This window comes from Tursiops truncatus, chromosome 9, assembly GCF_011762595.2.
Source record: "Tursiops truncatus isolate mTurTru1 chromosome 9, mTurTru1.mat.Y, whole genome shotgun sequence".
Lineage (NCBI taxonomy): Eukaryota > Metazoa > Chordata > Mammalia > Artiodactyla > Delphinidae > Tursiops > Tursiops truncatus.
Genome location: NC_047042.1, coordinates 17358978 through 17463450, shown reverse-complemented (window position 1 = coordinate 17463450; position 104473 = coordinate 17358978). Strand labels below are relative to the sequence as shown.

At 45.6% G+C, this 104473-nt stretch overlaps 1 protein-coding gene across 1 annotated transcript; it reads left to right on the top strand.

The window, feature by feature from the left end:
* Nucleotides 1-35025: 35025 nt before the first annotated feature.
* On the top strand, nt 35026-95128 carry CDHR3 (cadherin related family member 3). The gene is made up of 18 exons (XM_073810156.1): nt 35026-35092; nt 37884-38083; nt 44195-44360; nt 47783-47880; nt 57342-57436; nt 58213-58317; nt 63010-63158; nt 65094-65283; nt 74819-74990; nt 76243-76345; nt 77566-77664; nt 79119-79345; nt 81658-81829; nt 83377-83627; nt 85347-85528; nt 87584-87593; nt 90544-90592; nt 92111-95128. Exons 1-18 carry the CDS (start codon nt 35026-35028, stop codon nt 92413-92415), a joined length of 2640 nt encoding a protein of 879 aa, XP_073666257.1. The 3' UTR covers nt 92416-95128.
* Nucleotides 95129-104473: the final 9345 nt, after the last annotated feature.

Genomic DNA, 104473 nt, shown 5'->3' with positions numbered 1-104473 from the left:
GCTATTTACGATAGCCAGGACACGGAAGCAACCTAAATGCCCACCGACAGATGAATGGATAAAGAAGATGTGGTACATATATACAATGGACTATTACTCAGGCATAAAAAGGAATGAAATTGGGTCATTTGTAGAGACATGGATGGATCTAGAGACTGTCATACAGAGTGAAGTAAGTCAGAAAGAGAAAAACAAATATCGTATACTAACGCATGGATGTGGAACCTAGAAAAATGGTACAGATGAACCGGTCTGCAGGGCAGAAATTGAGACAAAGATGCAGAGAACAAACATATGGACACCAAGGGGGGAAAGTGGCGAGGGTGGTGGTAGTGGTGGTGTGATGAATTGGGAGATTGGGATTGACATATATACACTAATATGTATAAAATCAATTACTAATAAGAACCTGCTGCATAAAAAATAAATAAAATAAAATTCAAAAAAAAAAAAAAAAGACAGTATGATACTGGCATAAAAACAGAACTATAGATCCAGGAAACAGGATAGAAAGCCCAGAGATAAGCCCACGCACATATGGTCACTTTATCTTTCATAAAGGAGGCAAGAATATACAATGGAGAAAAGACAGCCTCTTCAATAAGTGGTGCTGGGAAAACTGGACAGCTACATGTAAAAGAATGAAATTAGAACACTCCCTAACACTATACAGAAAAGTAAACTCAAAATGGATTAAAGACCTAAATGTAAGAACAGACACTATAAAACTCTTAGAGGAAAACATAGGAAGAACACTCTATGACATAAATCACAGCAAGATCCTTTTTGACCCACCTCCTAGAGAAATGGAAATAAAAACAAAAAACAAATGGGACCTAATGAAAATTAAAAGCTTTTACACAGCAAAGGAAAACATAAACAAGATGAAAAGACAACCCTCAGTGGACTTTTCTGATGGTGCAGTGGTTAAGAATCCGCCTGCCAGTGCAGAGGACACGGGTTCAAGCCCTGATCTGGAAAAACCCCACATGCCGCGGAGCAACTAAGCCCCTGCACCACAACTACTGAGCCTGGACTCTAGAGCCCACGAGCCACAACTACTCAGCCTGCGTGCCACAACTACTGAAGTCCGTGTGCCTAAAGCCCATGCTCTGCAACAAAGAGAAGCCACTTCAATGAGAAGCCCACGCACCACAACCAAGAGTAGCGCTCTCTCGCCGCAACTAGAGAAAGCCCACGCACAGCAACGAAGACCCAATGCAGCCAAAAATAAATAAATAAAATAAATAAATTTATTAAAAAAAAAGACAACCCTCAGAATGGGAGAAAATATTTGCAAATGAAGCAGCTGACAAAGGATTAATCTCCAAACTTTACAAGCAGCTCATGCAAGGTCAATATGAAAAAAACAAACAACCCAATCCAAAAATGGGCAGAAGACCTAAATAGACATTTCTCCAAAGAAGGTATACAGATTGCCAACAAACACATGAAAGGATGCTCAACATCACTAATCATTAGAGAAATGCAAAGCAAAACTATAGTAAGGTATCACCTCACACCAGTCAGAATGGCCATCATCAAAAAATCTACAAACAATAAATGCTGGAGAGGGTGTGGTGAAAAGGGAGCCCTCTTGTCCTGTTGGTGGGAATGTAAATTGATACAGCCACTATGGAGAACAGTATGGAGGTTCCTTGAAAAACTAAAAATAGAACTACCATACGACCCAGCAATCCCACTACTGGGCATATACTCTGAGAAAACCATAATTCAAAAAGAGTAAAGTACCACAATGTTCATTGCAGCTCTATTTACAATAGCCAGGACATGGAAGCAACCTAAGTGTCCATTCACAGATGAATGGATAAAGAAGATGTGGCACATATATACAATGGAATATTACTCAGCCATAAAAAGAAATGAAATTGAGTTATTTGTAGTGAGGTGGATGGACCTAGACTCTGTCATACAGAGTGAAGTAAGTCAGAAAGAGAAAACAAATACCATATGCTAACACATATATATGGAATCTAAAAAAAAAAAAAACGGTTCTGAAGAACCTAGGGCAAGACAGGAATAAAGACGCAGATGTAGAGAATGGACTTGAGGACATGGGGAGGAGGAAGGGTAAGCTGGGACAAAGTGAGAGAGTAACACTGACATATACACAGTACCAAATGTAAAATAGATAGCTAGTGTGAAGCAGCCGCATAGCACAGGGAGATCAGCTCGGTGCTTTGTGACCACCTAGAGGGGTGGGATAGGGAGGGTGGGAGGGAGGGAGACGCAAGAGGGAGGAGATAAGGGGATATATGTATATGTATAGCTGATTCACTTTGTTATAGAGCAGAAACTAACACACCATTGTAAAGTAATTATACTCCAATAAAGATGTTAAATGTATATATACCTCTTCTACCTGACAGGGGAAGGTCAAGAAACAAGAGCAGAAGTAGATTATGGATTTAGCAACTGTTACTGCAGAAAGAAAGAGGACATCCTTGAGAAAACAGACTAGTGGCTTTATGTGGGTGAGGGTGGGAAGGTTTATAGCTTGGTGCACCTGGAAGGGTCTGAGAGATTCAGAAGGGAGGGGACTCAAAGTGCAAGGGAAGGCCAGACCAATGACTCTCTTCACGTATTTCACTGTTCTATCTTGAACTCTCCTAATTTCTCTGCCCCATTCCTCACTGAGTTTAATATGCTATACATGGTAAATATTAACTCAATATTAATTTTAATTCTGTTGCTGTTCCTTTGCCTTTGCCTAGCTCTTACTCTGTACATTTTGTAAAGGGAAAAGGGATTTTTTAAAATTCTGGAGACATTTCCATGGTTCCTACTGTAGGTAAGAGAGCGATGCTCACCAATACTAGGTTGTGGTCTACCTGACATTTTATCTGGGAGGGTGGGTGGAACTAGGCAGAGGGAGACTGGTTTATCGGCTTAAAGAGTTAAGACTCCCATGGGGCACTAGATGGCAACATTTCTCCAAATCTAAACTCAGCAAAGATGAGGACCTGAAGGTCAACCCTCACAGCTGCCAGTCCCAACACACTCTGTGAAACCTGAACTTGTGGAAGAGAAGACTAAAGCCATATGCAGTGGGAGTTCATGTCTTAGGGCCTGTGGTCCACAGGACCACAGGTGGTGTTAGCTATTACTGGTACTACCATGACCACCACCATCACCACGATCACCACCACCACCACCACCATCACCTCCATCACTGCCATCACCACCACGACCACCACCACCACCACCATCACCACCATGACCACCACCATGACCACCACCACCTCCATCACCACCACCTCCACCACCATCACTGCCACCACCACCACCACCACGACTATCACGACCACCACCACCATCACCGCCATCACCACCACCACCACCACCTCCATCACCGCCAACACCACCACGACCACCACCACCACCACCTCCATCACCGCCATCACCACAACCAGCACCTCCATCACCACCACCTCCACCACCAATACCACCACCACCACCACGACTATCACGACCACCACCACCATCACTGCCATCACCACCACCACCACCACCACCTCCATCACCGCCATCACCACCACCCCCACCCCCACCACCACCTCCATCACCGCCATCACCACCACCCCCACCCCCACCCCCACCTCCATCACCGCCATCACCACCACCCCCACCCCCACCCCCACCTCCATCACCGCCATCACCACTACCACCACCATCACCACCACCACTATCACCACCACCTCCACCACCATCACCACCACCACTATCACCACCACCTCCATCACCACCACCAGCACCTCCATCACCTCCACCACCACCACCTCCACCACCATCACCGCCATCACCACCACCATCACCACTATCATGACCACCACCACCATCACTACCATCACTACCACCACTACTAATTGAGTCACACATGTTATTTTTGTTGGTGCTGGAGATTAAAACTTTATTCAGACCAATTCTGGGAGGAGTGATCTAGTTAGAGATACCTATCTTTCCTTCTTCTTCTACTTTTTTTTTTTTTTTTTTTTTTTTTTTTTTGCAAATATATGCTATAACCTGATTAGCAAACTGCTGCCTGCTGCCTGCTGCCTGGTAAAGAAACTTAGGAGAATTGCTTTAATGAAGAATGATTTGTATTTGGCATATCAATTTTTGGCTAGACAAATAGTTGCTTCTTATCTACTTAAGCAATATTTGAAAACAGAGTGTCCTTCCATGTGGACTGAAAGTGTCCTCCCAAGTTTTGTTTGCATTATCAATTTATTTAGCACATTCTTTCTGCCTAGCAACCACCTCCACCCCCAGGCCCTGTCCTTTTAATTAGCAACCGGTCACTGTATTTCAGTATTTCTGTTGAGGCATACGAGCTGACCCATGAAGAGTCAAAACATATCACCTGGCAAAGAAACTTCATTTGCTGAGCTTCTTATACAGTTGGACTGGTCTTAGGAACCAGAAGTTGAACCTAGGTGAGCTTATGTAAAAGACTGGGAATCCAGGTGTTCAAGAGGATGAGAATGGCAAGGGGAGTGGGTGGCAAGGCAGAGTTACATGACCAAAAGTTGACAGCCAGTCACTTGTTTTAAACTATCCCTTTTGTGCCTTAAAGCCCCAGTGCCCCATAGCTGCCACCTGACAACTGTAGATTTTTTTGCAAAGGTCCATTAATGTGTTTAATCAACACTTAATGATTAACTTCTAACATATGCCCATGTGGTTCCAAGCTCCAGGGTTTCAGCAGTGAGCAAGTTATGGTGCTTACATGCTGGAGGAGGAGAAAAACAAAAACAAATAAACACGTTGCTAAATATATTATAATTCAGGTTTGATAAGTGCCAATGAGAAGAATGAGACAGGATTTGTAGTGACAGATAGCATGTGGGAGAGAGTGTGTGTGTTTCCACTGGCTGATTGGGTTAGATTCATCAAGGAAGGCTGCTGGAAAGGGCTGACATTTAAACAGACAGACTTGAATGAAACAAGGGGTGAATCATGTGAGAGGCCCTGAGCTAAAAGGAAATCACATGTCTCCATTATTATCAACCGGCCTGGGTCAATTGGGTCAGGATGCACAGCTCTTAGGCCTTACTAGTTGATAATAGCTGTTAAAAGAAGACTGAGGTATATAAGGGTAAACTATTTACCCTACAACTTAGCTCCCAGTTTGGAATGGAAGCAAATCTTCTACCAAATTTGGTCATACATACAGAAATTTATTAAGCATTTTTAAAAATCTTTATTGGAGTATAACTGCTTTACAATGTTGTGTTAGTTTCTGCTTTATAACAAAGTGAATCAGCTACACACATACATATATCCCCCTATCTCCTCCCTCTTGTGTCTCCCTCCCACCCTCCCTATCCCACCCCTCTAGGTGGTCACAAAGCACCAAGCTGATCTCCCTGTGCTATGCAGCTGCTTCCCACTAGCTATCTATTTTACGTTTGGTAGTGTATATATGTCAATACTACTACTATTAACAGGTTCAAGTAGTTTATACAAACCATTTTGTAAGCTCGGGGGAGACCCAGCACTCTGTCCTTCTAGGATCTCTTACTGTGGCCTTGTGTGAGAGGGTCACTTGAGGCAAAGGCAAAAACTCACCAGAGGCAGGATTCTATTACACTGAGACTCAGCAGCAGGCGACCAGAGCTCCTCCTCACCAAGGCTCAGAAGCTGGACCGCCCGGGATCAAGCCTCAGGGGCTGTCCCTAAGGGTACACATTTGTAGTGGTTAATTTTATTTGTCATCTTGGCTGGGCTACGGTGCTCAGCTGCTTGGTCAAACACCAATATGGATGTCCCTGTGAAGGTTTTTTCTTTCTTTTTTTTTTTTTTTTTTTGCAGTACACAGGCCTCTCACTGTTGTGGCCTCTCCCGTTGCGGAGCACAGGCTCTGGATGTGCAGGCTCAGCGGCCATGGCTCACGGGCCCAGCCGCTCTGCGACATGTGGGATCCTCCCGGACTGGGGCACGAACCTGTGTCCCCTGCATCGGCAGGCGAACTCTCAACCACTGCACCACCAGGGAAGCCCTGAAGGTAATTTTTTGACGTGATTAACACTTAAATTAGTAAACTTTGAGTAAAGCAGATTACCCTCTCTGGTGGGGGTGGGCCTCATCCAATCAGTTGAAGGCTGTAAGAGCAAAGACTGAGATCTGCATTGAGGGAGGAATTCTGACTCCAGACAACAACACAGATTCTGCCTCAGTTTCCAGCCCTTGGACTCATCAGTTAAGAGTTGCAACAATAACTCTTACCTGAATTACCAGTCTGCTGGCATGTCCTCTGGACTTTGGACTTGCTACCCACAGAATTATGAGTCAACTCCTTATAATAAATCTCAATCTCTTTCTTTCTCTGTCTATATGATCTATCTATCTAGATAGATAGATTAGATAGACAGATAGATAGATAGATAGATCTCCTATTAATTCTGTTTCTCTGGAGAGCCCTGACTAATACGGATTTTGGTATTGGGAAGTGGGGTAACAAAGACCTAAAAATGTGGAAGCGACTTTGGAATTGGGTAAAGGTGGAGGCTGGACAAATTTGAAGTGCATGATACAAAAAGCCGAGACTGCCTTGAAGAGCTTGTTGGTAGAAATAAGGACGTTAAAGGAGATTCTGGTGAGAGCTCAGAAAGGAAAGAGAAGAGCTGTAGAGAAAGTTTCTATTGTCTTAGAAAATACATATGTTATCATGAATAGAATATTGCTAGAAATACGAATGCTAATGATGTTTCTGGTAAGGTCTTAGAATTTTGGACATGGACACAGATAAGCATTGAGGGAAGACAGTGTGAAGAGACACAGGGAGAAGACAGCCTTCTAGAAGCCAAGGAGAGGTCTGGAACAGATCCTTCCTCACAGTCCTCAGAAGGAACCAACCCTGCCAACTTCTTGATTTTGGACTCCTAGCTTCCAGAACTGTGTGACAGTAAATATCTATCGTTGAAGCTGCCCAGACTGTGGTGCTTTGTTCTGGCAGCCGCTGCACGCTAATGCAGTGCTATCAGCCTCAGTGGTTTCCTCTTCCCTATTTGTCACCAGTCAGCTTCTCTGGAGCAGGTGCTGAGACAGAGTATAGGGTGCAAAATATTTATTAGGCATCAAACCCTATAAAAGGAAGGGGAAGAATCCATCATCAAAAATGAATGCAGGGACTTCCCTGGTGGTCCAGTGGTTAGGACTCTGCAGTTCCACTGCAGGGGCCGTGGGTTTGATCCTTGGTCAGGGAACTAAGATCTTACATGCTGCGTGGCACGGCCAAAAAAAGAAATGAATGCAAATGACATGAAACCAGTTAACATATATGGCCAGCTAGTTCTAGTTCTGCTTTAAAAAAAAGTTCAAAATAATTGAATATCACAGTATAGATGACCTTTAAGCTTCACTGATACTTGTTACACTTGTTTTCTCTTACTAGTTTATCAAAAGCATGATGTAATTAGGTGTTTATTTCCAAACTGATGGAGCTTTATAAGCTATAAATCAAAAGGAATTATTAATGCTAATAACTTAATATACTATGGATCTAATAAAATAATAATTATTATTATTTATTAATAATAACTGCTCTATTTGAATCTGCTTCAGTTAGAAGAATTTAAGCTGAGTAAAACTTAAGATAAAATTTTTAAGAAGGTGGGGAAGGAATCGAGATTGGGCAGAGTGAAAAGTTGAACAATAATGCACATCCCAGGAGGCCTCAACCAACCCAATGTTGAGCTCTGGACTGAATATTGCCCATCAGGGCCATCTTGCACTGGGTTAAAACAACTGGGGCTTTATCCCCACCTGGCACAGTCGCTGGATCAGGGCTGCCCCAGGAAGGGTGGCCTTAGGGGAGGAGGCTCTCTACAAGTGAAGGTGTGGGTCTGCTGACCACATCGTTTGCAACACGGCACCAAGCCCTCCCTGGGCCGCACATCTCTGTAGCTATGAGCCACACTGCTCAGGGAACAGGGAAGAATGGCACGTGGCTAAGTATTTTAGTCAATCCACACATCTGGAATACCTTTAATTTCACCAACGGGAGTCCATTTCTAATGTTCATCTTACTTATTAACAACAAACTAATTTCAGCAATAAAAATCCATTTCTGACATTCACTATGCTAATGAACAAAGCCTGTGGTATTCAGTGAGATATGGATCATGGAAGCACTCGAGGTGGTGGCTTCTGGAATGTAGCTTTTCTGATAAATTCCTAGATGACTATCCTGGAGTGGGATTTTCCATTAGAGCAACTGATGGTCCTTGGAGTAAAAGCTTAAACAAACCAGCACACACATAACATGAGCAACCCTACCTTGCTGAAGTATTTCAAAGTAAATCACAGATATCCCGACAACTCTCTTTTCAATACGCTTGTCTTTGGGGTCTTAGACATCTACTCCCTCTTCTTGTCCAATCACACTGTCTTAGGGACTATTTAGTTGCAAGGAACAGAAACTATTCAAACTAGTTGAATTTAACGAGGGTTACTGTCAGGACACAAGGATTCGACACACAACCTCCAGACACTGAGGCTGGCAATGAGGACTCTCTGGGTCCCTCGGAGTGGAGCTGGGTGCTGGGATCTCAAACTCTTCCTGCCTCTCTCCTGGGGCCTCAGGCTCTCCTCTGCTTTTCTCTGTGTGTCAGCTCCTATCTCCAGCTTCTCTCTGCCTTTCCACTTACTCACTGGCACACTTCCTCTGTCTTGATTCGACATAACCACCATTGTTGGACCATCTCCATGTCTCTTAGGTCAATGTCTTGAGAGAGAAAAAAAGAAAGAGAAAATATGACAGGCACAGCCCTGCCGATAGCCTAGCGTCCCTTGAGTTGGTTGAACACCGTGGTCCAGTCCCCTGTGGCCAGGAGTGAGGTATGAGCAAGACCCAAGGCCAACGGGTTCCTCCTTCTAGGGGCCGTGGGAGGACAGATTCCCCAAGAAGAGGATGGAGATGAGGGGGCTCTGACCAGCATCTCTGGCATGTCCACCTCAGTCCTACTTACACCTCTGTGTGTGTGTGTGTACATGCACAAACACACACAGGTACACACAGGCACACCACATGTAATTGATTAAGCTAATCCAAGAGTTACTGCCAAAGGCCATGTGTTCAAATTACAATATTCAACTACACACATATATGTGTCTTCCTCGATCTGGTTCATAAAGGAATGTCTTCTGATTATCTTTCTCTGAAACCTCCTCTGCTACAAATGCCACCTTCCCGGCTGTAACCCAAGGAAGTCTGAATTGACTTTTCCTCAGTGACAGCCACTTCCACCTACTCTGGGTGATGCCATGGCTAGAATGGTGTAGCGTGTCCCTCACAGACACACGTCGTCAAAGGCTGTGAGTCCAGTAGCTCATGACCAACCCTATTCTATAGTAGACTCTCCAAGGAAACTGTGGCTTTGGCCCCAGCTCTCACTGGACCTCAGGACAAGCTACCAACCCTGGGAACTGATTCATGAAAGCAGAGCTCTCCTCTAGTCTGGGTACATAGAAGCCTCAACTTGTTCTCTGTTTCCTTTCATGCTTGTTTGCATCATTCGGAATTTCCCAGGGACATCAGTGTGTCATCTAATCATATCAACCAGGCATCCTTAAGCAGGCAAAGCAATGATGCAAAGAGAGCCCTGGGTCCAGCTTGGTGGAACCACTCACTTCTGCCAAAGGCAGAGACAGGGCAGACATCTCAGGCAGAAAGGACCCTGCCAAAGTGAAGACCTCAGAAACACTTAAAGAGGAAAGGCTGCTGTTCCTTTCCAGACCCCCTTGCTAGGGAATGAATAGGGAAGACCTGAGTAAAAACCTATATTTGCCTGGTCCCCCTTCCCTCTCCCCTCTCAAGTTCATATGGCTGGAGAACTCACTGGCTTCCAGGAATAATTAGGTAAGTGTTTGCTGGAATATTCTCTCCTGGAAGCCTGTTGGAGAAACTTCCAAAACTGAGGGCAACTGAATGAAAGCTTTCTTCTTTTCAGTTTTACCTGAGTCTAGCTGCCCTGGCAAGTGCCAAGGGGTCCAGACCTGTGTGATGGGGCCCCTTGCCATGAAGCCCAGGAGGGGGCAGGGCCTCTGGGCCCTCAGGCAGCTGCCCCAGGTGTCTGTCTAGGTTTGTGGGTGGTTCCACGTGCCAGCTTTGCCATAGAGCCTCTCACTGGGAAAGGGGCCCTACTGGTCTTTGATCAGCCATTGCCTTTTGGGGGCCTCTCGCTGCAGAGACACTAGTCCTGGCTGACTCAGTCATCTGCCTTCACAACCCCCCTTCCCAGGCCTTTGCCGAGGGATCCACGAGGGGTTAGGGCTCTTCTGCTCTCCCCAGACAAAGCCCCCAAGTGTTCATTCATCCTGTCCTTTTTTCCCACGGGCAAGCTGGCTGGTTCACTGGCAGGTGCTGATGCCCATTAGGGAGATCCCTGAGCTGAAAACACTGAAGAGCCTGTCCCCACCGAGAGCCAGCACCCAGATCCCAGAAACACTTTCCTTCCTGACAACAAAGCCTGCCCGCCCCGGTTCAGTTACTGACAGTGGGACTTCTTGCTACAGTAGCAAGAGCAAACAGCAAACAAACAAAAGAAAGAACCAAACCAAACCAGATTTGTAGGTTCTTCCTGTATATCCCTTCCACACAGTTCCTTTTCTTTCCCATGACTACAGGGGTAGGAATAAGACAGATGAGGTGATGGAGGTGGGGCACCATTCTATTTGAGGACACGTGCGCTGTTTGTGTATGTGGGTGTTCTATATAGTCCAATAATAGGGGACAAACAGGCTACCAGGGCCGTGATCTGGAACCCAGACTCTGAGCCCAGTTGCCTGGGTTTGAATCCTGGCTCCATCACTTCCTGGATTTGTAACATTGGGTTAGTTACTGAACTTCTCTGTGCCTTGGTTTCCCCGTGGAGTAAAACGGGGGATAATATTGGTACAGCTGTCCCACAGTGGTGTTGTGGGTACTAAACAAGTTAATACATAGTAAGCATGTCCAGCAGTGTCTGGCAAAGAACACACTACATGAATGCTCGCTCTTGTCATAGAGATAGCTATGACATGAGATTTGTCTTTCCATCACTATAAACTTGGTTATCACAGCTTATACCATAATTGGGGAGCAAGTCTCATTTATAATTTATTTATAATGAATACCTGGCTACTTCCAGAAAAGAGTTAAAGCGGCTGAACAATGACAGTAACTGGAAAATCTGTCAGTGAAGGTCTTGTTTGTAGTAACTTTGTAAAGGATAGGAATTTTTAACCTGAAGGAAAAACTTCTTCCTTCCTTCCTTCCTTCCTTCCTTCCTTCCTTCCTTCCTTCCTTCCTTTCCTTCATTTATGATAGCGTTGTAGCGGAAAGCATCCTAACCTGTAAATGGGGAGACCTTTGTAAAAATCATGGGAATGATGTAGTACTCAGTGACTCTCTGTGGGATGCAATAATACCATGTCTGAGCAGCTGCAATGTGCCAGGACTGGATACTTCACAGATGCTCCCTTTGATTCTCATAATCAGCTCTGTGATGGAGAAGATACTATTATTTCTACCTTGCAGATGAGGAAGCAGAGTCAGGGGGTTTAAGTGACCTGCCCAGTCACAAAGCAGGTAAGTGGAGAAGCAGTGTTCCACCCCCGCTTCCAATCCTCACATACATCATTCACTTGTATCCTGAATAGTTTCTGTTATGGGTTGAGTTGTGTTCCTCCAAAAGATGTGCTGAAGTTCTAATCCCCAGTACCTCAGAAAGTGACTGTATTAATAATATTAGTCAAGGTTCCTTAGAGAAAGAAGACTATCTATCTATCTATCTAGAGATTTATTGTAAGGAATTGGCTCATGTGATTGTGGAAGCTTGGCAATTCCAAAATCTGCAAAATACGCTGGTAAGATGGGTACCCAGAGAGAAGTTTCAGTCTGAGTCCAAAGGCAGTCTGTCTGCTACCAGAATCCCTTCTTGTTAGGAGGAGGTCAGCCTTTGTTCTATGTAGGCCTTCAACTGACTGGATGAGGCCCTCATGTTATGAAGGGTAATGTGCTTTACTAGAAGCTTATGGATTTAAATATTAATCTCATTTAAAAAATACCTTCACAGAAACATCTGACTAATGTTTAACCAAATATCTGAGTGCCATAGCCTAGTCAAACTGACACATAAATTAACTATCACAGTGACCTTATTTGCAGATGTAATTAGTTAAAATGCAGTCCTAGGATAGACTTCAATCCAGTATGACTGGTGTTCTTATAAAAAGGAAAACTTGGACACAGAGACAGACAGGCACACAGAGAAAATGCCACGGGAAGATGAAAGCAGAGATTAGGGTGCCAACAAACCACCAGGAGCTAGGAAGAGGCATGGAACAGATTCTTCTTCAGAGCCTTCAAAAGGAACCAATTTGCTGACATCTTGATCTCAGACTTCTAGCCTCCAGGACTGGGAGACAAATTTCTGTTGTTTAAGCCACCCATCTTGTGATACTTCTTCATGGCAGCCCTAGCTTCCCATAATCCAAACAGTGCAGAAATAGAGAACAAAGATACCAACTCCTCAGCTTCAGAATCCATTATCCAACTATGGACAGAAGAAAAATCTGAAATAAGATATAAGCAGGCAGCACCCATTTCTCCCTGCTTTCTCTCCATCCACATCCTCCCCCACTTCCAAGCCAACAGATAAAGCCCTCAACCCGAACAGACAGAGGACAGTTGAAGAGGAAATAAGAGAGTTAGACGCAGTGTGGAAGTTGTGCATCCTTTCAGTCCTCCCTACACGAGCCAGCTCACAGATGTGAGTGTGTCTGTTGAAGATACACAAGGGATTCCTTCTAAGTTTGGAGATCTGAGAATGGAAAGGACCTGTGCTCTGTATGATGGATGACGTGCAGGGCAACTGTAAGCTTGCTCCATTGTTGTGTATCAACCATGGGGTAGAAATGGCAGCATGTCATACAGGGCCAGAGGCTATCCTGAGTTCCCTGTATTCCTAAAGGGGTGTGGGTGGCCATCAGAAAATACCCAAGACTCCTGAGTGAGACACAAGAGAGAGCAGGCCCATGGGGCCTTGAGACCAGAACGAGGGGACACTACATCAGAAGGGTGCAGCCCATGGTCAGGACTGCGGGAGATCCGGGAGGAATGTTTAGGCAGGATGGGGTGCATCTGAAGCAGCAGGCCATCAGAGCACCAAAAAGTAGGTGTCTAGCCACCACCCCCTTCCCAAGCCCTCAACACCATGTTGGCAAATGTGAAAGCAGCCAGACATTAGTGTCAGCTTCAGGGATAAGGAGAAAGAGGGAGAAGAAAATCTTGATTGTGAATCGGCTATAAAACCAGACTGGGGGCTTCCCTGGTGGTTAAGAATCCGCCTGCCGATGCAGGGGGCACGGGTTTGAGCCCTGGTCCGGGAAGATCCCACATGCCTCAGAGCAACTAAACCCGTGCTCCACAACTACTGAGCCTGTGCTCTAGAGCCCATGAGCCACAACTACTGAAGTCCACCCACCTAGAGCCCGTGCTCCGCAACAAGAGAAGCCACCGCAATGAGAAGCCCGCGCACCGCAACCAAGAGTAGCCCCCACTCACCGCAACTAGATAAAGCCGCGTGCAGCAACAAAGACCCAATGCAGCCAAAAAATAAATAATAAATAAATTTATATATATATATATATATAAAACAGACTGGCTAGGAAGGCACTGAATTTGACTGTATCTGAAAATAGCTAGATTAAATTTTCTGTATCAGTTTAAATGAGAATCAGACGGAAAATCTCCTTTCCTGGTCATACCTTCATACACGTGCAGATTTGTGCATACACATACACATTTGGCATCTGTCGGCAGAATCTGCTGTTTCTCCCTGACCACCATCTTCTGAATCAGAGCTCCCCAAGGCTGGGGACCTTAGGTAAGTCACCCCTTATGTTGTGCCCTGGGGAGGTCTATGACGGCAGTGATGGTCATGTCCAGATGACTACTGACCATCCATTCCCATGCCTCAGGCCCTTCCTCAGGACTGTTTATCCACGAATTTTTTTTTGTTTGTATCTATTAAGCAGCCACTTTGCCTATGAGTCCTCCACAGCCAGATGTCTGTGACATGATATCTATATTCCCACATTATCTGTTGAGAGACAAAGGCAGCAGCTTGAAAGGCTTGACTGGTAAGTTCTAAGTGGTGGTCCATAAAGTCATCAGAACAGAAGGCGTTATCTGCATGTGAACGTGCTTTCCAAGAAGTAACACACACATATTAGTAACATTCACATATTTCCTGCTGCTGCTGTGCTCCTCCTACTATTATTATCACATTTGTAGAGTAGGAGAAAGATAGCAGGGCTGAGAATCCAGAGGCCTGGCATCCATTCCTGGACCTCTACTAACTGGCTTTGGGAACCAGGGCAAGTCATCTAAAGTTTTTTCTTATCTAGGAAATGCAAAGCTTGTATAACTCACACAGGACTCAACTAGAAGATCCTTATGGCCCTCTCAAGCTCTAAAATTCTATAGTTTTACACAGTTCTTACATTTTCTAATTGTTTGAGGGAACCTCATGAATATAATCAAATGGATGTCCAGAAAACTTAATGATCTCTTAGGAGGTCAGAGGAGAAAGAGTTTTCTTGTTTTTAATACAGTAGAATCTTGAAATGCAGGTTAGAGAGGGCCCACAAAAGTAGAGAGGGTTGTTTAAAGCCCAAATGCTTGAATTGGAATTTATTTTTAATGTGAGTTTACCCACCACAGAAACGCATGCACACACACACACACAAAAGAATCTCATATTAAGAGGTAATATGTTTCTGAAAATATGCATATCAAGTTAAATATTTGTTAATTGAAATATTTTGATTACACAGAGAGTATACTAAATTTTTTTTTCAAAAAGAAAGAAAACCCTAGTAAGTCCTCAAAGCTAAGCAAAACCAAACCAAACCACACCAAACCAACACAATTCTCACTTTTTGTCTTACAAGGATTCATACTATCATTTATTTGCTTACAATTAAGAGTTTTTTCCCTTGGAGGTCAGTTTTTAAATGAGGCATACCTGTAAATGATTATGATGCAATAATAACAATGATTTTCATATGCTATTTGTGAATTTTGTTCACCATTCTGAAGTTTTATTTCACATACAGTAAGTCTGGTTATCTGACGCGCCTCAGTAGGAGTCATGGTTTATGGGCACTTCTTTCAAATCTATTTATGCCTCTGGTTTTGAAAATGTAACACAACAAAAATTAATAATAATATCATCATCTACTCAGTGAATATGTGTCTCACCTGGCAATAGACCATTTGAGCTTTAGAAACAGGTATCAACTTGTACGTTTTCAAAACGAGGAAGTTACAACAGACCTTGAAGAACAGCTCATTTTGTAGTCTCACAGCAAAAGTCGAATGTTGGAATCGTAGGACATGAAGGATAAAATGAAAACCTTAAAAGGCACCGGAAAGAAAGACATATTTCTCAAAACAAAAACGAAAAACCACATCAGACTGACAACAAACTGCTCGCGAGTAGGAACAGATGGCAAGAATACAGGGAGAAAATATCTTCAAGGAGTGGACAGAAAGGAGCTGTCAACGTAGACTTATATACTCAGCTAAGCTATTAATTACAAGTGCAGGTAAAGTAAAAGGTATTATTACAAAGTACTTATTGCCCACTGACTGTAACTGAAAGAACTACTAAAGGATATAAATAAGAAGGAAAATGCATCTAGAAAAAAAGGACTGAGATGCCAGAAGCAAAGATAGGCAAAGCAATCTGCAAAACATCTTGGTAAATATAAATATTGACGATGTTTATGGTTAAAAATCCAACCCTTTTTGATGTTTCAAACAAGAAGGACCTTAATTGTAAATAATGTGGAAAACACAGAAAATGGGAGGAGGAGTTTCAGATGGAAGTTAAAAACTAACCAAGGTCTCTGTTTTGGGAGGAGGAAAATAAAAATAATAATGATCTTAACATCTTTCTGAAAAATATAAAGTTATGTTTTATGTTAAAAAATGTATATTACAAAAACAGTAGAAATGGAATGTGTATCTTCCAAGCTGATAGAGAGAAGATAAAGGAAAATAAAGAGAAGAGTGTTAGAAAAAGAGAAAGAAGTACAGGTTTGGTTAATAGTAAAAAAAGAAATAAGAGTAGAAATGAGACTAAATATCTCGTCAACCAAAATAAATGTAACTGTAATTATTTGTTAAAAAGAAAGGGACTTTTAGGTTGAATTTTAAAAATCAAGGTATAACCTATCAATCAAGAATCATACCTAAAAATTTACATAGAAAGTTTGAAATAGATAAAGACACACGAGGATAATACTTATCAAAGCATATTTTGTTTTCCTCCTCCATAGCAGGACAGATTTGCATTGGGAGCTTATATCAGAGACTCTAAGCTAGTTTGTTAGCATCTCGAGAGCTTTTTCATTCAAGCACCTCCACGACCAGCACAGTGCCTTACACATAGTAGGTATCCAATAAATGCTCACAGAAAGGGCAGATAGGAAATTTTGGAAAAGCATTTGAAATGATCTATCCCACCACTTAATTTTACATGTATTACGGGACATGTGTTAGTTTACATGTATTAGTTGACTTTCCCAAAGGTACACAGGTATTCCTACTACCTCTAGTAAATAAACATCCTATGCCCTACAGTTTACAATGAGCTTTTAACATTTTTTATTTAGGTATATTCATGTAAAAATGGACTGTGTACAACTTGACGAATTTTGACAACTGTATATGCCCCTGAAACCACCACAATCAGGATGCAGAACATTTCTATTACCCCAGGCCCTCTGAAGTTTACCCCTCCCTCCACCCCCATCCCTAGGTAACCACGGATCTGCCTTTTGACATTATAGATTGGCTTGCATCTTCTAGAATTTTATGTAAATGGAGTCAAACAATACGTGCTCTTTTGTGTCTGGCTTCTTTTGCTGAGCGTGATTTTGAGATTCATCCATGTTGTTGAATGTATCCGTAGTTCTTTTCTCCTTCTTCCTTCTTCTCCTCCTCCTTTTTTTTTGGCTGAGCAGTATTCCATTTTATGGAGGCACCACAATGTCTTTATCCATTTGCCAATCTGGGTGGTTTCTAGCTTGGGGTTGCTGTGAATTAAGCTCTAGGAACATTTATGTGGACAAGTCTTTATGTGGACATGGGTTCTCATTTCTTTTGGGTAAATACTTAGAAGTAGAATGGCTTTATAGTAGGTTTACTTTTTTTTTTTTACCATTTTTATGGAGATATAATTCACATACCACACAACTCACCCATTTAAAGTGTACAATTCAATGGTTTTTAGTACATTTAGAGAGCTGTGCAGCCATCATCACACTGGATTCTAGAACATTTTCATCACCTGAAAAAAAGCCCTCTTAGCTATTATCCTTCCACCACGTCATTTCCCACACCCCCAACCACTAGTCTACTTTCCGTCACTAAAGATTCCCCTGTTTTGGACTTTCATATGAACGGAATTGTATGACTTGTGGGTTTTGTGTGATGGCTTATTTCACTTACCATAATGTTTTCGTTGGTTCATATATCCTGTAGCAGATATCTTAATTCTTTTCTTTTTGACATTTTTTTTTAGAGCAGTTTTAGGTTCAGAGCAAAATTGAGAGGAAGCTATAGAGATCTCCCATATACCACCCCGACACACACCACACATGCATAGCCTCTCCCATTACTGACATCCCCCACCCGATGGTACATTCGTTATAGCTGATGAACCTACATTGATACATCATTATCACCAAAGTCCACAGTTTACCTTAGGGTTCACACTTGGTGTTTTCATGTCTGCATAGTATTTCATCATACGTGTACATCACATTTATTGATCAGTTCATCAGTTGAACATTTGGGTAGTAGGTTTATTTTTAAGAAACTGCTGAACTGTTCCCCGAAGTGGTCGTACCATGTTATATTCCCACCAGCAGTATATGAGCGCTCCGGTTGCTCCATATCCATGTCAACACTTGTTATTTTCAGCCATTCCTGCTGTTGAGAAGCAGTTCATAGCCAGAATCGCTAACTAGAGGGCTGTGGGTATAAATTAGGTCATCGGGCTCTCTGGTCTCTGGGCAGGTAAGGGTAATAAGGACATAGCTTCATGCTTAGGCAAAGGCAGGGACAGTAGAACTGTGTACTTGAGCCTGAAGAATGAGACTCACTTTTGGTGCCCACAGGGAGTTAGTGACACTGACGACATAGTCTCCAACTATTCAGCCCAGTGCTTTGTGTGGGACGGGATTACTATATACACAGCTGACAGGCACGGGACATTCAGTCGCCTGCCTCCATGCAAATGTGGGGAACGAGGCCAGGAAAAGCAAGTCATGGCCTGATTCTTTCATGCAGGGGGAAGTCCCAGTTCTTTCTTGAATGGCCTATTCTGGGCTGGGGGAAAATCCCTCCCTCTTTTCTACCAGGTACAGTGGGGAACAGGCTAGAGGCACATTTTCTTGGCTTAATTATTCTATCCTAAGCTTAACCACCCATTTGGAGATGAAGAAAAAACATTATTCCACTGTCCCCAATCTTGGAGCTGATCAGGAGGGTTCTGGCTAAGCTGGTTAAAGAGAACTCTGAGACAGCTGCTGGAAAGCGGAGTTCCCACTGGATCCTACCTCATACCTGAAGGAATGTCTCCAAAGAAATCAGAGGCCCCCATTGGAAATAAAATCATAAAAGTATGTTTTAGTCTAATCAGGCTGCTATAACAAAATGCCACAAACTGGGTGCCTTATAAAAAACAGAAATTTATTTCTCACAGTTCTGAAGGCTGGAAGTCTGAGATCAGGATGTCAGCAATGGTCAGGTGAGAACCCTTTTCCCATTGCATCTTCACACGGTGGACGGGGAGCTAGCTCTCTGGGGCCTCTGTGGTGTCTCATTTATAAGGGCACTAAGGGCTTTCCATGGGAGCTCCATCTTCATGACCTAATCAACTCCCAAAGGTGCCATCTCCTAATACCATAACATTGGGATGTCAACATATGAATTCTAGGGAGGTACAAACATCCAGACCATAGCAAAGTACTAGAAGAAAATATGAAATTTTAAAAATTATCTCAGAGAGAAGGTTTTGTGTGCTACTTAGCCATGGAATACAAGATGATAAATTTGACTATATAAGAATTAAAAATTTTTTACATGGCCAAAATTCCTATAAACAAAGTCAAAAATAAAATGATAAGCTGGGAAAATATTTGCAATGCCTATTACAGACAAAGTGTTAATTTCCTTAACATATCAAGACTTCCCACAAGCCAGCAAGAAATGTACCAAAAATCCAGTAGAAAAATGGTTGAAATGAACAGAAAAGCCACAGAAAAGGAAACAGTATTGATTCCTTAATATTGGGGAAAGATGCTCAACTCTACTCATGAGAAGGGAAATGCAAATAGAAAAGAGATACTGTTTTTTGCCTGGAGGTGGACACCACATCCAGACAAACTCTGTCACGAACAATCACACCTCCTCTCTATTCTTCTAAGGGCCCTTTCATCTTTCCTAAAAATCACTTTCTCTCCCCTAAGATCATGTACATCCCCCTTCCCCTTCCCCTATTAAGATGGTGTTTAAACCTGAATTCTAAGCCACCGTGGGATTCACTCACTTTCCCCTGGCTATCTCCCCTGTATCCATGAAGTATACATGTTAAAACTTCTCTTGTTAATCTGTCTTTTATTACAGGGGTCTCAGCTAAGGACTTAGAAGGACAGAGGGAAATTATTTTTCCTCTCCTACAGGGCCTTGGCTTCAGAGGACCCCATCCGGGGATGTTCAGGACCAGTCAGGGAGTGAGTGTTCCTGAGGTTCCGGAAGGGAGGAAGGCTGTGGAACTTTATTTCCTTCTCTGAAAGAGCAGAGGGTCTCTCACTGGTTGGGTGTTCTGGGTGGGGGAGAGAGTGGCACAGGGCAAGGGAGTGGAAAGTAAATTTAGTAAGTTTGCAATATTTTGCTCAGTGTTACACGTGAAGCAACCAGGATGCAATGAATATGAGCTTCTCTGGCCTGGAAAGGCTTGCCAAGACTGGCTGGAGACAAATACGTGGGAGAACCATGGGAGTGGGGTGCTAAAGCCATGTGCGTGCTGGTCCAGTGGCCCACAGGGGAGCCACTGTAGAGAGCTGCAAGAAGCTTCATGCCATCAGCATGGCCGCTGCCGCTGGGAGCGTGAGCCGGGCCCTGAGTGCTTTCTGCCCAAGGCGGGCCTGCAATGTACAGGTGCTTGAGTGGTGCGACCTGGGTGTCCCATCCTAGGGTTTGGATCCTAGAAGCCCATGGTTCCAGTACTGGATGAACAGGGACCATGGACAGAGCTTCCCCACAGATATAAAGATGGCTGGGTTTGTTGGCTCTCCCCTCACTGCCCGCGGACCTGCTGAAGGAGCTGGACTCTGGAACATTCACAGCAATGCTTCTTCTTCTCATCTTAAGTCTGTCGTGTTTCAAGTACATTATCGATAACGTAAGCGTTTGTAGGCTGCAAGCAGTCCATCCGTAGCTAAGCGTGTTCCAAGGTCCAACTTAACACAGCTTCAGAACATGATTCCTTTGCTAGCAAATTAGACACTTGCAGTAGCTGGATGCCAGGAAAGTCCCTTTAAATACTTTAAGGGCCTGAACCATTGCTGATGTGGGAGAAGACTCCCCGGGTCTTTCATGTGAAGCTGGAGGGGTGCCTGCCGCAAAGATTCTGGCCCTGCCCTCCAGCTACCTGATCCATCTCACCTGGCTGAGACCTAGGTGGAACCAGGATTCAGCATCTCAGAGGTCAGGAACAAGACAGCAAGGGGCATCCTGGTCCCTTTCAGGCTCTGTGTGATTCTGGCCCAGTTGGGTCCTTGGTGCCAGGACCACAGGCTTTCAGAAGGAGATCTGAGCTGACAAACGGACAACAGAACATCATAATGGCAGAAACAACCTCAGGGCTGGAAACAGACACTGTAATCACAGGAGAAAAAACCCACAACAAATTCCAAAATCTAACCCTTAAGATCCCTGGATCAGGGAGGGGAAGGACGGGGAGATTCCCCTTATGGTAGAAACAGGGCAACATGAAGAACGTTGTGCAGTCAAGCTGAAAATTAAACAGACGTGAGTTTCTTTAATTCAAAGCCTTAATTATTCTGACGTCTTCCATAACTTAATCTAAGCCATCACTTCAGCTTTAATTATGCATAATGAAATGGATTACTTACAGTAACTAATATGATAGGAAAAACTGAGAGGTGAGAATTGGTAACTTAGCAACTGTTTATTCATCTTTTTCTTCAGTCCATGTTTATTGACTACCTACTATGTTGCAGCCTTTACTACAGTCCTATTAGGAAAAATATAGCATATACTATGGGCCAGTTTCTTTTCCTTCATTAGCTCATGGACTGCTTGCAATAATACTGCATCACAGGTATTATTCTCCCTGATTTATAGAAGTGGAACTGAGATTCTGAAAGGGTAAATAATTTGCCTAAGGTCACACAGAAAAAACTTTTTTTTTTTTTTGCCATTTACCTATTTTAGAGAGAAACATACAGACTGACATTTTGAATCTTAACTCCTGTTTTTGTTTTTGTTTTGGTCGTACCGCACAGCTTGTGGGATCTCAGTTCCCCAACCCAGGATTGAACCTGGGCTGTGGCGATGAAAGCCTGGAATCCTAACCACTAGGCCACCAGGGAACTCCCTTAACTCCTGTTTTACACAGGAAAAGTCAACTTTTCCTAAGGGAAAAATGAGTGACCAAAATTGTCCTTTTGGGAAATTAACCTGACAGTTGCCTGTAGGATGCATCGGATGCTACAGAGACAGTCCAGGTCAGAGGCCAGGACCTAAGTCAGAGAGGTGGCAGCCAAACTGGAAAAAGAAGCTACATGGGGCACTGTGGAGGCTAGAAGGGGCTTGATGAGGATTTGGACATGATGGGCAAGTTACCCATCCTCTCCGAGCCTTAATTTCCTTGTGCCCAGAAGGGGCTGTAACCGGTTTATTTAGCAGTTTCAATCCAGGGGCATATAAACAGAAATCGTTTTATTTTTCCTCCAGTCATCCTTTTTAATCTGCCTCATCGTTTTACATCTCCCTTTCTTGTTTCTTAATAGCTTGCTTCCTGGTCACTTGCAGTTAGTCATCGTCCTTGATAGTCACAGCTTCCATCTCAAACTCAGTTCTCATTTCCAGCCTCTCCCCTGCTGCACCCTTGGCGCCTGGGTGTGGGGTGTGGTCCGGCTCCCTTGCCCTGGGGGGGAAGGTGGGAAGGAGGGAGAGGAAAGGGGATGAGCGTGGCTCCCTAGCTGGCCCTCCTTGCTGTCTCCCTCCATTGATTGTGGTAGCTCTCTGGGTTCATACAGACTAACTAGCCAGGAGTGACCTCTGTGTATCCAAATGCTGGTTCACTAGTGGGGCACACGTGCTCTTCAGAGCATCTGGGGGTCTCCCCACGGCTCATGTCCCTGGTGGGGAGGAACAATGCCCCCATCCATCCCCTGCCACCAGCCTTGGGCTGCTGGGCACCCCTCTCCCAGCAGGCAGTTCTCGAGTGAAAGGAGCAGGAGAGAGGGTCCAAGTCCTGCTTCCTTCCACTCTGTCCACTGTCTTCCTCCTGCACCATGTTGAGGGCAGGGGCTGCTCCACCACCACCTTCCCTCTGCACGGCCACCGCTCCTTGTCTGGGTGGAGGCTGGACTCGAGCTGTGGTTCACTCACCGGGTCTTGTAGCCTGGCACAGGGCTGCATGAGGCATGAAAGCACTGCACAGGGCAACACCTGGCCCCAAGGGAATAGGCCACATCACCCTGCAGTGGGCAGAAGCTTCCTCCAAAATCTTCCTCCACTGACATCTTTGAGGGCTGGAGGGGCGGTGGATGGAGTCAAAGGGCAGTGTCTACAGTTGCAGATCTGCCTTGAGGAGGGGTCTGGTCCTTGGTTCCTCTCTTTATTTTATTTTTATTTATTTTTATTTTTTGGCTCCTCTCTTTGGAATGAGTGCTTTAGTCTCCAACTCTGAGTCTGACTCATCAATTCAGGAGAGCAGAAAAATTCCTACTCGCCTACCCCTGTTTCCGAGAATGACAACGTGCCTGGTAACAGGGAGCCCATCATGGATGACTCTGTTTATGTCCAGCTTTTACCATCCACTCTTTCTTTGCTCTTTTGACTTTTATTCTGGGGCTCTCTGTACAGATGCATGGTGGGTGTGGACTTTTTTTTTTTTTTTTTTTTTGCGGTACGCGGGCCTCTCACTGTTGTGGCCTCTCCCGTTGCGGAGCACAGGCTCCGGACGCGCAGGCTCAGCGGCCATGGCTCACGGGCCCAGCCGCTCCGCGGCACGTGGGATCTTCCCGGACCGGGGCACGAACCCGTGTCCCCTGCATCGGCAGGCGGACTCTCAACCACTGCGCCACCAGGGAAGCCCGGGTGTGGACTTTTAAGATGGACTCCTAGCTGACCAGGGCTGGTTGGCTGGCCTCTTGGTACCATGCGGTCACAGAAGGGGGGAATCAAAGAACAAACAGTCCTGTGGTGTTTGGAGTCTCCCTTAGTGACACTAAAGCCTCTGTTTGATTTCTCGCATGGTAACAAAACCAGGAGGGGAAGGTGAGTGGCACCTGGAATAGACTCTGGGTGTAAGGCGGGTTTCAGGTCCTGGATAACACGCTGGAAGGGTGCACAGAAGTGAACTAAAGATGCAGGAGGCCATCCTCTTCCTGCTTCTCCTGGGCGCCCTGTCAGGTAGGAACTCTGTTTTGCCACCTGTCTTGGCCCATTCAGTTTGCTTGATATCATTGTGTAATAAAGTCCCCAAAGAGGAAATTGCCTCTGGGAGGCTTTGTTCAAGTGTGGGCTTCTCAGCATCAGGGAGCCCTGAGAGGCTGGGATGGTGTATCTGGAGAAGAGGGTACCCAAAAAGCCACCATCTAATCAATGTTCATACAGACTTCACTTCCCCTCTTGTGCTAACTGGCCTGTGTGGTCCTTTCAACACCTAAAATTGGGAAAAGAATTTTCCTAGTAGGGCTTTTTATGCATGTCAGCCAGTCTTTGTGGAGATTCTGGCCTTACTCTGGAGCCTTCTGGGGGCAAACTGAGGTTGCAAATCACCCTATGGGAAAACCGAGGTACTGAGGGGCTAGTGTCTCAAGTCTTGAGCAAAGAAAATTTCTGATAGAAGCCAAAGATTCACCTCGTGCTTCTGGCACTCCCTCTTCCTAACTCAAGAGCTTCAAGAATCTTGGATGATTTTGCAGTGTTGTCAGCTTGGATTACTTAAATTGAGCCTTTTAAATTAAATCTTATTTTTGAATAGGTAGTATATGCATTATGTATGGAATTCAATCATGTTAAATTTGCAGATTAATTTAGGGATAATTTACATCTTTGATGAGTTATATAGTAAAAAATGCTTAGAGGAGTGTCTGGTACCTAGTAAATGCTTAGTAAATGTTAGTGATTATTATGTACGACATTGAGTCTTCCTATCCAAGAACAGGGCTCTAGAAACTTGTTCAAGTCTTCATTTGTTTTCTCAGGAGTATTTTGAGATTTTTTCTTTCATATAGATCTTGCACATTCTGATTGTTTATTTCTAGTTCCTTTTCTTTTTAGCAGTTGTAAATGGAATTTTCTCTTCCCTCTTATCTTTCAGTTGATTGTTATATAATGTATGGAAGTTTTTTGATGAATTATCTTATTATTTGTAATGATGTTTCAGTTGATTCTCATGCATTTTCCAGGTTTGAAGATGATAAATATTTGTTCTTTTCCTTGTTTGTTTTTTTTTTTTTAATCTCTTATTTCTTTCTCTTATCCAACTACTGGGCCTGTATCTTCAGATTGCTGTTCAATAATGATGAGTGTATACTCTTGTCTTGTTCTCCATGAAGCATGATGTTAGCTTTTGGTATGAAATAGCTTTGGGTATGTTTTATATGTTAAGGAGATAGCTTTTATTCTTATTTAGGCTATTTGCTTGTAAGTCAAAATGGATTTTTAAATCAGATGTTTTTTCAAGATCTATAGAAAGGACCACTTGATTTTCCTCTTTGATCTGTTGATAACATAAATAAATCACGGTTTCCTAATAATATTGAAATGTCTTTAACCTTGGGCTTTTAGAGGGCAGGAGGAACTGTGAGTGTGAAGCTGGGCCTTGAGCTTCTCAGACTCTCACTTGAAGTAAACATTGGAGATTTTCCCAGAAATATAGGCTTTTAGGGTCATAATCATTTGAGTTAAGAGGTGACATTTATTGTCATTGGGGGAAGAGTGAGGTTAGGAAGAATCCAGCATCTTATACTGAAACATTATCATTTGGAACCTTCTCATCAGATGTGTGAAAGGAACAGATCACAAAAGTTTGCAAGAAATACTTGAGATTCTTTATAAAAACCACACTCCAATCCCTCCCTCTCCAAAAGACCATGCACTGTACTGCACTTTTGCTTCCATAGGTCAAATCCTACTTTTTGGAAGGTCTACTGTGATGCAGACTGTTTCTCTCTCACCTTCTTAGGTGAGTCTGAGAACCTGATCCTTACCCTTGATCTCAGAAACATCAGGGTCACAGAGGATTGGGGGAGGGGAACAGCCACACCAGTCCCTGCCTTTGGGGAACTGGAAACACGCATCACCAAAATAATCTCAAACAAAGTAACATTCTCCAGTATCCTTTTTCCTCTCATTTGGTCTAACTCCTATGCATCCTCCAAGGCCCAATCAGGCCCAAGCTCCTCCATGGAGCCTTCCCAGATTGCCCTACCTCTTGGTGCACACTCTCCCTGCTGCACCCTGGAGCTCCTTTCGTCTGCACATGGAATGCATTTTAAGGGTTTAGTACAGAGCCTAACACAGAGTAAGTGCTCAGTGAAAGGCAGCAGGAGTTATACTATAATTCATCCGTTATGTGTCTGCCCTGTCTCCTCAAGTGGAACGTCAGCCCTACAATAAGAGGTTTCGCGTTTCTTCTTGCTCTGTGGTCCCTGAGTGCCAACACATATAGCGTAGCTAATAAATGTTGTTTTTGTTGATCATTATCCCTTTGAGGACCTGTTTTTTTCCCCCACATTTACTGATATCCCCTAAATGCAGAAATTTAGATCATCTGCCTACTTAATATTGGAATTGAGATTGGCTTCTGTCTTTTTCACCTCCTATTAAGATGAGGGAAAGAAAACATTTTCTCTTTGGGATGCTAAAGTGTCCCATTCCAGTGACAACTTAGAAAGGAAGGCCCTAAAAGAACATAAACTACACAAGACTCCCAACTGTAGCAGGGGAAAGAGTTGAGATGAAACAATCTCTGGCTCCATCCGTACCAAAGGACCATGTGTCATTCGTGGGAGATAGAGGACTTAGCAAAGGCCCCTTGGTGTATTTAAATCCACTGCACACTGAAGTTGTCTCCACTTTGAGAAAGTCTCCAGGGAACTAGCTTTTGTCTGAGTCTCAGGGAAATGAAAAGTACCAGTGTGTTTAATGGAAGAAGGGCTCCTTGGTAGCTGGAAGACCCGCAGGAACATGAAAAAGTTACCAGGCCCACTGACCTGAGTTTTGTCCACGGAGCACCAGGTGTGAGGCCATCTTGGTCTCTCTAGGACAATCCCCAAGTCTGCCATCTGGACCTAGACCCCTGCTAGGTGGTGTCAGGAGTCAAAAGAGGCCCCAGGCTCAGTGTATTTTGCTGCTGAGGAAGCAGGTGCAACCCCTCCTGAATGCTCTTATTAATTTGAAAAGGCAGGAAGGTATAGTCCATTTCCAGAAAGTCTTTCTGTGGGTGATTAATCCTTTGTATGGGATCCAAAGAACATTATAAAAAGTTTCTACTTTTTCTCTCATGTCACTTTCCTATTCAGACAACCTCAGAGAAGCAAAAGGCCATCCCTCCTCTCAGTCCTCCCTCCCTCTTCCTTTTCCATGGCAACCCAGTTGTCTCCCCCTCACCTCCAGCTGAAACACTCACTTCCTGGAGTCTGCCTGCTTTTCCACCTCCAAGGAGCTGCAGGAGGTTTGCGAGAAGCCAGCCCCCCTCAGGCCAGCACCAGAGTGACGTGGCAAGACAAACAACCCCCTCTCTCGCTAATGATGACCTAGTGCCATTTACACTGTAGGTGTAAGTGCAGATTTCACAGAATCATTACACGACTCACCATCCTTTCTTCTGTGTCCTACTAAGGGCTCTCTTCTATTAGCCTTTGCGGGGTAAAGAATCAGCCCCCCAAAGTGGGTGGGTGAGCATCCCATCCAGGAAGGCATACACTGTGGAAATGAAAGACATAGGATAGGAAGACATTGCATATAGTGAAACAACACTGTATAATGTTTTCTAGTATGTTGAGTGTATGCATTTTCTTATACAGTACCTGTGACAGTGAATTCCAGTAGGGCTGCAGTTAGTCTGAGTGGCTTTGGTAAAGTTCCTGCACAGAGCTGACTCCCGTTCGAGGCAGGAAGTCTGCTGATTAATAGCACTGCTTTGTAACCACGGCTTCCGGGAGTTTGGGGACAGTTTGCAGCGGCCTGGAAGCATTGTTATTGATGACGGTGAGACTGATGATTGGTACCTGGCCTCGGTGAGCTCCTCAGAGGGCTCTGCTCTTGGCGCTGGTTATGTAACAGGATGGTACCTACATAAGCATCAAAATAGAAACAGTTCCAGCAGAGACTCTAACTTGGGCTCACTGTTTCCAGGGTATCAGTGACTATGTTGGTGGTTCCTGATCTGAGCAAGTGCACTTTGCTCTGGCTCTTAGGGACAAGAGGACAGCAGGAGCTGGCACCGGGCCTCTCCCGTCCTCTTGCTACGAGGCAGTGTTCGGCTGGGATGCACATCCTTACTTTAATGTTGTTGCTATACTGTATCCTTTTTCTGTAATCAACTATAGATGTGGAAGCATTCTCATTTGGGTCCTGTGTGTCTTCTTGAACAATTGAACAATTAGAAGTGTTTAATGGCTACTGTCAGTGTAGCAACACAGCCCTGAGAGATAGAGTTGACAGAGGGCCCAACAGAAGTTAAGGGATCAGCCTAAGGTCACATAGTCAAGTAGCAGCAAGGCACAAAGCAGCTCTGATTCCAAATCCCTTTCTCTTTTCACAACACTCCTCTGACTTCTTTCACTACCATTTGGATTGGTTAATAGAGAGAATGAAGAGGTATTTATCACCTCAGGTGAGACCTGCCCTGTGTACCAAAAGCAGAGCTGTAAGTAAGAGCTGCTGCATCCCCGGAGGGAGAAGATGGCATTGCCCCACACTTCCTGGACCACGTCATCAACTTTGGTGTCCGAGATCCACATGGTCAGCTTCCTCCCCTGGAACTGAGGCTGCGGAGGCCTTCATTATCCCCACACGTGCTCCAGGGAGGGGGCCTCCTTGGTTCCTTTCTGGCAAGGCAGTGGTTTTGCTCATTTGGAAACAAGCGAGCCCATCATCCAGCCAGCTCTCAACCACAAGCTAGATGTTTCAGGGGGCTCAGTGACTGATAATAAACCTTTTTTTGTGCTTTTTCTTTTTCAAAGTGTACCCGTCAAGCAAGTATAATTTGCTTCTTAATTAAGATGCATGTGTAAGTCAAATTCCATTAAAGCCTCTTTCTTGCTCTCAAGCACTCAGACCACCAGAGAAAATTTGGAACACCAGTCTCAAAAGGAAAGTGCATGATGTCTTAGGGAGAGTGGGCCCCTGGCTCCCAACCTTCCCGCTGCCACCGATTAGGTGGGTGCCTTTGGACACATAACTTAAAAAAAAAAAAAAAAAGAAAAGAAAAAAAAGTTTAAAGTCTTTACTGGAGTATAACTGCTTTACAATGGTGTTAGTTTCTGCTGTATAACAAAGTGAATCAGCTATACGTACACATATATCCCCCTCTTGCATCTCCCTCTAACCCTCCCTATCCCACCCCTCTAGGTGGTCACAAAGCACCAAGATGATCTCCCTGTGCTATGCGGCTGCTTCCCACTAGCTATCTATTTTACATTTGGTAGTGTATATATGTCCATGCCACTCTCTCACTTCGTCCCAGCTTACACTTCCCCCTCCCCATGTCAAGTCCATTCTCTACATCTGCATCTTTATTCCTGTCTTGCCCCTAGGTTCTTCAGAACCTTTTTTTTTCTTTTAGATTCCATATATATGTGTTAGCATACAGTATTTGTTTTTCTCTTTCTGACTTCCTTCACGCTGTATGACAGAATCTAGGTCCATCCATCTCACTACAAATAACTCAATTTTGTTTCTTTTTATGGCTGAGTAATAGTCCATTATATATATGTGCCACATCTTCTTTATCCATTCATCTGTGAATGGACACTTAGGCTGCTTCTATGTCCTGGCTATTGTAAATAGAGCTGCAATGAACATCGTGGTACATGACTCTTCTTGAATTACGGTTTTCTCAGGGTATATGCCCAGTAGTGGGAATGCTGGGTCACATGGTAGTTCTATTTTTAGTTTTCTAAGGAACCTCCATACTGTTCTCTATAGTGGCTGTATCAATTTACATTCCCACCAACAGGACAAGAGGGCTCCCTTTTCACCACACCCTCTCCAGCATTTATTGTTTGTAGATTTTTTGATGATGGCCATTCTGACAGGTGTGAGGTGATACCTCACTGTAGTTTTGATTTGCATTTCTCTAATGATTAGTGATGTTGAGCATTCTTTCATGTGTTTGTTGGCAATCTGTATATCTTCTTTGGAGAAATATCTATTTAGGTCTTCTGCCCATTTCTGGATTGGGTTGTTTGTTTTTTTGATATTGAGCTGCCTGAGCTGCTTGTGTATTTTGGAGATTAATCCTTTGTCAGTTGCTTCGTTTACAAATATTTCATCCCATTCTGAGGGTTGTCTTTTCATCTTGTTTATGATTTCCTTTGCTGTGCAAAAGATTTTATGCTTCATTAGGTCCCATTTGTTTATTTCTGATTTTATTTCCATTACTCTAGGAGATGGGTCGAAAAGGATCTTGCTGTGATTTATGTCATAGAGTGTTCTGCCTATGTTTTCCTCTAAGAGTTTGATAGTGTCTGGCCTTACATTTAGGTTTTTAATCCATTTTGAGTTTATTTTTGTGTATGGTGTTACGGAGTGTTCTAATTTCATTCTTTTACATGTAGCTGTCCAGTTTTCCCAGCACCACTTATTGCAGAGGCTGTCTTTTCTCCAGTGTATATTCTTGCCTCCTTTAGCAAAGATAAGGTGACCATATGTGCATGGGCTTATCTCTGGGCTTTCTAATCTGTTCCATGGATCTGTATTTCTGTTTCTGTGCCAGTATCATACTGTCTTTATTACTGTAGCTTTGTAGTATAGTCTGAAGTCCAGGAGCCTGATTCTTACAGCTCCATTTTTCGATCTCAAGATTGCTTTGGCTATTCGGGGTCTTTTGTGTTTCCATACAAATTGTGAAATTTTTTGCTCTAGCTCTGTGAAAAATACCATTGGTAGTTTGACAGGGATTGTATTGAATCTGTAGATTGCTTTGGGTAGTATAGTCATTTTCACAATGTTGATTCTTCCCATCCAAGAACATGGTATATCTCTCCATCTGTTTGTATCATCTTTAATTTCTTTCATCAGTGTCTTACAGTTTTCTGCATACAGGTCTTTTGTCTCCTTAGGTAGGTTTAACCCTAGGTATTTTATTCTTTTTGTTGCAGTGGTAAATGGGAGTGTTTCCTTAATTTCTCTTTCAGATTTTTTCATCATTAGTGTGCAGGAATGCAAGAGATTTCTGTGCATTAATTTTGTATCCTGCAACTTTACCAAATTCATTGATCAGCTCTAGTAGTTTCCTGGTAGCATCTTTAGGATTCTCTATGTATAGTATCATGTCATCTGCAAACAGTGACACTTTCATTTCTTCTTTCCAATTTGGATTCCTTTTAGTTCTTTTTCTTCTCTGATTGCTGTGGCTAAAACTTCCAAAACTATGTTGAATAATAGTGATGAGAGTGGGCAACCTTGTCTTGTTCCTGATTTTAGTGGAAATGGTTTCATATTTTCACGATTGAGAATGATGTTGGCTGTGGGTTTGTCATATATGGCCTCTATTATGTTGAGGTAGGTTCCCTCTATGCCCACTTTCTGGAGAGTTTTTATCATAAATGGGTGTTGAATTTGGTCAGAAGCTTTTTCTGCATTTATTGAGACAATCATATGGTTTTTCTCCTTCAATTTGTTAATATGGTGTATCGCATTGATTGATTTGCAGATATTGAAAAACCCTTGCATTCCTGGGATAAACCCCACTTGATCATAGTGTATGATCCTTTTAATGTGTTGTTGGATTCTGTTTGCTAGTATTTTGTTGAGGATGTTTGCATCTATGTTTATCAGTGATATTGGCCTGTAGTTTTCTTTTTTTGTGACATCTTTGTCTGGTTTTGGTATCAGGGTGATGGTGGCCTCGTAGAATAAGCTTGGGAGTGTTCCTCCCTCTGCTATAATTTGTAAGAGTTTGAGAAGGATAGGTGTTAGCTCTTCTCTAAATGTTTTATAGATTTCGTCTGTGAAGCCATCTGGTCGTGGGCTTTTGTTTGTTGGAAGATTTTTAATCACAGTTTCAATTTCAGTGCTTGTGATTGGTCTGTTTACATTTTCTGTTTCTTCCTGTTTCAGTCTTGGAAGGTTGTACCTTTCTAAGAATTTGTCCATTTCTTCCAGGTTGTCCATTTTATTGGCATAGAGTTGCTTGTAGTAATCTCTCATGACCCTTTGTATTTCTGCAGTGTCAGTTGTTACCTCTCCTTTTTCATTTCTAATTCTATTGATTTGAGTCTTCTCCCTCTTTTTCTTGATGAGTCTGGCTAATGGTTTATCATTTTGCTTATCTTCTGAAAGAACCAGCTTTGAGTTTTATTGATCTTTGTTATTGTTTCCTTCATTTCTTTTTCATTTATATCTGATCTGATCTTTATGACGTCTTTCCTTCTGCTAACTTTGGGGTTTTTATTGTTCTTCTTTCGCTAATTGCTTTAGGTGTAAGGTTAGGTTGTTTATTTGAGATGTCTCTTTTTTCTTGAGGTATGATTGCATTGCTATAAACTTTCCTCTTAGAACTGCTTTTGCTGCATCCCATAGGTTTTGGGTTGCCGTGTTTTCATTGTCATTTGTTTCTAGGTATATTTTGATTTCCTCTCTGATTTCTTCAGTGATCTCTTGGTTATTTAGTAGTGTATTATTTAGCCTCCATGTGTTTGTATTTTTTACAGATTTTTTCCTGTAACTGATATCTAGTCTCATAGCATTGTGGTTGGAAAAGATACTTGATATGATTTCAATTTTCTTAAATTTACCAAGGCTTGATTTGTGACCTAAGATATGATCTATCCTGGAGAATGTTCCATGAACACTGGAGAAGAAAGTGTATTCTGTTGTTTGTGGATGGAATGTCCTATAAATGTCAATTAAGTCCATCCTGTTTAATGTATCATTTAAAGCTTGTGTTTCCTTATTTATTTTCATTTTGGATGATCTGTCCATTGGTGAAAGTGGGGTGTTAAAGTCCCCTACTATGATTGTGTTACTGTCGACTTCCCCTTTTATGGTTGTTAGCATTTGCCTTATGTATTGAGGTGCTCCTATGTTGGGTGCATGAATACTTACAATTGTTATATCTTCTTCTTGGATTGATCCCTTGATCATTATGTAATGTCTTTCTTTGTCTCTTGTAATTGTCTTTATTTTAAAGTCTATTTTGTCTGATATGAGAATTGCTACTCCAGCTTTCTTTTGATTTCCATTTGCATGGAATATCTTATTCCATCCCCTCACTTTCAGTCTGTAGGTGTCCCTAGGTCTGCAGTGGGTCTCTTGTAGACAGCATATATACGGGTCTTGTTTTTGTAACCATTCAGCCCGTCTATGTCTTTTGGTTGGAGCATTTAATCCATTTACATTTAAGGTAGTTATCGATATGTATGTTCCTATTCCCATTTTCTTAATTGTTTTGGGTTTGTTATTTTAGGTCTTTTCCTTCTCTTGTGTTTCTTGCCTAGAGAAGTTCCTTTAGCACTTGTTGTAAAGCTGGTTTGGTGGTGCTGAATTCTCTTAGCTTTTGTTTGTCTGTGAAGGTTTTATTTCTCCATCAAATCTGCATGAGATCCTTGCTGGGTAGAGTAATCTTGGTTGTAGTTTTTTGTACCCTTTTTTTTTTTTTTTTTTGGTGGTACGCTGGCCTCTCACTGTTGTGGCCTCTCCCATTGTGGAGCACAGGCTCCGGATGCACAGGCTCAGCAGCCATGGTTCACGGGCCCAGCCGCTCCGTGGCATGTGGGATCTTCCTGGACCAGGGCAAGAACTCATGTCCCCTGCATCGGCAGGCAGACTCTCAACCACTGTGCCACCAGGGAAGCCCCTTGGTTGTTGTTTTTTCCCTTTCATCACTTTAAATATGTCCTGCCACTACCTTCTGGTTTGCAGAGTTTCTGCTGAAAGATCAGCTGTTATCTTTATGGGGATTGCCTTGTATGTTATTTGTTTCTTTTCCTTTGCTGCTTTTAATATTTTTTCTTTGTATTTAATTTTTGATAGTTTAATTAATATGTGTCTTGGCACGTTTCTCCTTGGATTTATTGTGTATGACAGTCCCTCCACTTCCTGGACTTGGGTGGCTACTTCCTTTCCCAAATTAGGGAAATTTTCAAATATAATCTCTTCAAATATTTTCTCAGTCCCTTTTTTTTTTCTCTTCTTTCTTCTGGGACCCCTATAATTCAAATGTTGGTGTGTTTAATGTTGTCCCAGAAGTCTCTGAGACTGTCCTCAATTCTTTTCCTTCTTTTTACTTTATTCTGCTCTGCGGTAGTTATTGTCACTATTTTATCTTCCAGGTCACTTATCCGTTTTTCTGCCTCAGTTATTCTGCTATTGATTCCTTCTAGAGAATTTTTAATTTCATTTATTGTGTTGTTCATCTTTGTTTGTTTGCTCTTTAGTTCTTCTAGGTCCTTGTTAAACGTTTCTTGTATTTTCTCCACTCTATTTCCAAGATTTGGGATCATCTTTACTATCATTATTCTGAATTCTTTTTCAGGTAGACTGCCTATTTCCTCTTCATTTGTTTGGTCTGGTGGGTTTTTACCTTGCTCCTTCATCTGCTGTGTATTTCTCTGTCTTCTCATTTTAGTTAACTTACTGTGTTTGGGGTCTCCTTTTCGCAGGCTGTAAGTTCATAGTTCCCATTGTTTTTGGTGAATGCCCCCAGTGGGTAAGGTTGGTTCAGTGGGTTGTGTAGGCTTCCTGGTGGAGGGGACTGGTGCCTGTGTTCTGGTGGATGGGGCTGGATCTTGTCTTTCTGGTGACATACCTTATACTTATCTGTAGAATGAATGAACTGAATATTTGGTGAATTTTATATCTTATTAATTGCTCTATTTTTAGGGTGTGGACCCTAGCCACTAATTATTATTATTACTATTGCTTTAATACTGCTACTACTGCTTTTAACAGCAAGGAAGCTGGAGAAAGTGGGTGTTGGACTAAGAGTTGGGAGATCCAAGCTTGGCCACCTTTCTTATCAGTGTCCCTGGAGTGTCTGCCTCAAAGTTTTTAGGGTTCAGTTACATGACCCTGGCATACATAACTTTTTCCTGGGAAGAGAGGCCTCCAGATGAAGAGCAGAACAGCTCTGGCAAGAATGTCAGCAGAAAGGGCATATTCAAAGACACAGCCTGGTTTTATCCATACATGGAATAGGTAGTTCTCAACACAAAGTGCTTAAGGGCCACTGGATAGATCACTTTTCCCTCTGAAATATTTCCCTCACTGCTATGTGAAATAGGACCACTCAGGGAAGAGCACAACAAGCTCTATAAGTGTAAGGAGGCAGCATGGAGCCATGCAAAGGAGTCCTGTCCTTGGAGTCAAGACTTGGATTGGAAGGTTGGTTCTTCCATAGAATTAGCCTCTCAAGCCTAGGGCTTAACCAAGTTATAATTAACGCAACAAGATCAATGGATACACTCCCCATGAAGCAAACTAGGAGCTTCGGCTGGACATATTTGGGGAGCATGGCCTCTCCAGTTTGCCACAGGACCCGCAGCAAGGTTGGTGGCTGTGGTAATCTATCTGTTCAAGGTGAGGCTGTGGGGAGCCCTGAGTAGGGCTTAGCAAGCCTCTCATAGCCGAGCCCATATGAAGCTAATACCCAGCACCATGCCTTATGCTGTTCCCCCAAATGGCCTCTTACAGATCACATCACTCAAATCTAACATCTTGGTCATGTGTCCAATCTCTTACCAGCTCCCAGCACCATCTTGTTAAGCTGCTACCAGGTCATAGAATAACCACAATGCATCCCACATGCAGGGTCACCTGATGAGCATGGAGCAACAGACTGTCTGTAGTGGGGGACATGCAGTCTGTTATATACATACCCAGATGCATAAGCCAGAGCCCCCCATGGCCACTTACCGGGTGTGTAGTCTCAGGTGTGTGAAATCGTGGCAGCAATACCTACATCCAGGGACCACGGTTAGAATGGATGAAATCAGGCACACCTAGCATGATGCCCAGTGAGTAGGTGCCCAGTGAAGGTGAGTGGTTACTAGTTTCAGTCTGTTCCTTTGGGCCGGGCACTACCTTACCCCAGGCTATTCTTGAGAAAAATGTAGTGAGTTACATCTTTGTTTAAACATGCTCAGAGGCCTCCTTCCTCATTGGCTAGAGGGACACGAATCACTGGAGTGAGTGGGAGGGGGCAAGATCAGGTCGGGGGTGGGGCCCTTGGAGACAAATTGCCAACCTTTCATTTTGCTCATGACCATCTTGCCCTGCTGAGCTGGGAGGGAACACACTTGTGAACAGCTTGGGGGAGTGGGGTGGAGATTCCAGTGGTGGGAAAAGAGGGCTTGAGGGAATTATACCCACAAAACCCAACCCACCACAGCAGTTGATTATTTTTCTCATTTTGAAAAACTATTTTGGGGAACTTTTTGCCTCTAAATACTCCAGGCATACTATTTTGCTGCTGGTTTTTTAATCACAAGGATGCTCTAATATTAAAGTCAATTTTAATAGATTAAAAAAATCCATTTGTATTCACATCACCCTAAACCTCAGCTGTTTTGACATTTCTGAGTCCTTGCACAGTCCTTGCCCATAAAATCGGGTAATGCCGCCAGCAAAAAATAACTTATGCATAATGCATTTTAGTCTCTAAACGAAATCAGATGATTTTAGATTTAGGAAAGCTTGTATCGGTGAATGTGTTTATATTTCACTTTCTCCTGCATTTCTACCTACCTCTCTGCATCCCCTCCCCCAAATTTGAAATAAAAACATTCTCTTATACAAGCCAACATTTTCCCATGGCTTGTTTGCTTCTAGAAATTTTGCACCTTTCAGATCTTTCTACTGTTCCGCCCACCTCCTCCCATTCCAGGAATTTTTGTCCCCAGTGGCTAACGGTGGCCAAGGTTGGAAGCTGGCTGAGAAGCAAGACCTCAGTGTAAATTTTGGCTTCATTACTTATTATTCACCATGTGTCCTTCAGCTTGGTTTCCTCATCTGTAAAATGATGACACTAATATTTATCTGAGAGGATTATTCTGAGGAGTAAATGAGAGAAAGTATTTTACATGATGCATTTATTTGGACCATTGGTTAAGTGGTAATTGTATTAATTTCCTAGGGATGCCGTAACAAATTACCATAAACTGAACAGCTTAAAGCAGCAGAAATTTATTCTCTCACAGTTAAGGAGCCCAGAAGTCTGAAATCAAGGTGTCAACAGGATTGGTTCCTTCCAGAGACTCTGAGGGAGAAGCTGCTCCAGGCCTACCTCCTGGTTTCTGGGGGTTGCTTGCCATGCCTTGGCTTGTAGCTACATCACTTCAGTTTGTTCCTCTTTCCTAACATGGGCTTCTTCCTTGTGTGTGTGTGTCTGTGTCCTATCCTGTTCTCATAAGGACACCACTCACTACATTTGGGGCCCACTCTAATCCAGCACGACCCCCTCTTAACTAATTACATTTACAAAGACTCTATTTGCAGATAAGCTACATTCTGAGGTTCTGGGTGGCCATGAATTGGGGGGGGGCACTATTCAACCCCTACAGGAACCATCATTATGGAAGCATAAAGAATATGACCCACTGCTCTCCTCTGTGCTGGCAAAATCCTGCAGAGTGTCAAGGAGACCTTAGAGTGTCCTAAGGCTTTCCTGGAAGAAACACATTTTCTCTGACATCATAACATTCCCTGTTTGTAATGCAGCCCAAGGTAATTCACGGGCCTGCCCTGAGTCTCTCACTACCTTCTCTGTGAAATGGGAGTCACTCTATCGAGCATGATGTACTGATTGACCCTCTCCATGATGCCCACAGCATCCAGTAATAATAAATCATTGTCCGTGAGATTCCTTAGGGATGTGGGGAGAGCTGGCATGATTTTGGAGTTCTCATGCACACTCCATTCTCAATGGCCTCTGAATCAAACACTGACACGGAGAAGGAAAATAAATTCTTAGAGACTCCCTGGCCCTTGTAAGACAGAGGATGCCATGGCCAGACTGGGTCCTCCAAGGGGTGTCTGCCTTCTAAGGCATCACATTTCCCTCTCCCTGGCTCTTCACAAAGGCTGGGAGAAACCAGAAAGGAAGCAGAGAGACAAAAGAAAGACAGCAGCGTTATTTCCAGAATGACAGAAGCAGATTTCATGGTTGTTTGCTGGTGGTTGTTTTCTTGGCTTTGAGATGATCTCGCATTCCTGTTTCCAGCTCTTGGCAAGAGTCTTCATTCTTGGGGAGTGACTGGGTTCCAGTGTTGCCCTGAGCTACGAGTTGAAGCCACAGACCAAGCTGCTAAGTCCTTGTTTCCAGCACAAGGCTTTGTGCTCATGTCATTTTGCATCCTTTTTAAATCCGCAGTGGGACATGCACTACACCTAATCCACTTACCTGCTACAAGCAACGTGGCAGAGAATTCTCCACCTGAGACTTCAGTGCACAAGTTTTCTGTGACATTATCAGCATCATTGTCACCTGTGATCCCAGGGTTTCCCCTAATCAACTCAAGTCCCCTCACTGAGGCCTTCAGGGTGAACTGGCTGTCAGACACTGACTTTGAGGTAAGCACCACCTTACTCCCAATAGGAGCTGCTCACAAAGAGGGGTCCTGAAGATGGGGTGGATGGGATTCTCGATCAGTGATCATTTCCTCCTCTTTCCCTGGTTTAATCTCCCCTCTTGTAAGATCCGGGCATTCTGTTTGGGGCATTCTACAGCCCTCTGTGCTAGATGCCCCTATAGCTTTGGACTTTTTCTCCATTTAATTCAGTCCAAATGAACAATGTGTTCAATTTGCTACAAATAAAAGGTTTGTTTCTTATTGCCAACCACCCTCACACGATAACAGGTGTTAGAGGTGCTGACAGTAACTGAATTCTTTGGGTGGCACGGTTTGTGTGATGATCTCCTTAAAAACGAGGCCCTGATGAATTTGTACCTGGTGATTCTTCTTTTCTATGATTCTGTAATTTTTCAGAAGGAAATTTATGAGGAGACATTTCATATGGAAGAATGCACCCTTAACAAAAATATAAGTCTGGATGTCCAGCCATACTATGTGAATGTTTCCTCTTGGGCAATTCAGACCCCAATCATTCACATTCAAGAGCCACGCCACTGCTGCTGTTTTCTCGTTTGTCATTTGGGTCTTTTCCAAAGTTTTCACTTCTCCTTAGGCAGGACAAACCTGCTGATTGCATGTCTACTGGTAACCTCAAAGGCCTTCTAAGGATGTCTTTAGGGTCTAGGTGTCTGGACCCGCTTGTACTGCATTATCCCTCAGGCCTACCTCATTCCTCAATGGGCGTAGGGACCTCCCACAGTCATCATCAGCTTTGCCCCTGCTCCCACCTGCCATTGCTCTGGGTTTCTGGTGGGACCCAGTGGGCCTGCTTGGTCTAGGCTCGGTTGCCTCTCTGAGATACATAAGGTGTTCTTAAACCCAGCTGATGATTAGAGCCACTAGGGGAGCTTTCAGAAAGTGTGCATATCTGGGCCCCAGAGCAGACCTGTGGAGCCCAGGACTTGAAGGCAAGAACCCAGCATCTGGTATTCTCTGCACCCCAGGGGTGGGCCCTCTGGTATGCAAGGAGCACACATTCAGGAAGACTTCAACTCACCATCCAGGGTACATTCCCAGGGCCCACATACTGTTTCTGTGACTTCCCTGCCTATCTACCTGCTCCCTTGACTTCCGGTTCCTCTTTAACAGCTGTTGCTTATCTGTGCCTCTAAGCCTTGCCAGTTGCTTACACTTACAGAGCACGTAGTATACACCGGACACTGCGGAAAGTGCTTGACATGTGTTTACTCTTGTAATATTCACAACAAGCCAATGATGTTATTTGTATGATTATCTCCTTTGTACAGGTGGGGGAAATGATGCAAAATTTAACAGAGAGGTGAGACAACGTGCCCTGGGTTGTACAGCTACTGCTGTGCTGAAACTGGAAGGCAGGTAGTCTGGTTTTAGAGCTCTCATTATTTTTTTAAACAGCTCTATTGAGACATAATACACATAGCATATAATTCACCCGTCTAAAGTACACAAGTCAGTGGTTTTTACTCTATTCACATACCATCACCACGATCTAATTGTAGAATGTTTTCATCACCCCAAAACAAAACCCCAAGTCCATTAGCAGTCGCTCCCCTGTCTCCTATCCTCCCAGGCCCTGGGAACCACTGAACTACTTTCTGTCTTAATGGATTTACCTATTCTGAACCCCTTCATATGAATGGAATCATATTGTATTTGGTTTTTAATGACCGGCTTCTTTTCACTTAAGCATAAAATTTCAAAGGTCACACATGTTGTAGCACGGATCAGTACTTCAGTCCTTTTAATGGCTGAATAATATTCCACTGAATGGATATACTACATTTTGTCTATTTGTTCATCAGTTGACAGATATTTGGGTTATTTCCACTTGAGAGCCCTCATTCTCAGCCTCTCATAGTCTATAGCCTTTAATGATGAGGATGACCAAGCTATTTCAGATTTTCAGATGTTCTAAAGCACGTTCAGTGGCTTCCCTTGTGGTCCAGTGGTTAAGAAGCCACCTTCCAATGCAGGGGACTTGGGTTTGATCCCTGGTCGGGGAACTAATATCCCACATGTCACAGGGCAACTAAGCCCACACGTCACAACTACTGAGCCTGTGCGCTCTAGAGCCTGTGCCACAACTAGAGAGCCCACGTGCTGCAGCTACTGAGCCTGCATGCTCTGGAGCCCACACACCACAACTAGAGAGAAGACCATGCGCTGCAATGAAGAGCCCGTGTGCTACAGTGAAAGATCTCGCATGCCACAACTAAAACCTGACACAGCCAAATACATACATACATACATACATACATAAACATTAATTTAAAAAATGAGGGCTGTTTAAAAAAAAAAAAGCACGTCCACATCCTGGTCTCTTAATTGTTACTACTAAAACTGATATTATCACTATTAAAATTGCAAATCCCTATTCTAGAAATAACATCACAAAGAGACAGCAAGGTTAACTGCTGATTTGTCTGAGATCACAGAGCCAGAAAGGATGAAATAAGAACTTGACTCAGGTCTTCCCATTCCCAGTGTCAGGCTCTGTCCCCTACACTGCCCTGCACATCTACTCCTGCTTGCATGAGCCCCCAAATCCTCCGCTATCATACCTGCCCTTCCCACATTCCATGTGTGATTCAAGCAGGGCTGTCAGTCAAGGAGGAGTTCCATCCTGTTCCTGACCTCTAGAAATGGAGGATTTCTGAGCCTCTCCACTGATCTAGGTCACGTGTTCAGTGTACAGTCCCAGTCCTGGTGCCCTCCTGGCACCACAGCCAACAGCTGCCCAGGACCCCATGTCGGTACTAGGATGGGCCACAGGTTCACACATCCTGAAGCTGTTCTCAAGAATTTGTTGCTGCTCTCCAGAAACTACCCAGTATTATCAACCATCCCCTGCAAGAAGTCGCTATTCTCCAACCCAAACTGCTCACAAGGGCTGTTCCCACAGAACACAGCAATGCCATTTCTGTGGCAGAACCTGGCTCCTCCTTGACGCTCTCTGCAGGGTGACCTAGCCATAAGGTTCTGGGGTCTCTGGCCCAGAGGTCTGGTCACTGTTGGCCTTGGGACTCAGTCATGCAGGGCTTTCTGAGGGTGACGTCCAATCATGCCAGAGGCAGGCTGCCCTACTTTTAGACAGAGCTGCTGAGACTTCAGGGGTGGGGGGTTAGGTGGATTAATAACGCTGATGGTGATGATGATGACAAGTCACATCTATGGCGCATTTACCATATGCCAGGAATTCCCCTAAACATTTTGTGAACGCGTTCATTTAATCCTCATAACAATGCTATGAAGTGGTATGCTATTATTACTTACATGTTAAAGGTGGGGAAACTGAGGCATAGAGAGGTTGAGCAACTCGCCCAAGTTCACACAGCTAACTGGTGGCAGACTTGAGATTTGAGGTCAGGCAGGCTGGCCCCAAGAACACTTGCTCATCGCCCCCAAGCCGCGCTGCCTCACTGTTGCCTCCCAAGAGGGATATCCAAGCCTCATCCAGCAGCGCATGTGGCTCACCTCTGGAGCAGCACCAAGAAGGAGAGCTCCGAGGAGTCAGGGAGGCGGGACTAACGGACATCCACGAGAGCTGTAAGGGCAGGCGCTCTCTGAGGCTGCGTGGCGGCCGCGCTTGCCCCCCTGCCATTGGCCCATCTCTGAGCTTAACACCGCTCTGTCCTCATCTGCTGTCGTGAGCTCTGTGGACCTTGTAAATTTGGTCAGCCTTGTCCAGAACAACCTCAAACTTAACACACCTAAAACTAAACTTATCGTCTTTTAGCAAAATTCTGCAGCCAGATTGCCCACCATCAGAGAGACTCCACCACTCCCAGCTGTGATCTTCGGAGTTCCTTCTCCTCCCTGCTCTGGCCTCCTGATGTGTGAAAGGGGGAAGTTTTTCCAACCTATGGTTATTGCGATGATTAAATAAAATACTCCACAAAATGTCTTGGCCAGAGCCTTGCACATGAACGTTTAATTAATGCTGGTAAAGACAACAGCAAAAGCAACTTTTCCATGTGTTGGCAGCAACCTAATTCCTTTGGTTCCAAGATATAACATTTTAGACCTTTTTTTTTTTGATGGTACGCAGGCCTCTCACTGTTGTGGCTTCTCCCCTTGCGGAGCACAGGCTCCGGACGCGCAGGCTCAGCGGCCATGGCTCACGGGCCCAGCCGCTCTGTGGCATGTGGGATCTTCCTGGACCGGGGCACTAATCCATATCCCCTGCACCGGCAGGCGGCCTCTCAACCACTGTGCCACCAGGGAAGCCCTAGACCTTTTTTTGACTGTTCTATTTTCTTCCTCTAGGGTGTTAGAGCCAGGCCCCAAGGAGAAAGGCTGTCAATAGGTAACATTGGGGTGAAGGATCTGCAAGCATGGAGTTCAGGAGAGGACTCCAGGCTTAGGTAGCTGGAAGCTAGGGTGTAAATCAGGAAGCACAGAGGACCGTTGTGACGGGGGCAGCTCTGGTGGATACACATTCACTGAACAGTTTTTGACATCTAATGATAATAAAACTCAGCATTTGCTGGGTGCTCGCTCAGCACCAGACAGGGATCAAAGTATTCCATGGATTAGCTCATGGAGTCCTCCCAGCAACTGCAGAAAGCAGATGCCATTAGTATCCCCACTTTACAGATGGTAAAATTGAGGCACGGAAAGGTTAAGTAATGGGAAGGCTGAGCTTTGAAGCCAGTCAGTCTGGCTCCAGAGTCTACACTCTTGACTCCTATGTTATGCTGCCTCTCACCTCCCATGTGCCAAGCAGAGAGACAGGTCATCTCCACTTGTGTGGAGCCCAGGCTGACCCTGTTCATTGGTGGTGACAAGATTACTGTGTTTTCCCCTCTCAACCCTCCTCCATACGTGCCCCCTCCACTGCATGTGCTCATTCACATCTGTGGCCATCCTCTCCTCTCATAATCAATCCAGATCGTACAAAGTCAAACACAATGCCCACCACCTCCTCCATGAAGTCCTCCTTGACTAAACACATCTCACAACGAACTTTTTTCCCCATGATTTTCCATAGTACCGTGGTCTAGCTCTTTGTTATAATACCTTGTATTATACTTCAGTTGTTTAACTAGGGCGAGAATTATTTACCTAATGATAGTCGTGTGGAAACAAAATCAGGGAAAGGTCAGGTAACTTTCCCAAGGTCACAAAGAAGTCCAGTGGTGGAAACTGGATAGGAGCTAAGTGCTTTTCTCAGTAGAGGATACTTAATGCCTCCCTGCCTGGCCCCAGTTGTATTAATAACCAAAAGGTTCTTCTATGAGCATAAATTAAGATATTTATGAAATTTAGTCCTTGATATCTCAAAGGGCTCTGGGCCTTCTGGGAGCTCCACAGGCTAAGCTGGTGGCAGGGATGTGCATATAGATGTGCGAGGTCACAGACTGGCCTCCAGTTAACCTCAGCAGGGCCCTTCTACCATGGACCACAGGGGTTCCTGCTGGCAACAGTCTAGATTCTGGTGATATGTCTCTGGCCCTGGTGCTTGGTGCCCCTTCCACATCTCCACTCCAAAACACTTGTCTTGCACAGGACACATTTCTGACAGTGGAAGAATGTGTGGAAATGTACCAAAAACCCAAAGAGCCTGTTGGTGTAAGTAAATATCATTTCTTATTTCTGCAGATGTATCCTTCTCTTGTTTATTCTTAGATGTGGCCTTGGGAAACTTAGAGGGGAATGATGAGTCAAGACGTAACTTAACAGCAATCCCAGGGAAGTGCAGCATCTTAAAGACAAGAAAATCAAACTGTATTCAGGGTAGCTAAGGGACTTGCCTAGGAGCCTACCCCAAGTAGTGACAGGTTTTAAATTTTTCAGGCTTTCCATCTCCAGTAGATGGAACTAGGATGTCTCCTGAATATTTGTCTTTCCTAGGAAGAGCAGTAGCCCACAGAGGAGTCCATTTAGTGAAGTGTCACGGGGTTTATGTCGGAAAGACACAGGCAAAACAACCAGTTCCCCTGACAGTGAGTGAAAGATGGTTTCCAGGGTGCTGGTTGCCTCCTTCCTAGTAATATCCCTTTGCAAAATGTGTGCATACAAAACAGATCTTCTTTCACATGGTTACTAAGAATTGTGCATTTGCTTTTAGGTTGTCACCACCGGGAAGGAACAACTAGATTTTGAAACAGGACCACACATATTTGATTTGCAGATTTGTGTGAAGGATGACATGGGTGTCACTGACCTGCAGGTCCTGACGGTCCAGGTAACAGATGTGAATGAGCCGCCTGAGTTTCAAGGCAACTTGGCAACAGGTAAGACACACCGGGGTGTGCGATGCAGCCCAGACGGTGGCATCAGGCAGGACGCTGGGTGACAGAGTGAAATAGAAAAATAAATAAACAAGCAGCTGTTTCCCTGGAAAAGGCAACTGCTTAATGAGTGGGGAATAAGTGAAACGTCCGCCAGCCCAGGACTCCCAATAGTAACACCCAATAATTTACAAAGCTCTTTCCATCCATGGCTTCTCTTGGGCCTCTCCTGGGGAGGAACCTGGGGCTCAAGGACCTTAAGTGGATCATGCTGGAGGAAACTGGGCTGAGCCCGTTTACAGGCTTAGCACTGGATACCGGCCATTGACTGACTGGTTCATTCTCCGCATGGATGCTGACCCCTCGAGGGGACTGTGTATTTGGGGTCTGCTACAGGGTAGGGACAATACAGGGGACCGGAGCATAGGGTAACATCCTGCGTGATCTCTCCCTGGCTCATGGCTTTGAAGGCCATCCATACACTGACAACTCCCAAGTCCACTGTTATTTTTGTTTGTTTCCTATTTTTTGGACTCAATCATCTTTATTAACCTATCAATGTCACATTTTATATCAGTACATACTACCTTGTTATTTTTTCAAAGAAATCTACTTTAGTACATCATATTAATAGTAAAAAGTCAAATAAGATGGCTAAACATCAACCTAGCGTATTAATGTCCTCTGGACAAGGCAAGCTAGAAACGCATTCACTTTACACACATGTAAGGGTAGTGTTCCAAATTAACTAAGAAGCTGCTACACCAGCTTCACCCTTGAACTCCTGACTCAGATAAAAACTGTCCTACCCAACATCTCCATTTGGATGTCTAATGGACATCCATGATATTGTGATTTATAATAAGAAACATATCTTTTGTCTTTGTCCCCTCCTGGCACAGATCCTAAAATCGTTGGAATGTCCTAAGTGATGAGTGATAAAGGTGTTTTTTCTTACATTAATGAGGTGACTTTTGGACCCCACCTAAGGATGGGTGTTGCCCACTAGAGAAACCAACCATACGATTAGAAGGTTGGACAGTGGAGAGGGGGGAGGGGCTGGAGAGTGAGTTAAATTGGGTTCAGTCACTAATGTCCAATGATTTAATCAGTCGTGCCTACGCAATGAAGCTTCCATAAAAGCCCAAAAGAACAGGGCTCAGAGAGCTTCCGGGTTAGTGAACACGTGGAACCTGGGGAGAGTGGGTGCCTGGGGAGGGCATGGGAACTCTCTACCCCTTTCCCATACTGTGCCCTACGCATCTCTTCCATCTGGCTGATCCTGACTTATACCCTTTTATAATAACCGAATAATCTAGTAAGTAAAATGTTTCCCTGTGTTCACTAGACAGCAAACCCCTCTAGCAAATTATTGGAACCCGAGGAGGGGGTTGTGGGAACCTCCCATCTAGAGTCGGTTGGTCAGAAGCACAGGTGACCACCTGGACGTGTGATTGGCATCTGAAGGGGCAGGGGCTGTCTTGTATGATGGAGCCCTGCAGCTGTGGAATCTGACGCTATCTCTGGGTAGACAGTGTCAGAATTGAGTTGAGTTGTGGGACACGCAGCTGGTGTTGGAGAATTGCTTGGTCGTGTGGGAACCCCCCTAGACACACACTGGAACTGGTATTAGAATCTGACATCTCAGACTTAATGTGCCCCCAAACCACTCTTGACTCCCGTCTCCCTCCCCACCATCCCAGCCCAAATCTGCCTCTCTCATCTTTCCCATTTTAGTTACTGGCAACTCCATCTTTCCAGTTTCATGGGCCAAAACCTCGCAGTTACCCTTGATTCCCCTCTGTCTTTCACACCCAACATCAAACCCATTAGGAAATCCTGCCAGCTTCTAAGTTTATGCAGAATCCAACCTCTGCCCAGCAACCCCAGCATGGCTCGCCGGGATCACGGCAGTGGCCACCTAATCGGTCTCCTGCTCTGCCCTTGCCCCCTCTAGTTGACTCTTCTTACGACAGCCAGAGGGATATTCTTAAACATCGGTTAAATCAAGGCACTCCTCTGCTTAAAACCCTGCAAGAACTTCCCATCTCCCTCACAAGGAGAACCAGAGTCTCCCTAAGGTCCTATCAGATCCGATGAGCCCCTTCCAAACCCCATCTCCTCTCCAACACATCTCCCCTTCACTCCTCTGCTGCCGCAGTCCCGGCCTTCTCACCCGTCTGTGAATATCCCAGGCACGCCCTACCCCGGTATCTTTGCATCCACCGTTTCCTCTGCCCCTTCCCCTGCATCTCTGTCTCCTCCTTTAAGAATCTTGACTCCAATGTCAGTGAACCTTCCAGAAGCACTCTATTTAACATGGTAACCCAACTCACCACATGCCTTATCCCTGATTCGTCTCCGTAACATTGCTCAGTAACATTCATGTATTTCATTCATTTATTTTATTTTCTATATCTCCCCACTAAAATGCAGGCTTCATGACAGCAGGGTTTTGTGTTTTGTGAATGGCTGTACTCCCAACATGTAGATCCGCATTTGGTACATAGTGAGAACTCAGTCAATATTTTTTTGAATGAAAGCCTGAGCAGTGATCAAAGCAAATGTACGCTGGAGCTTGGATGTAAGATGGCCTGGGTTTGAATTGTGATTCTATTACTTAGAAGCTGAGACAACCTCACAAATTCTCTGAGCCTGTGTCCTTGTTTGTAAAGTGGAGATAACTACAATACCTACTTTACAGGGCTGTTGTGAAGACGAAAGGAGGAAACATAAGTCCTCAGCATAGTGTCTCCAAAAGAGTGAGTTAATGTTAACGTTCTCAGTCATCTCTCAGAAAGCTTCTCAGAAAGAGATGCCAGGACAGAGCATGGCGGTCCCTCGGGCAAGGCTGGTGGTGCTAGTGACCCTGTCTGCTCCCTCTTCACCCTGCCGGCTGAGAACTCTGAAGTAGACGGAATCTATGTGTGGTCCCTTTCCTGAACCTTGGTAGCCCTCCCTCTCCTTTTTTCCAAATATTCTCTCTGTTCCACTATAAGGTCTCTCATTTCAGGGACTCATTTCTGCTGAGATGCTAAGTGCACTTGAGGGGTGACCTAGGCTCGGTTTAGGAGGAATTTGCACGTGAAAGTGGATCTGGAACTCACACTGGAGGTTCCCACTGGGTTACTTTCCACCTCTCTGTCCTTATCACTCCCCTCCCCCGCAAACAATAGTACCCTAGTTACCTCTCAACCCGGGAGATACATAAAGACTTGACACCAGCTTGGTCAATCCTAGCTCTTTCTTAATTCCCATAAATGGATCCACCCATGCAAGCTGGTCAGTGGTCTTACTCATGGCCTTAATCACTGCTTTCTTCTTTCCCCCAGTGCTTGGCTCGATATGGCTGTCCTGGTTTGGGAATTCCTCGTTTGTTTTATTTAATAAAATGTTTCTTTTTTCCCCTTTGCATGCCGGTATAGGTCTAGACCTCTACATAGTGGAAGGAGCAAAGCCTGGATTCATTTACCAGGTGGAGGCCTTCGATCCAGAAGACACAAGGCAAAACACACCCCTCGGTGTAAGTCTCCTTGCTAAACTGCAGAGGGGCTTTTCTGTGTGGTCTTTGACACAGGAGCCTGGAGTCTCAGCGGGGTGGGCTGGGTGGGGGCAGTGGGAGGAATCTGCTGTCCACTGCCAGGCACAGAGCCCCGGGGAGGCTGGAATGGGTGAGGGGCTTCTGGGGACAGACACCCCACATTAGATCCATGGCTCTGTGTGATCCTGGGCAAGTTCTTAATCTCTCTGAGCTTCAATTTCTCCATCTATAAAATGGAAGAATAATAGTATAGCACCTACCATAGTAGGGGGATGGTTAGTATTAGATAACACACATAAAGCCACTTAGTCCAGTGCTGGTGTATCAAAATTGTTCAATATTTTTTAAATTCTAAGGTGATAAAAAACCAGCTATATTATTCTAAAAATAAGCATAAAATGTATACCTCAAAGGCAGGCATTAACACTTCCTTTTCAAGAGATGAAGACAAGCTGCTTGGAACCTAGTTTTAAAAGAAAATTAGAAGACAGTCCCAGGAGTTCCGAAGAAAAGGAGGATTTCCACAGAGAAAAGCAGGAGACTGAGTCCTGCAGCATTGCCTCGTGGTTCAGTCTGAGACTGCTGATCCCCACCTTTTTAATCAGTTTCCTTAAGGGGGCTGCCAGTGGAGCTCTTGTAACCACTAACACTCAGGCCAAGAAGCCTCTTAGCTTATCTCTGGGCAAGGATGCCTCAGCTCCCAGCTCTGCCCACCGATGGGTGGGTGCACAGCTCCCAGCTTGTGTACCCAACGCAGCGGGGCAGCCCAGGCTGGAGAGGAAAAAACCAAAGCTAATGCCACCTGTCTAATCTTGGAGCAGACAAAACTCCAGCAAACCCACCGTACAGAGAAGAGAATTCTTGAACTATGACACCTGGGGAATCGGCAACGCCAGGAGGCTGTCTCTGCCTTTGCTGCATGATTTGCAGCTTCAACTGGACTACTTTCTCTAACAGGAGGGAGCTTTGGGAATGAACTCCAGAACCAATAGAATATGGTTCTACAGGGTTCGCAACAAAGCTGTTTTAAGATTATTGAACATATCTTAAGTTAGGGAATAATTTGTTATCATTGGAAGGCAATCCTTCTGTCAAAAAAACAACCAATCAACCCATTCGTTCATCCAAGATTCTATCTGCATGAATAAGTGATTAACATGCAAACACTTAGTGGGTCCCTACTACCTGCTAAGAGCAATACTAGGTGCTTTAAATGCGTACTTATTAATAACACACTTGTTCTATAACTTACAAATGTGTTTGTCTGAAAGTAACAGAAAACTTAACCACAGTGGTGGATATGAGATTTGTTTTCCTTCCATAACAAGAAGACCAGAGGCAGGCACGCAAGCAGTCCAGGGCTGGCACAGCTGCTACTCTCAGCAACCTTGGCTCTTCCTATCTTTCTGCTATTTCATCCAGTGTATGTTGGCTTTGTTCTCTCTTTGTTAACCTCATGATTACAAGATGGCTGCTGTACCTCCAGGCTTTACCTCTAAGTTCCAGGCAGGAAGAAGAAGAGAAAAAGAAAGCAGGATGGGGTACAGGACAAAGGAGGCAGGCCAACCCAGTTTGTCCCCCCCCCCCCAGTTTGGTGGGGAAACCAAGACCCTCCTGGAAACCCTACCCAGGGGTCTTCTGCTTACTTCTCAATGGCCAGAACTGTGTCTTATGGCCACTGTTGCTTGGTGGTGACCAGGGGAAAAGGGATTCTGGATGGACATTAAGTCAGCAACCCAAAGCACAGTACCACACTTATACATTTAATTCATTTCAACATTTGCCAAGAATCCACTATGTGCCAGGCTTTCTATTAGATGCTTTGGATACAAAGACGAATAAGACACATCTTTGTACCTCAAGAAGTTTACAGTCTGGATGGGAGACATTCATGCATACACCAAATAATGATAATTCAATAAGATCATTACTATAAAGTTTGTACAAGATGCAGTGGGGGCAGAGTGGAAGGAATCGCGGCTGTGAAGAAAAATATTTATTTTTAAATCTCCATTTCAATATATATTTCGAAAATTAGGCAGAAGGAACAAGGTCATGGCCCTTTCAAAAATACCTCCTAAGTCAGGTTGTTACCCTTTCAGATGAAGGGAAGCAGCCCAGGTGGGGAGCAAATACAGTAGGTGTTGCTCCCTTAAAAGAAAATGTAATGCCATCCAAAGATATCGGAGAGCAGCTGCAGGCCCTTGGAACCTGGAGCCGGGTGGCTGCAACTGTGGCTTCTGCAGTGAGTTTAGGATTGTTTGGGGAGGGGGCACTGCAGCAGAAATCGTTAATGAAGTATTTAACACCTGTGCTGGAACTGACAGCTGCACAGAAAGTCAACAGCCAGTCCTCAGGAGCAGTGAACATAACCTAGAAGGAACTTTTCTCAGACTAGCAAAAGGTAATAACAGTTCAGGAAGTAACATGCCACGGCCTTTGTACATAGACATTTTATTCTGCCCGCTTGGTGGTACTAAATGATATATTTTGCTCCCTACAAGGAGAAAGGAGATGGGTTAATTTGCTATTGACCAAACCTGTGCTTCTCAACCTTAGCTGTAAATTGAAACCACCAGAGGAACTTGCAAAAGCACAGAGATCTGGGTCCCACACCCTAAGAGTCTGATGTGATTGACCTGGGGTGTGGCCCAGACATCAGGTTTTTAAAGCACCCCACCCAGTGATCTCTTGTGCTGCCAGGGCTGAGAACCGCTGCTTTTTTTTTTTTTAATCGAAGTATAGTTGATGTACAATATTATAGGTTACAGGTGTCCAATATAGTGAATCACCATTTTTAAAGGTTATACTCTATTTAGAGTTATTATAAAATATCAGCTACATTCCCCGTGTTGTACAATATCTCCTTGTAGCTTATTTAATACCTAATAGTTTGTCCCTCTTAACTCCCTCCCCCTAAATCGCCCCCTCTTCCCTCTGCCCACTGGTAACCACTAGTTTCTTCTCAATATCTGTGAGTCTGCTTCTTTTTTGTTATATTCACTAGTTTGTTGTATTTTTTAGATTCCACACTAAGTGATGTCATCCATTACGTGTCTTTCTCTGACTTATTTTACGGCTTTAAGACACTGTTTCCCACACTCCCCAGGTCTCTCCCTTGGAGTTTTGGATTCTGTGGGTCTGAGATGGGGCCAGGAATCTACAGATTTGCCAGATACCTTGGGTGACTGTTCTGGTCAGAAAGGCTGGGAACACTGGTTTATGAGCGCTTCTCACTGGGTGTTCAAGCCCCTGCATGAGAACATACCTAGGATGCTTCAAAAACGCAGATTCCTAGACTCTGCATCGGAATGCTGAATTGGACCACAAACTTCCCAGGTGATTCTGACGCATTCTGCCATTGGAGAACCACTGACCTGAGTAAACAAGCACAGACTTTAATAAAATACCAAAGCATGTGCAGGAACCCACCTGGGCTTGGTTTGTGCCTGTCATCTTACCTGGTGGGTTCCAGGAGTCACCTTGCTCATGGCAGCGACTAGAGGAGGAAGGATAAATTAAATATTAGCTCTAGGACACCTCCGGAACCTGCAACTCTTTTACAACAAATCCTCCACCCTCATCCAGCTTAATAAAGTGAAACTGTGTCTGTCACAGATGGTGCAAAATTGGGGCTAATACAGAAACCACTGGTATTTGCTCCCTCCCTTTTAAAGAAAGTTCTAAAGCATGTGGTTGTACATTGTTTGGACCCGCACTGACCAACAGAGCTAGACTGTGAGCCAGAAATTAGTGCTGTGCCTTTAAATGTTCTAGTAGCCCCATCAAGAAGGTAAAACGAAACAGGTGAAATTCATTTTAATACAGTTGAACTCCATATATCCAAACTATTATCATTTCAACATATAATCAACATAAAAATGACTCGTGAGATACTGTACATCCTTTTTTTCATAGTATCTCTTCGGACTCGTGTATTTTACACTTAAAGCTCATCTCCTTTTGGACCAGCCACAGTGCAGATGCTCTGCGGTCACAGGTGCCCGTCGCTGGTGGCCTCTGTGCTGGACGGTGTGGCTGGGGCCCAGCATTCGCTCCCCTGCCGGTGCACCTTCTGTGCTGTGATGGGTGCAGATGGAGGAGGCTCAGAGGCAAAGCATCAGGACACAGAGACGCGCAGGACGGTCCCTGTGTGAATAATTAGATTTACTGGCATTTCTGCCTGCCCTTTCTCCACCTCCTGAAGGAGGCTCTCTGCGGCCCACTCCCTCCCACCCAACTCCCACACTCCCCGCCCCTCATGCTTGGAAATGGCCACCGTGACTGCAGCAGAGCTTCCTTGGAGACTCGAAGGACGTTAATCAGTTTCGCAGCTGGAGGCAAAGTGATCTAGTGCAGCAATTCTTCCATTAAGGGGCTTTCTCTTGGCCTTTCCATTAGGGAAGGACTTTTGCATAAAGTGAAATGTGCTTTGTCTCCACCAGGGCAGACAAAGGATGAAATTAAAAGAGCAATAACCTTGCTACCAGCTGGGCTACCAGGAGGGCAGCAGGGGAAGCAATTCTCTCTCCACCTCCATCTTGCTCATGGCTCTGAGAAGTGGCATCACCTTGCAGTCTTCCTGAGAGTAGAGTGATCAGCAGATGACTGTCAGTCCCACTGGATGGAAGTTTTCAGGTCCCCTGAGCAGCCCCCTATTTCCTGGCGAGGGAAGGATCTGAGGCCCTCGCCTGGGCCAGGTAATGCCAGTGAAAATCAAGGGATTCTGCTCATCGCCTTCCACCCACCCACCCACACCCCTACTATTCACTGCCCCCCAGGCATCTGCCTAACTCAGGAGTCTCCGCTGGAAGTCTTTACAAAACGCTTTATACTCCAGGTCCTCGTGAGAATGCTTGAGAAGGGAACAAGCAGTGCTATTTGAAAATTCCCACTCCAAATACACCACCACTGATGATGGTTCATACGTCGGGAGAGATACTTCCTCAAATAGAAGGGCATCATTGTTCTTAAGATTAGTGACGCCTGAATCAAAGAACAGGACCCAGGCTGATCACGGAAGAAGACTGACAGAATACAGGAAGATCTGCAGCTTCCTCAGTAAAGGATTGCATCCTTTACATATCTATAGCATGTTGCATTTATACATGTGGCTCTTCTTAAAAACAAATATTTGTCTATAACCCACCTAGCTCACCCTCATGATAATAACACACACAAGCAGAGCACAGTTGAGTTAAGGGCTTGCAGTAGGTTTTTTTATGGTAGCTGTTTTTTTCCTCCTAGGCGCCCTTCCCTCCCACTCCCGTCCCCCACCTCCCACCTCTGAGCTGCTTTGGGGTGGAATAGGGGGAAAAGAGAGGAATTGAGGCTTTTATAAAACATTCAGCTTACACTGAAAAATAATAGGACCGTGGCGTCATCTTTATAACTTGCCCTGGCCCAGTAGAGAGATGCTGCCTGTCTGGGCCCTCTGGGTGGGCTTGGGGGCATGTTCTCAGTGGCTGGTAGGGTCATTGGCACTCCCCGGACTTGGGAGGAATAAAGGTCCTGCTTCCCCCTGGAAACTTGGCCCCTGGAAATTGACTGCTCTCTTCCTACGAGCTGGGAGGCTGAATTCTTGTCGCTTGATTCCACTGCAGGCCCGAAAGCAACCGAGGGCTGCAAATCAGCACAGGTTGGATCATTATTCGCCCGTGACTCCAGCTGTAGCGGCGGGGGCGGGGGCGGGGGCGGGGGGGGGGTGCCGGCCCGGAGGTGGCGTGCCCTCCCCAGGGAGCCTGACATTTCAGGAAACTGGGCCAGCTCCCTCGCAGCCTTTTTTCTCTCCGCACCGGTGGCACAATAAAGGATGAATGGGGCAGGAAGCCTGCTCATCGTTCTCCACCCCGAAGCTCTGTGTCCGTGAGCAAAACATTGCCGCCAAGGGGCTGCAAAGAGAGAAACCTGGGGTGACGGTAAAGGAATATTCCCTGCGGGGACGCTCGAGAGCTTGTCTGACAAGCATTTGTTCACAGAATTGATCTGATTACTCAGGACTTTTCTTAGCCAGTATTGGAGCAGAGAGGGGCTGCCGTTGCTTTTCATCCTATTTAATTTCTGTTTTCCAAGAACGAATATCAAGGGAGCAGCTTTGATTAAACAAGCCTTTAAAAAGGGAAGAGAATGCCAGGTTTTACAGAAAGCTTTGCTGAGTCGCTGGCAAATGGCCACATGACATAATATTTTTAGTCTATGGATATTATCTCCTTTCTAAGTACCAAACTGCTATTCCCATTAACAGAAGCTCGTAGGTTCAGGGATAAAGGAAATTAGCCTGGCTCTAAAAGAAAAAAAAATCGGGATTCCAGGAAATCAGCCTCTTAATAAAAATTTAAAAGAAATTCCCCGTGTTCTAATCCTACAGCTCTCTCCCCTTTCTGTCTGCTGCTGTTGCTTTTTTCTTGCTTGCTGAGCCTGGAGGACGATTTCATACCCAAGTCCAGCATTACCAAATTGAAACAGACTTTTTATAAAGGTTGGCAACGTTTTTGTTGTTGTTGCCTTTTTAAGATCCTTTAAGGTGGGAATGGGGGTCTCAGATGGGAAACACGCGAGAAGAAAGCCCCAATATTGAACATTTAACAAATATTTATTGAGCACCTAGTATGTGTTAGGCATAGGGATAGAGCAGTGAATAAAATGAAGCCCCTTCCCTCATGGATCTCACATTCTAACTGGACAGTAGTAGTTAACATACATGGACAGCTTCCCTCTGCTAGGCACTGTTCTAGAACTTTACGTGATCTCCCCATGGGGCATGCCTTATTATTATTCCTCTTTGTTGCACAAGCTCTCATAAAAGGGTAGAACCAGGATTCAGATTCAGCAGTCTGGCTCCAGCCTGGATCCAGAGCCACTTCACGACTCAACTGCCCCAATGTGTGACTCATGTTCCGGATGGGTCTAAGAGGCTGCCTTCTCTGTTGCCCTAATATCCTATATTTATCCCTTGTGGAGCACCTGTCCCACATCTTCTCTGTATCTTCCTTTGATTGACCATCATCTTTGGCAGAGCAGGGCTGTCTGTCATCTCCATATCCCAAGACCTTGCACTGTTTGGGAAACAACCAGCTCCTATCTCCTATCTCCTAGAGCATTTTAAAACACATGTGGAAAGGCATCCCGATTCAGGTGCATATAGTAAATGCCTTGCCGGGGTCTCTGAACTCTGCCATTCCAGCACATCCAGCTTGAGCCTCTGACATGTGGATATGTGAGGATTCTCTGCAGGAAAGGCTCTGCTCACAGAGCCAGGACAGCTCCACGCGCTGCCAGCTGCAGGCCCGGGCAGTGAGCTGGAGAGTTGGTGGGGGGCTTGGGATTTAAACATCACACCTCTGAGTGCTGTCAAGGTGCTTATACAATTTGGAGGGCGGGGTAGCTGGGAGAAGGGCACTTCTTGGCATTGGCCAAATATTTCCTCTTAAAAATGGGTTGGAAGCACCTAAGTAACCAGCAAGAAAGACTTAGTAAAATAAGCCCTTACAGTAGAAGGCCATATCATCATTAACCAACCAGTCTATAAAATGAGACAAGAATATGGGCCAATGCTCAAGCTATAAATAAAAAGAACAAAATATTATAATTGTGGTTAGAACATCATCTCAATTTTTTGGAGGGCGTATGTTTGTATAGAAAAGAACAGAAGACTTCATGAAAACGATGAGATTTTACAGGTGATTAATATTTTCTTTTTTAGACTTTTTGGTCCCAGTTTTTTGGTTAAAAATATGTTCATTACAATTAGAAAAATGTTATTAAATAATAAACGGACAGTAAACACTTTAAAAAATCGTTTAAAAATCTTTCATTGGCCCCAAAGGAGAGCTTTCATCTATTTTCTGTGCATTCTCTCTCCTCTACGGGGAGCTCAGCTGCGATCACAACACAGCAAATCACTGGGTTGGAAAGCTCGGCTGACGTTTCCTTTGATTCTAGACTTCAGGGGCTGTGGCTCTGGTTGCATAACCTCCACTTATGATCTGATCCAGAGATCATCCCTCACCCTAGTGGGAAATAATGAAACCTTCTGCCCTTAAAGCCCTTTGGAACAGATGGCTATAAATACGTAAGCCTCACGTGTTGCCGCGCAGCCCTTCACGTTTTCCAGTGTGCCTTCCGATTTAATCCTTACCATAATGCGGACGAGCTGTTGGTGGACTCAGCCCTAAGTTACAGGCAAGGAAGGGACTTGTCCCAGGTCCTGAGGTGAGAACCAGAGCTTGGACTCAGCTCTTCTGATCCAGGGTCTTCCCCTGCTTCTTGACTCCACGATGGGAGCAAGGAAGCTATTCTGACAAGCGCCCGTGGACGGACAGGGGTGGGCCTCCTATGGGCTGGCCCTCAGTGGGATGTGCAAAGAAGCCTGTGTCCTTATCAGAGCAACTGGTGCTGGGCAAGGGGTCCTCAAGACAGCTGGGCTGAGCACTGGGAACCAAGGAGGACAGACCCTCAACTCCCCAGGATGTGCAAAGGCTTGACCAGAGGCCATAGCCCTGAGATGGGATGTTAAAAAACGCGTCTACATCCCAAACCAGCTTCCAACTTGGACTCTAGTACCTGCTAAGGTTCATTCTCTCTAACGCTTGTCTCTTTCCTTTTCCCTGCCATCATTGTAATGAATGATGCTTTGTGAACATTTTCACACCGCACCGTATCCTGAGTTCTTTTAAGGAAAGAGACCAGATCGTATTTGCTTTAGTACTGTCCTATTTCCTAATGCATGGGAGCTGTGTTGAAAGAGTGTTGGTTAAAGCCAAGACACCAAATCAAAGCCAGAAGTTGTCCTGGGAAGCAGAAGTGAGAATACAGTGATGGGGATAAGTATGCTGGACTCAGAAGCAGGGAGCTGTTTATGTGTATTTTCTGTAATTGAAGCAGGATCCAGTGACCAGCTTCTCAGGGTGTAGCCGATCAGGGTCAGAGGCTCAGACCAACTGATCCAGAGCCTTCTTGAATCAAGAACCATTAAGCCTGAGAACTGCCCATTTGGGCCTCATCCTGATACATCAAAAATGTTGCGCGAGGGTTTCCCTGGTAGCGCAGTGGTTGAGAATCTGCCTGCCAATGCAGGGGACACGGGTTCGAGCCCTGGTCTGGGAAGATCCCACATGCCGCGGAGCAACTAGGCCCGTGAGCCACAACTACTGAGCCTGTGTGTCTGGAGCTTGTGCTCCACAACAAGAGAGGCTGCGACAGTGAGAGGCCCGCGCACCGCGATGAAGAGTGGCCCCCGCTCGCCGCAACTAGAGAAAGCCCACACACAGAAACGAAGACCCAACACAGCCATAAATAAATAAATAAATAAATAGCGTGCCCTTTAAAAAAAAAAAAAGAAAAAGTTGCACGGGCCAAGAATATAAAATGGGAAGTGAACAAACTCATCTCTTGGGGAAAGCTACGTAGGTGTGCTCAGTAATATTTTTTTCCTTGTTTTTTAGTATTTCCTGATTTCCCCTTCAAAGAGTTTCAGAATGTCTGCTAATGGGACCCTCTTCTCCACAACAGAATTTGACTTTGAAGCAGGACACAGCAGGTAGCCTTTGCCAATGACTTTGCTTGAAGTACCTTTTATCTGAGTGTCTAAGGAACAGGCCTAGTGCAGACTGAGGGCAGCTGCGGAGGCCCTGAGTGGTCTGTTGCCTTGCTGCTAGGTTCAGAGGGTAGTGAGCTCCAAAGAGGGATCAGGAGTAAGGCCATTATCTGAAGGCCTCCTTCCCACCCAAAATCTACATCTCTGGATCACAAGATCGAAGGTGTGGGAGGGGGCCCCTGAAGCATCCGGAGGACTGCCTCAGATGCCCTTCTGGCTCTGGAGAGGCAGCTGTCAGAGCTGTTCGCTGACATCAGAGCAGAATGGTGGAGGTGAGCAGGCCTCTGGGGAAAGAGATGAGGAGTAGCCAGGGCTTGAGGGTGAAATCACACAGGCCTTGGGGTCCACACAGGTTTGGCTCTGGGATCTGCAGCAGGTGTGAGAAGCAGGGCTAGTTATCTAATCCATGGCAGCCTCAGTTTCCTTACGTGGGTGGATGAGGCACTTTGCCAAGATAACGGGAGCGAGGATGGAGAAAGGGTGTGCAACGTGGCGGGCGGGAGAAGGCAGCCGTCAGTAATAACTATAGGATGAGAAATGGAGGGGTGGGGTTTTAGAGATGAGGAAAGAAGGGTAGACCTAGCAGATCTGACTCTGCAGGGGGATATGGAGGGGGGTGGCCAGAAAGGGGACGGACACTTTCCTCCCTCCCTCCCCCTACCCCATTTGCAGTCATGTCAGCAAAGCTTGACTCCCTGACTTGGGCTGTTTCCTGACAGGTACCATCTCATCGTGGAAGTGAGAGATAGCCAAGGGCTCAGAGCCTCCATGGAGCTACAGGTGAACATTGTGAATATCAATGATGAGCTCCCTCGCTTTACCAGGTAGGCCTGAGGGCTTGGGAGGGGGTCTCCGTGGGCCGGGGGGTACCATGTCTCTTAAGTGGCTGAGCTACCTCAGACACACTTCATGCAAGGCAGAGGGCTGCCCTTTGTTCTGGCCTGGAGGAGAGGTAAGAGGCTCATTTACCTGGACCTCCAGACTTAACATCTTCCACCTCTGTTCCCCCCGTCTCCACACCCCACAGACGTGTGCACCATGGGATTCTGGGTATGGTGGGGAAGGGGTGGAGGCCAGACACCACGCCCCTGGTGCAAGGCTTGCCACTGGGCACATGCAGAAGGCAGAAGGCGGGTACTCGTAGGATAGGAGGCTCACCACTAATAACGGCAGAATCCTAGAGCACGTCATCAGTCCAGGCTCCATAAAGCCCACTGTCAGGAGGTCATCCTCTCCGACTGAGGAAAGGGCTGTCTCGATGGTGCCTAAGGGGCCTGCCCACTGCTGGGTGCTCTAAGTTTCCTCCTGTTGTGGTGGATTCAGAAAGGAGATCTGCCTTGTCTGGCAGCTCCTCCATCCAACAGATGTGAGGAAGGTAAGTGAATCTGGTAGAGGCAGCCTGTGGGAATGTGCCCGGCACCAGCCCAAGCACAAAGGCGAGACCAGAGCCTGTCACAGACAAGGATTTAGGAGGGGGAGATGGGATTCTGAGCTGGCATGTGACCCTGCAAACAGCCTGGTTACTGGTTACAAGACTCCACCCCCCACCGTACCCCACAGTTGCTGAGCCAGGCTCAGGAACCAGCCACAAGAAAACTGGCAAACTCCCCTGCCTGGGTTCACTGTATTCATGGAATACATTCAGCTCGGGAGACTCCACCAACGAAAAGCCACTGGGCCCCAGACCTATGTAGAATGCTTGCAAAAGTATTCCGAGATTGAGGTATTAAAGCAACTCCACTCACAGGCTAACCAAGTGCCTTTTGGCAAAACACACCACAATTGTGAAACTTCTGGACGTTATCACAGTCTACAGCCCAGTTGCTGAGTGTCAACATGGAGGGAGCAGCAGCAGAGGCACTCCCACAAAATGCTTGTTGTCAGGTTAAGCTCAGCAGGACGGTGCAGTGCATTTCTGCTGACGGGCTCTTCCAGGAACACAGTACAGGCAGTTTATAAATAATTGTGACATCCCAGCCTGGATTCGGACTCAAGTATTGGCCAACACAGCAATGCGGATTCATCAGTGATCCCCCAGAGGAAGGCGATGGTGGTGGGGCTAGAGCTGACACGTTCTGCGATGCCCTCTCCACACCCCCAGTCTGTGAGGTGGGAAAGCAGACTAATGGGTCTGCAAAGGGGAAAATAATCAGTTCGCCCAAGGGGCAGAACGTGTAGGCCATCTGGTTTGGACTACATCTTCCAAAATAAAGCAATTGGCCTTAGCAGAAAGGGAACATGACCCTGGCTGTTTATTGGGGTCCCCCAGAGATTGCTCTGGAACTCTGGTTCTCATTTTTGGCTTGAGAGATGAACCTCCATCCCAGACAAGGAAGCATGACCTCTGTGACTGTCTAACCATTTTTAAAAAAAACAGTCGACTTAATTTCAAACAGTGTTCCCTGGATGTTGGTAAGGATGGGTCTGGGAGAGCCTGTGATCTAGAAGGATGTGAGGCAGGATTTGGGGCAGGATGGCTGCCCTACTTTGCCAGGGCTGCTCAATTAGAGCCAAGCTAGTCCCTCAGCCATCCTCACTTTCAACAAGTTTGCTCAGTTTCAAACTAGGTACTAACTTTGAGGGTTTCCTGGTTCCCTTGAACGATCATCCTTCTTTTCTCCCAAATCAGTGCTAGGACTAACCATAAGTTATTTAATTCAGGATGAACAAAATTAAATCCTCAAATGGACTCAAGTAGACTGAGTTTGAGTGTGAAGTTAGAAATGCAAAATGTGGAAACAACTCTTCTATCTCTACTATTTGTTAAGGTCCTGCAATGAAATACAACCAAAGCAAGTACTATTTCTGCTGTTGAAAATGCCTCACCATTTTTCTCCTGGGTGGTGACAAATGCTGAACGTTTCATGTTCTCGTGATGTGCACTCCAGGATGCTGCCATTATGAAAGTCGGGCAGTTTATTATAAGAGTACCCGACTTACATTCACCCTCTACCTCGCAAACAGTGCTCACTATTCTTGCAAAGAACTTTGTTTTAGAGTCAGGCAGGTGGGTCTTTCTCCCCTTCTGCCCATTTCTTTTGCATTCATTCACAGTCCTTTTCAACCTGGCGCGAGGCAGTGTAGACACACTTTATGGACTTACAGAAGCCATCCCAGGTCATCCTGGATTCACACCCTTTCCCCTGAGTGTGGCCCTGGGTCCAGGCTCTGGTGAGCCAGTGTCAAGGGGAGAAGAGTGTGGGAATTAGTGATATCAGAGCTTTTCCCTGTCGGGGGGGCTGCAGGGGTCCTGGCTTCACCGCATTTGAACAGATTTCTACTGTGGTTTGAGGATAACACTTCTAAGTTAAGTGATATTTTATACATACTTGGGTCTTGGATCCCCAAACCAAATAAACCACAGATTTTATCTTCTGCCAGGCTCAATATCAAGTCAGCCAAGGACAGGATGTTGTACCCGGGGAGTTGTGTCTTCACCAACAGCCTGATCAGTCCTCTTCACGAGGACCTGATTTCCCGGAGCGCCCAGTGTGGACTGGAGGAGCCCGCAGATGAGGGTCCTAAACAGCTGCACTCCTGACGTTTGCAGCGGGATACTTCCTGCGGTGGGGCTGTCCTGGGCATCGTAGCTGTTTAGCAGCATCCCTGGCCTCGACTCACTACACGCCGATAGCAGCCTGCTCCTCTAGTTGTGACAAACAACCTAATCATCTGCAGCTGAGAACCACTGTCTTAGAGGGAAGAAGGAGGGTGGGAGGGAGGGAATTTCTCTCCCAAGGTGTCCTCTGTCTGTCCTATGAGAGGCTGGGAGCCTCTGGCTGTCACCTCTGGTGACTCCTCATAATAGTCCTTCTCAAACTTTAAAGTGCTACCCTGCCCCCGACCCCGCACATCTGGTGAAACTCTGGCTCCTGATTCAGTGGTCTGGAGTGGCCGGAGGACCCAGCATGCTCAGGAAGGCAGTTAGGAAGGCGGGGACAACCCCTGGGGTAGCAAAGGCGAGGCTGTGAAGGTCGCACAGTGTCTTAGTGATCTCTGTTGGAAATTAACGGAAGCCCCTCAATGCAGCCAAAGGAAAAAATCCAATACGTGAGAAAAAGGGTCTCTCACACAGTGGAATAAGGGCTTAGTCCAGCCTGGGGAGCCAGGGCTGTCCCCCTCTCTCCTCTGGCTCTGCTTTTGGTTCCTGCCACCCCGCCTCCTCGGCTGCCTCCCACTTTGTCCATCCCTGGACCCACTGGTGGGCGGCACAGATTCCCTGACAACGGTGTGTGCCAGGTAAGTAAATGGACAAACGGCAGCTTCTGTGGGACCCCTGGTAGTGAGAGGTCCAGAGCACTGAGGTGGCTTCTTGGCCTGAACAAGATTACTGTCCCCCATCAATGGAGCGAGCCTACAGGAGGTCGCCCCAGGGGTGGGGGCCGGCCCAGGATCCCGAGAGCAGCCTGGCTGGGCAGGCCCTGGTTCCAGCTGTTCTCAGCCTGCCTCTGACTCCCCTGGAGGTCCCCGCCCCTTTCTCCTCCCTCTGGCCCTACAGATGATGGGACAGAACCGCAGAGACCTGAGCTCATGAAATGAACGCAATCCTTTAGATCTGAGGTAGAGTATTCATTCCCCTCTTAAAGACGATCCCACATGGGAAAACCCAAATTTAGGAAACTGGTAAATTAAAGATGACTATTTGTCCCACTGAAGTGATTTTCCCTCCACAAAAGGACTTCCTGCAGTGTTATTTTAAACAATAAGCTTCCTTTGGTACATTCAAAATTATTCAATTTACGCAGGTTGTGCAGTTAAAACCTCAAACATATCTGTCTGGTTTCGGGCCTTTTCCAAGGCAGCAGAGGTCTGAGGAAGGTGCGTAAGTTAGCAGTTTGGGCTTACTTTGTAAGAAGTCATCCTTGGAGGGCAGCACGCTGACCTTAGCTTCTGCCAGTGGGGCTCATTTCTCCCTTCAGAGAGCTGACCTCACGGTTAACGCAACTTGGAAAGGCATACACGTTCTGTGTGTAAATTCTGCCTCCTCAGAACAAAAAAAAAAGCGGGGGGGGGAGAAATAAAAAGTGAGCAGAGGCCCTGGGATAGAGAAGGTTCACAATGTAATCAGCTTCTGGGGGCAGCCATGGTGTGGGCATCAGGAAGTTATAATTTTGGATATTGTGTCCAGAGGGATTTTTAAAAGAATTCAGGAAAATTCTGCACACGAACTGGGAGAAGAGAAGACAGCTGGACAGGCCGACTATCCTTATTTTAAAAGATGTTAATGCCAAGGCTGACCTGAAATGGCATCAGGCCTGCGTGGAGTCAGGGACCGTGGCTGGTATAAATCGTTGCCATCGCAGCATGGCAACTTCTTTGCATCCACAGGGATGTGATCTGTGGCGACACAAAAGCCAGTCACCCCTCCTTTCAGCTGCTGAGCTCTCCCTCCCCAACACATTGATGCAACTCCAACAGCTCTGCGCTATATTTAGCACGAACTAAAATACCCACCTCCCAGACTCCACCCTCCTGTGCCCCTGAAATGAGCTGTGTCTGCTGTATTTCTGTTCCAGCCCAACGCACGTGTACATGATTCCCGAGGAGCTGGGTCCAGGAGCAATTGTGGCCAATATCACAGCTGAGGACCCTGATGATAAAGGTTTTACCAGCTTCCTCTTCTACAGCATCACTACTGTCAACAGCTATTTCATGATCAATCAGTGTAAGTCACACACACACACACACACACACACACACACACACACACATCCTTATGTGCATCCTTTAATTCAGCCATTTGGATTGTTTTACAAATATTTTCTCTGTCTTCTGGTCTGGGGCATGCCTTTCCGTCTAGACTATCGTAAGTTATCGGGGTAACAGCTGTATTTTTTCTTTTGGCTGCACCTCATGGCTTTGGAGATCTTAGTTCCCTGACCAGGGATTGAACCCAGGCCCTGGCAGTGAAAGCATGGACTCCTAACCACTGGACCACCAGGGAATTTCCTGTAATAGGTGCATTAAAAGCAGCTGGCATAAGGTTTGGGGACATTGAACAGGGCCCTGTGTCGACAGCTGTATCATCAGCTGTATCACCACTCCACCTTTGAGGCAGGTGGCCATCTAAGGATGGATGAGTTCACTATCCTGAGGGTACCTTGAAGTCTCCTGAACAGAGGATTCAGACCAGCACTGTCCAGAAGAAATACAGTGGAAGCCACACATGTAATTTTAAAGTGGCCACAAAAAGTAGAAACAGGTGAAATTAATCTTAACAAGGCATTTTATTTAGCCCAATATATCCAAAATATTATCACTTTAACTTGTAATCAAGATTTTAAAGTTACTCATGAGATATTAATTCTTTGAAATCCGTTGTGTGTTATACTTACTGCATCTCAATTTGGCCTAGCCACATTTCAAGAGCTAAAGAGCCACGTGTGGCTAGTGGTTACCATATTGGATTGCGTCAATCTATTGATACATCCATCTGCTGGATTCCTGGGAGATTTTCCCATCTAAGTATCTTGGTGCAGAGAAGGAGAGTTTCTCCCTCTTAATGACCATCTTTTAGTCCATACCAGGCAGGATGCTGCATGATCCACATGCATTCTATCTTAAGTACCCAGCAGAACAACCCAATGAACTACCATAATCCACATTTTACAGATGAGGAAACTGAGGCTTGGAGAGAAACTCGGACAGGTTAAGTGACTCATCCAAGGTCTCACAGCTTGTAGGTTGTGAAGCAGCGATACAAATCAAAGCTGCCCGACTCCAAAGGCTGCGCTCTTCCCTACTCCTAGACTATACACCTCATAAATCCCTGTCACATCACCCAAAAGGACTTAACTTTACATAATGATTTTGTGGAGGCCAGCACTGGACAATCCCAAAAAGACAATGTGTTACTCGTCCCATAGGCTTTAGGGCAAAGTTTACCTGTGCCCAGGAGAGGTGGGCAAAGGCGGTGCTGTCTGTCATTGAGGACCTCACTCCAGTGATCATGGCAGGACGGACAACTGTGGTTTAGAATTCTGTTCATTCGAGTATTGCAAATTGAGCTTTTAACAAATACAGTGGGTTTTTTTGTAGTATATTCATTAAGACTCTTTGGTTGCAAGTAACAGAAACTAAGGCCAGCCAAACCAAGCAAGAGAAAAAAAAAGTAGGGGACACCTATCACCAGGATACTGCATATCTCATGAGAAAGAGTAAACAGTCAGGGCACAGGAAGGATGGGAAGCAGTGCTGCTCCAGTGACCTCAGCAGCTAGAGTTCTGGCATCTTATCTGTAGCTCCACTAGGAACCTGACTTGTGTCTCCCAGTTACAAATTCTCCAGAAAGAGAACTCAGGGGTTGGAGTCAGCTGTCTATCAGTCCAATGAATGACAGGCAAGGACAGCTGCCAGGGGGCCTAACCCTGAGGCATGAGGTGCAAAATTCTAGAAGGATCAGGCCAGACACCCCAGTCAATGTCCAAGACAGGAACTTACATGAGGTTTTTTTTTTTAATGTACTTGTATAAAGAATATTCTCTTTGTAAGCCAGTCCTCACATCAGAATGTTCTTTTCAAATGTACTCCAAGTCTCCACCTACCTTTGACTCTTCATTTCTCTCCAAAGAGCCATATTCTGACCTTTGCTTTCTAACAGTGACTGGGACCATCCAAGTGGCACGCAGGATAGACCGAGATGCAGGTGAATTAAGACAAAATCCCACCATATCTCTGGAGGTTCTGGTGAAGGATAGACCCTCTGGGGGTCAGGAGAATCGCAAGCAGATAACCTTCATTGTGGAAGACATTAATGACAACCCCTCGACATGTACCAAGTTCACCTTCAGGTATTTGCCTTCTGAGACACATGTGGGCATGTCACCTCTTTGGGGGTGCTTGGTTTTTCTGGTATAGTCTGGCAGGGACTGAAGGATTGTGGGCACCTGCGACACAGCTCAATAATATAAGTAGATTTGAACTGTCCCTTTAGGTGAGAGATTTTCCTTCCTCATCCTTTTTCTTCCCTCGCTTCCATTTTCTTTCCTCTTTGTAATCTCCCTTCTCCACTTTCTTACTCTGTTAAAAAATATTTTTATTTTGCTCTCTTCCAAGAAGAAGATATAACAATTATAAATATATATGCACCCAACATAGGAGCACCTCAATACATAAGGCAACTGCTAACAGCTATAAAAGAGGAAATCAACAGTAATACAATAATAGTGGGGGACTTTAACACCTCACTTACACCAATGAACAGATCATCCAAAATGAAAATAAATAAGGAACAGAAGCTTTAAATTACAAAATAGACCAGATAGATTTAATCGATACTTATAGGACATTCCATCCCAAAACAGAAGATTACACATTCTTCTCAAGTACGCACTGAACATTCTCCAGGATAGATCACATCTTGGGTCACAAAGCAAGCCACAGTAAATTTAAGAAAACTGAAATCATATCAAGTATCTTTTCTGACCACAACGCTATGAGATTAGAAATGAATTACAGGGAAAAACATGTAAAAAACACAAACACACGGAGGCTAAACAATATGTTACTAAATAACCAAGAGATCACTGAAGAAATCAAAGAGGAAATCAAAAAATACCTAGAGACAAATGACAATGAAAACACGACGATCCAAAACCTATGGGATGCAGCAAAAGCAGTTCTAAGGGGGAAGTTTATAGCTATACAAGCCTTCCTCAAGAAACAAGAAAAATCTCAAGTAAACAATCTAACCTTACACCTAAAGGAACTAGAGAAAGAAGAACAAACAAAACCCAAAGTTAGCAGAAGGAAAGAAATCATAAAGAGCAGAGCAGAAATAAATGAAATAAAAACAAAGATCAATAAAACTAAAAGCTGGTTCTTTGAGAAGATAAACAAAATTAATAAACTATTAGCCAGACTCATCAAGAAAAAGAGGGAGAGGACTCAAATCAATAAAATTAGATATGAAAAAGGAGAAGTTACAACAGACACCACAGAAATATAAAGCATCCTGAGAGACTACTACAAGCAACTCTATGCCAAAAAAATGGACAACCTGGAGGAAATGGACAAATTCCTAGAAAGGTATAACCTTCCAAGACTGAATCAGGAAGAAATAGAAAATATGAACAAACCAATCACAAGTAATGAAATTGAAACTGTGATTAAAAATCTTCCAGCAAACAAAAGTCCAGGACCAGATGGCTTCACAGGTGAATTCTATCAAACATTTAGAGAAGCACTAACACCCATCCTTCTCAAAATCTTCCAAAAAATTGCAGAGGAAGGAACACTCCCAAACTCATTCTATGAGGCCACCATCACCGTGATACCAAAAACAGACAAAGATACTACAAAAAAAGAAAATTACAGACCAGTATCACTGATGAATATAGATGCAAAAATCCTCAACAAAATACTAGCAAACAGAATCCAACAGCACATTAAAAGGATCATACACCATGATCAAGTGGGATTTATCCCAGGGATGCAAGGATTCTTCAATATACGTAAATCAATCAATGTGATAAACCATATTAACAAATTGAAGAATAAAAACCATATGATCATCTCAATAGATGCAGAAGCAGCTTCTGACAAAATTCAACACCCATTTATGATAAAAACTCTCCAGAAAGTGGGCATAGAGGGAACCTACCTCAACATAATAAAGGCCATATATGACAAACCCACAGCCAACATCATTCTCAATGGTGAATAACTGAAAGCATTTGCTCTAAGATCAGGAAAAAGACAAGGATGTCCACTCTCACCACTGTTATTCAGCCTAGTTTTAGAAGTCCTAGCCATGGCAATCAGAGAAGAAAAAGAAATAAAAGGAATACAAATTGGAAAAGAAGAAGTAAAACAGTCACTGTTTGCAGATGACATGATACTATACATAGAGAATCCTAAACATGCCACCAGAAAACTGCTAGAGCTAATCAATGAATTCGGTAAAGTTGCAGAATACAAAATTAATGCACAGAAATCTCTTGCATTCCTATACACTAATAATGAAAAATCTGAAAGAGAAATTAAGGAAACACTCCAATTTACCACTGCAACAAAAAGAATAAAATACCTAGGAATAAACCTACCTAAGGAGACAAAAGACCTGTATGCAGAAAACTATAAGACACTGATGAAAGAAATTAAAGATGATACCAACAGATGGAGAGATATACCATGTTCTTGGATTGGAAGAATCAATATTGTGAAAATGACTATACTACCCAAAGCAATCTACAGATTCAATGCAATCCCTATCAAATTACCAATGGCATTTTTTATGGAACTAGAACAAAAAAATCTTAAAATTTGTATGGAGACACACAGACCCCGAATAGCCAAAGCAGTCTTGAGAGAAAAAAATGGAGCTGGAGGAATCAGACTCCCTGACTTCAGACTATACTACAAAGCTACAGTAATCAAGACAATATGGTACTAGCACAAAAACAGAAACACAGATCAATGGAACAAGATAGAAAGCCCAGAGATAAACCCATGCACCTATGGTCAACTAATCTATGACAAAGGAGGCAAGGGTATACAATGGAGAAAAGACAGTCTCTTCAATAAGTGGTGCTGGGAAAACTGGACAGCTACATGTAAAAGAATGAAATTAGAACACTCCCTAACACCACACACAGAAATATAAACTCAAAATGGATTAGAGATCTAAATTTAAGACCGGACACTATAAAACTCTTAGAGGAAAACATAGGAAGAACACTCTTTGACATAAATCACAGCAAGATCTTTTTGGATCCACCTCCTAGAGTAATGGAAATAAAAACAAAAATAAACAAATGGGACCTAATGAAACTTAAAAGCTTTTGCACAGCATGGAAACTATAAACAAGACATAAAGACAACCCTCAGAATGGGAGAAAATATTTGCAAATGAATCAATGGACAAAGGATTAATCTCCAAAATATATAAATAGCTCATGCAGCTCAATATTAAAGAAACAAACAACCCAATCCAAAAATGGGCAGAAGACCTAAATAGACATTTCTCCAAAGAAGACATACAGATGGCCAAGAAGCACATGAAAAGCTGCTCAACATCACTAATCATTAGAGAAATGCAAATCAAAACTACAATGAGGTATCACCTCGCACCAGTTAGAATGGGCATCATCAGAAAATCTACAAACAACAAATGCTGGAGAGGGTGTGGAGAAAAGGGAACCCTCTTGCACTGTTGGTGGGAATGTAAATTGATACAGCCACTATGGAGAACAGTATGGAGGTGCCTTAGAAAACTAAAAATAGAATTACCATATGATCCAGCAATCCCACTACTGGGTATATACCCAGAGAAAACCATAATTCAAAGAGACACATGCACCCCAAAGTTCATTGCAGCACTATTTACAATAACCAGGTTATGGTAGCAACCTAAATGCCCATCGACAGACGAATGGATAAAGAAGATGTGGTACATATATACAATGGAATATTCCTCAGCCATAAAAAGGAATGAAATTGGGTCATTTGTTGAGACGTGGATGGATCTCGAGTCTGTTATACAGAGTGAAGTAGTCAGAAAGAGAAAAACAAATATCATATATTAATGCATATATGTGGAACCTAGAAAAATGGTACAGATGAACCAGTTTGCAGGGCAGAAATTGAGACACACATGTAGAGAACAATGGAATGGACACCAAGGGGGGAAAGTGGCTGGGTGGTGGTGGTGGTGGTGTGATGAGTTGGGCGATTGGGATTGACATGTATACACTGATGTGTATAAAATTGATGACTAATAAGAACCTGCTGTATAAAAAAATAAATTTAATTTAATTTAAAAATTAAAAAAAATAAATCAATGAAGTCCCTTGTGATTCTGGGTTAATATGACTTTTGGTAAACAGTACTGTCTTTCCACTAACTATTTTGTCTCAATGCCATAAGATGAATAATTCCCCAAGTTAGCTTCATCTCTGTGGTTTCTTAATAACTAGTCTCCAGTATCTTGGGAGTGTGAAGGTGGTTCCTCCTGGGGGTGGGGAGGGCATCTCTACAGTGACCCTTGCTGAGAGAATGTCCTGTGTCTGGAGCAAAGCTAAACACCAGAGCTGGTCTCACTTTCAGATCTCCCTAGGGAAAGAGTCTCCCTCTGAGATGATCTTTGGTTTTGCAAGTTCATTTTTTAAGCTCTTGGTAACTCTGGACATAGACCCGATACATAGTGTGGCCATGCAAAGGACAAAGGACCCTAGACAAAGATTATCTAGGATAAGCAGTACAAATACAAACTCCTGGGGCTTCCCTGGTGGCACAGTCATTGAGAGTCTGCCTGCCGATGCAGGGTACACGGGTTCATGCCCCGGTCCGGGAAGATCCCACATGCCGCGGAGCGGCTGGGCCCGTGAGCCATGGCCGCTAAGCCTGCGCGTCCGGAGCCTGTGCTCCGCGACAGGAGAGGCCACGAGAGTGAGAGGCCCGCGTACCGCAAAAAAAAAAAAAAAAAAGAGATACAAACTCCTTTATTATGCTCTTCAATGTCCCCCCGTTTTCCCCAGTGGCATGCCCAGTATAGTGCTAAGAATCAAGTGGTCCTGAGCCTGGCATCGAAACAGCTAAACCCTGTTCTGGACATACCCTACTTGCCTCTTCAGATCTAGCTCCCAGCCTCCCCCACCCTGCTCTGTGCCCCAGGAGGCTGACCTCTATGGATATCAACTGCTCCCTTGCCCTGCACCTTCCCATTGGCCCACGGGAAGCCCTGGAATGAGGGGGAGAGAGAAGTCAGGGTATTTATCCCCTGGCTCCCTCCCTGTCAGCGGCATGAGCCCCTCCACCTCCTGAAGGTCTCAGCTCCTATTAAGCCGCCCTCTGCGCACAGCACCCTCTGTCCCTGGTTCCGGTTTCAGGAACTGCTCCCTCCTCTGGCTCCTTGAGGTCTAGCAGTGGAAAGGGAGGCCCACTCTTCCTAGACCTAGACCATCCTTTGAAGTTCCCATGTACTGTGTGTACACGTTGTAACAGTCCCTTTACTAAACCCTCCCGGAATTATCTTAATTTGCCATCTGCTTCTTACTGAGGCCCCTATCAAAGCAATAATGGCCTTGACCATGTGATAGGTTCCTATCCCAACCCCAAGAACAGAGTCTGTTTGATGGGTGAGAACAGTTGTCATGGACAGTTAGGACCGTGACTTCCACACCATTTTCTGCATAAATCAAACCCACCACTGTTAAGAGAAGTCTGGTCCCTGTGATGGAGCAGAGGTGATCCACAGAGTCACTCTTCCACTTTCTTTGAAAATCTAAAGCTATGCTAGTGCCTTTGGGTGGCTCCAGTGCATCTTGGGAAATTCTTCTCCTCATGTCCTGCTCTTCTAGACCCTCCTGCTTTCCGCTTTGTTCTCCTGCCCTAAGAGGTGGGGGAAGATAGTTGAAGCGTAAGAACTCTGGGTATCAATGATTGGAGAGGACTGTGCTATCTCCAATCTTCCTGGTCAATTTTCTCCCCTCAGTGCATTTCTGCTAAGTGTGTACTGTGGCTTCCTGTGGTCCAGAGTCCCCTGATGTGTGAGATGACAGTTTACAAACTGCATTCCGTATTAGCTAGTAAAATCACATTTTGATAATCTTCTCTCCAAATTAGCCTTGAAGGTCAATGCCAGCCAGTAACTGAACTAATTGTATTTATTACTAAAGGTAACTCTAAACAATGTTCCAGGAGAGCTCTGGGCTTTTCCAGTGGGAGGAACTTGCAGTTGTCCTGTAAAAGCCAAGATATGAGGAGGGGCAACAAAAGGGCTCCTCCCTCAGCAGTCCAGGAAGTGAAAGGTTTTATTCCCAAACCCCAGCTTCGTTTGCATACTCCAGGGAGGGGCTGGGAAACCCTGACCCTGCATCACCCACCACTCTCCCCCGCCTAGCATCTCGTCCATTCCCACCACACCACAGTGGAAGCACCCGGGCAGGTCAAAAGCAAGCCAAACGACAGCACTGGCGCTGCCATGGGCTCTGGCAGCCCTGTCCCTGAATATTTACTCTTTCTTCAGGGCTCTTGGCACAGTGCCTGCGGCAGAGTCTGGGGGAGCAGGTAGAATAGGCTGGGAGGGCGTCAAGCACCCAGTGGATCCCACGAGGCAGGTGGCTTTGTGCCAGGTCCCCTGCCATCCCCGTGGGTCCATGCAGGCTCTCAGGAGGCTGAGAGACAGAAACAGCCCCTGCGGCTTTCCCAGGCTGGTGATGAATGAGCCCAAGGCCCTGATGGAGGCATCAAAGGCCCCGTGACAGAGCCGCTATGGTTGTAAATCGTCAGGCGCTTGGCTGAAAGCGCTTCGCAAGCTGTTTGTGAGCCAAAGGCAGAGGATGTCGGCTGTGCCTGTCACCTCCAAGTGGGGGGGGAACCGTGGTCAGATGGCTGGGAGTGAAAGCAGCCCGCCTTTGAGGCAGGGAGTGATGAATGGGGGGGGAGTCGTTTTCCAAGTCATGCGTTTAGGGGAAAAATACCAAGTGGCAGGGGAAAATGAAAAGAACATGCCAGGTGGCCCTAAAGGGCCAAGTGTGAAGGCTCTTTTGGAGGGCGTGAAATGTCTGGCTTCAGGACCCTAGAGTCTTTGGGTGATGCAACCTTCCGGCTTCTGCAGACTTGTAATCAAGGCTCAGATCACTGAACCCTCTGTTGGCCTGGAGAGTCATTGATAGAACCGAAAGTAAAATTTACTGTGACTCTTAACACTGACAAGGGGATGGTGCCTGGATGCATCAGCTTTCTGCGACAGGTCTTGAAACCACCCTGAATCTTTCTTCATCTGTAAAATGGGGACAAGAACACAAACCTCTAGGCAATGAGGGGATTAGAGATAGAGTTTTTAAAGTGTTTGGTAGGATACCACATATAGTTGGTATTTAACAAATAGTATCTATTCTAAGTATTTATGAGTAAAACCATGACATCGTGCCATCAAGACAAGAATGGAAATGCTCGGACTCCAGTCCTCCTGAGACACAGAGACATCATGGAGATTCAGTTACACCTGTGAGAAGGACCGCTTTCCCAGAACAAACCCAGTTATCCTCAGCAGCACAAAAACAACCTTGCCGTCAGACTTGGCTCCATGTTTGCTAAGCCCATTTTAGCTGCCATGAAGAGCTGATGTGGAATGTAGAAAGCAGCATAATTCTGTTTCAGAGAGGTGATAGTACAGAGGATTAGAGACACGTGTTGATGCTCTGAGAACAAGATGCCAAGACAGGATTAAATGTGCGAGGCTTTTATTAGTGGAAATGCCTGTGGGAGAAGATGGGGAGAGAGCTAGACTAGGCTGCGAGGGTCATCAGACCGTGATGCAAGTCTGACCTGAGTAAAGGAAGGAGGGAGGGTGCATGGGTGGGAATGTTCTAGTCTGTTCTGCAGTCCATGAACTTGGCTAGGGCATTGGGGAATCCTGGAGCCAAAGTCAGCTGTCACAGGACAGGAATGAGTCTGCCTTAGTATCTCTGCCCTCCTCTGTCGTTGGTACACGACCTCACTGCAAATACAGTGATGGATTTCATAGCCCAGCAGCTGGGGTCTGTGGTCATTCTATTCCTGCAGCTGTAGGTCTTCCAGGCACATTCTCCTGGCATCCCCAATATATTTTTGTAAGAAATCCTGCCCAAGGCAAAACATGATTGTGGTGGGCAAAGAAAGAAAGAAAGAGAGAAAGGGAGAAAGGGAGGAAGGGAGGAAGGAGAGAGAGAGAAAAAGAGAAAGAAAATACTAGCCACACAAATTCCTCTTTGCCTGTACATGAGCCCCTTTGCAGTGTGATTTTGCCATTCCTCCCATCAAGAGATGGGTATCTCTTTCTACTCCTTGAATCTGGACTTGACCAGGTGAATTGCTTTGGCCATCGGAACATTCACAAACATGGTGCAGCAAAGGATTGAAAGGTGTGTATGCAGTGGGACTTGCCCTCTCTTGCTACTTTTGGAAGCCTAAGATCTCCATGCAAACAGCACAGACTAGCCTCCTGGAGGATGAGAGGCAATATGAAGCAGAAACCACCCACCTTCCCACCATACCTGTGAGTGAGGCCATCCTGGAGCATCCAGCCCCCACCGAGCTGCCAGTGACTGGAGAGACCAGCCAAGCTGGACTAGAACCAAAAGAGCGAATGGATAACCCTTAGTGTTGTAAGAAAGAATAAATGCCTGTTGTTTTAAGCCACTAGGTTTTGGGCTGGTTTGTTATGTAGCAAAAGCTAATCAACATGCCCATCTTATAGATGGAAAACCTGAAACCTGGAGACCTGTGAAGTCCCTTAATGGGTCTGGAGATGTTACCATGCTTCCTCAGAGTCTCCCACTCCAAGCTGGGCTTGACCAGATGGCTCTGAGTTTGGGGGCAGCTTTACTCATTTGCATACTATTTGCCTCCCTGCTGGAGTGAACTGAGATTGGGACCCAGAATTCAACCTTTAATAAGCCTCTATTGAATGAATGATGCTAAGGTGTCGGGAGGCCCTTCTATGACTTTGAAGCCATGAGAACACAAGTGGAGGAATTTCCAGTCCTCTAAGCAGGGGAGGGAGGGTGCAGGGGTACAGCAATACCCCCCAACCAGATTATCAATTCCTGCAGGCAGGGGCAGAATTTCTATTTCTCTTATATTCTTCTTCACTCCTGTGCTAGTCCCATAAGCTACCATTCATTCAACAAATATTTGTTGAGTGTGCCAAGAACAAAGCAGATAGAGATCCCCAGTCTTGTGGAGCTTACATTCTTGGGGGCAAACAGGCGATAAACAGGATATGTAAGTAAACTGTATCGTATATTGGAAAATGGTAAGCACCAAGCATTAAACCTACAGGGGGGAAGGGGAGCGGGAGCAATGGGCTGGGGGCGTTGACATTTTAGTTGCGGTAGCCAGGGAGCCTCCTGAGAAGGTGCCATTTGATTCGAGACTAAAGATAGGGAAAGAGCAAGCCATGCGGTGCGCAGTTAAGTGCAATGGCCCTGAGGCCAGAGCCTGGGGAGTGTCCAGGAGCACAGGGAGGCCAGAGTGGAAGGACAGTGAACAAGAAGAATTAGTAGGAGATGAGTTCAGACAAGTAAGGGGTGGGCGCACGTCATGAAAGATGCTGTAGATCAGAGTCACGACTTTGAATGAAACCAGGAGCCCTTTGCGATTTAGGAGCAGCAGAGCGACGTGATCTGACATTTTCACAGGATCCCTCTGGCTGCTGTGTTAAGAATCCTCTGAAAGGAGTCAAGGGCAGAGTGGGGACACCAGTTAGGCAGGTACTGCCTTAACCACGGACTTGCTTTCAATTGAAATGAAAGCCGGGGTGTCTAGCCTGGGGCCTGTGTTAGAAGGAATGTTCAGTCACTATTTGTTGGGGGAAAATATTGAATCGTGTCTTTTCGCCAGCATTATGGTGCCTGAGAGAGCAGCCAAGGGGACGTTGCTTCTGGACCTGAGCAAGTTCTGCTTTGATGATGACAGTAAAGCACCAAACAACCAATTCAACTTCACCACGCCATCCGGAGTGGGGAGCGGCAGCAGATTTTTACAGGATCCAGCTGGCTCTGGGACAATCGTGGTCAGTTAACGGTCATTGCATCATCGAAAGGGCATTGGGGAAGTTGGTCTAACAGGCATAGTGCTTTTGCTGCCCCATAGAGAGAAATTTCCAAAGTAACTCCCTCTCCAAGCGACTGTAACTGACAAACTTAATAGTGACTCTGTTTTCCCCATTTGCTCTTTATTTTACCCAAGTTCCAGGAATTGTTTGTTATGCATGGTTATGCCTGGGGTGCTAAGGATTGGATTCTTTCTTGCATAGTTCACAGTTTGCAGGCTGCCTGCCTGGTTAGCGTGCTTCCACAGTCACATATCAGTGCCCTCTGGGCTCAAGCACTTTTGTTTATTTCAGCGCTCATTCCTCGCCATAGAGGTGTGAGGTGAGAGAGAGCAGGGCCAGGGCCATGCGTGTGTCCTGCTGAATTCCACAATGTAGAACCACTGGAGACCCAAAAAAGAGGGGCATCTCCACTGGGGCAAATATGTAATTGGAGAAAGAATGGGAGCAAAAGGCAGGTCTCAATGAGCTGTGTGAGACATTTAACAGCAAGGTTCCCACTGGAGGGTTGGGGGGAAAGGAGGAGAGAGATAGAAGGGCAGGGTAAGGTGGAGGTCTTACAGGGGGGTGGTCTTGATGGGGGAGATCTTTGCATCAGAGATAAAGCCTCAGGAAGAAGAGCAAGCAGCCCACTAACCATCCTCTCAAACACCCCCTTCTCCACCTCCCATCCCCCAAAAAGTCGTACCAATTTTATTCACTGTGTCAACCAAAAATAACTTTTTTTTTCCTGTTTGAGAAATTAATACATGTTCACTGTAGAAAATGTAGGAAACACAGAAAGGCATTACTATTCAGTAATAACCACTATTAACATGTTGATATATTTCTTTCTTGTCTTCTTCCCTATGCATAGATTTTATGTATCGTCTATATATATATGCATAAGTATTCTAAATGATGGAAATAACCTTGCATGTAGGATTCTGTATCATGCTTCTCTTTGACTTAACCTGAAATCTTGAGCCTATGCTGGGCAATAGTGCTTGATGAACATCTTTAAACAGATTCTCTCTCCTGATAAATTCTTTCAAATAAGTTCTCTAGCAGTGAGCAAAGGTATGGACATAACTTTTTAAAGCTCCTCCTATGGGAAAAAGTGCTTTCCAGAAAGGTTTTGCAATTTACATGTCCACTAACAGTACATGAAAATGTCAGTTCAATTAAAAGTATTGTTTATTCTGTGTAATCTGATGTCTCTGTTTTAATCTAGTTGATAGGTGATCTAGATTATGAAAATTCAAGTAATCTAGCAGCCGGCAATAAATACACTGTGATAATCCAGGTGCAGGATGTTGCCCCTCCTTACTATAAAAGCAAGTATCATTTTGGTTTATTTCATGAAGCATCTTCCTTGAGTAGCAGTGACTAAACTGTGCTGGGCAATGCTTGGGCTTGGGCTGGGGATGTATTTATGTTCAAAAGGAGAATTCCAAAAGCCCCAATACTTCGGAATCAGCCCAGCCTCCTCCTGTCCTTCACCAAGAACAGTTAATCAGTCTCCAAGTCCTTTCTTCTGTGTCACCTACAACTAAAATCTAAGGATTTTAGTAAGGATCTGCTGCCTTCCCCCCAACTCCACTGCACCTCCATCCCACTAGTATTGCTCTAATGCAGAACCTCCTCTATCAGAGCTGAATTACAACACCAAGAGTGTTTCAAGAGTCTTTCTGCCCACCTTTACTCTTGTCCCTTTCCAACGCATCCACCACATTTCTGACAGTGATTTTCAGGAAACGCAAATGCCACCGTATTACTTCTTGCTGAAAGCCCTTGAGTGTCTCCCCATAGCTGTCAAGTTCACATTCAAACTCTTTGGCTTGGCACAAAGCAATAAAGAGAGTCACGTGAATTTTTTTGGTTTCCAAATGCATATAAAAGTTATATTTACACTATATACTGTAATCTGTTAAGTGTGCAATAGCATTGTCTTAAAAACATAATGAACATACTTTAATTAAAAATACTTTATTGCTGGGCTTCCCTGGTGGCACAGTGGTTGAGAGTCCGCCTGCCGATGCAGGGGACACGGGTTCGTGCCCGGGTCCGGGAAGATCCCACATGCCGCGGAGCGGCTAGGCCCGTGAGCTATAGCCGCTGAGCCTGCGCGTCTGGAGCCTGTGCTCCGCAACGGGAGAGCCCACAACAGTGAGAGGCCCGCGTACCGCAAAAAAAAAAAAAAAAAAAAAAAAAAAAAAATTTATTGCTAAAAAATGCCAACCATCATCCGAACCTTCGGCGAGTCATAACCTTTTTGCAATGGTAACATCAAAGATCACTGATCACAGATCACCATAACAATATAATAATGAGGAAAACGTTTGAAATATTGCGAGAATTACCAAAACATGACCCTGAGACACAAAGTGAGCAAACGCTGTTGGAAACATGGTGCCGATAGATTTGCTCGACACAGGGTTGCCACAATGTTCAATCTGTAAAAAACACAATATCTGCAAACTGCAATACGTAAAACGCAACAGAATGAGGAATGCCTGTATTGTGATTTAATTATTTTTCCTATTTCCGTTTATAGATAATATCTACATTTATATTCTAACAAGCCCAGAAAATGAGTTTCCTCTTGTCTTTGATAGCCCATCCTACATATTTGCCGTGTCGGAATTAAGCCCATGTAAGTAACCGACGAGACACAGACTCCAGTGCTCTTGATAGACCCCTTCATCCGGAGGCACTTGGGTGGAGGAGGCTCCCCGTCAGAGGCCCTGGTGGTGTTGTGCACAGCGACTCACAGCTGATTCCTGGTTATTGCATGTCTTACTTCGTTTTAAATTCTCCTCACTGTGGAGGAGCCCTTCAGGTGAAATCCAGATTTTGAAAACTGTTGATTAAACTGCATTTCTCTGAACCCCCTGATTGCCTCTTTGTCTGGGTGCCTGATTCCAACTAATCCTCTCTTTTTGCAGCCTAAGTTTTCCCTTGGTCTCCACTGTGATTTTTATCCAGCTCACTCAGAGAATTGAAATTTAAAAATAGAGAGAAGGCTTCCCATTTCTAGATTTCTTTCATTTAAAAACAAAATAAAGATGTTTTCTCTCTCCCTTTGAAGGATTCCCTGGAGGCCTCTTTTTCCACCCTTTAGGATGCCTTGATTTCTGCGGGCTCCTCCCCACTCCAGCTGGGTTTCTCCCCATCTCTCCCAGTGAAGGGGAAACTGTTAACTCTAGAATAATCAGACCTCACCACAGTCTTTGAGACTTGGATTGTGTATACTTCTACACTAAAAACTAAACAAAACAAACCCCAAAATCTCCCTCTAAAATGATCTCCTCTTCATTTCGTTTTCTCTGTTGATGATGAGCTCCATTTCCTGACATTACATTTTAAACAAAATACAAAAAGAGGGTCTGAAGAAAACGCTGTCGATTCCTTATGCCTTATCCAGTGAATAATAAGTGCAACAGGAATAGGTTTTTTATGAATTCACAGATCTTGCTACAATTATTAATCACCTACTCTGGGTCAAGCACGTAGTGCTGTTCTATATAGTTGAATAAGAGAAGATGCTGCCCTTGAGGAGTATAATTTATGAGGAAGAACTTCTATAAAACAAGCAAGCCCGAAGTCCAGCAGCCCACCAACAAGACTTGCAAAATAAGCAAAATGGAACAGGATTTAAAAATCAAAAATATTCCAATCATCCTGTTGCTAAACCTTTAAAAATCATGTTTTTCATCTGGTTTTGTAACAGCAACCCATGCTCAGTATAGAAAATTTGAAAAATAAAAAAGACAACACTGCTGCAAAAAGATGTATATGTGAAGGTTCTTTGCAGCGTTAGGATCATGTAATAATTGGTGTGCTTGGAGTCTATATGAGGATATGAATTGTCTTTTAGTCTTCGCAGTACTGCTTGCATCATACGGCCAGTTTCCTAGTGGGTGTCATTAGTGTAATTTGAATTTAAAAGATGTAAAACATACAGAGTTTGAACAGCAAAGAGGCCCCCAAAAGTCTTTCGCCCATGGCACTGACAGTGTCTGCTCCTGATTCCTCCTCTCACCCCCAAAGCAGGACTAATCTCAGATATTATTCTCAGCGGTAATCGCAGGTACTTTATTCTTCCAGCTAGAACCCGGGTTGGACGGATGCAAGCGACAGATAAAGACTTCCCCCAGAGAGGCATCGTGTACTCCATCTCCACCGGAGGGGCCAGCCAGCACTACCCAAACATATTTTGGATTAATCCCCAAACGGGAGAACTCCAGCTGGTGACTAAAGCAGACTACGAGACAACTCCCATCTATATTCTCAGAATCCAGGCCACCAACGGCGAGGACAGCAGCTCAGTCACTGTGAGTGGGGCGATTTGGTGCATTCACACCAGCCCAAGGGGTTGACTTCGGGTCTCCCTGGCACCCTCCAGGTGTGGCCACAGCAATAAGGAATCTTAATAGGGCACCTCCTGCAGACATGACAAGAAATGGCTAGGGGTGTCCCAGACAGCACAATCGGACACACATAGCAGTGCCAGGAAGTAAAGATTGACATCTGTAAGCCCACGTTTATGGGTGACTGGGAGAAGCGCTGAGATGGATGGCCACCCTGGGGGACAAGCTTCCTCCTGTTGCCCTTAAATCCCCCCTTGCTGTTGAGGTGGGCTGTAGCTGTGCATCGCCCCCAAGTAGTTTTACCCTGTTCCTACCCTGAGACCCATCATACCAGATGGGATAGGTCTTAAAATGATCTGGCTTGACACAGCGCTATGCTGCTTTGTAACCTCTGATGTTGAGAATCTGGTTAAGTGCATTTCTGAGTCAGTAGGTCTGAGTAGGGCCTGAGAACCTGCATTTATAACATGCTTCCAAGTGGTGCCGAGGCAGCTGGTCCATGGTCGTGCTTTGAGGAGCCAGGCTTTGACAGGTCTGTGCTGCCAGTGGTCAGGAATATTTGAGCATAATATGATGGTCACAAAGAGGAAACTATTTCTTGGTCTTTCCCGTTAGTAAAGTGAAAAAGCCTAAGGCAAAATGAACTCAGCTAGCGGCAGGCAGCCCTGTGTGATAGAATGACTGGTCCAGGGTCAGGAGGCAGAGTTCATTTCTCAACTTTGATCCCAATTTGCCAAGGGGGTCCGAGCAATGCTTATCTTTGTACCCTGATTTCTCTCTCACACATGGAGAGTCACCTCATAACCCAATGCCTGAATAGTCCAGTTCCTCTGATGACTTGCTTTGAATTAGTGGGACGATGTTTTCAATGATGTGTAAGGCTTGGCATTGCTAGCTGAGAAAAAGATGTGCTAAGTTGAAGGTAATTGTCGTGTTTGTTAGCTTGGGTTTTTGAGAGGAATGAATGGAGTCCACTTTGGGAGCTAACTAGAGAGAACATTTCAATTTACTCCTGGGCTCAGAAATAGCTGAAATCCCCAAATTTCAGAGGTAGAATGAATACGACTCTAAAATTCATAAGCTTTTAAAAAGGGTGATGATCACATAAGTCCCTTTCAGGGCTGACATTCTGTGATTCCGTGCTGGCAGGCATCCCAGTCCATATTCCAATTCACCAGGCATAAAAGACAGTGATGAAAGAGAACAGGCTGGCCCCTGCTTGTGGCAGGCCAGCGCCACCGGCTCAGTGCAGTGCTGAGATCCCGGGTTACACACAAGACCCTGGCTAAGCCAGGTCGCCTCCTTCTATCCCACTGGTTCTCAACCCTGGCTGAGTATTAGAATCGGCTGGGGAACATAAAAATCGTGCCTGGGGACTTCCCTGGTGGCGCAGTGGTTAAGAATCCGCCTGACAACGCAGAGGACACGGGTTCGAGCCCTGGTCCGGGAAGATCCCACATGCTGCGGAGCAACTAAGCCCGTGCGCCACAGCTACTGAGCCTGAGCTTAGAGCCCGCGGGCCACAACTACTGAAGCCCGCGCGCCTAGTGCTTGTGCTCCACAACAAGAGAAGCCACCGCAATGAGAAGCCCGTGCACCGCAACAAAGAGTAAACCCCGCTCACCGCAACTAGAGGAAGCCAGTGCACAGCAACGAAGACCCAAGTCAGCCAATCAATCAATCAAAGAAGAAAAAAAAAAAAAAAATCAGGCCTGTGCCCCACCCTCCAGGGAGTCCAATTCATTTGGTCTGGAGAAGGCCAGACAAAGTGGAGCCATGGTTGAGAGCCATTGTTCGATCTTCCAAAGTTAAAGACAGAACTTCCAACTCACAGGGGCAGCAAGCAAGGAAGCACAGGAGGGTCACCATAAATCCATCATCATTACCGGAAAAACAACTCAGCATCATCTGGGGGTGAGCGCATGTGTCTAGCTGCATATGTGTGTGGGCGTGTGGAAATGTATTATTACGTATATTATGCACACGTGCATGTACACACACAACACACAGTAGAGAAGTTAATAGCATAGGACTTGGAGTAAGACAGACCTAAGTTCAAATCCCAGCTCTGCCACTCACCAACTGAATGGCCTTAGGCCAATTACCTAATCTCCCTAAGCCTCAGCTTCCCCATCTGTAAAATGGGAATAAACGTATTATCGATCTTGGATGAGGTTAAACCTCACTAATTCACAAAAAGCACACAGCCCCGTGCATGGCACACAGTAAGGGCTCAATGATAACTACTCAGTGAGACCACTTTCCTGCTGCTCTAGGTGACTGTGAACATCATTGAAGAAAATGATGAAAAACCAATCTGTACCCCAAACTCGTACTTCCTGGCCATCCCAGTGGATCTGAAAGTTGGCACGAATATTTACAATTTCAAGCTCACGTGTACTGACCTTGATTCCAGCCCCAGGTCTTTTCGTTACTCCATTGGCTCAGGTATGGTATTGATGTCAGTGGTCCTGGACCCTTGCTGAGGGCTCCTGGTGTTGGGGGCTGTAGCAGCTGTTTAGGGAGAAGGGGTGGGGGTCTGAGCTCACACACTGATCTGGCACAGCGTGTAGGGGGTGGGGTATTTTGAATGAGGAAACCAAGGGTGAGGAGTCAAATGGTTCTGGAATTCCCAGTACCCCCCCCCCCTTGGTTTCCCCTTCTCACCTAACTCTTCCCAGACTCCCATACCTGGCTGCCCAAAGGCCCAAGGAACAGTGAATCCCATTGATGGTGACCCGCCCCCCCACCCCCAATTCCCAGCCTGTCGTAGGATTCATGAATCAGATTAGTGTAGCTTAAAAACATTTTTTTAGTCCAACTCCTCCCCCACCTCTTTTCCTGCAAGCTTGTTGGTGGGGGGGGGGGGCAGGGGAATCCCAGTCCTCTCTCTGAATAATAATAGATGAAATAGATTAAATGCATTTTGAAACGCGTCCTCAGGAATTCTCTTCTGCTCCATTCATTTTCTCTCTTTAAAAATATACCATTGTGGGAGGGAAAGAAAAGAGCACCCCTCAATGGAAATGAGACCAAAATAGTTCATCTAATGGAGTGCCGGGGCCAGGGATTTAAACCCAAACAAGCAGAGCAGTTTCACGTGAAAGACTGAAAAGCCAGCTCCGCCGCCTGCTGAGCCCTGGCAGAGCCGGAACTGGAGCAGCAGGAAGCCTCTCGAGCAGGCTGTGTCACAAAACCCAGGGGCAGAGCCCACCTCGAGACTGCAGTGGCCGGAGATGGGAACAATCCATACTGAGAACCCTCAGGCCTTTATGGGGCACTTCGTTGCTCGGGAGTAAAACTGCATCATCCCCTGGTCCATTTACTGGTTTTTAGTTGGTAGTGAGTCTGCAGCCACCGGGGGAATGAACAAGAGCTGCTTGGACGGGCAGCTTCTCTGCTCTGGGCTCCCTAAGCTGTGAGCCTGCAGCCCCAGGCGAGCCGCTGGGGAGGTGGGGGCGGGGACTACTGTCCCTGCCAGCCCAGGACGCACCTTCCTTTGGGGGACTCCAGGGACATCCGTCACGGGTGTGACCAGCCTGGTTTCATGAAAGGCGTGCAATGAACTTGGCCCATGGCTAGGGACGTGGCCCCCTCTTCCCTCTTGCCGCCCACTGATTGGTCTGAGCGTGAGTGACACATTGTTACCAAGTTAATGCTGACGATGAGCACTGGCCGCACCAGGATTGCTAGCTCTCTGCCTGATGCTCAGCGCGGTGGCGGCCATTCTCCCTGGACACCTGTGCTGGTGCCCTTTTCTACTCTCATTTTCATTGCAGCCACACTGGTTGTAAGCCAGAGTCTCTCTGTACTCATGAAATCTCTGGTGCTGTTAAGGCCCATATCCTGTCACTGCCCCCACCCTGGTACATCAGAAGTAGTCTACACCTGAGGTGGATGTTTAAGAAAAAGACTGAATGTAGTTTTCTTCTAACCCTTATTTCTCACGCTCTTTTCTTCCTTTTCCCAAAATCCTTGCATCGAATCTCATTTAGGGAACATCAACAGTCATTTCACCTTCTCTCCCAACGCCGGGTCCAACGTTACAAGCCTGATCCTCGCGACTCGCTTTGACTATGCTAGTGGGCTTGATAAGATCTGGAACTACAAACTACTTGTCTACATAACTGATGACAACTTGCTGTCCGACAGGAAGAGAGCTGCAGCTCTTGTTGAAACAGGCACGGTGACCCTGAGCATTAGTGTCATTCCTCACCCAACCACGACTGTCACCACAACCCCCAGGGTAAGGGTTTTGGGAGATGGACTTCCCAGTTACATCCCTTGTAACTGATGTTGATGGAGCCCCTTGACCTAGGAGAAATGTGGGGTGGACTGAAAAGAGTTGAGGTGTTAGGACGTTGCCAGAAACGCCAACCGTGGGCTGGATCGGAATAGTCATTGGGTGGTAGAAAAAATCTGGGTGAGACCTTGGGCTTATAGAACCACTGACATTTCCTAGTCTGGTAAAGAAGGAGGTACACATATGCACAGACTTGTGATAGATCAGGCGTTGCCCATCCAGGGTATGGACATGTTGCTGCCTTCACAAGCCCTTCTCTGCTTGCTCTTAAGAGCCGATACAAGTCCGTGTCCATGAAAGCAGCTAGCTGCCAGATGCTCTTCTCTACTTCTTTTGAAGAGTCACCATTTGTCAGTCTGTACCCTACTCCCCACCTCCACTCCAAAAAGAAATCCACTTATTCAATCTGCAGATATTGATTTAATACCTATTATATGCCAAGCACTTTGGTGAATAAGCCAGAAATTATCTCTGCTCTCTCATGGAGCTTACAGTATAGGTTAGTGGTTCTCAAGTGTGGTCCCCAGACCAACAGCAGCAGCAGCATCACCTGGAAACTTGTTAGAAAAGCAAATTCTTGAGCCCACCCCGGAACACTAAAGTTATACCTCATCCAACCATGATCATCACTACAACTTCCAGGGAAGGATGTTGAAACCTGGAGTCCTCACCAAATCCCCAGACCTACTGGATTAGAAACTGTGGTGTGGGACCCAACCATCTGTGTTTTTAATAAGCCTTCCAGGCCATTCTGATTGCACTAAAGTTTTAGAGTCTCTGATCTAGAGGAGGAGACAGATTACAAACAGGTGTGCAAATTAGTAAACTACCTACAGACTGTCGTAAACAGTAGAAAGAAAAGCAGCCCCATACTTGGAGTATGCCAGAGGAAAAGGAACCAGAACCTCAGAAAGCCACCTGTGACAGGTGGTCAAATTCTGCTTCTCAGAGTCTTACCAAGAACTGCTTAATATTCCTTTCCTGTGGGCTGGAGTCAATATTACCCCCAATGAATGGAGGCATTAGGTGACTTGAAGGGCTTTCAGTTGTGGTAGGAGCCAGTAGGTGCCCCAAGTAAGGCATTGCCACCTTTCTGCAACTTACAACACAACCCAGCTCTGACATCTCCAACCTGGAAATCTCCATAACTTTTTGTTATCAGTCTCCCTCTCTGGGAAGCAAATGCTGACCTTGAGGTCTCACTGTGATAACAGCCTGCTCAGCTGGCAGCACAGCTGGCAGTGACTGAACACTGAGAAGCTTACAAAGTGTTTAAAAAAAAAGAAACAAAAAACCCCAACTTTCATGGCTCATGCCTTCCCAGTGAGAGACAATAGCTATATTAGTCCCTAGCTTATGCCATGATTTGGCAGGGAAAAAAAGCCAATGGAATTTTTAGCTTTGGGGAAGGAGAAGAAAGAGAATGAAATTAGGCCTAGAGTTGCTCTCCAGTTCCCTACATTTTCTGGGTTTTGGTCTAGTGGACATCTGGCAAGACTATAAATAAGGTGATGGGTTGAAGAGTGAGAACGATAAGCACACAGATGTCCGACCTTTAGAGCAAGAACAAAAAGCAGGATGAACATTCAACCACCCAACGTGAGAGGGTTCTGATGTCAAAGACTACCAGCCTCCACTCATCTCCCTCTTCTGTCATTCAAGCCCAGGATCACCTACCGGATCCTGAGGAAGAACGTGTATTCTCCATCGGCCTGGTATGTGCCTTTTGTCATCACTTTGGGCTCCATGCTGCTTCTGGGTCTCCTGGTGTCCCTGATCATCCTATTGGCCAAAGCCATCCACAGACACTGTCCCTGCAAGGCTGGGAAGCACAAGAAACCTCTGTAAGTTGCCAGTGGGCTGGGCCCTTCCCCCATTTCCTTTCAGAGGATACTGCCTCTGGTGATGCCAGGAGAAGGAAAGGGAGACAGTTGGGATTTCTCCACAGGGTAGAGAGGGTGCCTGGAATGAAGAAAGGAAAGGGAGCTACGGGGGAGACGTCCCAGCTCCCCTTGTCCTGGTGGACCCCCTTCATCACCTGCCGGGCCAGGAAACTGTTCCTTTGCTTTTCCCTGGCACCTGCCCCATACTTGATGAGTTCTCAGTGAAATCGGGGCTTCAGCCTCCTGGTGATCTTGTCCTGGATAAAAGCTCCAGAAACAAGGCCGGTTGTGAGTAGTAGTAGAACATGCCGTGCTGTTATTTGTGGAATATTTAAAGGATGGGATGGAATTAGAGGAAGCATAAAAAGGAATAAGGGAATTAAGCTTTTGGCTCCAGTGACTGAACTGGGCTCTGGTGTGGCTAAATAATCATTGTTCTTTTGCGTGTGGCCCTCTCAAGGGCTGTAAACGCAGGCCTGCTTCCTCTCCCTGGGATGCTCACCTGCTCACTTATATGCCTCTTTCGGTGACGCTCTGCAGAGTGTCTTTTACTGGCTAAAGGGAGGTACTAGAGTAAAGTGGAGAAAGCATCAAATTGTTACAAGCTTCCCCAGAGCCAGCTGCTTGAGTCTTAGTAGCTCTTACAGTGAGAACGTGATGGTTCTGAGCCTGGGCTTTGGAGTCAGATAAGGTTGAGGTTCAAATCTTGGGTCTGCCATTCTCTGGGTATATGGCTTTGGGCAAGTGACAACCTCTGTGAATCTCAATTTCTTTATTTGAAAACCAAACAATTAAATGAGCAAATGCAAAGGAACCATTTAGCACTGTTCCTGATGTGGAGTAAATGCTTAATACACTATTTTTTTTTTAATCTTGTTGCATGATTTTTCATGGCTGAGTCCCAGTGAGCTTAGGATTCTAGATTCTAAGTTTAGCTCTGTACACCCAAGTATCTTGAGGTATTGGAACTTGAATTTTGGAATTTCTCACCGGCAAAAAAAAGGGGTGATAAGACTCATGGGCCATTTAAAGGTATTTTGAAGATTAACTACTACTGTCAAATAATTTAAAATCTATGGATGAAAGGCTGTATAAAAGTATAAGTATTAGCATAAAGATGTGCATTGCATTTTGCCATATTTATTGGGGGCATTCGTTGCTATTGGCAACCTTGACTTCAAGGTAAGAAATCCTTGAGCATCTGCTGAAATTTAAAAAGGTCTTTTTATTTGGACTATACTCACAAATTGATTTGAGAAAAAAAAAAACCAGCTCCAAAAGAGTGATGCTTAAGCTTGTAAGGATGGCAGTGCTCTGTAATGGGATTTGGGCAGAAGTTCTTAAAGGAAGTAATCCAATACTGGACACTGCAACTCACATGCAATTTATAGTCAAATGTGCACCTTGAACCTGGTGGCTTCAGTTACCGTCTACATATTGTTTTCAACGTGGTTGACTTTTAAAAAACTAGCTAGTGATTCAGACTCAGACCTGGCCTCTCTGGCAATTTGTTGTACCATATGGCAACCAATATTTGTCCCATAGCAGAGAATTAGAGTCACAGAATGAAGGGTCTTAAGAGTCCAGGTGTCCAGCTCTTCACATTACAGGAAGCCAGGGTTTAACTGCTAGTCATCGAACCTTCCCACTGTGGGTCAAATCTTCTGCTCAGATGGTTACTGGGGAGGAAAACCAGGCAGGAAGAATCGCTGGGCCGTCTGATGGGGTCGTCATGCCCTCACTCAGTGTTGTCAGAGAAAATAGGTTCCCTGAAGTTCTCTAAAGCAATAGTTTTCAAACTTATCAAACTCCTAAGCCTCCTTAGTCCCAACCCAGCAGTGATGGAGCAGGGCTGGGAGCCCATTCTGCATTTTAGTCCCCTGCCCTGGTCCCTCTTTCAATCGACCCCTGAATCCTGGGGAACACAGTTGCCCAAAGGCCCCCATGTTGTCACGTGTGTACCAGGGCAGAGTGCTCTCAGGTTAATTCTTGTCCATCCCTTCTCCCCCGATACAGGGTGAAGAAAGTAGGTATGTACGGTGCCGATTACCTTTGTTTGTTGCTATTATTGTTTTGTGCTTGCTCTGTTGTACTACATAAAAGGGTTCCAACTCGGTGGAGAATCAGGGCAAGTCCTGTGTTGGTGGGTTTTCCGCCACATCATCTGTGGATGGAACGAAACAGAGGTCGGATGTAGCTGGAGGAAGGGGAGGGCAGGGCAGGGTGCATGGGACCGTTGGCCCGCTTGGGTCTCATTCGGTCCTGCCTGTTCCTTACTGAGTCACCTCCAATCAGCTTCACATCAGCACCTAAAGGTCTGCTCCCCACCAAGCGGGTCAGGAATGGAGAATTCTCCGTGAGTTAAACACAGAATCTACTTGCTGCTACACACAGAGGGGGTGACCCCTCCTGAGGACAGCTAGTGCCCTGTATTAGACAGATGCCTCTTTTTAAAGAACAAATGATACTTTATTCTCAGATTGTGATGGATTTGAACATTCTCACATGTTACTTAGGTTAGGGTAGTTAGAAATTGGGGCTGGGTGCAGTCAGATGGGCTGGGAGAGCTGAGTGATTTCAGGGCGTTGGTGAAATGAGCAAGGCCTATCTGAGGAGACATCACCACTGTCTCCAAAGCTGTGGTCTCAGGGAGACTCCAAGCTATGGGGAGAGACAGGACAAAGAACTGGAAAGAGTGTTTTTGAAAAATGATTGTTCTAATCACTCCAGCCATAGGTGTGTGCATCTGACATGCACAAGGGATATCTCAGCAGGGTTAGAAATTTAACTACAGTGGTTATTGATCATATCGAATGAGATAATTCTAAAAAATGAGATTTTTCACAACCTATCTCCCATCCTAGTTACTTTGTAAAAAGGGCATAAGGAATGGACGCAAAGAATCCTCAGATGAGAAACAAAGGTAGCAACCCCCTCTTTCTTTTTTACCTATAAAGCCATTTAAAACCTAGTTTCCAGTAATGACAATAAGCTGGAAAAAGAATTAAAAAATTTTAATGGTGTATTATGAGAGTGTGTGTGTTTCTGAGAAGGTGGAAGGAGGTCAACAAACATGTCTAGAGACAGAAAATTCTTTGCTATGCCTGCAATACTAAGCTCAAATCCTGCTTAAGAGAGATCTCTTTGTAGGGGTAAAATTTTAAGGTCAATTTAGTGTCCAAGAAGCTTAACTCTTGTCTGTCCTCTTGCCTGCAGAAATGAAGAACACAAAGAGAGAGGCGGCGGTGGTGAGGCTGGCTGGCCCTGGGGCGCCGGGTTGGGGAGGGGCTCTGGTCTCCCCCTGGCCGTCTCGTCACAGTCCCACGGGGGTGTTTATCATTCAGGGAGATGCTTGTATCTGGCCACTGGAGCAGACTGCTGTGTGACGAGCTCCTGATAGAATTTGTTCCCTCCACTGAACCTGTCTGCTGCTATATTTGCAGAAGAACTGGATTTCATAAATATTGAATAGTGGTGTTTATTATCTACACTAGTTCTCCAGGAGAGTGAGTTAGGGGGAGAGGAGCTTAAAGACCAGAACTGGTGCTTCAGCCTTCAACGGGATTTACTTTTGCTTTGCTTTTCCACACCTTGAGGGAAAAGTGATAGAAAAAGAGCACAGTGGGAGGCTGAGGCTGGCTCTGCCCTCTCGGCCATATGACCTTGACCTCAGGGACTCCCTCGGCCTCTTTAAGCTTTAGATTCCTCACCTGTGGAACGGGAGTGAGAACAGCTGCCCTGAGATAACAGGTGGGGAAATACTGGGAAAATTATGAAGAGTCATGTAAATGCAAAGTGTCACAGGACAGCTGGGGAGTTACCTCCTCACGTGACCTCCTGAGTTTTCTTTCACTGAACCTGATCCACCCACTGGAAGTGACGGAACTTGAAGGTGACCCCCTCCCAGGTCTCCCCTAACCCCTAATAATAGGACTTTGTTATGATCTAAGATCCATGAATTTGGGAAATGACAGGACGCGGAGGAAGTATCGCTTCAGGCCAGTCTCCTAAGTGCTTATAAGCACTGGTCTGCAAACAGGAGGAAGGGGTGATCTTCTGTCTCCTGGGTCTTATTATTGCCTAAGTCAAGTACCCTTGATGATGCCACTCAGAGACTTAGACATATGTAGAGTTAAATTCGTCGATTAAATAAATCAATCCCCCTGGCCGTAAAAAGTGCAGCTTCTGAGTTAATCAAGTGGAGGAAAGCTGTACATCTCGATTCCTTCTGTTTTCACAGAGGGGAGCTGTGGGCAAGTGAGTAGGTAACGGCTTATGTGATGAAAACGGGGGTCAAAGGCCCATTAAACTCCCAACACCGTCCTCATGAGTGTGCTGAAGAACGGCGTCGTTGGAGGGCACCGTGTGAGGGAAGGGGGTGTTTCCAGGGGGCAGAGGTCAGGTCCTGGAGGGCGGCACAGAGTACAGGTCAGGAGAAAGAATAAGGTGTGGAGCACCAGGCTTAGGTGAGGCAGGCCAGGCCCGGAGGCAGCGCTGCCTTGGCCTAGGCTGACTCATCTGTGCCTGCTCTGCACGTAACATCTGCCTGGCAGATCCCGCGTAGGTGATGTCGATCTTGGCCGGTGCTGCGTGGCATTTCTGTTCTTCCTTCTGTGCAGCTTAGATGGCGTTTACTCAGGATGCTTTCCTACCCCCCAAGTCTGCATTAAATGTCCTTTTCCCACCCCTGTTCCCCCACGCCCCCGTAGCATCCTATATTCCCCCATCACAGGCTTTATCACAGTAAACTGCAGTGCCTCTTTGTCAATGGCCCCTGCTTGATGGCAAGCTTTGGGCGGGCGGTAACCAGCCCTGCCTTGTTCACCGATGTGTCCCGAGCATCTAGCACAGTGCCTACTGAATAAATAAATGTCAGGAAGGTCCTGGGTAAGGAACCTGGGCTGTAAGGAAGAGCAGCCTCTCCTGGGGGGAGGAGTGTAGGGCTGTGCTTGAAGCCGTCTCTTTCTTTTCCTTAGGAAACAATCCAGATGAACACTGTCTTTGATGGAGAAGCCGCAGACCCAGGTAATTAAGCGGCAGTGTCGTCCGTAAGGGCACTGATCATATTCCAGGCTGGTGGAGTCATGAAGGACCATATCTCACGTCCTGCTCTTCACTCAGTCTGCCAGTGCGTTTGGTTGTCGGGCCTACACAGTGCTGATACTTCCAGGCGGCACCGCAACGTGAGATCGGCTCAAAACAGAGCTGGCTTGTAGACACTCAAGCACATGATCACGTGTGAGGCCTCAGCAGGTTTCCACCTAAAGGGTCCCACTCAAGGACCACGCCTCTGTCCAGGCTCCCTCCCTGAATCACAGGCCAGTTCAGGGAATTGGTGAATTCAGTAACCCACTGTGTCTTCTGCTCACTGGGACTCAGCCTCCCCCCACCTGCCTCATCCTTTCTGAATGCTTCTAAACACCATTCTATTGGTAACGAGAGATATGGAGAAATGGCAAGCTTGGCTTCTTTTTTTCCTCGATCAGGGCCAAGAATTCCTTCTTGGACAGCAAGATGAACATAAGGTAAAGCTGGCCTCCAGAGCTCTCATCACCCCCATGAAATCAGCTCCAAATTTAGCTCCTTTACACACATCCCTTCACTTACAAAGGCTCAATTATAGACGTGAATAAAGGGAAGGAAACCAAATTCGGGAGGCAAGTGCGTTGGCTCCCTGCCACCCTCACATGCGAACGGCTCCGCTTGGTCCTCCTCAGAGGGAGGATGGCTCCTCTCCAGGACAGGCTGCCGCTGCTGCTGGAATTAAATTTCCCTCTATTATTAGGTACTTGTTACCATAATGTGCCCACATTAGCATAAGTGCTGGTGGGATCCTCTGCCTGAGAGGCCACTCATGCTGTAGGGAAACAGCAGGAGCAGGGGCACGCCGGAAACTAGATCTTCTGGGGCAAAAGCCAGGGAGGACCGAGGCTGTTCTGCGTCTGTGTGTTTGCGAGAAGGAAAAAGGAAGCGATGAGCCAACTGGACTAATGTGAACAAACATCAATTAGTGTCTGCAGGCTCCGACACAATAAAAATGGCTCCCTTGCATCATCTCAACTGGGGCCAGATTTGTGTGTCTGTGTCTGCAAATCTCTGCTAACATAACATAGATAAAAATCAAAGTCTTTCCCTCCTTCCTTGGTGAACTCCTGTTTATATCAGGGATTCAGGGGATCTTTTTAAACAAATCAGAACGTAATGGGTCACCCCATGAGAAACTGAGCCTAACTTATCTGAAGCTCATGTTGAGTTCAAGACTTCTGTGGCCTCTCATCTTGCCATTGAGGTGACCTTGAGACTCTCCTAAACCTTTCTTTCCAGGGAAGCGTGAGATTTGCTACCTGTGTGGTCAGAGCCACACAGCTCAGCTCGTGGAAAGGGCAGGCAGGTGAAGATTGTGTTCTTCACAAGCCTGCTTTCAATCTTTCTAGCTGCTTCATCTTTCCCTGGGGGCGAGAAGAGAGCAGGGTGGAGATGGGGGAGGAGAGAAGCATTTGGATTCCTTTGTTTATACATTGGTGGTGTAATTTTTTTCTCTAGTTACTGGGGCAATATATGAATTCAACACAAAAACTGGAGCCAGAAAGTGGAAAGATCCCTTAACCCAAATGCCAAAATGGAAGGAGTCCAGCCCTCAGGGAGCTGCTCCAAGAAGACCTGTCACTGGGGAAGGGACCGAGCCACTAAGGAGCACCCACAAGGAAGGAGATGGGCTGAGAGACAAAGCACAGGCCAAGAATACAGTCCCACGGTCCAGGAACCAGAACAGGAAGCCAAGCACCCCAAAGAACAGAAACTCAGCCCTTATGGGTAGGGGATCCCCCAAACCGCACCCAGAAAAGTGAACGGTGTCTGGCTGCCTGGCCCACAGCACAGCGCGGGAGCTTGACTGTCTGGGACGCTGCCTCACCCTACATTCTTTGAGGGCAGGGTCGGGGTGGAGGGCTGAAAATGTGGAGGATCCAGGGTCCCAGGTGGAATGTTTGACAGACTTTAAAATGAAGGGCTTTCATCTCAGAGTTGCCTTTTTCTGAGACAGCCCAGGAGAGATTTTGCCCTGGCCTCAGTACCTCTGATCAGCTGGACTGCTAACTGGTGGGTGTGGACTTGTGTTTCTTCTTCACATTGACCTCTAGGAAGCTCTGTTCCGTTTGCCCCTAGGAAGTGCACGAGACCTCCTGCCTAAATTCTGAGGACTACGCTCCCACCTGGTTTCACCTTATTTTCCTGCCTTTATTTTAGCGTCACCCAGATTTCTTCACTTATAAATACAGTTCAACACCGTATACCATTGTAAGTCACATCTAATCTTTTTCAAAAGAAGCAGAGTATGGGAAAAAAAAGGATGAATAATGAGTTGTTCACCTGGGAAGAAGAAAACACACTAAATACCTTTAATTCTTTTTCATTAAGGTAAAACTGATGATGCAATAAAGCGCACAGATCGAAGGCATTCAGCTCAGTACCATGTAGACTTCCCTGACGCAACCAATATTTGGGTCTTTATTGTCACAGATTACTTTTGCCTTTTTGAAATTTCCTATAAATGGAAAAAGAGCTCCCCATTTCTTTTGTATCTGGCTCCTTTGGCTGCGCACCATATCTGTGAGATTCACCCAGCTGTACTGTGAACCAGTCATGCAGGGCTCTTCACTGTGTCTCTTATCCCACTGATGGAATCTACCACATGTCATTTATCCATTCCACACTTGGGTAGCTGCTCCAAGTTTTTTACTATTATAAGGTATAGCACTGTGTACTTCCTTGTACATGTCTTTCCATAGCATAAACACGTGTTTCTTCTGAGCCTCCTCCTAGGAGTGGGATTGCAAGAGCCATTGCTGGAATCTGCTGAGAATTCTGAAGTTGATGGCTCCAACTTATACTTTCAACGATGGAGAGTTCTGACTGCTTTACTCCCTTGTCAACACTTGGTGTTGTCGGTCCTTTTCATTTTAGCCATCCTGGTGAAAATTCCTCTTGAACTAAAATCACTGTTTTTCTCAAAGCTAAAACAACACCAGCCCTACAACCTACCTGCCCGGCTCCTTCTCTACCTTCTGTGATTGGTGGAGGGGGAAACCACAGGACTCAGAGCAGAGACACAGTGGGAAGCTCTAGCCATTCATACAGCTGGGACTTTCACCTGTGGCCACAAGCAGTGACCTGAAAATAAATCTCTCTGCAATGCAACAGGAAATGGAAATTTTCAGTGCGTGCCTGGTGAAGGCCGAGCAACCCTCACCTTTGCTCCATGTCCTGCTTCCCAGCTGCTGGGCCCCTAGTCCAGTAACCAGAAGAAAGGACTAGATGAGAGTCTACTGGAGCAGCACCCCGTTTCCCAGTTGGAGAGCCAGATGAGAACTCTCCAGGCCCAGGATGGCCTGTAGAGGGCAGGCAGGAGCCATCCTGCAAATGCAGAACTTCGGAAGGAGGAGCTGCCCGTTTATTGTGTGCCCCTGCGTCCGTGTGACTTCTCAAGAAAAAGAAACATTTTTAAAATGCCCTGTCCTGGCCTAGAGCAAGCACAATTTATTAATAAGGCTTGGTTGCCAGGGAACTCCCTTGAATAGGTTTAAATTTTGCAAAGAAGGCAGAGCTGCTCATTTGTGGAGGTTAAAGTGGGTGAAGTGGCTGACTACCCATTTAAGACTCTGCAAGTCTGTGGAGCCCCGGGTAAAAGACCTTCCTCAGAAGCTCTCAGCCTCAATGCAAGTAAAATGAGGCTCCGAGAAGGCTGAAGAGGGTGCCTGATAACTGTTTATGAGCCCATTAAGGATGATTAAAAGGAGGGCAGTGAGCAGCTGTTATCCCTTCTCTGGTGATGACAGGGCAAGAGGGGATCATGCTTCTCGGCCAGAAGAAGAGATTTAAGTTAGGCACAGGGAGGGACTTCCCAAAGGCTGGGGTCTGTTTGAAGAGTCAGTTCTTTCCCTGGTGATGGGCAGGAAGAGCTGATTATCTTCCAAGCCCCAAGATGCGAACCTCGAGGAACCCAAGACATGGGTCAGGAGTGGTACCAGGAAGCTTCGAAACCACCTTTCCTTTTTGCATATTTGACTATTTGATCAGGGGAAATCAGAAATCTCAGGTCCAGGGCTGAGGCCATTTGGTTTCTAACATTTACCAGGTTTCAAAAATAAATTATCTGAATAAAATCAAGTCAGGGACCATTGGGGACCTTGTAAAAGTTTTCTCACATTTCTCTCCCAAGGCCTTAATCATATGAATTTACTGTAGCTAATGCTGAGTCATTAAAAAGTAAAGCAAAGATGTTCAGGGATCAGGACACGGAGGGGTCCACTGTTGAGGGATGTGGAACCCCGTGGTGAATTCTTTTTTTTTTGTTCACTTTTTTTTTTTTTTTTTTTTCGGTACGCGGGCCTCTTACTGCTGTGGCCTCTCCCGTTGCGGAGCACACGCTCCGGACGCGCAGGCTCAGCGGCCATGGCTCACGCACCCAGCCGCTCCGCGGCATGTGGGATCTTCCCGGACTGGGGCACGAACCCGTGTCCCCTGCATCGGCAGGTGGACTCTCAACCACTGCGCCACCAGGGAAGCCCCCGTTGTGAATTCTTAAGGTTGAGCTTTCCCTGTGCTCAGCAGGAAGCCAGGTCCGCATCGCTGTCCGCCTGTGTTAAAAGCATGTGTGGCTCATGAGCAGAAACCGGGCAATGATGCTTTTGCTCCATAGAGCCCTTGCTCACGTCTGTAGATCTACCGTTTGCCTTTTTATGTAATGTGTTTTGTAATGGCTGAGAAAATTAAAGCAACCAAGTGAGTGAATCTAGAAAATGATGGCTATTGAAACGTGGCATTTCTCATTTCAAACTTAGTGTGTTTATACCTCCCATTCATTCAGTAAGTACTTATGGAGTGACTACTGTGTGCCAGGTGCTGACTCATTAGTAAACACAGCAGCCCCAGGACCCTGCCCTTGAGGAGCTTACATTCTGTCTGCCGCAGCTGAAGGTGGCCTGCTGATACACATCCCCAAAGATTCTATTTCCACTTCCATCCTGGCCTCTGTTTCTTGGTTCCCTGAGTGTTCTATCTGAAAGATAAATTAACCCAAGTCTGGAATTTCCTTTCTGGAAGAAGATATTTCAGAAACACTTAAATATTGTTTAAAACTTAATGGGGAGGCTTTATCAGAAAATAGTTGAGGGGTCTTCCCTGGCGGACCAGTGGTTAAGGCTCTGCATTTCCACTGTAGGGGGCACAAGCTCAATCCCTGGTCAGGGAACTAAGATCCCACATGTGCACAGCATGGCCAAAAAAAAAAAAAAAGGAAAGAAAATAGTTGAGATGCCCAAGGAGGGGCCCCAGCCTTGGGTTATCTGACCAGCGTATGGCTTATAACCTCCGGATGGCAGCTCTGAGCAGGTGTGACTTCCTTGTGTGGAGGATGGGAGTATCCTGAGGCCAGTGAGACCTTTGATCTGGAGCCCAGGGAAAAGGTCAGACATAGGATGGGATGGAGAATCGGGGGGAGACCCAGATCACTGAGACCCTACTATGTGTCACCTGTATTGGGGGTGAGATGGGGCTCCTGCTCTAAGGAATAATCCCACTGAGAAGGTAACCAGCTCTTTGAAAAGACCACAGCCACCCCCCAGGCACTGCATGAGAAGTAAATGAGTTTCATAGGTAGTGGGTGCGGGAAGAAGCAGATGGAGCTCCAGCGGTCTCTAAAAGTGTGAGGGAAGACCTGGACGCTGAAGGGTTCTTAAAGCTAGCTACGTGTCCAAAGTGGAGGAGGAGAGAAATGTTGAGCAAAGGCTAAAGCATTCAGAATCCTGGTTGTCAATCAATTTTCAGCCAGTGCTTGTCCTATGTCATCTGGGGTGAATAACCACAGCCCATACAGAGCCTCCTGGGGGTGCAGCAAGAGCTCAAAAAACACTTGTAGAACTGCATTGAATTAAGCAAGCTGACAGTTGGTTTCCGACCCAAGTCATGTAGCAGAGTCACAACTTTTCTAACTAGATCTACACGAACATTATGATGATCAACGATAAAAAATTAGAGTGCCGACTAGGTCCCAGGCACTGTTCTAGGCTCTGGGGAGATAGCAGTAAATAAAACAATGTTCTTAGTGTTTACATCCTAGTGAAGGACCAGAGACTGAACGTACAAACGGACAATGGCTGGACCATATATAAAAATAGAACTTGGACCTACAACCTACAGCAACTTGCCCAGGAAACCAACCCCCTTATCTACAATAAACAGCCCAGGAAGCCAGCCTGCCTAAGTCGGACTTGCAGGAAGCAGAATGGCTGTTTCTAGTAACAATCCAGGAAGCTCAACAATAACTTCTGTAACAATCAGCCCCAAATGGCCAGGACTTGATTAGTGACAGACAGCTTCCCTAATTTTTATCCCCGCTTCTAACTTAGGACCAGCCAGAGAAAACTAAATATACACCATAGGATGGACCGCCTCCAGTGAGCCCACCTACAGCTTCCCCAGGCCAACAGCCTCCAATCAGAGCACCCCGGAGCCTTCCCTTTGTTCCCCGACAAAGCTCTCCCACTCCTCTGCCCGCCTTTGAGTCTCTGACAAAATGGGAGTGATGGTGGCTGACTCACTTGCTATAGTAAGAGAAAAATAAATACCCTTTGCTTTTCCCATATGGTTGGTCTTTATTTCCACAGGAATGATAGATAAGCAGATTATACATATACGTGTATACATAGCATATGTATGTGTATCTCATATGTATGCATATATCGTAGGTATGTACATATATATATCTTATATGCACACATACGATATTTCAATGGTGGTAAATGCTATTGACGACAACGAACAGGGTCAGCGTTATGGAGGGTGGAAACGGCCTCTTCAAACAGGTGGTCAAAGAAGGCCGATGGTAAGATGAGAGTCAAGCAGCAGAAGTGGGGAAAGAGCCATGCAGGTCACGGGGAAGAGCCCCCAGGCAGAGAGTGCAAACGCAAGGCCAGGTTGAGGATTAGCTGGAGGCGCGGAGCGATGAACATGAGGACCTGAGGAGACTCCTTCGCACAGGTGCATGTGGGGAAGTAGGTGTGTATTTGGGGGTGGCGGTGGGGACACGTGGCCTGCAGGGCGTGAACGGTGAGGCAGAGGAGGAGGGTATGCTCATCGTGTAGGGCTTTGTGAACCGCTGTAAAGACTTTGGCTTTTACTCTGAGTGTGATGAGGAGACGTTGCAGGGTTTGGGGAGCAACGTATTTTCTGTTTTGAAAGCATGTCTCTCTGAGTACTGATTTGAGAACAGATTTCAAGAAGGCAGGGAGCAGGGGTGGAAGCAGCGAGACCAGTGAGGTGCTATTGGACTAATCCAGGTATGAGATGGCGGTGGCTTTTGGTGCAGGGTGGTGGGCACATGGAAACCTTGCAGGACCTTTTGGAAGGAGTGTCCCAGCTGCAAAAGAAGCCCTGAGTTCTCCTGGGTCTACTCCCATATTAGATAAAGGTGCCCCAGCAGGGTCTAGCCACTCCCTCAGAGGAAGCTTCCAGATACAGCTATTTCACATAACACCAAACAGTGCTTCCTGAATGCAACTGCCCCCTGCCTAGTCTGTGAAATCTGTTGCTATTGCTATCCAGCATGGTGGTGAGAGTGCGTGTGCGTGTGTGTGGTGTGTGCGTGCGTGTGTGTGCGTGTGTGTGTGTGTGGTGTGTTGGGGGAGAGAAGCCCTTAGTGTTTCTGCCACATTGAACTGAATCCTGTCAAGATTCCAAACAGGCTTCACGGAAGCAGAGCAAACAGGCCTGGACGGTGTTTTCTCTGTCTGGACTCTGTGCCTTGCTGTGCAAAAGGTCGCAGGTACCTCATTCATCCGTGACATGCATTAGATTAGCTCTCACTCTGAAAAAGTACAGTTCTGATTACAAGCCGTTCACCAGGAGACCTGAGTTGTATGAAAAAACTGTGGCCTGTGACTTCCAAGAGAGTCTAAGTTCTTAGGAAACCACTCTGTTTAGAGGGAAACCGGGAGGCAAGTGTGTCCTAGAAAACTGGAGCCTTACGATCAGATTTTTGGAGACAGTCGCTACTTAAAATGATATCACCTACTGTTCCCATGAGTACGAACCATAATTATCAGTCCTGATTCTGGGTTTGGAGAACATGATCCTTGCAAGTCTTAAGACCAAAGTAAAGCATGCTTTCTCAGAGCTTTGCACTCTTCTGGGTGGTGCCTGCTAGGTTAGGCAGGCCCAGTGCTTGGACGAGAGCATCCCACTGCCCATTTGGGGCCCCAGCATACTCAGAAGCCCTGGGAATCTTGTGGTGTTCAGAAACAATCTGCGGCTGCTGTAGCCCCTGCCGACCCAGGCACAGCTGAGGGAGGGAAGCTGGTTAATCTGATTTATAGGTGAGGCTCACAAGAGCTCCACTCCCTGCACTGCCCATCTCATTTGCTCGCCCACAGTCAGAACACCCTCCAGCTGGTCTTTTTTTTTTTGGTAACATTTTTATTGGTATTGTGATTTAATTCACATACCACTAAATTCAGTGGTTTTCAAGTATATTCACAGAGCTGTGCAACCATCACCACTATCTAACTCTAACACACTTTTATTACCACCCCAATAAGCCCCATACCCATTAGTAGTCATTCCCCATCCCCAAGCCCTAGCACCCACTAATCTACTGTCTGTCTCTATGGATATTTCATATAAATAGAATCGTATCGTATCTTTCCTTTTGTATCTGGCTTATTTCACTTAGCATGTTTTCAAGAATTATCTATGTTGTAGCAGATATCAGTACTTTACTCCTTTTTATGGCTGAATAATGTTCTACTGCATGAGTATACCACATTTTATTTATCTACTCACTGGTTGATGGATATTTGGGTTATTTCTACCTTTTGGCTATTATGAATACTGTGCAGTGAATGTTAGTGTACAAGTTCTTGTGTAGACACATGTAATTTCTCATGGGTATATACCTAGGAGTGGAACTGCTGGGTCATATGATATTTCTATATTTATCTTTTTAAGAAACTGCAAACTGTTTTTCAAAGTGGCTGCACCCTTTGACATTCCACCAGTCTTTCACAAAGTTTGGTTTTTTTGTTTGTTTGTTTGTTTTTTGTGGTTCGCCGGCCTCTCACTGTCCCGGCCTCTCCCGTTGCGGAGCGCAGGCTCAGCGGCCATGGCTCACGGGCCCAGCCGCTCCGCGGCATGTGGGATCCTCCCGAACCAGGGCACGAACCTGCGTCCCCTGCATTGGCAGGCGGACTCTCAACCACTGCGCCACCAGGGAAGCCCCACAAACTTTTTAAACAGACAAGAGGTGCCCTCAGCCCAGGTTGTGGTGGTGTCAGCCCTTCCCAGACTGTGTCAGGCTCTGGCATAAGGAGTCTGCCTGTGGTCTGGAGTGCTGGTCGACCTCACTGAGCTTCCTTTGCACCTGAGTGGTCTGCAGATAGGTCTCTACAAACCTCAGGATTGCAACTGTGTGTCTAACATATGCTGGGCACACTAGCTACACAGTCTCCAAATCCTCACAGTACTCTTTTGAGGATGGTCCAGTTAGCTGCATTTTACAGATGAGAAAGCTGAGGGGTGGAGAGATAAGGGAACTTGCCCAGAGGTCACAGAGCCAGGACACCAAACTGGGTCTGTCTCCTTGGAGCTTATGCCAAAGGGCTCAGTTATGGCCTTTGATTTGTGTTCTGGGGGAGCTTTCAGGGAAAAGATACTCAGAGGATGACTGAACCCTCCTCAGACGGATCCTCTGACCGAGTATCTCTTCCCTGAAAGCCCAAGGCTACTCATGCCTGCAAAAATCAAACCCTCACACGTGCAGCATCAATACCAGCTTCTGGACCAGCAGACAGGCTCTGAGAGCATCCTCTCCTGCCTGGCTTGAGCTGGGATCTGAAATAGCCGCCGGCCTCCTGCAGTCCTGCAAGCTCAGAGCGTGCGGCTTTGGGCTGTGTGAAAGGCACAGTCTATTCTTTTCTCGTTTCTGCACACATTCCCCACCTGTCTGCTGCTCAACAGAAGCAGTCTCATCTTGGCTATGAGTATTCAAGTGCCTTCCAAAGACGTTAAATCAAGGTCTGGGTCACTCAGAAACAGCCCCCTCCTCCCCAAGGGGAAGGGGCTGCAGTTACACATGTTGGCCAGCAGGGGCTCTTTTTGCCATTTGGCTTCCTCTGAGTGGTCCAGAAACGCCTCCAATAAACTGGTCCTCCTCCTTTCCACCTTTCCCCAAGCTTTTCAGGGTATGTGGCCGCGGGCCCTGCAGAGAGCAGCCGCAGGGCACCCATAGTCAGGATTCCGCCTTGTGGCCGCCCACAAAAACCCACAATAGCAATGTGGTTGCTAGAAACCTGGAGGGCCCTACCAAACTTTCTGGAGGAGGGAGTGAGTGGCCGACTCCACCCATGAGTAGCCTTTTCCTGGAAGACCCCTGGACAGTGATTAGGGCATTTTGCCAAGCAAGCTATGGCTAGTGATGAAGACAGCTCCCAGCTGGGCTCAGAACAACTTTATCACTGTTGACATAGGAACAAAGGATTAGAATCAGCTGTGGGGCTTGGCATCTCCAAATAAATACCCCCAGATTTTGTTCCCTTAACACACCATCTTGCCACATGTTCCAGAGAATGAGGGTCCCAAATTCTATGCCTTTGTTTGGTTGAGTGTGTGATGTGTCCATGTAATAATAATTAAAATCAAATTTCGCATTTATAGAATGCTTGCAATGTGCAAGATCTTGTGGGGTCCTTTGTATTTATAGTTGTATTTAATATAATGCATCTGGAGGTACTCTAATTTACCTATGAAGAACTGAGGCTCAGAAAGGGTGATTTACCTCTCAAAGGTCTCGCTGCGAGTAAGTGGCAGAGGGAGGTGGAGTCTGAAAGCAGGTGTGGCTTCTAAGCCCCTTCATGCTCCCACCCCAACACTACCTTCAACTTGGGGCTGTTTTAGTAGAAGGCGCAAGGCTGGGCATAGAATCAGAAGGGGAAGGTGTGGACAGAATTTACAAGCTAGTTTATGCTGGAGCTGGTCTGGGTGCCTTGAAATTCATCAGTGCTTGGACAAGTCTTCCAGGATGCGGACCCTTCCCATGGAGCAGCCAGGGGCTCATTAGTGTCACTGAGCACCGGGTGAGAAAGATAAAAAGGGAAGTGAAAGGCAAAAAGGGAGGAGGACAACAGGGCTGAAGCAAGCAATGAAGAGCAGAGAGAGAGGTGGCTGGTGGCCTGAAGACCCTTGCCTGGGAGCCCCCTGCCTGGGGAGCTGGTAGAGCAAGAACAGCCTTCATTCTCTGCTGCAGGACCAACAAAGGGCAGCTGAATCACGGGATTTCTCAAGAAATAAAAATTCCTAGCACACCCCTGGGGCCTCGGGGAGAAAAACTGACAACGTGTTGATTGAAAACAGACCCAGCTGAAGTGTGCCCGCAGCATGAGGCCAGGCTCTTGCAGGTTCACAGCGACACCTAGTGGTCTCTGTGGGCACCTGCCGCCATCGTGGAAACGATGAGGCCTGTGGTCTGGTGAAGAGTGTTATCTGGGATCTAGAGCAGATGTGTCTTCTTTTCCCTAGCTGCCAAAGGCCATATTTTGCTCTGTGTAATAGGTCAGTATTCTAATGGGAATTCCCAGGGATGGCGGGGGCACTGGTCAAAGACTGGACTTCCTACTATAGCCAGTTATGTATATCCAACAGACTGCGGCTAGATTTTCTGAAGTGGTCGTTATTTCTTCTAGTTTTATTCTTTTCATGTGTTAAATCTAACAGAATGTATTTAGTGGTGATACCTTTAGGAGACTTTTACACAAATGAATTGACCAATCCCAGACATTTCTTTGTTAGATTACGTGTTGAGAAAATATAACGACTATGCTTCTACATTAGGTCAAAGACCTTAGCTTCCATCATCACCCTGATCAATAAGTCTGCTTAAAAATGAAAACTATGCTTCTCTTTCTTGGGTAATGGCGCTTTAACATTTCGTCCCCTTCCTTGCCTCGCCTCGCTCCATTTAAGCTTTGGCTAATTTACTTGTCTGAGGGCTCCCTGGGGGCAGAGTATGTCCAGTGTTAGTACAAGGCCTGGGACATAGTTAATACTCAAAAACTCTCTCCTAATTGAATGACTTCAGCTGCTGATCAGGCAGTGGCAGGGCAGGGGAGGGAGGCCAGATAATCCAATATCCTGGGAAGCGCTGCTATAGGATTCCAGACTCCGAGGGGAATTTATCAGACCTTGGCAACTCAGCTTCCTGTCAATGGCTGGGGACAATCTGTGGTTAAACAGTAGCCCAGGGTGGCACTTGTAGAGCTCTGTAAAAAGGCTTATTAAATGTTTGTGGGTTGGCACTCCTGGGAGGGCTCCTCAAGGCCATATTTAAAGGGACTGTCAAGAGACCCACTGAAGGCTTTCCTGTTGAAGAAGAAACCATGAGCTTCTGCAATCCAATTTTACTGGGAAGGAAACACTCCCCCCAAGCTAAATTTTATCTAAATTACATTGGCCAAATTACCTGCATTAACTGGGTTCCATTGGTTGCAAAGATCAAAGAGACTCAGATTTACTGGGAAGCCGCTTGTGGAAATAACGAGCATTGGCCCCATTGCTTGATCTCTCCAGAACCCAGAAGATGCAGAAGACCTGACTATTTGAAGTGTGGTGGCATGGATGGGGGTCATATTGGTGCCAGCCCAGCATCATTTGAATAGCCTTCCTAAATTAGGAAAACAGGTCATGTTAGGGTCATTACCTCACCAGGGTGGAGATCAGAACTCAGTTTCCCAGACCAACTCTGCAGCTAGGACACAGACATGTGACCTAGGCTCTGCCAGTTGGATGCAGCAACGTGAAATTTGCACAGAAGCGTGAAAAGCAACGAAGCAGCTGCTGCATGGGATTGCATCTTGGTGATGGGGGCCAGGCATGTGGAGCCCCCAGAGGAAGCAGCGGCAGAGACACTCCCACTAACATGAGCCAAAGGCAGTGGGATCAAGCCTGTGACTCGACCAGTGGGGATATGAGATGAGTATTGTTTATGGCTACAGAGCCTCAAGCCCCCTTCTCTAACTCTGCCAGAGATTCTGTGAGCCACTAATATCCTCTTACACATTCCTGTTTAAACAAAGTAGAGTGTTTTGTTGTTTGTAAGTAAGAACCCAGATTGATAAAACCACCATGAAACTATAGTTAGCTTTCATGGACATTGGAATCAGAAAGTCATTCCACATTCAAGGCAGCCATAGGAGGTTCATGTCAGCAGTTCAAGGATCATTACCTCAGAGAGGTTGTACTCAACTATTTTGTTTGGGGCTGAGGTGGATATCTGTTGTGACTGCCTATTCAACATGCCTCCAGTTACAACCATTTTTCTATTGTTAATTTAAGCCTTGTCTTCTGGTGGTACTGACATCATGCCCTAGATCCAAAGCCGAGCACATGACCCAGGCCAGGCCAATCAGATTGCTGCTTTTCCCTAGCCTCAGTGATTGGTTCAGGGGTGGATACATGTCCCAACGTGGACCAATGAGAGCTATCCGTGGGACTTGCGCTGTACCCCTAGGGAATTTACTCTTTTTCTGCTGAGGCTGCTCGGCTGGGAGGAGGTAAGCATGAAACATACAGCCAGTGTCTGCCACCATGTCAAGTGTGGGAGTTGCTGCCGACCAAAGAATAAAGCCAACTGGAGGAAAGCAAAAGTAAGAGAGAGGTGATAATTCCCAATGATACTGCACATTTGGATCCAGCCAGGACTGAAGTCAATTCCATCCTTAGATTTTTCAATTACGTGAGCCATCCAATTCCTTTGTAAGTTAATTTGAGTTCAGTCTCTGTCACTTAAAACCAAAAGGGCCCTGACTAATACCATAGTGCACGTTCAAATACTAGAGTTTTTGGCAAGGCTTCAAATGGATT

What these genes read in the sequence shown, in the direction of transcription:
- CDHR3 (XM_073810156.1), top strand. Translation starts at nt 35,026, where the DNA reads ATGGCCTCTCCAGTTTGCCACAGGACCCGCAGCAAGGTTGGTGGCTGT. An exon ending in TGTCAGACACTGACTTTGAG is followed by an intron (nt 38,084 to 44,194) that starts GTAAGCACCACC and finishes ATTTGCTTTTAG; the next exon opens with GTTGTCACCACCGGGAAGGA. An exon ending in CTATTTCATGATCAATCAGT is followed by an intron (nt 63,159 to 65,093) that starts GTAAGTCACACA and finishes GCTTTCTAACAG; the next exon opens with TGACTGGGACCATCCAAGTG.